We start from the raw sequence: 144,179 nt of genomic DNA, 5'->3' as shown, positions 1-144,179 counted from the left end.
GGATGCAATGCCGCCACTTACATAATTTTTTTTAAAGCCGCTATTTGTCAAATAACACTTTTATTTTGGTAAAAATATTGCTTAGACATTATGGATTGCAACAAATCCAAACATGTGTGAGAAGGCTTGTTTATATTCAAATTTTCCGCAATTCTTTGTAGCAACTCCGCCAAGTGGACGGAAACAGGCACTGGACGGCAAACAGACACAATTACCCTATTTGTTTAAACGTGTTGTATCTCTTTTTTTGTATGGCGAACGAAAGTGACGAAGTGAATCGGTGGACTTGTGTGATACTGATAAGAGCGTTTTTGGATAAAAGTACCTACATATATGTACCTATTTTGCTTTAAAAAAAGTAGTAAAACTTGCGATTAAAATGTGTCAAATACTGCTTTTAATTCAGCAACTTTGTTGCCTGAAATCGCGGGGTTCTTCTGCGTCAAATCCGGTAGTTTTGAGTTTTTGCAGACTTGTTTATAATGTTGGCCCAATGAATAATCCAAGTTTGTGACCTCGAGCGCCGAGCGCAACTTTGTCAAAAATCTAAAAAAGCGGCCAAGTGCGAGTCGGACTCGCCCATGAAGGGTTCCGTATTTAGGCGATTTATGACGTATAAAAAAAAACTACTTACTAGATCTCGTTCAAACCAATTTTCGGTGGAAGTTTACATGGTAATGTACATCATATATTTTTTTTAGTTTTATCATTCTCTTATTTTAGAAGTTACAGGGGGGGGGACACACATTTTACCACTTTGGAAGTGTCTCTCGCGCAAACTATTCAGTTTAGAAAAAAATGATATTAGAAACCTCAATATCATTTTTGAAGACCTATCCATAGATACCCCACACGTATGGGTTTGATGAAAAAAAAATTTTTGAGTTTCAGTTCGAAGTATGGGGAACCCCAAAAATTTATTGTTTTTTTTCTATTTTTGTGTGAAAATCTTAATGCGGTTCACAGAATACATCTACTTACCAAGTTTCAACAGTATAGTTCTTATAGTTTCGGAGAAAAGTGGCTGTGACATACGGACGGACAGACGGACAGACGGACAGACAGACAGACATGACGAATCTATAAGGGTTCCGTTTTTTGCCATTTGGCTACGGAACCCTAAAAACCGGTCAGGTGCGAGTCAGACTCGCCCACCGAGGGTTCCGTACAAATTTAACTTTGTTTTACAAATTTATATTTATCAGATTTTTTCATGTGCGTTGTCTGATGATTCAAGGAACAGTTTCAAGGAACTGTAGACCTGGGTACATGGTTTTAAATTTAACTTGATAATGATAACTCTATCTAGGCGTTTCCGAGATAAAGGGTCTTGACAGACAGACTGACGGACGGGGATGAACGGACGGACAACGAAGTGATCTTATAAGGGTTCCGTTCTATCCTTTTGAGTTACGGAACCCTAAATGCACAAAACCCTGTCACTTCAGAGTTATAAACGTGAGACCTCAATGCTGCGCGCGTCCATGCAAATGAGCCTTAAAAAGGACCCAAGAATCACAGTTGTCTCGTAGACATCATACCTTTTGTGGCAATAGCTTTTGTTATGTCAAATTACGTATCCGAAATGGGTTTGAACAGTTCAAGAGTTCGAGGAGGGAATACTATAATAGGCTACATGACTAATTTTCATTTATGTTATCAATCGATCGGGTTTGTTTTTAGGATCAAATGTCTATATGGGACCCATTGCATTAAAGGAACCCAAAAGTCAGAAATTGTAGTCAAAGGCCGACAGTCGCACTTCACTCGCGAAACGCCCTTAACAAAACGATAAATGAACGTGACGTCAAGGTCTCTGAGAGCCCATCTTGTCGTATGGACAAAACAAGAAAATTGCGTTTTTGTCGGTGAAATATTGCGTTTATGTACCTATATAGTTGCTATACAATATTTTTTTGGATAAAATGTAAGGAATCGAATGGTACCTACCCTTACTTTTATCGTTTTTGGAAGTTAAAAAAAAACTTAAATTATGAGACTTTCAGGTCCTGTATTTTTGTAACATTTCCATGTTTTATTTTAATATCCACATTATTGTGATAAATTGCTTGTTTGATATCTATTTTACTAGATTTTGTTATACAATTCAGCATGTGTCATCATCCCTATTGTCTAAAGACTAAAAGCACTAAGTGTAAGGCCTGAGTGGACGCTCGAAGCGGAGCGTTCAGCGGGGCGTGCAGCTTGGCGTCGGGCTCACAAGTGATTTGAGTAGCGTGTAGTGGCGTGTACTAAGGCCGCTTCTATACGCTTGCATTTGTTTAAGCATGCACGCCGCACGCCACACCCCGCTGCACGCCCAACATGAGCGTCCACTCAGGCCTTACACTAAGAATTTCGTACGTTGACCGACTTAACCCGCTGGAGGACCTACCGCGAACCACGTTCGACGTGTTGCCTCTCTGTCGCACTTGTCAATTTGTACGTAAGTGTGACAGGTAGGCCTCATCCGTCTGCGGCCGCGGCCAGGCCTAATATACAGTGTTGTGAATAACGTATATTTTAGGCTTAAAGACTTGAGCCCTTAAGACTCGTGTCTTGAAGACTCGACTATATTTGAGAATTGTACCTATTTACTTATGCAAATAGATGTAAGAAATCGTCTTTGCCGCATTTGAGGCGTTAAGCCTTAAGGGTTCGAGTCTTTAAACCTGATGAGCGTTATTCACAACACTACTAATATACCGCGTGATCTCGGTCCTTGGACAGTGAGGTCAAGGCATTTATTTTATTATGTACCTACTTAAATTAATAAAATTATTACAATTCAAGTGTGCACCGTTTCGCGAGACAAAATGTGCATTTCGTGTCAAAATATTTCAGCAGAGACAGCCTCACGGAAACAGGTATTAATAATGTATCTTAATTTAATTCGATAAACGAAAGGTCAACACTCTAGAGGATTTAGGGTTACGCAAAATCGTCCTTTTATGATACCAAGTTAATCTAAAATAAGTAGTTATTATAACGAAATGATTGACGCTAACCTAACGTATGAAAATCTCTGAAATTTTTATTCTATGTTAATTTTCTATGACGGCTGATCGGTGATCACGTGGTGCTTCATAAAAAACGAATCGCCGGAAGCTCCGGCCCGGCCCCGACCCGGTCTAGCGTGAGTCATCCTTCAACCTGCGGTCATCAAATACAATTTTGTTCGAGGGGTGCTGACGCTGACTTGCATTTGCTGCTAAATCGGTTATGTCAGCCATCCTGAGCGCTTACCACGAACCACGTTCGACGTGTTGCCTCGGGATGTCACACTTACGGACGAATTTACAAGTGCGACAGCGACACGTCGAACGTGGTTGGCGTTAGGCCCTCTGAGAGCTCACGAACGTCGCTACCATTAGTCAGTACAACAGTCGCCGTAGTAGAAACCGGTCAGGACTGTATGATGATGATGAGGCCCAAGAATTCCGGAAATCGGCACGGGACCGTCGACCCGGGGCCGCGACGAGCTTAGCGGGCCGATCGATGTCGTCTGACCACACACATCTAGGGTTCGCACCGCTTTAGCAAAACTATGGATAGAGAATAAATGTAAATTTACCAGTGCTGGTACAATCATCTTCAAAAGTTACATAGGTATGCCTCAAATGTATCTAAGTACGTATATATATCTACCATTTTCTTGATTGTCTGTTAGTAAAGAGATGTGACTATATATGTAGTTGGTCAAACCAATTTGTCAGTAATTAAGAACCAAAAAAACTATACTCATCCTTTTCTTTTGGGTGCTAGTACTAGTGTAAGACAAAGATAGTATGATTATCTCTGTCTATATTTGAAATGAGACAGTCCTTTGACAAACTATATAAGAACTGTGGCACTGTGGCACATACTTATTTTAGAATGAGAAATGCATGGTATCTCTATTTGGAGTGGCAGGTACTTAATAGTTAACTATTAAATATCAAAATTGGTTGAGAAATGGTTCTAAGCCTTCTAAGGTAACAAAAAAAAACGACCGAATTAAGAAATTCCTCTTTTTGAAATATTGAAGTCGGTTAAAAATAGATTACCTATAACGTGACATCCCTAACACAAAGCGGTCAGACTCCATGGAAACCAGTCGGTTCTCAACTAATGCCACAAGCCTGACTCATCCGAATATAATACTGCATCGATAACAGACAATCATAACGAACGACATTCACACAACCTACATAATAATAACCACTAAAATATAAGGTATCCCTCTTTTTAGCATTATAGGAAGACTACACTTGACGTGTCTTTATATTGAAAATCATTTTTGAAATTAAGTTACAGCAAATATAGCTGGTCAACCAAATCTTGTCAGTAAAAAAAGGCGCGAAATTCAAATTTTCTATGGGACGATATCCCTTCGCGCCTACATTTTTCAAATTTGCCGCCTTTTTCTACTGTCAAGATCTGGTTGACCAAGTATACATACGTACCTACATATGTTAACAGCTTTGTAACAATTATTTGTGAGCGCCGAACTAACTAGGAGTCGAAGTGGTCGCCATGGCCGAAATCGGCCGGAAGGATCATCATCATCATCATGATAATTTCCATTAAGTAATACCTACAATTTTTTTAAGCGTTTTCCAATAAAAATACGTCCATATTTTTTAGTCTTTAAAGAGCCATAAAAGAGCATGTCACATATTTTGCGGCCTTCGAAGAGTAACATATTATTCCAGGTGACTATACTTACGTACTTAGTCTGTTTTGCATGAATGTGCATGCAAAACCCATTAAGCTCTATTTTTCCTGTTTTCGGTAAGAACTGAGTAAATCCCGGATTCCTGAAGCCACAATTCTTCTTACGCATTGCATATTTCTACGAATTGTCATCAAAAGTAAATGTAATAAAATAATAGTAATACATTTTGCAACGTCGGGGTAAGCAAGATTTTATAGACGAGGTCTGTAATTCCCGACAGCCGCAGGAAGTGAAGTGACATGTGAAGAACAGCCACCTTACCCGTATTGACATCACCAACTGTCAAAACTACAAGATTAAATTACCTCCTTCTCAGGCCCCATCATTTCTACCAATAGCAACACGATAACCAACTCTTAATATACCTTATATCATTGCAATAAGATTCACAACTAGTCAGTCAAATGCGTATTGTCTGGCTTTCATGGATATCAAACAAATCTCTAAGATACTGTTATCAATTGACAAGTTGAGTCCTTGGTGATATCGTGTGATAAGCCGTGTCCCATTTGGGTCAGTGCTGCGTAGTTGAACAATTGGGAACTCATTCAAATTGTCATTCTTTCAACAGATGATCATTGGCACCGCGATCAGACCCGCCATACTCCACGGTTCCGAATGCTGATGCTGGGCCATGTGTGGGCCACTACTAAACAACGCCTAAATAAAAAAAAGGATAGAGAGCGCCAACAAACTGCCCTCAGTTTGGCGGAATATAAATAAAAATACAATGTTAGTTTTTTTGTGATGAAAAAAAAGTAATACAAATACGGTAAGACAAAACAGGAGCTGAGATTTAAATATTTTAGGTAAATATACCCGTCTCGCTAACGGAAGCGGCTCCTAAAACTAGTGCGATAAGGACAAGGCGAAAAATCCTGCGTAAAAATCTCAAAAATCTAAGTTTCGTACTCGACTGCTTCCTCCTCCAAAACTTAACCAATCGTAACCAAATTTGGAAATCTAAATGATTATGAAATTATCTGTGTCGGACCGTTTTGCTTTTTTGGCTAATTGATATAAGTTTTGAACACCACGCCTCTTATTGCGGCATAGTCAATTAGGCTATTTTGGCCATTTTTGAAGGGCTCTAGCGCCTTAAAAAACAAAAATATCAAAAAAATCAAAACGGTCCGACACAGATATTGACAATATTAATCTGTGTTGAAAAAATCATTGCTCTATCTAGCTTCAAACCCCACGGAGGAAACAGTCGAGTACGTTTATATGGAGAAATGACCACTCCTGTTGCCTCTGGACTTGAAGGTAGGTACTGTCATAGGGACCATCATTCGACGCGAGATGTATATGTAATACTATTATGTACTTATTCTGTGGTAAAATAAATTGGGGTTCCTTCAGTAGACGAACCCTAATTTCTTTTCAAAACATGTCCCACAACCCACAACATTGCACATACGCTCCTTTATTACGAGTAGATCATGACATTGCACTTGACATGGGAGATGTGTGCGCCCCCACTTCCTACATGCACTATAAATTTAGATCACTGTAGGTATCGGTTTATATATATATAGGTGCCCTAGGTTTACCTACAGTTCTATTTTCTTTTACCATGCGCAAAAACTTAAGGTACGGTACAGACAGTCACCTACCTACTACACAGTACCTACCTACTATACCTGTAAACATTATTTGTAAATTGTTATTCATTCAAATTATTACAGCTATATTTAATACTGAAATTACTAAGCGGGCGAGGTGTTCAAAATGATCTTGACCGACTTTATTTTTAAGGAAATAAGAGCGTGTCAAGATTATTGTGAACACCTCGCCCGCTTATCAACTTCTGCTGCTGACTGTACCTACAACCCAACAGTTTATTTACTGTTTTATTTATAGCGGCCGGAAGTGCAAGGCCGCGGCGTTTGAGGACCCTCGTCTATTGAGGATGCGGATGTTACTGCCCGCCATCTTGGATCGAGGACTATACTCTATACTGCTATAGAGAAGAATTTTTCGTTTACGTTTAAAGGGGCCCACTGCTGATTAACAGTCCGCCGGACGGTATTGGCCTGTCAGTTAGAAGAAAAAGTTGACAGTTCCAAACAACTTCTATTCTTTAGACTCGCACTAATTTACTATAAAGCCCTTGCTACACGGTTGCCGACAAGCCTTCTAACCGTCTGTCCTTGGTCTGACCTTGGTCAGTTTTGGTCAAATTTTGTTGGAAACAACTGTCTACACGGTCCGTCCAGACCAAGGCCACGCGGTCTGAGGGGCTTGTCGGCGACCGTGTAGCAAGGGCTTAAAAAAAGAAGTTACGAAATTAGATTTTAGAAAATACCTACATGAATAAACCGGCCAAATGCAGCGAGCAAGCAAAATAAGTCTGCAGCGATTTTGACAGCCCCCAGACTGTGTAAGTGTTAGTAACGTTAAACTTCTGTGAAATTATGACATGTAAATAACACTTGCATAGTCTGTGCTATCAAAATCGATGCAGAGTTATCTTGGACACTAATTCGTTTTTGCCATTTTTTATATATTGTGTCCTTTTTTGCCACCTTTTGTGTTACTTATTTCTAGTCAGGAATGTCAGGATCGCGAGCCCTTTTCATCCTTATAGGAGAAAAGAAGTGTCCTAAAATTTCCATACATTTTTCAAACTTTCCTTTTTGTTACCGCCATACAAAGTGTATGGGGAAATGGTAACACAATAGGAAAAAACCCTGGGACATTTTAAATCCCATTAGGATTGAAAGAGCTCGTGATTCTGATTAGAAATAACACAAAAGTGGCAAAAAAGGCCACAATATATAAAAATGGCAAAAATAAAAGAAACGCTCGTTTATAAAATGTGAAGTCCCATAGATAAAGGTACCTTATGGTGGTCGGCGTTACGTTGCGTGGTATCGTCTTGGGTCATCCCATTCGTTTTTCGTCAAGTTCTTAAATTAGTCCTATTCTGCTTTCGTCACTCATTCTACATTGAAAGCCACTGACGATTGTGACGAATGTAGAATGGGTGACGAAAGCAGAATAGGACTAATTTAAGAACTTGACGAAAAACGAATGGGACGATCCAAGACGATACCCGTCGCGTAACAGCGCGCGCCAACCGCCATAAAGGTGATTAGGGATCTTTACCCGTGGAACGTCACAAATAACGCCATAAGAATCTAGATGAAAACTAACACTAATGAGAGTAATGAGTATCTAATTATTAATTATACTCCCGTTACACTAGATTGATACGACCTTGTGTAACGCTAACGTATGTACCAATCGGGAACAATTAACTGACTATCCGTAAGTAACTCTTACTACGACGGAATAAGGTACAGAATGGGAAGATGTTTTGCTACATCACGAGTGTAGTACAGTCACCAGCATAAATATATGACTGTGGGCAGCCGTGCAAAAATATCTGATGCTCCATTGGAGGCATAAGTATATGAAAAATATGTGATGCTTTGTGGCCGACAAAAATATCGTTAGTCTGTATCCGCATAAATATATTAAATATCGGATCGGGTCGCTTAAAAATATTTGATTACTCATAAAAATCAAAATTATGTGATTACTCTCATCTGGCATAAATATCTGTTCACTGTGAAATATCGGATGGACATATATATCTGACACGTTGGAAAATCACAAATATGTTATCGACCTTCAAAAACGAACCATACATGTTTGGTATAGAACCGTAAATTGTATGAAGTGATTTGACAATTCACGAAAACAGTGCAGACTTGTCATTGTATATGTCTGTCTCACATTATATTCTATCATCGATTTGACGGAATAAAATGGATATAATTTTGAATCGTAACGTATTGCAATCATGAATCTAGTATATAACTGGATCTGGCATGAGGGGTGGGGGAAATGACAAAACGGGATAGTCTTATTTATTTTATTTGGAAATTTAATTCAGGCAACAAGGCCCATATTACAAATACCTTACAGACTAACATACATATGTATTTTATAAACTTAAAACTAAACACTAGCTATTTAGTCGATAAAACGGCGTGGCTCCGTTGCATCGGCTGCTCCTGTGTCGGATTCGGCAGTTTGCCCCGGAACCTCCGAAACACGACACCCTTCGGCCCGAAGTCGGCGCACTCGATGGTCCCCTGCAGCGGTCGCGGCACGCGCACCACAAAAGAGTTGAAGTGCACGTAGTGGCGCGATCGAAGCGGGAACACCCTCAGCGTGTAACCGGTCTTCTGGTGCACATACTCCACCACTTCAGCAGCCGTGGCGGTGTAATGCAAGCGCGATACGTACAGCGCCTTACTCGGTGTAGCAACCCGCAAGCCACAATTAGCCGGTTCGGCGGTACCACAGCCACACTGAGTCTTACGAGGCGCCGTGCGCGCCTTCTTCTTTCTTGATACCAGTGTGAAATCCTCCTCATCCACACTGGCAACAGGGAGCTTCTCCTTGGGAGCCGCTCGCTCTTCAGTGCCCTTTACAGGTACACTAACCCGGTTCGATGCGACTTTCGGACCGGCGACGACATCCGCGTAAACAAGATGACGAGATGATGATTTGGAGGAGGCGGGGGGAGGGCGCGCGCGCGGGAGGATCGCGCGCGGCGACACAGCTGAGGCGACACATTTTACAGTGTCAGCAACTCGCAAACTGACCGACTCAGCGCTCGTGGCTTGCCGGTCATCGCATCTTGAAATTCGACGCCGCCGACCGAGTAAGGGCAATGTTTCGCAAACTGATGACTTCGTTGCGTAACTCGGTTATAGTGTGACCTGGGCCGCATCAAACTTCGAAATGACACCCGCTAGACTTGTTTTTAGGGCCACGATTTCCTTCAACAAGCAGCTAACGTTGACATGATCCGGAATATAGGACGGCAGGCTGGAGGCACCCGTCGTCGCAAACTCCGGAATCCGGTCTTCATTCTCCCTTAGAACTCTGATGATGTCCTCTAGGGTCTTCTTCCCGGTTTCATCTCCTCTCCGGTGAGGTACATACGTGCCGGCGATCCCGAGGGCCTCGTGCAGCACCTTCTTTGCTGCACAGATATCTTCGACGGAAAAACTCGACGAACAGATCTGGACAGCAGAAACCGTATCCATCACTCCTTCCAGCAGCAGCTTCTGTTGCAGAAAGGCGAGGAGCTCGTTCACAATGGGTGCACTCTGTCCGGTGGCACTCATCGCGTTACTTCGCTAGCTGCGGCCGAGCCGCGCTAATTTCGCAATTAATTAAATTAATTGGTCATCAATGCGTCTATGTCGCTGCGCGCATTGGACACGACTGATGACTTGACTTATGTATCGTTCAGTAGGAGTAGCAGCGAAAGCGCTATTATTGTTTGTCCTTGTCACAGTCTCACAAGTTGACTTCTTCATCATTCTTTTTTATGTAAGAAGGAGGTTTATTACACATCTTCTATTAAAAGTCTACCTGATTTTTAATTATGTCACAATTTAAAATTGCAAATGAAATACGTGAGACAGACATATGCAATGACAAGTCTGGACTCTTTTCGTGAATTGTCAAATCACTTCAAACATTGTAAGGCTCTATGCTATCCAGGTATGGTTCATTTTTGCCGATTGCTGACATATTTCATAATTTCGTGTCAGATATATAGGCAGTCCGTATGCCATCCGATGTATTTGCATTCACAGTGGAGAGATATTTATGCCAGATGAGAGTAATCACATAATTTTGATTTTTATGAGTCGTCAGATATTTTTAAGCGACCCGATCCGATATTTATTCGGATACAGACGAACGATATTTTTGCCGGCCACAAAGCATCAAATATTTTTACCGAGGTAGTGTCGTCATATACTTATGCCTCCAATGGAGCATCAGATATTTTTGCACGGCTGCCCACAGTCATATATTTTTGCTGGTGACTGTAGTACTACAATTAGTGTAAGACGATAAGGCTAAGATTGATAGATATTAAAGGACGAATAAAACAATACGAGATGAAAACATTCATCGTTATATAGGTATGTAGGTTGTACTTTACCGTCTACCTCTCTTACGGCTTGGCCACGACATTGAGCGACTAGCGACGGCGGCAGCGACAACCATAGGTGGGAACGAAAGGTCCGATCGCTGTGTCTCGCTCCAACCTATGGTTGTCGTTTGTCGCTGCCGCCGTCGCAAGTCGCGCAATGTCGTGGCCGAGCCGTTATGTCTAACTATGGTCCCTAGGACAGTTATTTCAAGTCTCTTTGGTTGGACTTAATGTAAAAAAAATAATTCAAGTAATATTTTTTCGTTTACTGAGACTTTCATTAATGTTACATTTTTAAATAAATGAATGTGCTAAAACTTCCTAAAAATGTCTACTGTAGACATTTTACGTGACAGCTACTCCATAAAAAAATGAACTGTCATAGGGATTAAGTTAAATTTGACCCACTTATGTTACTATCGAGCAGATCTGATGATGGAGTAAGGAGGTGGCTCAGGTGGCCGTGGTTATAGGAACTCCGTAAGAACGCAACCTAATTGTGTTTGGGATTATTAGAATTGTCTCGGTGAGTATTTGTAAAGAAAAGTACAGTCAGCGATAAAAGCTTGCATCAAAAATGATTTTTTTGCCAAAAAATTATTTAATTTTTACGACCCTGTTAACTAAACATTAGGTTTAGGTTAGTTTCTAGAAACATTACTCAGTTTACGAACACTTATGCTTAACTTTAAATTAAATAACTTTTATCACTAAGTACATACTTAAACGAGCCTGATAACAACATTCTACAAAAAGACTTATGTCGCTTCAAAGTTCACCGCAAAACCAACTTTATGACTAAGCTAATAAGGTTTATTTTGAGCATAAAATATTATGGATATAAGCAGTTTCTAATACGATTGATCATATCTGGAATTCTTAAGCAGGAATCCTTGTACAAGTACAAATACATAGTACATACAAAATGTTGTGTGGTCCATAATTCCATTAAATTAAATGTATTCGGGTAATTATATGGATGATTCTCGAATATGTTGGTAGTTGCGAACTAGGTAGAACTAAATGTTAGGGTACTTTATTATAAGCTTTTATTTAACCTGCCCTGTTAATATGTGGTGTGGTGTGGGTCAAATCTTTAAGTAGTATTAAGTCAGGTTATTAGTTATAAGTCAGGTACCCACTGAAAATCAGCGTCATGGCTTGCCGTGGCATTATGCTGAGATGGGGATCCTGTTTAGTTTTAGTTTTAAGTAGTTTGTGTAACTTGTATTGTGTGTTATTCTAAAGTGTCATTCAATAGAACTTGCTAACTATGTAAACAAACCGCCATATTAAAATTGACACTGAATGTCAATTTACTTGTAACTTTTGTTTACATAGTTAGCAAGTTCTATTGAATGACATTTTATACCCAGATGTTAAATAAATGTATTTCTTCTTCTTCTTCTATAGTTCGTTTTTTAGCATTAGAAAGAACTCGAAAGAAGGTAAGCGATCTTGACATGACTTTTAATTGAAAAACGCTTTTTAAAAATCAGTAACTATTAGAGTCAGACCAAGAAAAGTCTGCAGCGGATTTGATAGCCCACGCAGTGCAAGTGTTATTTACACGTCATAATTTCATAGTAGTTTGACGTTTAAAATAACACTGGCACTGCGAGGGCTGTCAAATCCGCTGCAGACTTTTCTTGGTCTGACTCTACTTATGAAAGCAGAAGAATATAAAGGATCGTATTAGATTCATATTTGCCGTAACTTATTTTTAAAATGTGTTTTTCAATTAAAAGACACATCAAGATTGTTTACCTTATCTCTAATGCTAAAAAAACTAACTATAGTATTTAGTAAAAAGGCCCATTAGTAGGTCTCGGCTGCTGCCTGTAGATTCTAGATCGATGCGTCCACTTGGCCTCTGAACTTCTTAATTAACAATCTACATACCTTAATTCAGAACAGTACGGCTACCACACACGAAAGAAAATGGGGACTGAGTGCCTACCGCGAACCACGTTCGACGTGTTGCCTCTCTGTCGCACTTGTAAGTTCGTGCGTAAGTGTGACAGGGAGAAAACACGTCGGACGTGGTTCGCGGTAGGCCCTCTGGATAAGCGATCGTCCACTAGCCTCTTAAGTCCGCCACTTATACATATGTAATTAATTGTATAATTATCTTTGTGCAATACAGTTTAAATAAATAAATCATCGCTATGCTAGGTATCAAAAGAGCAACAAACTAGTTGATAGGTCATTTTGAGTACTAAATAAACCTAGGTTTATGTGGCTAAGTGTCATACTCATACACAATGAAATAACTACAAGTGCATACACTCGAGGATGAGTGTGTGAAATATTTATGTATGTTTGTATGTTATCTGTGTTATCAACAATTAACAACATATTGATAATACGAATCGCATGGCCGATTCTAGGTTTCAAGGGGACTTTTCTTATTAAAGGCGAGAACCGTCTACCTAATTTCATATACATACTTAATTTTTATGCTTTATTGACCGAGCGTTAGCGAAGGTCTCCGTTTCAGCTTGGGAAAAAATGCTTTCGTATGTCCGGATGTTCTCCGCTGCGGGACGAATTTCTAAACCGATTCTCGCGAAATTTTGTGAACAATTTTCTGTGATTTAGGTTTTTGGAAAGACATCAACATCTTCAAGGGTACATTGGTAGGTAGTAGGTACATACAAATAAGCGTCAGTCATATGGACCGTTTTTTGAAGTCAAAAATGTATACATATTGAGAGCTTCGTCTACTATAGGTATCACCTTACAAAACAAAGTCCCCCGCTACGTCTGTCTGTTTGTATGTTCGCAATAAACTCAAAAACTATATATTCTGTCTCTTTTTTGACCATTAACAACTGTTTTTTATCTAAAACAAATAGTATCATTTCCTAAAAGAGCGTAATTAACATTAATTTCAAGCGAAAACTAGTCTTTTTCTAACTACGGACCAAATTAGATCCCCCTAGGGCCTTAATACATTCCCACCTTTTTTATACATTTCGACGCCTACGCGGGACAGAGACGGCCTGTCTAACGCCTGTGTGCGAAAGAGACGGAAGGTCCCGTTAGAAACCTCGACTACTAGATTTACGCAGAAATAGGGCGGGGACAAGTACCGATGTTTTTTTGGTTTTTATTTAAGCGGGCATTACATTATACAATTTGCAGAGCGCTAGCTGAGTTAGCGCACTAATTTAGCATAGTGTAAAGGCAGCTAGCCAGTTAGTGACCCAATCTAGTGCGATCGCATGTGCTCTGCCGCACTAGCGCTACTAGCGCACTAGAACGCATAGTGTAAATGGTTTTAGCGCGCTTAGCGCTTACTGTGCAAGGTCAGTTGTCGGCACGCCACCGACGCACTCGAACGTATGGATGTTTTATTTATTGTATTTCAGTTCAAAATGACGCAGCCACAGACTAGGGAACAGGAAGTACTGCTAAACATGATTGAACTTTATAAAGACATGCCATTGTTATGGAATAAAAAACATAAATATTACAATTAAAGATTTTTATTCGTGAAAATTGAACTAGACAACAGTGTTAAAACAATGCCAACTTTTTCATATTTTGATAGAGCCATGATATACTAGCTCTGTTCGGAAGATGCGGTTCGATTCGAACGATGATCACTGCCGAAATGAAAATAAGACACTAACTAGCGTCGCTAGCTAGTGTAGTGTAATGAACAAGCTCTTTTTTATCTCGCCTAGCGACACTTAATTAGCGCTCTGCAAATTGTATAATGTAATGCCCGCTTTATTTGTGGATTAATATTTTTTATCGTATAAAACAAAAAAAAAAGAAAATAAAGCGAAGTTGGGAACTGGTTGTGTTCGAATTTTAATTTTTTACTTTTACCTATACTATTTTTTTCACGCGGGCTTTTTTAATGTGTTAATAGATATCTATTTCTTGGAAAAAATATTATCATAAATATTTTACTTGGGCGAAGTTAGGCATCAACGGAAAACCAACTTAAAGTTCCGTTGTGTAGATACTTTTGCGAACCCTAGTCTTCAAAGAATTGCAACATTGATAACGGGGTTTGGTACAAAAACACACCTCTAGGCAGGTATCGGACCCGGTTTTTTGCAAAAACTTCGAAATATATACCTAAATATATATTTCTACTTTATTATTTTATAATTACTCCACAGGTACTCCAAATGTAGGACTCAGTTGTGTTTTTAGCTAACGACATCGTATTTTTAGATTGCCCAATTACAAATGAAATAATTAACAAAGAAGGAAAAAACACCGGTTTCGTTCCCATACAAAAAATACCGGTATTCGATCCCTGCCTCTAGGTACCTATACAATCTAAAACACGTTCCGATATCATCTGGATGAAACCATAAGCCCACCATTTCCCTGTAGCACAACCAGCAACACTGTTAACTGTCCATCGGTGGACCTTATGCCTTTTGTAATAAGGACCATCGATGGACAGTTTTATCTAACAGTTTGGGCGATGGTACGTTTCGTATAAGCATAAATTACGTGAGAAGATATTTGCGAATATAATTGGCTTCATTAGGCCTCCTTCATTCATAATTGCTAAACGAGGTCTTACCTATTTATCTTAATTAATCGTAGTCCGTTCAGCGTAGACGTAGTATAGTTTTCATCGCACTTGCTCGGATAAGGTGTTATTACATTACACGTTGGAGATGCGTTCCATAAATCCTATATTTCGACCTAGGGATGTAATGTATTTTTTTATCACACTTGCTAGGCGATGCTGTCCGTAAATTCTCAATTAGTTTTTTTTATAATAATAAAATAGGTAGGTATTTATTTATCAATGCCCAGGTTAAAATATATAAGTTGAAAATGAAAAATATATAGGTATATCAAACAGCTTTCCGGTTACTTGATCACGTTGGTATTATTAAAATCGAATAAACTACTTAAAAATACGTGAGTAACCCGTTTAATATAATTGTAATATGTTCGAGTCTCACTGGAATTTTAAAATACAAAAGCTTTTAAATTCGTCAAGTTTTAAATTACTAATCTGCCAATGAATGGTTAATCTATTAAGTAATTTACCCTGATAAGGAATTATGATGTCTAAAAACATTATATACTCCTTCTTTTTGAATGAACTATAAATTATAAAGTCAGCTAAGGCCACGGCATGGACGCACGCGACCGTTAAGGCGGCGAGCGGCAAATCAAAGCCGTTCATACATTTGGCCCAGCGCAATATATGAATAGCCTGATTTACGCCGGTCGCGTGTGTTAGACCGCGGCCTAAAACTCGCGTGTCATCTCATTAATCTTTATTACTCACGTGCTAACTCCTTAATGCAAGTCTACAGTTTCAGCAAACTAGAAGCCACGGTCACGAGACGAACTTTAGATGATTTAGCACACGCGAAACATGCACTATATTACCGTCTATACCTCTCGCGTCGAATGACAGTTCATTTTTAGGGTTCCGTAGCAAATGGCAAAAAACGGAACCCTTATAGATTCGTCATGTCTGTCTGTCTGTCTGTCTGTCCGTCTGTCCGTCTGTTCGTCTGTCTGTTCGTCCGTATGTCACAGCCACTTTTCTCCGAAACTATAAGAACTATACTGTTGAAACTTGGTAAGTAGATGTATTCTGTGAACCGCATTAAGATTTTCACACAAAAATAGAAAAAAAAAAACAATAAATTTTTGGGGTTCCCCATACTTCGAACTGAAACTCAAAAAATTTTTTTTCATCAAACCCATACGTGTGGGGTATCTATGGATAGGTCTTCAAAAATGATATTGAGGTTTCTAATATCATTTTTTTCTAAACTGAATAGTTTGCGCGAGAGACACTTCCAAAGTGGTAAAATGTGTGTCCCCCCCCCCCCCCTGTAACTTCTAAAATAAGAGAATGATAATACTAAAAAAAATATATGATGTACATTACCATGTAAACTTCCACCGAAAATTGGTTTGAACGAGATCTAGTAAGTAGTTTTTTTTTTATACGTCATAAATCGCCTAAATACGGAACCCTTCATGGGCGAGTCCGACTCGCACTTGGCCGCTTTTTATATAGAGTAACTGTCACGTAACATGTTTGTAGACATTTTTTTGGAAGTTTAGCAAATATTTATTTAGAAATGTGACATTAAGTAATAAATAAAAACATATCATCAAGCATAAGCATATCAAAGGTGTATGTGAAGTCCCCAATCCGCATTGGGCTAGCGTGGGGAGTATAGCCCGAGCCCTCTCGCGCATGAGAGGAGGCCTGTGCCCAGCAGTGGGACGTATAAAGGCTTAATTATTTATTTATTTATTTATATCATCAAGCAACACATAGTTCGCAAGTCCCATTTTTTGTGTATGTAGTATCAAATATTTTGTTACTGTTGTGCATACATTTATTTTAGTTGTAATAGTAACGCCATCTGTTGGCAGCTAAGCTAAGGTACGCTGGCATTGTCAACGCAAGTTATCGATAGTATATAATATATCGACTGTGCGCGTCACTACGATCACAAAAACCCCTCGGCGTTGTGGGAAGCGGTCAACCTACCTGACTGCAAACCATAATAAATATATCTAAAGATTATGGCGGACGAGTGTGATTTATTTAATTTAATCATTGAAGCTGTGACATTCTAGCTTTCTTTTTATGGTAAAATTGGTAATTTAAATGTCGGTAGTCACTGTGACGAGTAATATTAGTAATATAGCAAGTAGGTACATAACTTAAAGGCCTCTGATAAATAAGGTTTACGAATCGTCAGCTACCTACGTAGTCATTGGCGATTAAGAAGAGGGGGGGTTATGGGGGGGTTGATCCTCTCCCCCTGGACCCTGGGCTGTATGTGTTTCATTGTTCATGCATATAGAATGTATGCATGAACAATGAAACACTTATAATTCGTGCAACTGGTAGGGTGACTGCTATAGTTTTGGACATTTTTTTTCTTTTGTCGATGTGGGAATGCTGTTAGGTACTGTTATCATTTGATATTTACCAGTCGCTTTTCGGTGAAGGAAAACATCGTGAGGAAACCGGACTAATCCCAATAAGGTCTAGTTTACCCTCTGGGTTGGAAGGTCAGATGGCAGTCGCTTTCGTAAAAACTAGTGCCTACGCCAATTCCTGGGATTAGTTGCCAAGCGGACCCCAGGCTCCCATGAGCCGTGGCCAAAATGCCGGGACAGCGCGAGGAAGAAGAAGAAGGAATGCTGTTACGCATCGTCCCAGTATGTGGGACTCTCACCTCCCAGCTCTTTTCGGTTGTGAAAAGAGGGGAGGAGCCTACCCACTAAACACACACCGGCATTTCCCACAATATGCCATTTGAGGAGGCGTCCTGGGATCGCAAACATTCTACCTTGGACTTTCCTAAGAAATCGGGAAGAAACAAACCAATTGAAACCTTATTGTTAAGAGCGGCCAATTACTATGAAGTGGCCAATAACTATAACAGCAGTCACCACCCTATGAAAAATGAAACCGCTGTTGATTTTTGACATGCAATCTTGTACATTCTTGACCTGCCAATGAAATGTATTGGGAGAGGATGACAGATGTAACGAAAAGTGTCATGATTATTAATAAGGTCAATGTGGCTAATGAGGTTGGCCGGTCGAAGTATTTAGTAGGGTTTGCTCCCGGTACTGAGTTTGTATGGCGAGAATCGGGAATTCCCGGGAATTCCCGGTTCTCGCCATACAAACTCAGTACCGGGAGCAAACCCTAGTATTTAGCAGATGGCTCCATCATAGCTTGCCCTGTAAATCCCTAAAATTATGTCATTTTTTTGTTTTTTTAAAGCCTACAAGCGTAGAAAAAGGGGCAAGCTATAATGGCGCCATCTATGCAAAACTTTGATTGCCCCCAACCCCATTCCGTCATAGGATCTATTCCGTCTACTAGCGTTTTTCTCGAACAACGAAAAAAATTGATAATTTCATCGACAAAGCAGCGATTGCTTTTAGTTTCAGCAATCAAAAGTAGGTGTTTTTTTCCCACGATTGAAAATCAAAGAAATATACGAAATTAGCCACATTTACCATACATTATTTAAGTTTTATTTTCTATAAACGATTAGAGTCCGTCTAAAAGTCTATGCTAACTTTGAACCGACTTGAATAGAACAAAGTGAGGAAGTGTCATTATTAACGTCGTTATTTCATAGACATTTGACACTAATGATCACCCTTTGTCACTGCAATTACCATGCAGAGTTAGCACTTAGCACACCAGCTAAACCCCAAAGCTTAGACTATTTTCACTATTTGCCTAATTATTAAGCATTTACCCTATTCATAATGAACATATCTAAGTTTAAACGGTTTGAAAGCCATAATGCTCAGCTTTTTATGCTTTCAAGTCTCAGGGTACATATTTGCTTAGAGTCCAACGCGGCAGGCATGAGTCTATCTACAGGCGTTACTACGAGTCTTTTTACAGTCGAGTTGGAAGTGAGAAACGAGTCCTACTTAGAGTCTATGCGGAAAAAGAACAGCCGTGGAATTTAAGGAAACCAATAAGTATCATATACCTATGAGTCCTATGACTCTTCTCTTTCCGCACAGACTCTAAAAAAATATTAATAATGCATTAATAAACATTTATTTGTAACTAAAGTAACTATATTTTTATCTGACTTAAAGATTTCGAGAAGGTTCTCAATTTCTCGATTTATAACAGACAGATTTCAAAAAGGTTGAAATTCACAATTCGGTTGTATATTTTTTTTGTAGGTACTTAAGGGGCCCACTGATTACTTACCAGTCTGTCAACTTTTTGTTCTAACTGACAGGCCGATATCGTCCAGCGGACTGTTAATCAGTGGGCCCCTTTAATGTTTGTTAGGTACCTCAGGCAACTCCGTTATTTCCCAACCAATTTTGAAAATATTTTTTTGATTGATAGTATACTGTACTTAAAAACTGGTCCCATTTTTGACAAAATATACCTAGTTCTGATGATGGAATCTATGAATTATCGACGAGACTTCTCAAATTTTCTCCGTATAATTATTTTCATTTTAAAACCAAGCATTTGCATTTGAACGGCACCAACCAAATCGCAGTTTGGTGAAATGGAGCTACTCATGAAGCCCAGGAACCACCTCCACAACAAATATTTTACGTCTTGGGGCTAATACTCGTAATGATTAAATAAAACACCAGAAGATTAATAGAGAAACGTAGACAACAGTTATTTTTAGACACAATTTAAAACCCTGTTTTAAAACCCGTATAAAACTATAATTTGATTGTGACGTCACATGCTACTGTTTCATATAAATTCCATAGTAGCAAAATCGTTTTGACAGTCGATCGTTCAATCGTCAATCGTTCGAAAAAAGAATCTGATTTGACTAGTAGTCAAATAGGGGTATTTGAAGGGGTCAATAGCGGGTATTGCTATTATTTTGAGATGCACTAGTGTCGTAAATAATTGTAAGGGGTATTTGAGGGGGTCAATAGCGGGTATTGCTATTGTTCTGAGATGCATTCAGTGTCGTAAATAATTGTAATGACATTTCAAACTGTCAAGAAAAACCTCGGCAAGCCATGCACTGATGCTACAATAACTGTAAAATATATATAATAGGTAATCGTTATCCTCAGGAGTTATGATTGCGATCGAGTTGCAACGGTACCACCGCGCCTGTATGCTCACGCGCAGCCCGTACGACTGCATTCCTTCGCCCAGACGGTCGCTAACTATTCTCCAACGATCACAGGTCACACTCCAAGCCACATGCCCACTTAATACTAGTCTCACTTCAAAGGGAAAGGCTATGGGTGGAGGGGTCAAGACACGCTGGCCACCGCCCATCGCAAATCTCAACACATTCCATGCACTTTTAAACCTTATATCACTGGAGCAAAGTTTAGTATTGTCCAGCTCAAGCAAAACAACCATTACACAGGTCAAATCCCAGCTACATACCCAGTTTACGTGAGGACTCTCTCCTAACGCAGTGGCTGCAGGTAAAGAGGTCAAGTTACGTTGGTCTTTCGCCCATTGCAAATCTCAACACTCCATACTTTGGACCTTTATATCAGGCTTCTCTTGTTCTGACTCCATATGACTGTGGGTTCCCAATTCCCATACTATGTTACCTTGCTCGGGGTGTATCCAGGTCTCTCTTAGCACTCTGTTGTTACAAGTCTAAAGATCATTTACACTGGTCCAATGGCACATCGCAACACTATTAAATGACCGTCGGTAGACCTTATATACTTGCTGATAAAGTCTACAATTAGCAACATACTTATTGATAGATGCCAATCGATTCTACTTCCCGTTAGTTTCAAATGTAGGTACATATCTAATAAACCTGCTATATATTGTACCCCAGAAACTTCAAAAACGCAAGAATAAATGTGGCGCGCGCACCGGGAGAAATATGTACCTACTACTAGTAGTTCGCCCCGAACTGAGAACTCGCGGTTAACCAAAAATTATATAGCTATTGACTTTGTTGCACCTACTTAGGCATACTCGTATAGTGCGACATAAAATAATAGAAAATAAATGAGGACGTCACTTTCTACGTAACTGTCACATTTTTGACGTAAAATGCTTATACATGGCAACAATTTACTATGGACATTTTTGAGTTCCATTTTATTTAATTTCAACTATTTTATGTCGCTCTATAGGCGGCAATGGATCAAAGATCGCGTGGATTTACAAATACAAACAAATACAAATAATTTATTAATAACAAAACGTTACAAGTCATCGGGATAGTGGGTACATTCTGTACATTATGTTTTGTAAACTGACTATTATAAAATTACAAATTGTATAGGTAATTATTGATTTTAATTATTAATTCATTACAAGAATTCAAATTATAAAACTAACATTAACAATAATATTATTTATGTCATTATAGGTAGGTTAAAGTATTCTCCATAATCATAGAACACTTCGCTCATGAGCCACGTTTTTAATCTATACTTAAAACCCGCAAGCCCGCTTTTATTGCAAGGTCTGTGGAGCCCTTAACTGATTGATTTAAGCAAAGAGTAGTATGTATAATATAGTTGGCCAAGCAGATCTTGTCAGTAGAAAAAATGTAGACACGAAGGGATATGGTCGCATAGAAAATTTGAGTTTCGCGCCTTTTTCTACCGACAAGATTTGCTTTTTTGCATCAATTTTGAAGCGCCATTTACAAGTTTAGCGTTAAGTAATATAGATGGCGCTATTTTTTCGAATAAAGGGCTTCGTATACGGCTGTCCCTCCCCTGGATTTAAGTCACCACCATAGAGATTAAAATAAACTGTATCTGTGCTAAGCCGAAATATTTCCTGTCAAATGTCAAATACATATGTTATGTTTATTCTAATTTATTTTTATCTTGCTAATTATTTCAAAATGGTAAATTTAAAAACGATATTATAAAAGTGTAAGTCGAGCACTTTCATTTGATACTAAACTCGACCATGTTTCTTGCAAAAAAATGACCAGAATAGCAAGACCTCTCACAAACAGCTTTTTGGCCTTCTAAGCTCTTCTAGCTCAATAACCTCTTGATCGGGCCTGCTCATAATTTAATGACTAAAATATAATGCCCTCGACTACACGTTTACCCAATTTCATTTAAATTAGAACAAATTTACTTAAGTTATTGAGTATCAAACTATCTTCTGACAGTTCAGCTTAAAAACATCGAAATGCCGAGACGTGCCGCTAGCCAGCCGCGTGTTCAAAGTCGAATGTAAGAACTTCGCTTCGCTTCGCTCGCTCGTTCGAATATAGAAGGTTTACCTAGATACAAAACTTTTTCTCCCTCTATTTTCTTTGTATAACAATTTTAGGAACATATATTATGAAGCCTGACCATGCAGTAATATATGATTAATATGATCATTGTCAAGAGGGCGCTGTTATTCTCATTACCTATGGGCTAGGGTGACGGTTTCAATATAGTATGAAAAAATTAGTTCCAGTGAAATTCCGCAACATGCGTTGATCAGGAATATTCAATATACAGGGTGACATTTGAGTCGTGATCAGTAATATGTTTTTCTAACTCCATAAACAACGAGCAATTTAATGCCTAGGGGCACTAAAATCAGACAAGATCTTTTTTGTTTATTTTTTGTCAGACTTTACATATGTTACGTACTTAAATATGCATGCCAAGTATCATGTAATAAGAATAAGGATGTCTTTTTAAAATGAGAGCGTACCTTCGTAATATAATATTATGTTAGAAATATGTAGAGTTAGACCTAGATAAGTCTGCAACGATTTTGATAGCACACGAAGTGATAGGAACGAGAAGTTTGACGTTTAAAATAACACTTGCACTACGTGTGCTTATCAAAATCGTTGCAGACTTGTCTTGGTCTAACTCTAGTTGACTGATTCACCCACATGAATGCAAGTTGATCATGATTATCATGAGACAACATACGTGTGAAGACAATCACAGTAATAAAACATTTATTACTAAATCCGGAAATCATCGTACATAATCCATGTGTCACATAATATTTCAATTCAACGTAGATATTAAATACTCGTATATCTAAATGTGCGATATCGAGAAAAGATAGCGGGCTTCAAGCGAAAACGGTGAATTTCTTGTCGCTATCGAAAACATCTGACTAATCTTCTGACAAAGGTGTCATGATTATTTTTAGATAATGACAGGTCTAGGTAAAGGTGACGCTGAAAGTTTTTAGTATGGTCCACTTGGAAACTATGCAATAAATATATTGCTTGTGCTAATTAATACCCGATAACCTGAACAGGTACTTTTGCCACACACGTTCATAAAATGCAACTTTCTCGTCAATTTTTTAACAATTAAGAGAACCTTACGAGCTGGTTTGGTCAAAAATAATTTTGTTACTTGCACACATTTCTTTCAGTGCTTTTCAGTTGAACGGTTAATAAACAATAAGTAATTAAATGCTTAAATATATACCTACTATATTTTCGATATTCCAAAAACTTTTAGGTTTAGTTTCCCTGAGGTTTTAAAAGTGCATTAGGTATACAATATACATATTATTGTAAGTAGGTACTTTTGATTATTATGTTTCCACACCGAGATACATTAGCCTTACATAACAAAGAATGTTCTGAGCGTGCTCAATCTATAAGTAGGTAACATTGTACCTACATGAACAGTCAGCATCAATAGTAGGTACCTATCTAGAGTCGGTTCAAGCTAACTATGCATGGCATTTGTAATGACTAATGACAAAGTGTGGCTACGTGATCATTAATCTCGAATTTCTATTAAAAAAATGACGTTTATAATGACACTGCCTCACTTTGCTATGTTCGAGTCACTGCAAAGTTAGTTTACAGGCTAATTCGAACTTGTTATCAAAACGATATTTAAATGATATCAAATATGTAGTTATCATTCGGACGTTCAGTTCGCTCCAACTTGTCCGTGCGCCGTGCGTGGCAACTCGAAATCCCATACAAAATGACATTAACGCAAACCCATACGTCACGTCACGCTATCGAATGAAGTTTACACTAGGGGTACGTATTTAAAGACGTTATGTCGGAAATCGTTATCCCTCCCTTATCTAACAGAAAATTAGAATGGTGCTTGATAAACACGGACCGATGTGTTTTAATTTAATTTTAACCCCAGACGCAAAAATATGTTATAAGTTTGACGCTAATGTCTGTCTCTCTGTGGCAAGGTTAAGAATCAGGCCTGCAGGCGCAGGGTGGCGCAGGACCGCAGGTATATATAGTTTGTCAAAGGACTGTCTCATTTCAAACATAGACAAGAGAAAATCATACTATCTTTGTTTTACACGAGTACTAGCACCCAATAGAAGCGCTGGTGGCCTAGCGGTAAGAGCGTGCGACTTGCAATCCGGAGGTCGCGGGTTCGAACCTCGGCTCGTACCAATGAGTTTTTCGGAACTTATGTACGAAATATCATAATTTGATATTTACCAGTCACTATTCGGTGACGGAAAACATCGTGAGGAAACCGGACTAATCCCAATACGGGCCTAGTTTACCCTCTGGGTTGGAAGGTCAGATGTCAGTCGCTTTCGTAAAAACTAGTGCCCACGCCAATTACTGGGATTAGTTGCCAAGCGGACCCCAGGCTCCCATGAGCCGTGGCAAAATGCCGGGATAACGCGAGGAAGATGACTAGCACCCAAAAAAAAAAGGATCAGTAGGTATAGTTTATTTTTTGTTCTTATTTACTGAAAAATTGGTTTGACCAACTATATAAATCTCTAAAGTTTGCGTTCAGAAGTATCTGTTAAAGCCTAATTGATCTATATATAATAGAGAGACTCTAGCGACCCGCCCCGGCTTCGCCCGGTACAAAACCTAAACAAATTATACACTTAAACCTTCCTCAAGGATCACTCTATTGAAAGGTGAAAACCGCATAAAAATCCGTTCAGCAGTTTTCGAGTTTATCGCGAACATACACACAAACAGAGCCCGTACCATGAGTCACTGACTGTCAAAACTGACATACAGGGTGCCATTTGAGTCGTGATCAGTAATATGTTTTTCTAACTCCATAAACAACGAGCAATTTAATGCCCCTACTCTTACTAAAATCAGACAAGATTTTTTTTTATTTTATGTTTATTTTTTGTCATTTATTTTACTTTTATAAGTGGATTTAGGATATTACAACGGCTTATTAAGATATTTAAATTAGTAAATTGAATCGCCTCTTTGAATCGGAACTGTCATTGACATCAATTTTGTAATTTGTCCAAGTTAGAAATAAAATTTACTTAATTTTTTCATTTGAAATATCTTACAAAGCTGTTTAAATACCACATTGCCACTTGTAAAAGTAAAATAAATGACAAAAAATAAACAAAAAAATTAAAAAAAAATTGTCTGATTTTAGTAAGAGTAGGGGCATTAAATTGCTCGTTGTTTATGGAGCTAGAAAAACATAATTACTGATCACGACTCAAATGGCACCCTGTATACGCTGTTGAGAACGTAATTTACTTTCTATATATCTCATTTGCACTAATATGCGAGTACGAGAGAGATGCATAGAAAGTAAATTACGTTCTGGATGGCGTTTATGTCGCTGCCAAACTGGTGGTAGCCCTGCTGATGACGCGGCGGGGGACTTTGTTTTACCTATAATGTGTAGTTTTATATACTTAATATCTGGGAGACCGAGCTTTGCTCGGAAAACATAAAATCTCAAAAATTAGCGTTTTTTCCAGAGATAAGACCTAGCTAGATCGATGTATCGCCCCCGAAAACCCCCATATACCAAATTTCATCGAAATCGTTAGAGCCGTTTCCGAGATCATTGAAATATATATATAAATAAATAAATAAATAAATATGCAAGAATTGCTCGTTTAAAGGTATTAGATTTTTGTTAAACTATTTGAGAATAAGATAGAGTTGACGCGTAATAGTCTGATTAGCAATGTACAATTTGCAGGACATTCTCGTAATTTCCGCAATTTCTGGAAACTTTTATGAGAAAATTCTCATGCAAGTTTCCACTTAGAAAGTTCCCGTTCATTAGGGATTATATATGTTATGGACCAAGTGATTAATGAGGGCATTATGTATAATGCCCGGGCATTATGAAACTTCATTATTTATCACATTGTCTGGTCATTATGAATATTGCTAAGTGATCGTTGGGCAATTTGATAATAAAGATATGTTACGGGCAAATTGATTAACCGGGTAGTAGGTATAAATAATGACCGGGCAGTATAAATAATGCCCAGGCAGTATAAGTAATGACCGGGCATTAGAAATAATGCCCAGCAGATTTGGGCAAAGTGATATATTTATTCCATTGGCCGGTCCATATTAATAATGCCCGACGGTCCGTGGTCCATTTAATAAATCAAGGCTTGAGATACCTTGAATTTATCAGTTGGACTGGGCAGTATGAATACTTTCCTACTTCTAGCCTATATACTCAATGTTCTTAACTGTTGACGACTCAGTTTAAGAATAAGTACCTATATAATAAAATAGGTACCTACTCTTAAAATTTGTGTATTATTCTAATTATTCCATTTCCATCATTAACTTCATTCGCCACTTACTAAATTTCGAGACAGCCCAAACTACTTCGATTCCCTATGAAATCGCTCTATCAGTTTATCAAAACCTTATCTTATCACTCAATACTGGGGCAAGACAAAGAATCTACCGTCAGTTCTCACCTTTCGTGACACGAAGCATGTCTCTCGCTCTTAGATAAGGATAAAAGGTATGTTTTAACCGATTTTTTTATACATTAAAACCCGCTGACGTTTCTACACGAAAAGCTACGATTCTTACGAAGGCGTGATACCGCTCTGGACCGAGCAAAGTGGCGTGCTCTTGTGTTGGAGGCCAAGACTCATTTTGGATCATTGCGCCAGCAAAGTAAATTACGATTCTAATAGTCGGACCGCCGGGAATATGGCTAATATTGACAAAGTGTGGTAATGTCATCAGTGTTTCTACTTTTTTGTCTACGTTTTTTTGGAGTTTACAGTTATTGAGCCGGGCGGCATGCATTAATTTTCGCTCGCTATTTGATTTTTACGTTATATGCATGTGCGAGAGGTGCATAGAACGACCCAACTACGAAAACTTGACGTTTGTAATAAATAACACTCACTTTGTTCTGTTAAAATCAGTGCAAAGTTGGCTTAGAAAACAAGGCAGGGAATGGCATAAAATAACGTACTATTACGCGGATAATCGTATTAAAAGTGGTCGAATTAAAAGGGTTGTATTTACTTAGGTATAAATCTTATATTAAGAAAATGTGAAGGAAATGCACTGTGGTCAAGTGACAATCGTATACGTCAAACGAAAAGGTGATAGTGAGCCCCTGGTTTTGGTACATTCAAGGGGCAGCTAGCGGCCGCTATCAAGCTCTTCTCATATCTAGTCTGCCTCTTTCGCACTTATGAAAGCTAGGTTCATTTCATATGCGTTATGGCTACCCTCTTGCACACTTGATCTGAGTTAATTTTATTGACACATGTCATATGGTAAGACCGATTTTAATTCGTCATTGTTTAAAAACCACTTTCATGATAATTGATCATTTTTACGTCATATTGACGTTTTCGTTTGTTCATTATTGTATGATTTCAGTTATTTTATGTCAGTTTGCCATAACCATAAGTTATCATCGGTAGACGTTCATTAAGTAAAAGTGTGGATTTTAAAGATTAAAAAAGTAAGTTGCAATGAAAGGTACAGTCGCCATCAGATATATCGGAGCGTCCAAGGTGTTCACAATATCTGAACACGCACTCTAACGCCTTATAGAGGCCTGTTCAGATATTTGTGAGTGCCTTAGCCGCCCCGATATATCCAATGGCGATTGTATCCAACTGTCCGGCTCCGATTTATTTTGATAAATGTTAGAGAGTGGTCTAAAATAATAGACACGTATTTTTTACAGAGACTATAAGATAAGACAGAGAGAGAGAGAGACAGTTGGGTAGGTACCTTTCCTTGTTATAAACATTTCTATTACATATTAGCAATCTCTTCTTCGAATCACCGATTTTTTGCTGACACGTATTACATGGTAAGTAGGTATTACAAAGAAATCAAAGCTTCATATTAGCGATTTCCGCAAAAACTAAATTAATATCTTATTCTTTTGTTATTTGTAATTGATACCTTGCTTTGCGATTTTTGTTATTTTATAATTACCTATATAAGTGCTGCCATCTATTGCGAATGCATTGAACTGTCGCGTCACGGGATAAGATGAAATATCTGGGTAACCGAGCTTCGCTCGGAAAACATAAAAACTCGAAAATGCGCGTTTTTCCAGAGATAAGACAGATTTTTCGCCCCCGAAAACCCCCATATAGCAAATTTCATCGAAATCGTTAGAGCTGTTTCCGAGATCCCCGAAATATGTATATATATATATATATATATATATATATATATATATATATATATATATATATACATATATATATATAAATAAATAAATAAACAAGAATTGCTCGTTTTAAGGTACTTATTAGATTCAGGCTGAATTGAGTTTAATACACAATACATACATATGCAATTGTCCTCATTAACTTGTTGCTTTAAAGCAGTATGTTTGCGCTTGTTTTTAAGTAAGACGAATTTAAGGGTGGTATTCCACCTGCCAAATTTCTTTGCCCAATGTCAATGCGTCTCTCTCTCTCATCAAGCATTGTTATCGTACTGTAACTATTGCATGTTATTGCTGATAGGTAGGTACTAAATACCTACATATAGTACATAACAGTCCTGGCAATGTAAAAGCCAATTCGAACTTCCATTCCGATATCAAATCGATATATCATACTGCCGTGCGTCTCGCTTGCGCCCATACATGTAGATACAAACAAGTAAGAGCGAAATACACGTGCGAATGATAACAAAATAACATAATTTTGATATCGAAGTGAAAGTTCGAATTGCCCTCAGTGAGCGATAACATATCAATAGCATTTTACGCTTATGACCCGAATTACCTGCAGCTTGGGCGTAACAGTAGGTACCTAGGTAATACTAAGTAATACTAACATTTACAAACAATTGTAGGTAACATAATGCTTTATGAGTTTATCGACTTCTAGTGCTTGTTGCTATGGTGACATATTTAAGAAAGAGAAATGAAATAGAAGAGTCGACTTCCATGGGAAAAGTAATAAACAAATAGGTCTTAAAAACAACTTTAGAGGTACCTACTAAAAAGTTATTTGATTGAGCAAGTAATAGTTTTGAAAATAATGGCTTCCAAAGTTTAAAAAAAAAACCCTCCCCCTTCATCTCTAACTTTTAAACCAAGAGTACAGAAAAAGAGTACAAAATTTTGCTTATTAAATACTTTCCACGAAAATTGTTTTGAACGGAGGTTAAAAAGAGATTTTTCCAAAACACTTCTCTTATTTTAATATTAAAAGGACGAAATTATTTTAATAGGTATCCCAAATAGCTAGCGGACAATCCCCAGAACCTCTCTGCTCAGATTCAACATTAACTTTATATTTGTTTCAGCATAATCATCAAAAATGGAGGGCAGACTGTTCGCCGCCACCATCGCTACCGTAGCCCCACAGTTCAAGTTCCAAGCCAAACCAGTAATAGAAAACTTGGTGTTCAAACTGCACTACAAGGCGACCGTGACCATGCTGGTGGTGTTCGTGATCCTGGTGTGCGCGAGGGAGTTCTTCGGAGACCACATCAAGTGCATATCGGACCAGGGCGTGCCGGACCATGTTATACAGACGTATTGCTTCTTCATGGCGACTTTTACCATTGTGAGTATTGTCTCTTTTATTCCTATGTTTGTAGAGTTATCCCAATGATTAATTAAATTGTCATTTTCTGTATTTTTCTGGGCAAGATGCCAAAGAACCGCTAGTTGAGGGCAGCGCACGACCGGTTGCTGTCAAGATATGTAAGGGAGTAGATGTGTAATTGTGTAAGTAGAGTAGATGTCCAACAGTAGACATCTTTTGTGTATGATGATGAAACTTCTTAAATTTAAGTAGCCATGTCCGACAATGTAATAGAAAGGCCTCAGGAACTCTCTAAAACTTGGATGATTATATCCAATTATTCCAATTCCACTACAAGCCCACCGGACCCTGTTGGTGGTGTTAGATCCTTGTGTGCGCGAAGGAGTTCTTCGCAGACCACATCAAGTGTGTTGCGATCATATGACCAAGTATGATCATAGTTTATTCGCATTTGGTCATGTGTATTGTGCGCAGTGTCCTACTCGTACATGGTGGACCGGAGTAATCCAGCGTAGAGTTTCAAGACTGAAGTTTAAGGATTGCAATAATTATAAAATATACTATAAATTCACTATGTCAAATGCTGGACTCTTTTATTAACCAACAAATTTTTAGAACACGTCGTTTAGACTCTCCATATCGTGCAATGCATAATTATTGGAAGCTTGTTTGCTAATGGCGTTATTCAAAAACGGGCTACAAGTCTCAATTAGCTTTAATTTAATCGTTTGTCTTAATCTGTCATTTCGACTCATGTATTTGTAAGCACGGGATCAAACATTAATTAATTGAGGCTTGTAAATTGGGTATCTATTGTTTCCTAAAAAGTTTTAAGTCATAATGTATTATTTGCCCGAATTTTCGTTAGTTATAACTTATTTGGTTCAGAAACGCGTCACTTTTCACGATTTCCATAAAACAAACTTAACCTATTAACCTTACGAAAATCCTGAAAAGTTAACGGTTTCAGTTTTATGACTAATGACTAATTTCAAAACATTATGACTGATAACTTTATGGGAAACCAAGGGACCTCTTGTAAATTTTATGAAAAGAATAATTTTTGTATTATGTATGTGTAAAAGACCCTATTTGTTTTTCCTTAAAGGTCCGCCACTACAACGAGAGCCTGCTCCAGTCCGGGTTCCTCCCGCACCCCGGCGTGGGGCCCCTCAGCGACGACGACGAGACGCTCCACCACACCTACTACCAGTGGGTCCCGTTCATACTCTTCCTGCAGTCCATAGCCTTCTACATGCCGCATTATATTTGGAAGAAGAAGGAAGGTTAGTGCAGCCGCCGCGCAGGTCAGGGGACCTGCTGAGGGCCTACCGCGAACCACGTTGGACGTGTTGCCTCCCGGTCACGCTTACGTACGAATTCACAAGTGCGACAGAGAGGCAACAAACTTGCAAAGAGAGATTTGCAAGAATTTAACAAGTATACAACTGTTTTAAAGTGATTTGCAAGAATTTAACAAGTATACAACTGATTATCAATCCGCCGGACGACATCAGCCTGTTAGTTAAAACAAAAAGTTGACAGGCCGATATCGTCCAGTGGACTGATAATCAGTGGGCCCCTTAAGACAATGAATAGCCGCGATAAAGCGATTCAAATTAATAAGATGCCCCCGTTTCAGGTGGCCGAATCAAAGCTCTGGTGGATGGACTCCAGTACGCCAGCATCGCGATCCAAGATGGGGACGATATGACCGTCAGTGGCAAGACCGTGCCGTCACAGAAGAATCTGGACAAGAAACTTGAAATCATCAGGAAGGATATTATTATGAGGTTTTTTTTTTTAAATCATCCAATTTAGCTTTGTCCCGGTAATTTTCACTACGAACATATGACAGGTGCAATACGAATCCAATTCAAAGGAATACCGTATATTTTTGTTTTTTGACAGAAGTTGACGTCTGACAATTGTCAACTGTAATCGGCTGTACTGCGCCATCTGTTTCAGCTGTCAAACCAGGATCACCTTTTTTTCATAGACATTTTTCTCTATAACCACGAGTAGCTGTTTGTGCTCTTCGGTTCAGCTTGGACAAAAATGCTTTCGTATGTCCTGATGTTCTCCTTTATAGGTCGCAATTCTCAACTGATTCTCGTGAAATTTTGTGAGCAGGTTCAATGTTTAAATTTTTTTATGTGATCGTGTTGTCAAAATTTTCAAAATGGTGGTAGCGTACATATTTATTCCGTTTTATTTTAAGCTATACTCGCGAGGTCTACAGCTCACAGAGCTGTCAGTATTCATGTGCAAGTGATAAGCAAGATATAAAAATTCCCTTCTATTCCCAGGTTAAGAATAACCAGAACCTGGTCCGTCTGGCTGGTGGCCATGGAGATAGTGAACATGCTGCACGTGATACTGCAGGTCTACGTCTCCGACTGCTTCCTGAACGGCCAGTTCTTGGACCTCGGGCCCAAGGTCGTGGGCTTCGGGAACTGGGACTTCATCGCGGATCCGTTGGAGACTGTGTTCCCTAAGGCAAGTTTAGAGTAACGGGCAAGTTGCAAAACAATCTCTAATTTTCCGCATTTTTTTGAAATTTTCGTGGGAATGACCTCATGTAAAAGTTTTTCAAGGAAGTTCCCGTTAAGATGAGGGAGTGCTCAATGTTCTTAACTGTTGACGACTGTTTCGTTTAACTTTACGTCACACGTTGGAGTCTATTTCATATGCCATTGAAATAGAAACTGTAAGGTTTGGCAATAACCGTGCAGAATAGAATACCGAGAACATTTCATGGGTCCTTTGTAATTTTTTAAAAATCTCTTTGTCAGATTGCTAGTTTAAGAGCGTTCTTGATATGTGCAATTTGCTTAAACCGTTTTTATATACACAAAACCTCATTTAAGGTTACAACATGTTCGGCATATTAATATACCACAATATTAAGTAGGTATGTAATACACACATAATAATAATAAAAATCAAATATTGGAGATAATTCTGAAGCAAATATCTTGAGAAGTAGAAACATAATTTAGACATTGATGCAATTTTATAGTGTAATTGTTATCATGAAATCTAAATGTAAATCTATTCCCAGGTAACAAAGTGTATTTTCCACAAATACGGTCCGAGCGGCTCCATCCAGCAACACGACGCCCTCTGTGTGATGGCCCTGAACATCATACACGAGAAGATCTACGTCATACTGTGGTTCTGGTTCCTGTTCCTGTTCATCGTGTCTGCGCTTGGTAAGTCGTACTACTAAAACTAGATAGCTTAGTTAGCTCTTTATTCTTCATAATCTGATGAGGAACTTTCATTTGGTTCCACTAGAGTCGCAAAGTAATTTCATGCAAATTTTGAGTCGTTTCGTCATGTTGGCTCGTGGAATTGACCTTCGATAAAACCTTGGCAGGGACTCATTCCTCAGCCGAAACGTCCGCAGGAAATAATTGAAGTGTAACAATCGTGATTAAATCATTCTTGTCACAAATCAGATTTACATTCCAGCTGTGATTTGGAGAATCGGCTCCTTCTTCCTCTATCGCCGTTCTCTGAGGTTCAACGAGCTGATGTTCCGTCAAGTGACTGGGGGTAAATTCAACCCTTACAACGTGATCAGTGTGGTCAACGGGTGCCAGTATGGGGACTGGCTGTTCCTCTATTATTTGGCGAAGAATATGCAGGGCTTCATATTCAGGTGAGATTTGATATTTTTATTAAGATTGGATGGCGTAGCGGGTTAAAGAGATAATTGAATATGATAACAAAATGCCAGGCTTTAAAGAAAAATAAAATATATACCGTTAGTAATATTGACGGTAGCGCCATCTCTATTGCTATCCCGGAATCAACTGAGTTTATTATGATAGGTCGGTACCTCCTGTTCTACCTTTGAGTTGGCCATAATTTAGAAAAAATCGAGCCATACCGTCGTGACTTGGGTGGCCGAATGATTACGTTATCTGGCTCACAGTAGAACGACGCCATAGATACTTCTGGTTGGGCATGAGAATTCTTTTTTGAGCCACTAGCTGCGCAACTAGTAAGTCAGTGATAAAAGTAATTAATTATTACAGAGAGCTTTTCGCACGTCTAGCTGAAGAGTTGGAGAAGAGAGACATGCCCTATCCACAGAGTGGTCATGAGAAGAAGGGGGCGGAGCCAGTCCTCGTCAGCAGAGTCGACTATGATGACGAAACACTGCCTTTGAAAGAGAAGACTGCGTTATGAGCGTTGAAGGGGCGTTTGAGTTTTGACGTTTGGTTTAGTTAATGCTCCTAGTGATGTATCCCCAGTGTACCTTTCAATTTTCATTCGATAGCGGCATTTTGAATGAGATTTGAGTTTCCAAAACGTCCCGCTTGGCGTGCTGTTCAAAATCCCATACAAAAATAGACAACGCCAACATCACGCTATCGAATGAAATTTACACTAGGGGTTCGGTTTATTACGTGAATGTTAAGGTGTCTGTTTTAAAATTAAACAAAGTGTATTTTACACTTGTGATTGTAATTTAACTTAAGTATTTACTTGTTATCCTTACCGTAAAATAGTCCTACTTTTCTCCAAATTAGGGAAAAATATGAATATACCTTACCTACCTACTTAATTACCCACTTATAGGTCTAGTTTACTCAGGGGCACAAAGTTATAAATATACGTTTACCTGAGTATACAAATAATTAATACAATATTAGGATATATTTAACGTTAAATCATTTTACGGGGATCAAAATAAGATAATTTTACGGTACCTATAGAAAAGTAGGTACTCAAAATGAAGTCGTATTTCGATACGAGTACCTATGTCTACAAATTTTAAAGCATAAAACCAAATAATAAAATAAATCGAGGCTTTTATTAAGTTATTATGATTATGAGATTTTTTAATTGTTTATAAATATAAGAATTTTGGAATACATTTAGAAAGCTATGAAATTTTAGGATTAAGTTTAGTGATTTAGTTTAGAGGAATGAAAATCCTTCGGTATATAATTAAAAGTTATCCAAGCCAAGGTCTTATTGTCTTACACACATAATGTGTTAATGTTTGTAAAAGTGAAGTACACAAATAGGTACATAAGTACACTCATGGACAAATTTAAAGGAACGCAAAAAAAAGTTTAATTACAAAAACCTTTTTTGTGTTCCTCTAAATTTGTCCATATTTAAAATCATTATGTGTACCTACTATTTTTTAACAAGCTTTTATTAGGTCGACCTGTATGTACCTATGTAATGGAATTTTGCAAGTTAAATTTCATCCACTTCCTGGTTTCCGATTGAGCTGAAATTTTGCATACACATGTAAATCGGGTGACAATGCAATAATATGGTACCATCGAGCTGATCTGATGATGGAGACAGGAGGTGGCCATAGGAACTCTGTGATGAAACAACGCAACCTAATTGTGTTAGGGGTTTTTAGAATTGTCTCGATGAGTATTAGTTGTCTGTCGTAAGAAAAGTACAGTCAGCGATAAAATCTTGTACCAAAAATGAAATTTTTGACAAAAACTTATTTTATTTTGTTGTTTGAAATCGATGTAGGTGACATGAGAAAAATGATGTTTTTCCGTGCCTATTTTACTCATTCGACTCTTGCCAGTGACGTTTAAAGCATTTTTATTCAGGAACTTAGTATTTACTAGTTTTAAAACAATATTTTTTACTTAATCATTAAGTTTTTCAGCAAGCGTGGCTAGAGGTAGACTGAGCTCAAACTATTTTCTCTAATACTCGAAATTTTTTATTTTATTTCGTTGACAAACACTGCAATAATTAATAATTAAGACAGTAGGTATTAAAAAATATACACAGTTTTGTAATTTCAATAAATTCACGAACGACAGTAAACGTTCGTGAATTTATGAATAAATTTTATTTACTTATCGTTAAATTGTATTTTTCTTAAAACCCATTAAAGACCTCTAGCTCTGGGCTATAACCGCGAAAATCGAATTTCGCAAATTGCGGGCATCTCTCTCTGTCTCTCTAATTACGCCTTCATTGGAGTAAAAGAGCTTGGAAGCTTGGAAAAGAATTGGAAGCTTATATTTCCAAACTTTATTTAAGTTTTCAAATCCTGGCTCGTACAAATGAGTTTTTCGGAACTGATATACGAAATACCACTAACTTTTCGGTGAAGGAAAACATCGTGAGGAAACCTGCATACATCTGCGAAGAAATTCAAAGGTGTATGTGAAGTCCCCAATCCACATTGGGTGGGGACTTCCCAAGCCCTCTCGCGCATGAGAGGAGGCCTGTGCCCAGCAGAGGGACGTATATAGGCTCAAATTATTATTACTATTTATTTAAGTTTCGGTTAGCGTTTCAACCCCTTTAGTCGCTGCCATGGGCGTACGCACGGTGGGGCAAGGTGGGGCAGTTGCCCCACCCTGCTAACCCGAAGTTAAGATTTTTTTTAAATTGGACCAAGATTTACAAGTTTATTTACTTCTGCCCCACCCCTTAACAAATTCTGGGTAATTCTGGGTACGCCCATGGTCGCTGCAACTATCATCAGCAAAGATGCTGTGGCCAATGATGATGATGATATTTCTCATGCATCCCTGCGTTCTACAGACGTAATGGCTCCTCTACACGATGGGCCAACGCCGGCCACTCCAAGGGACGCATTTATGCGTTAGAGGGAGCAAGTGATACTGCTATCTCATTCTACCGCATGGCTGCGTCCCTTGGAGTGGCCGGCGTTGGCCCATCGTGTAGAAGAGCCATAATATGAGGCGCAATCAAGATCAATTAATGCCCATCTTGCTATTGAGTAATTGTCCATGCCGTATTTACAGTCTGGACATGCAGACATGGCTATGGCTACCTCAGCAAAGGCATCTAGAGAAATATAGTTTGTCGACAGAGAGAATCATACTATCTTTGTTACACTAGTACTAGCACCCAAAAGAAAAGGATGAGTATAGTTTTTTTTGTTCTTATTTACTGAAAAATTTGGTTTGGCCAACTATAAGTACCCCGAGCTTAAAGTGGTAGCACACTATCGCACCGCACCGCGATCTTGGTGCGTCGCACCCATAAGCGAGAGCGAGAAACAGATATCTCTTTCTCGCTCTCACTTATGGGTGCGCCGTGCGATGCGATGCACCAAGGTCGCGGTGCGGTGCGATAGTGTGTTGACTTTTATAGTTGCAGTTGGCGTGCAGTTCCCATACAAATTGCAGTCCGTCTGTGTCGGCCCTTAAGAGGATAGTGGACGACCGCTTCTCCATACAAGTGGAGTACCCGTTTCCCTCTCTCGTTATTGACATTATGGAAAATATTTTTATTTTTACACAATGTCCTACAAGAATATACCGAAATCGAATTCGATACCGAATGGTATAAATCGAAAAAAGTAAAACGAACTTACTAAATTTTACCAAAATCTGTCGAAAAGAAAAATACTTACAACAAAATAAAAATGGGTGCATTAAGGGTTATCGCCTGCCATGTGTATCTGGCGAGACTATATCGCCCGTAGGACGTTAATATTCATTGAATATGGGCCACTATACTATGGGCTTCTGATACTATGCCACGACCACTGGTATTCTTTAATCATGCCTAGTGTAGGAGGCAGGGTAATCATTTGTACTAAGTTTTAAGCATTTTCTATTTATCACTGCGAATAGTGTTCCTGAAAGCCAAACTATACCTATATTCCATGTACTGACACAGTGACATGTATCTGACGAGACTATAGTAAATAAATAAAAAAGTAGTATATTAAATTAAAACTATATTACAAAGATGGCTGAAACATCAAACAAATTACGAAGAAACCTCTGTTACTCATCTTCCTCGCGTTATCCCGGCATTCTTCCACGGCTAATGGGAGCCTGGGGTGCGCTTGGTAACTAGCAAGATTTTTAAGACACAAATTATAAATATGTAGTGTTAAAAGTAAGCAGCACGGCTCCTCTAAAACATAAATGCCTACTATAACTATTAATATTATAACATTGTTACTTCTTATCCCAATTCTCACCAATCACATCATGTTCCCAACATATATTATATATATATCTGCACTCAATGTACCTAACTTCCTTGAATAACTTATATTACTAACTAGATATAAGTCCGTTCGATGTTCTGTATACAATTTCAAGTTACACAGGAAAACCTGTAATTGGCCATACTATTGTATAAATTAGCATAAGGAAATAAAAAACTCTGTATCGCTGTTGGTTTTCACAATAAATATAAATAAATATAAATATAAATTAGCGCACATGCACGGAACACGTGACAGGCGCCCGCGACCCAGGCCGCGTAGCCAAGATACCGATCGCTTACGCTCCGTAGCGATCGAAACGCAACTGTCACTGTCGCACAATATGGAAGAGTGATAGAGAGACATAATGCTTTTCGTTGTCGAAGCGACAGCGATTGTAACCTTGGCTAGGCCGGCAGTTTAGTTTGGCGATGCGGCCGTCCGCACAAATCAGTGTACTTTTCGGATTCTTAACGATCGGGTGCATTCAAAACAAATAACTATTTTATTAACATTTATTTAACATTAATATTAACATTTTAGAGTTAACTTATGTAACATTGTAAAACAATAAACATTTTTACTGAGAATCTCCGGACTTTCAACAACCACCGCAAACTACCATCCTCAACATTTGGTCCTTCGAGAAAAGTACTTCGCGCGCGTCAGTACTTGGACCATCGGGCTACGTATAGTGTGAATATGGGCTACGAGTGAAGTGCAAAGAACTAGCAGAACATTTGAGTGGTGCAGTTTGCAGTGGAAGCGGCAACAGGAGAGGAAGCCGAAGTGCAGCAGTAGCATTCGGCCAGGTGACACTAACGACAGGAGATATTCAAGTAAGATCTTTCCATATTTAATCTTTGGGAGCTATTACTGAGGAAACATGACGGACGTGAACAATCAATTCGTTTTAGCAGAGGAAATAAAGTCTGTTTTAACCAAATTTTAAGAAGGATGGAGCGGAAAGGAAAAGCAACGCGGAGTATGTTAGGCGGAAATTGAAAAAGTTGGAAGAATTATGGAAAGAATTTCAATTTAACCACGACCGGGTGTACACGAAGACACCTAGAACGGATCCTTATTTTACGGAACAACTTTACGAAACAACGGAAGAGGTATACAAGGAGTGTAAGAACTCGATGAATGAAGAGTTGTGGAAGAACAAAACCCCTACTGCGGTAAGGGGAGAGCAAACGAAGGAGGTGACGGGAACAGCGGGTACTAGTAAACAGTTGCTAGATTCGCGGATCAAAGATTTGTCTACGGGAGCCGTCGAACAGGAGTGCAAGAGTCATGGGGTATAAAGTCGGATAGATGAAACGCTACGAAAGCAGGAGGCTAACTTTCGGGCATTTCAAAGAACAGTGGCTAACATTGACATAGAAGCGTTGACAGCGAAATGGGAGTATGAAGATGCTCTTAAAACATTAAACGCCAGGTGGGAAGCAATCGACACACTTCACTTAGAAATCGATAGTGAGCTAAATGGTGAAAACATAACATACGACGAGAGCTTTGCTTCCTACGAAAAACAATATAACAACTTAAAGAAAACAATTAACACTAAGATGTGGTCAGTATCGCACAGGGAGAAGACGACACCTAAGCTGGAAATACCAATTTTCAGCGGAAATTATAATCAGTGGGTATCGTTTAAAGATTTATTTGTAGAGGCTATACATGCGAATCCCGCATTGTCCAATGCGCAAAAAATGCAATTTTTAAAGGCTAAGCTCAGAGGCGAGGCTGAAAGACTCATACAACATTTACCAATAACATCTGACAACTATATGACGTGCTGGGAGATTCTCAATCATAGCTACAACAACAAGAGAATGATTTTTACATCGCATATGAACATTTTATTCGGTTTACCAAACATTCAACAAAATTCTATGGCGCAAATTAAGAGGCTGCATGATGTATCTATGGAAACTTTTAATGCCATCAAGAATCTGGGAATCGATACAACAACCTGGGATCCAATTTTGGTTCATATCTTGGGCCAAAAACTAGACTCAGAAACATATACGGATTATTTAGAATCCCTTAAAAACACAAGAGATATGCCAAAGTCACAAGAGCTTTTGGACTTCCTAGAGAGCAAATTTACAACACTAAAACGTCAGCTCGGAGAAGGCAAGACGGACACCAAAAACCTAACACACAACATTCAACAAACATTCAACAACATTCGTCATCTTATCGAAAACCAGTACATACATCCAACAACAATTACAAAAGCAATGGGAATTACGCCGCGATTGCGAAACCAATCGGATCGGATTTCAAGTGCCCATTGTGCAAAGGTGACCACGGAATCTATAATTGCAAGTTTTTTCTACAAATGCCAAACGACAAAAAATTAAATGCGGTAAATAGGTTGTCATTATACATTAATTGCTTGTTTTCGCATAATGGAAAAACGTGTAACTCTACGAAAAGATGTCGCAACTGTCAAGTTGCGCACAGCACTATTTTACATGATGCATTGAGTAAGTCCACAAGTAACACGGCCACGACGTCAGCAAACAAGGAGCATGTAGGTGGCAACGCGCATGTGGCACAAACACAAAACGAACATTTAGAAACGCTTCTGGCTACAGCTGAATTGAAAGTGATGGGTGCTGACGGATCTTTTTACAACATGAGGGTGATGGTAGACCCAGGGAGTCAGCTTTCTTTAATAACAGAACAGGCCGCTCAGTTACTGAGAATGAAGAGAGAAAAACACAGGGGAACGATTTTCGGAGTATGTGCGAGAGAAAATAACTTTAAAGGGAAAATAAACATAACATGCAAGTCTAACTATAGCGACGACATATTTATTGCAGAGGTAATAATCGTAAACAACCTTGTCAAGGATCTGCCTAACAAAACATTTAGTAAACCATCATGGCCCATAATTGAAAACATTGACTTAGCGGACCCGGAGTTCAACATTAGTCGAAAAGTGGAGATGATATTTGGAGCAGAAGTTTACGCTAACATTATTTTGGAAGGAATTAAGAATTTTGGAGGCAAAGATGCTACACAGCCGCTAGCACAACAATCTCGGATCGGATGGCTTTTGAGTGGGAAGCCGAAACAAACAGGCAACACATTCTACTGTAACGTGGTGATAGACAACTTAGAGGACTTACAACAGTTTTGGGAGGTAGAAGATGTAACCGAAGAGGAAGATTTATCTGGGTCAATTTCTGAACACGATTTTTTTTCTGTCCGAGATGAAAATCGCGGGTTAGCATCAGGCAATACTTACCAATTTTTTTTTACATAAAGAAGTCACACTTTCACACCGAGTTCCATATGAATTCACTGATTAGTTGGTTTTTAGAGTACACATAAAAATACCCAAAGGCTCAAATTACTACTCCCGTGCCCTGTCCGGAATCTACTTTTGAGCATAATGAAAAATCCTACGAAAAATTCTACATTAGTATCACTAATTTAGTGTCAAATACTTAAACTAGATGATATTTACTATCACTGAGCACATATACTATTAACTTCATTGTGGTAAATAACTCGTGATCGATGTTTAAATTTTGTCCGAGCGCGCGAGTAAAATTTCGTCGGCAAAACTCAAAGGGCTCTGACAGCCGACGTTTGTATTTGAACCGCCTCGTGTCCCGCCTCACCTGTACTGGCAGTATTCGGCTGTCTCTCAAAGCAAGCGGATGTAAGTCAAGCCGCGGCGTGTTCGAGCAAATCGCGTAAGTATTTCGGAATCCGGGTGGGCGACAATTTTTTTCTAATTTCGATGCCCCTTATAAATTTTATTTTCCACATAGCTTTTCAATAGCAATTGTCATATTTAGGAGCCCTTTATGTATCTTTATGTAAGCGATAACATAACAGTTTGGTCAAACACGATTTAAATTTTTGGCGAATTTTTTTATTACGAATTCTAATTTCCGTGCCCTAATTCCCATAACAAATTTACCTAAAACAGCTGATTAAGTGGCACGGGAATTAGAAAGTATTACATATATTGTCAACAAATCTTTTATTGGGGGCACTGTAAGTTAATTGGCAATGTTTACGTCATATTATTATTACTTATATATATTGGCATTGAATATATATTATATGTAATAATAATACGACGTATATCTTTCTATTTTACATTTAAGGAAATCTTAAAGAATGCACAAAAATCTGTGAATAGTTTTTTAGTATAAGTACTATAGTACTTACATACAGGATCGACCCGAATAACCCGGGCAATTTTAATACGTAAGGTAAGGTGGGGTAAGACGACACCGGTGTAAGACTATCACTTGTATGGAATCCTTGTACTGTTAGTCTTGCCCCACCTTACCTTATTCATTGATCATATTATAACATTAAAATATTATATAAACATAAAACTATTTCTGGAATGATTACATATTATGTATGTATGTATGTATAAACTCTTTATTGTACAAACACAAAACACAAATTTATGGCACAGGATAGGCAGTACAAAGGCGAACTTATCCCTTTAAGGGATTTCTTCCAGTTAACCTTTGAGTAGATGAGAATTGATGAAGAACGTAGACAAATATAGCACTGAGTACAATAGACTAGAGGAAAGTCAATAAAATTATAAAAGAGGGCGAAGATAAATAATATAAGATAAAAATTAGAAGTAACAATATTTCAAATATAAAGAATACCTACGTTATATATAATAAATATAAAATATATATATATAAAATATCTATAGTCACGAACAAGTTAATTCCGGTCCGATAGCCACAGCTTTTTTAACTGCCCCTTAAGCGACGCAACGGACTGCGATTGCCTTAAGGAGGGAGGCAACTCATTCCAAAGTTGAACAGCTCGTACTGCAAAAGATTTACCATACGCACGAGATTTGTGATGAGGTGTTGCCAGTGCAAGATTGGTACTCGATCGAAGGCGATGGCCACTACCATCTGCCAAAAACTTGAATTTTTGTAAGAGATAGAGAGGAGAAGAAGGAATAAAAAGAACATTAAAAAGAAGAGAAAGAATGTGCAGATCCCTGCGACGGCGGATGGGAAGCCAATGAAGTTGAGTACGAAATAGAGAAACATGATCGTATTTCCTTAGACCAAATACAAATCTTATGCACATATTCTGCAGGCGTTCAAGCTTGTCAAGCAGTTATATTATAATACCTAAGGTTATATGAAACAAAATGAATCACATTTGCAATGTTTTGTTTTTGTAAATTTGACAGCTGACAGCGTATGCCGTATAAAGTTTAAATATCTGGGAGACCGAGCTTTGCTTGGAAAACATATAGGTACCTACCTACCTAAAAACTCAAAAATGCGCGTTTTTCCAGAGATAACACCTACCTAGATAGATTTTTCACCCCAGAAAACCCTCATATATGATAAAATTTCATCGAAATCGTTAGAGCCGTTTCCGAGATCCCCGAAATATATACAAGAATTGCTCGTTTAATAGATTAGTTGTTATAAATTAGCTTTTCTAATACAAGAAAAATTAAATATATCCTATTCTTACTATATTATAAATAGTGTTGAGTCGCTCACTCGTGAGGCACCTCATTTGTACCACTCATTTTGTTAATTTGTCGCAGTACTTCGTACCGCAAAAATGTCTTACTTCACTCCTCTATTCATTTTACTTGATTCTAAAATTAAATTTCTCCTAAAAGTTCTATTCTTAACCTCCAGAATTGCACTCCAATTAAATGTTACTATTTATTTATTTATAAAGGAAGTGATGAATACATAAATATGTATATACATTAAATATTTTTGTCGCCGTTGGAATTAATGGAATAGTCGACGCTGAAAATATGCTAGTACCTCACCTCATTTGAAGTAAGACATTGTAACACCTCATTTTAGAAAATGAGGTACTCATACAAACTCATTTTAAATTGATGTCCTACCCATCACTAATTATAAATGCGAAAGTATCACTGTCTGTCTGTCTGTTATCTCGTCACGCTTAAACCGCTGAACCAATATCATGTTGATGATATTTGGCATGGAGATAGTTTGAGGCCCGGGGAAGGACAAAGGATCTGGGGACACGGCAGTGCCGCCGCCAAGTCGAGCAAAACAAAGTGGCACGGTCAAAATAACATTTAATTTGAACATGTAATCTTAGAATTAATGCACTTTAAAATCCCTTAGTTTTGTCACTGACACAATCACTCACGATCATCATTATTCTAAGGTACTTCTAGCATACCCACAAGTTCCAAATTTGAAACGTAATTAGGTTTAAGCTTTTTAAGCCAAGAAAAATCTAATAATACTGCAATATTAGTCACGTTCTAAAGATCTAATAACTGCATAAATAAGTTTGTAATCCTATAGAAATATATGCGATAACAAATTTACCTTTTAGTTCTTACAATTAGTAGGGAAAGTAAAGGTACACTACGATGTACGATGTGAGTATGAATAAAGATGTATAGTTATGATATGTGTATACATAGTATCAGTATGGTATGGGTATGATTACCTGAAAAGAAGGACAGCCTACAAAAAGAGATGGGATCCTATCAAAAACATTACATGTAAAAAGATGCAAGTCTCGCAACGCAGTTCTTCTATTACAAAAAAAGTTTTGAGATGTAATGTGAAACCAAGTCGGTTATTTTAGACAATGCCAGGGGGGTATTAAAACCGTAATACTATTAGATACCTTATTAGGGTTCCGTAGCCAAATGGCAAAAAACGGAACCCTTATGGATTCGTCATGTCTGTCTGTCTGTGATAGTCTTACCCCGGTGATAGTCTTACCCCACCTTACCTCATATGTGGTTAAACAATTGTATGTGTTATGAATTTATGAAGGCAGCATATTCGATTTCTTCAGATTAACTTACACAATAACTTCTTCTCTCTGTGCCCCTATTTATTTCTTAGTATCATTTCCTATACGGCCATAAAGCAGATCATACACCTTGTACCTATCTACATGCAGATACATAATGACACTTTTTAATGAATAGTTTTGTATGTAAGGCGGACATGTTTACGCAACTACTCAAAGTATTGTTTTGAAATATATATATTTTACTAAGAAAGAGAGATTAGTTGCCATTAAAATCAAGGAAACTATTAGTCAAATACGTAGTTTTTAGTGTATCATACTTTCGTAGATTTGTCGTCCGAAACTAAAATTAAAGTAGATAAATATGTTCGATGCCGCTTCAGTATGGTTGAAGTATATTATTGTAGATTAAAATATACATAAATAATAGTTTTAACTACCAAAATAAGCTAAGAAAACAATTCCTGTGCCATGTTCTAATTTCCGTGCTAGTAAAATCTAATTCCCATGGACACACTAATTCCCGTGCCCTGACCAAAATGTTAAATTGAAATAACTTTTATAGTTTTATGAATATTTTTACCCCATAAGCATCAAATAAGCGAACTTTGCATACGTACTATATTATCTTACCAATTTCATTTTAATGTCATTTAACTTATACTATCAAAATGCTCGAGGACTCAGAACTAAAACTACTGTATTTTTACGAAATCTTTTAAAATATAATTATGACTTCATATGTATTACGGAAACGTGGCTGGTTCCTGGCATTTATGACTCAGAATTGTTTGATTCAAGGTACAACGTGTACAGGACAGACCGAGACTGTGAGAGACTAGGGGTGACGCGGGGAGGTGGCACGTTGATAGCGGTGCGCCGCGAGCTACGTGCTGACACGCGCGGCGCGCGCCCTGTCGTGGCGCTCCCGGACGCCGATGTTACATGTCTTGATATTCATATAACTCAAGGGCCTGTATCTAAAAAATTAAGGTTGTTTACTTGTTACTTTCCCCCAAGTAAGGAACAACTGGATTCCGAATCACATTTTTTTGAGTATATCTCTGACTTACATGCGGATTATCCCGATGATGTATTTGTGGTTCTAGGTGATTTTAACATCGGAGATGCGGTTTGGAGCCAACTAGATCAGGGCTCTCATGGCCTTAATTTAGGTAATCCTAATTTTAACAACCTCACAGCGCAACTATCAGCATTCTTGCACTTTACAAACTTTGAACAATATAATCACATCTCTAATAAGAACGGTAGGCATCTGGATCTAGTCCTTTCTAATCACTTGTGTGAAGTAGCTAGCGCGGACCCTCTTGTACCCATAGACGCTCATCACCCAGTCCTTTGTATAACGATTGATATTGGTTCGACTGAGCGTCATTTGAAACCGGCCCCGCGTGAAATACGTCGATTTTTTGCCGCCGATTATAACAAAATTAATTTAAAATTAAGGGAAATCAATTGGGAGTCACAACTAGATACTAATAATATCGAAAGCGCAGTCAATGACTTTTACACCACTGTAAACAATATAATTCAAGAATTAGTTCCCTCCAAAATCGTCACAAAACCAAGTAGTTTTCCTCCCTGGTATTCCCGCAATCTTATCAAGTTTATTAAGAAAAAAAACAAGATACACAAAAAATGGAAAATATATGGACGAGTAGCTGACTATAACGCTTTTTCTAATTTACGCTGTAAAATTAAAAAGGAAGAAATTTCTTGCTACAATTTATTTTTATCTAGGGCTGAAAATAATATAAAAGTTAACTCTAAGTCGTTTTGGTCATTTATAAAATCCAGGAAGGATAGCTCTGGTATTCCCGATTCGCTCTATCTAGACAATATTACGGTAAACGATGGAATCAGCACGGCTAATTTATTTAATGACTTTTTTCATTCAGTATTTGAACCTATTCATTCTTCCTTGCCTAGTGTCAATAGCCCACAAAACTGTGTTATTAATAGCGTCCAAATTGACGTACCTCTGGTGGAAAAATACTTAAATAAATTAAATGAATCCAAAGGCAGTGGCCCAGATGGCATTCATCCTGTGTTTTTAAAACGTTGCAGTGAATCTCTTGCATTACCGGTATGTTTACTCTACAACATTTCACTTAGGTCTGGGTCCTTACCTAAAATCTGGAAAAAATCTATCATTGTGCCTATTTTTAAAAGCGGTGATAAACATAATATTAGAAACTACCGTGGCATTTCCAAATTATCAGTACTTCCTAAACTATTTGAAAAAATAATTTATGACACGCTCTACCCAACAATTAGACCCATGTTAATAACGCAGCAGCATGGTTTCATTAATAAACGGTCAACCGAGTCTAATTTGTGCGAGCTACTTGATTATGTCTTGAGCGCAATGGACAAGAATTATCAAGTTGATGCTATCTATACCGATTACTCAAAGGCATTTGATAAAATTTCGCACTCAGTCTTATTAAATAAACTTGAAATGGTCGGTATACATGGAGACTTGTTGCGTTGGCTTACATCTTACTTGCGGGATAGAACTCAAGCAGTTACTATTAAAGGATACACCTCTAGTTTTGTGCCTATTACGTCAGGGGTCCCGCAGGGGTCGCATTTAGGACCACTACTATTTAACATATATATTAATGATGTCATTAACTGTTTTTTAAATTCTAAAGTATTATTGTATGCTGACGATACTAAAATTTTTACCGTTGTGAAGTCCGAAGCTGATTGCATCAATTTGCAGGATGACCTTAATAGATTGAACAACTATTGTTTATGTAATAACCTGTATTTGAACATAAATAAATGTTCGATTATTACATTCACGCGGAAGCTCAACCCTATAACATTTAATTATACTATTGGTAACCAACCACTTACTAGAGTTACTGAGGTTAGAGATTTAGGAGTATATTTAGACAGTGAAATTCAATTGGTTTCACACACAGATAAGATTACATCTAAAGCTTATAAAATGCTTGGTTTCATTTTTAGGCAAAGTAGAGATTTTAAATACCCCACAACGTTACTTCTTTTATATAATGCATATGTGAGGTCAAATTTGGAATATGCATCTACAGTTTGGAGTCCCCACTTTTTAGTGCACATCAATTCATTAGAACGTATTCAAAAAAAATTTCTTAATCGTATGAAGTATAAATTCAAATCTTTTAATCCCGATAATTTAGAGTCCTTACAAGTGAGAAGAGAAAAGCGAGATGTAATTTTCTTGTACAAATTATTAAATAATTTAATCGATTCAGAAGATCTTCTCAGCAAGGTGGTATTTAGATGTCCTACGTATCGTACAAGGTCCACTGCTTTACTATCCGTTCCATTCACTCGCAAAAAATATGTAAACAATAAATTTTTAGCAAGAGCATGCAATATATACAATAAGAAATATTCACACATTGATTTGTTCCAGCATAAGTGTAATAGATTTGTTTCTGTCATCAGACAAAATAAAAAATAACACATAATTTGGCAAATTCCGTTCATTCGTAGCTTGTAATAAAATAATAAATTTGTAATCTGTCTTGTTCTAATTGTTATTGTATTGTATCTATTGTTTGAAATTTCAAATTCTAAATTCTAAATTAAAAATTGTGCTTGGTATTTTCCAAATTCTAGATTATGCTTGTTATATTTTTAATCATGCTCGTTACTGAATGTTACTGTTACATTCTACTTTTAAATTCAAAATAATTAATAATTGTACTTTCTTTCTCGGAGCAAAGGAATTTTGTAATAACTATAAGTGGAAACTGTTTTGGCTTATGTTCTAACTATATCTTTTACCTTATTGTGTTATTATGTGCTGTATGTTTCCCGAATAAATAAATAAAAAAAAAAATAAATAAGAAAATTAATGTTTATTATATTTTTTATCAAATTATCAGCATATTTTTTTTTGTGTAATGTTGGTATTTCAAAATTCCATGGGAATTAGACAAAAATGCTCGTTTGGTGAAATTGACCCTCTGCGGAAGACGTAACATGTATTCAATATTTTCAGGAAACAACAGTTAGGAAACAAGATGGAAGATACCAGGTGCGGCTCCCCATGAAACCAAATTTCGAGAACAACCTCGGATTGTCTAAACAAAAAGCCATAGCTCAATTTAGAAATCTAGAACAAAAGTTTGAGAAACAACCAAAATTAGCATCGGATTATAAAACATTTATGAATGAATACGCTGAGCTGCAACATATGATGCCAGCTGACGGTAACAAGACTCTGGAATGTTACTTAGGACATCATGGAATTGAGCGCGTCGAGTCATCAACTACACGCTATAGAGTCGTATTTAATGCGTCAGCGAAAACTTCTACAGGATATTCCCTCAACGACCTAATGTACAAAGGTCCCAACTTACAACAAGACTTACAATTTTTATTACTCAGATGGAGACAGTATAGATATGCGTTCACCGCCGACATAGAAAAAATGTACCGGCAGATTTTGATTCATGAGGACGACGCATGTTTACAAAGGATAATCTGGAGGGAATCCACTAAACAACCCCTACAAACATTTGAACTTAAAACAATTACATATGGGATGAAAGCGGGCCCGTTTCTTGCAATGATGACGCTAAAGAAGCTGGCGGAGGACGAACGAGACAACTTTCCAGAAGCCTCCAGAATCTTAGAACAATCCTTCTATATGGACGAGTTAGTCCACGGAGTACACTCTATAGAACAAGGGAAGAACGTTATTAAAGACCTTGACCAGTTATTGAAAACTGGAGGGTTCAACCTACGCAAGTGGTCAGCCAACAGTACAGAGTTATTAACAGATATGACCAGCCAACAAAACATCGTTATTTTTAATTTTAAATCAGATGTCGTTCCCAAAACTCTAGAGATATGCTGGAATCCCACAAAGGACACTTTTACCTTCCGATATGAGACGACACAACACAACAAAATAACAAAGAGGATCCTTTTGTCAGAAATTTCGAAAGTATTCGACCCATTGGGGTGGGTAGCGCCAGTAGTAACAAAAATGAAATTACTTTTCCAAAGTGTGTGGAAATCAAAAATGGAATGGAACTCCGAAGTGCCAGAAGACATTTATAAAAAATGGAACAAAGTGCAAACAGACCTCAACAAGCTTAATGAATATGAGATTCCGAGATGGCTGAATAGCCGCGAACATGACGTCATCGAGCCACATGGATTCTGCGATGCATCTCTAGCCGCATACGCAGGTGTCATATATGCACGCGTCAAGAACCAGGAGAAGGTAGTGCTCGTGGCAGCCAAAACAAAGCTAGTACCATTGAAATCAAAAATAACATTACCGAAACTTGAATTGAGTAGTGCGCAGTTACTAGCGAAACTTATGACTAAAGTTAAACGAGCCTTTGAAAATCGTGAGATCAATACCCACGGATGGACAGACTCAAAGCTGGCGTTAGGATGGCTTCAAGGAGAACCAAATCGCTGGAAACCCTTCGTGGCAAACAGAGTCAAACAGATCACGGAAATCATGCCCACGAAACAATGGCATTACATAAACACAAAGGAGAATCCAGCTGACGCAGCAAAACAAAGCTAGTACCATTGAAATCAAAAATAACATTACCGAAACTTGAATTGAGTAGTGCGCAGTTACTAGCGAAACTTATGACTAAAGTTAAACGAGCCTTTGAAAATCGTGAGATCAATACCCACGGATGGACAGACTCAAAGCTGGCGTTAGGATGGCTTCAAGGAGAACCAAATCGCTGGAAACCCTTCGTGGCAAACAGAGTCAAACAGATCACGGAAATCATGCCCACGAAACAATGGCATTACATAAACACAAAGGAGAATCCAGCTGACGCAGCAAGTAGAGGATGGTATGCATCTCAACTGCTAAGCGATCAATCCTTATGGAAAACTGGGCCTACGTGGCTAACTACATTCCGGCCAGAAAACATTGAACAAGAAACATTCACAACAGATCACCAGGAAAAAACATTTCATTCTAATGTCATACAACATTCAAATACTCATCAAAACATTATAGAACAGTTATTACAGAAACATAGCTCATTAGAAAAAATAATACACATATTAGCATGGATACAGAGAGCATTGACACCTGAACGTAAACAACGACCGAGTTATCTGACACTGCAAGAAATACGGACAGCGAAAGCAACAATAATAAAACATGTACAGCAACGTGAGTTTGGAGAGGAATTAGATCACTTGCGCAAGCACAAATGCGTACAAAAACAAAGTAAGTTAAAACAGTTAAACCCGTTTTTAGATGAAGAACAAATTTTAAGGGTTAAAGGACGTCTAGATCAAGCCTTGATGAGCGAAGAGATGGAACACCCAAAAATTATCCCAAGAGAGTCTCGCCTGGCAACTCTACTTATAGACCAGGCACATAAGCTAACCTTGCACGGAGGAGCTACGCTGACGTTGAGCTCCCTGCGCCAGGAATACTGGATAACAGGAGGATATAACACGGTGAAAAGAGAGCTACTCAAATGCGTAACGTGCCGGAAACAAGAGGGAAAGAAACAAGTCCAACTCATGGGAGATTTACCCGCAGCCAGGTGCAACCCCGCCAAACCCTTTTATCATACGGGGGTGGATTATACGGGAGCAGTAGACATAAAGGCCAGCAAAGGGCGAGGAGCAAGAACATTAAAAGGCTACATAGCCATTTTTATATGTATGGTGACGAAGGCTGTACATCTAGAATTGGTAACCGACTTAACAAGTTCAGCGTTTTTGGCGGCCCTCCGAAGAATGGCAGCTAGAAGAGGAGCTCCGGCTCACATGTACAGCGACATTGGAAAAAACTTTGTTGGTGGAAACAGGAAACTGCAAGAGGGATATCAACATTTACAGCACATAACTGATAGCAACTTTTTAGCCGAAATTACCGGAATGAACATTGAATGGCACTTTAACGCACCTTCATGGCCAAGCGCGGGTGGCATCTGGGAGAGAGCTGTACGAAGCCTCAAACATCATTTAAAACGTGTAGTAGGAGAACAAAAATTAACATTCGAAGAGTACTCAACAATTTTGACATTAATAGAAGGTTGCCTTAACTCTCGGCCATTGTGCGCCCTTAACGACGACATCGACAATCTCGACTTCTTAACGCCAAACCACTTCCTGTCGCCGGGAAGGCCCGGTGTAACAGTAATAGACACAGCAGAAGACGCACGCACCAGATGGCATTTGAGCCAAAAAAATATTTCAAGACATTTTTAAAAGGTGGAAAACAGAATATTTAACACAACTGACAGCGAGAACAAAATGGCAAGAACCCCAACAAAACATTGAGATCGGAAACATGGTTGTAATCCACGAAGACAACCTTTCACCCGGAAAATGGGCTATGGGACGAGTGATCGACGTACATCCCGGCAAGGACGGTCATGTCAGAGTGGTGACCCTAAAAACAAAAAGCGGCGAGTTAAAAAGGCCAATAACAAAATTATCCCTTCTCCCTATCGACAAACAAACGCCAGCGAGCACTGAAACGTCAGAACCAAAAAACAAGAAGAAACAACGCACCTCAACAAACAAACAACGACCTTATGTCCTATCACTACTTATGATGTTTCTTTATATCCTGACCATAGCTACACACGGAACGTGCATGCAAACAACTCAGTTAACAAAAAATCAAGCGCTTTACTTTGACAAAGTTGCCGACATGCAGATAATCAGAGATGAGTGGAAGATAATAGCCTACTACAACTTAGACCCTTACTGGGAAGGCGCAGTAGCGTTTACGAAATATTACCAACATTTAGATAACATTTGCAAACAAATAAAACCTATGTCGCATTGTGAAATCATCATGTTACAGTTACGTCACGGTTTCGAGGAGCTGGAATGTAAGAACAAAGTTTTGCTAAAACAACAAATACACACACGAGCCCGAAGGAGGCGCGGCTTCGTAAACGGAGTCGGGAATATCGCAAACACACTGTTCGGCGTATTAGACAGTCGATTCGCGGAACAGTATGAACGAGACATTGCGTTAGTACGAGAGAATCAAAGACATCTGGCCCAGTTATGGAAAAATCAAACCTCTGTCGTTGAAGCAGAGTACAATTTACTTCAAAAACAGAAAACACCATACAAAATATATAAATATACAAAAACAAACAACATAAAATTATAAACGTCTAGAAATGAATTCATTTGCAATAACCAAACAAGTCAATGAACTTGATGTCACAGCTACATATGAACATCATCTGTCATTTCATACTATGAAATGTCATTTTAGTCTACCGAATAAAAAATAGACTTTAGGTAGGTACATAAGTTTCGAAAAGCTCATTGGCACGAGCCGGGGTTTGAACCCACGACCTCCGGATTGAAAGTCGCAGGCCCTTACCGCTAGGCCACCAGCGCTCTTAGAAGGAACGTCAGAAACATGTTACCGTCAAAAGGTAATTGTTAAATATTCCACACATTTTAAACACCGCCTCTCTGCCTATTTTCCGTTGTTGTTAATTGAAAGAGCAACTACGAACTATACTGTTATGTTCGCCGATGACCCAGTCGTGGGCGACGAAGGAAGCTAGCTAAAGGCCAAACCACACCGCATGCGTGTGGTCTTCCATCACTTATCAGGGGGCCTAGACAAGATGACAATCGCACATCGACAAACGTCAAACGAAAAGAAACAATCTATTGGGATGACAGAGATGCTACGAAAAGTCACGTGACTGGACATGGAAATCATACATTATTTAAGTTGCGGTTGGCGTTTTCTATTAAATATTGTCATGTCGACTAGGCCCCCAGATTATGGCAATTTTCAACTTTCCCTCTCTTAGGGGTCTCGTATAGGGGTCTTAAGTTCTTCACCATAAGTAATAGATATATGAAATGCTCTCAGGTCTTAGCAATCCCATATCCCTAAATGCGCAAATAAGTCTGTCTGTATTATGTTACCTCTAGGAGACAGCGGTTTACCGCTCAACCGATTAATATGAATAGATTTAACCATCACCAACACCTCTGTTTATTAATTGGCGCGAAGTGTAAATGTCAAGTTTATGCTTCCAATATAGCCCACAAGATGGCAGAACCAACAATAATAAAACGTATGTGAACTGTAGAGGTCACTTGCTTTGGCGTGAAGTGTCAATGTCACAATCAATGTACATGTATGTTTATGTTTCCGATTCAGACCACAAGATGGCAGACCCTCCAGTGGCGTAGCTAGGCGTGGGCGAACTGGGCCCTCGCCCACGGCCTCGCGCTCAAAGGGTGAGCCTCACACGAGGCCCCTTTGGGCACAGTAACGAGCTTCGTAGATGGGATTTCGCCCACGGCACGACTAGATTAGTTCATGGCTCCTCTACACGATGGGCCAGCTCCGGCCACTCCAAGGGACGCAGCCATGCGGTAGAATGAGATAGCAATATCACTTGCTCCCTCTAACGCATAAATGCGTCCCTTGGAGTGGCCGACGCTGGCCCATCGTGTAGAGGAGCCATCACGCTACGCCACTGGACCGTCCAACGCGCACGGCCTCTATATTGTGGCCTTGTTCGCCCAGGTTAGGATAGAAACTTCAAACTATTCATTATTCAATAGTCAAAATTTCGGCTCGCGTTTATGTTTACGATGACATTGCAATAGTAGATCACATGACGTTTAAAAACGCAATTAGTTTCAAGGTGTTTCCGGTTTTGTACTGATAAGTAACTTTAACAATGAGATCAATTAAAATTTACTATCAGATTATGTATTTTTTTCTGAACCTACTAACTAGTAAGGTGCGGGGTAATGGGTAATTTTCAAAATCGTTTATTTACTAAATTAATTAGAATACGAGTAGAAGCACTAGCTTTCTACTGTAGCAACCTGCAACATGCCATGCTAAGTAATTATGCAGTGCTTCTAATTTAGTAGAATTAGTAGGTAAACACAGGGTGGCTAAAAAATAACTGCATTCGCGTTGCCAGGGAGGTTTTGAGATTATATTGAGCAACTTTTACTATGGGACCAACCCCGTAATCGCGAAAAGAAATTGGTTGTTTCATACATTTTGGCTAGTTTCATACATGTGAGCTGTTACCCTGGCGAGCATAACTTAAATGTGATTGATGTATGGCTCTATACGACTAAGTATAATCAGTAGGTACCGTCTTTACCATAAGGGCACACGGGGCCACCATCCTCAAGGGGCCCCCAAGCACAGACAGTAACAGTATATTTGATTACCCATAATAAATAGAAGATAATAGTAGAAAAATGTTAATTTAATTAGCTTTCTTTACTTTCCAAAAGGGCCCCAAATGTGCCCAGGGGCCCCAGCATAGTTTAAGACGACCCTGACTATAATATAACTACTACCTCTTAATTAAATAAGTATGTATCGTACAGTGTAAATAGGTAATTTTTACCAGTTAAACTAAAGAATGTTACTAAATAAATCGTGAAAAGACCCTGTACTGTTAGTTTCGAAGTCTAATCGAGCTCAACTCAAGCCCACGTCCCAATTGCGTAATATAATACAAAACCTGAAGCTCTTAGGAGACACTGACCTTTGGGGAAGTGCCTCAAACCAGTTTGTAAGCCCGCAATCTGTGTAACTGGTAAAAATTAAACGAATCTCTAACTTTTATTTGGACACATTTAGAGAGAAAATGAAATGATAAAAAATAAAAGTGACTTCAATTGTTTTATTAGTTTAAATTTTAAATTATTACGACCCATTCGTTTTTGTTTGGCAATGGTTTGGCAATATTGAACGTTCCTTTCCATTAATTTTACTGCTAATCAACGAAGTCAGACACATTCTCAGTTGTGCAATAAAAATATTATACTGTATAAAGTACCAAGAGATAGTTTTAAATGTTGCAGATATAAATATTTAATAGTTTTTTCCATCCACTATTTACAAAGAAGATTTGCATTCTCTGCAGTAAATGTCAAAATACAAAAACTTCTGCTGAAAACGTAACGTTTTTATAATAACGGCAACACTGACAACAAAATGGCGACGCGCGCGCTGTCGCCAGCGACAGCCGAATATGATGAAATAGTTACGTCTCTTTCTAACAACGATGTTCTATTCGAGCCGATTGCCTCCTGATAGGGAAGAAGCTATACAATGCTTATTGGGTTCTCGCTTCCACTAAGTGGTTCGTTCCGTGCAGTACTCAATGTTAATCCTGTCACGCTGCCTCTTTCTCTCAGTAAGTATAATATAGCTATAGAACATCTGTGGTGGCAGTATGCACCACTGGTTGGCTAGTAAAACAAAATTGTGCAAGCGAGCTAGAGTACTTGAGAGTGGCGGTCGTATGACTACGTCGAGTGACGAAATGAACTAATTTCCGTATACACGACTAAAATTGACAAAAATAGCGAGTTTATTGTTTGACAAAACGTGAAAGCCTATTGTTTACATCGCGTCCTGTGAACTTTATTGTGATTTTTATTGATAACATCGAAGCTGGCATTGCATGTCCTGGAAAAAGCGCAATTCGCGGAAATATTTCATAAAGAAAAACATACATGATAAGGAGGGACGTCTCTAAATCGGTAAGTAACTTTTGTACCTTTTACTTCATTAGTTTTAACAGCAAGGCCGCGTTACACTTGTGTACGTACCAGTAAATGGTCACAGAATTTTCGAATGTCCCAGTTCTATTGTGCCAGCTAATGAAAGATTATTAAAATTGTACACCGTCTCACCAAGCGCATTTCAGCTGTTTGTTTTTAATTGCCTGTGACTTTTGTAGCTTTTTGTTTTTTTTGTCGTATGGCTAACGAGTTCGTAATTTATATTTAATTGTTATCAACATCTATTTCTATCTTGGACATAATTACGTCAATACTAATATATTTTTTAGTTTTTTTTCTTCAAAGAAAATCGTATGCTTGAAATAATTTAATATCTTCTTAATATCATCTCCAACTCCAATGGCCAATCAATGGCACTATATTTTTTTTTATTTAACCTTCAATGGCTTCAAGTTAAATTATCTCTTCCCTGACACTATGTTTTTATTATGTTAACTTGAATTTATACAGTTTATTTCACCAAAGCTTAAAACTCCGCTTACTTAAGTTAAGCATTAAGCCTCATTTAGGAACAATTTAGTTCTGGTAAAGACATCATACTCAATCATTATTTACAACAATAAATTGACACAAAATTGGCTTTCAGTTATACAGAGTGCTTCCTGTAACAGGAGCAATAAATTAAACTGTAGGCTGTACTCCTCGAATTGACCAACATTTGTTCAGCAACTTTTGAAAATAACTCAGGTTTTGATTTTTATTACACTTTAAAGTTTATTCTAAGACGCAATGTATTGCAAATTTTGTTATGTTTAAAGCGTGACAAGCAACGTCAAACACACTGATGTCAGCGTACATTGAAGGCAATATTTATTTTGTATGAAATAGAGATTTTTAAAAGTTGCTGAACGAATGTTGGTCAGTTTGAGGAGTACAGCCTACAGTTTAATTTATTGCTCCTGTTACAGGAAGCAGCCTGTATATTTTATATAACTTAAAGCTATTTTATTACTCATATATCATATATTTGACCAAACTTTTATAAAAATTGGAACTATAACCGAGGGCTGAAACCCGATAAATCAAAATATTTTTTTATTCAAATTAGAACCCCACACAAAGAAGTATGTTTTGCCATATATGACCATACCTGTTAGACAATAGACACAGAATATCCAAATCACCTGATCTTTCCTTAATACACTGTTCTTGGTCAGCCGTTGGTGTGCATAGCATGTTGTCGCTAGGCCTGCTAGGCTATACCACAATAGTGCATTGAGAAAACTACTAGGTACAAAATAGCCCCATGCCCAATAAGCCCATGTTTCTGAGTGGAAATAACATAAAAAATCCCTAATGTGAACAATACTGTGTAGTGTGTAACTTTAAATAATTGGCCCATCTAAATCTGAATTATTATTAGCATTTCTGGTCCAATTACCTAGAAGCGAGGAGAATTACTAAAAGGCTGCTAAGTATAAAATGCTGCAGATATATGATTACCTTCCTTACTCCAGATTATTAGATAAATAGATACTTAGTTATTAATTTCAACTGTGCTTATGGACAAATTTAGAGAAACATATAAAAAAAAGGTTTAATTACTGGATTACAGCACATGTCCTTAAAGTAATTTCAATTTTTTTTGCATTTGTCTAAAGCCTTTGCTACACGGTCGCCGACAAGCCTTCAGACCGTGTGGCCTTGGTCCGTCCCGGACCGTGTAGACAGTTGTTTCCAACAAAATTTGACCAAAACTGACCAAGGTCAGACGGTTAGAAGGCTTGTCGGCGACCGTGTTGCAAGGGCTTTAATTTGTCCATGAGTGTATAAAAATATTTAAATAACAATGAAAATCTTTGAGAATTATTTTGAATATCAATGTTGTATTGGATATTGGAATTCTGTTTCTTTTTCTTTAATAAATCCTAATGATTTGATTCTAAAATAATCCCACTTAACAATATTGTTTAGTGTCCCTCCAAGTTAACTTTGCTCCAACTATAGAATATAGATCAACTTGAAAACTGATGGAATTATAAACTTCAATTTCTCATAGAAATTTGACATTAATACAATAAATAATAGCAAATGCCATGCAGAGTTACCTTGGTCCGACATTAGTGTTCCAATGCACAGCGAATGTATATTTTATAATATTGCAGAACCCATTTATAGAAAAAATATTATGTGTGTATAATCTTCCACGCGTTAATGTCGGCATTTTTGCCACAGCTCATGGGATGGGAGCCTGGGGCCTGGGGTCAGATAGATAGATAGAGTACTCTTTGTTGGCACACCTCAGTAAAAAGATACAAAAGAACAGAACAACTGATTGACTTGACAACTAATCCCAAGAATTGTCGTAGGCACTAGTTTTTACGAGAGCGACTGCCATCTGACCTTCCAACCCAGAGGGGAAACATTACAATATTATAAAAACACCCCGTATTTCCGATATAATTATTATTATAATAATGCAACTCATACTAACACGTGTTGAAGTAATGCGACTGAATGACGTATAAGTAATTGAACAATAAAGTGAAGGAATCATACGGCAATTAGGTATGTCACAAGGACCTATAATGTACATTATGTACACATTGGAAAAGGGCATGAACAAGTCATTTATTACTACTAGACTGTAACTAGTGGCTAATTGGCTATAACTGTGAGCTGTCGACCTCGCGAGCATAACTTGAAACTGAATAAATGTTTGGCTCGGCCAATGCCATTTTGAAAATAATCCAAAAACTGAATCCACAAAAAAATATATTCTATCACCAGTATTTTGCGCCATGAGTTGTTTTGACACCAAACCATAGAAGCGGAGCGTGAATCTCGCGACCTAAACGCGTAAGCGCCATGAATTCACGGCGCTTACGACGTTTTGGTCGCGTGGTACAGGTTGTGATTGGGAAATGTTTATTGTTTGGTATGGCTTCTATCTATAGTAATAATAACTCAACGGTTGAAGTGATAAACTTTGTATAGTCGCCATCAGATATATCGGAGCGGCTAAGATGTTAACGAATATCTAAACACGCACTCTAATGCCCGGACAATAGAGGCGTGTTCAGATATTCGTGAGCGCCTTAGCCCCTCCGATATATCTGATGGCGACTGTACTGGCCGTTTAAATTTTGAGGAACAAGAATCACATACCTGGATATTTAAACTAATCAAATAGGTACATATTATAAATTTACACTCGAAGATGACTTACCCCGTGTGATCCAGATTTGTCCTCGTCACAATGATTTCCAAATTTGAATGCGATTTAGATGTTCTGGTGATACCACAGACTTGTCATTTTCGCGCTCGCGCTTGACAGACAGCTGTAGTGTGCGAAAGGGAAGCCATCACGTATATGAACATACCATGAGTGCGAAAGAGTCAGACTACCAATGAGAAAACGTGACCACTTTTGACTTTGACGACGGCCGCGGACGGCCAAGAGCGTATCACAGTAATTTTCAAATTGAAAAATATACACGGATTAGGACGAAAAGTATTAAATAAAGTAATTCAGTGAAGATTGTGTCTTGTAGTGTGCCGGATTTCAGTGTTACATTGCCAAATAATCCAAGCAAACACTAATTTCAGAGGATTTATGATATTCCTAGCGAAATTTTCATAACGATATTTTGTCAAATTAACAGCGTAAAAAGTGTAAGAAGCCGGTTTATAAAGTTCATTATAAATTTTTCTTCCTTTGTGTGCTAATATTTTATCATATTAGCCTATAATTTAAAATATTTTGTGTAAAAACATAACCTGTTACTTTACGCTAGGGCTTGACAAAATGTTCATATGACAGTATCGATAACTTATCGGTATATTAATAGCTATGTAATTATTTCTTCACAAGACATCATTAAGATATTAGCTTTTATAACCGACTTCAAATAATAACGATTGTTATACCTTTTTGAAGGTGCTCATGTTTAGCGGTAAATTTAAACTTCACTTTCCAACACAGTAAGAGTTACATTAAGACAAGTCTGCAACGATTTTGATAGTACACGCAGTGCAAGTGTTATTTATACGTCATAATGTCGTAGAATTTTAACGTTTAAAATAACACATTTGAAAAAGTAGTCGATAAAGCAATCAAACATCGACAGATTATTAATATGTTGTAACATGACATCACTATTTTCGATCTCACATAGACAATTTACGCACACACTTGCATTTCATTTTTGGTCGCACTTTAGAAGATTGACAGTTGTTCTAGTCATATTAATTCTATGGGTGATACGCGGCGTATGCGGCGATATGTTAACTTAAGTGAGTTATAATTTCAATTCACTGAAGCGTATTAAATATTAATAATTGGAGATTAACATTATAGTTTAAATGATACGTCTCATTATTCGCGTTGCGGTACAGGGCTTATAATCACTAGGCAAAGAGAATTAAATCACTACGTTTTATCACTACAGGTACGTTTTGCGGCAAATTTATTATGTCAGTCGTCTGTTATGTCAATGCATATGTCAACGTCATCTCGGTGGAGTTAGTCATCTTCGGAGTTTATACGAAAAAGGTTGATGCCGAAAGGGAATTTCGTAGCGCGACCATCAATATATACTGGTCAACCAAAACTTGTCAGTAAAAAAGGCGCGAAATTTGAATTTTCTATGGGACGACATCCCTTCGCGCCTACATTTTTCAAATTTGCCGCCTTTTTTTACTGTCAAGATCTGGTTGACTAAGTATAAATGTAGACTATTTTACGAAACAATAAAATACCAGATCTCTGCAGAGTTCTTTCAAGTCCCTTTAATATTCTAACAGCTCAACGAAGGACCTTAATGTCTCAACAATAAGGTTAAAGAAAAGTTAACAATTAAGATTCTATTTTAGAACATAAATCAAAAACCGGCCCCGCCCAGCGATTACCGAAAGGAAATCATCTGGTCATTATCCTGGAACAGGTCTGGTGTGTTGGTTCAAAAGTTTTGTGAAAAAAGGCAATTGTCTATGAACTAGATGCTGATGCGGTGATGCGAAGTTGTTGTTATTAATGTTATTGAGCGTTTTCCAAAAAAAGTGTACATGTCATTCATGTCTTCAAAATATTGACTTCTTGGGCTCATTTTACTCAAAATCATTTGTACATTCACGCCTCATACATGAAAAAATGTGTCCCAAAATTTTGTATGAAAAATTTTTTTTCCAGTGCGTCACGTTCATACAAATAAAAAAAAATTCATACAAGAATGTGACGATCAGGAAAGGAAATTTTTGGACACATTTTTTTATGTATGAGGCGTGAATGTACAAATGATTCTGAGTAAAATGAGCCCAAGAAGTCAATATTTTGAAGACATGAATGAAACGTACACTTTTTTTGGAAAACGCTCTATTATTATCTTTATTTGTCTTCAAGCTTCAAGTTAGGTTATTGTATAATATGGATATAAAAATAAAATAGAAAAACACTTACAAAAACAATACAAAATACTTATAAACATATTATAAAAAACCTAACCTATTAGGGTGCCGCCAGCAGCGGGGCAAGGCCCAAGCTGCCGGTGGTCAGGGCTGCAGAGAGAGGAACCAGCCTTATTATTGTTATTATATTTGTGTTTAAAGAACTTTATTTCTCAAAAGAAATTTTACATTTCACTTCATGAGAATGTATCCTATTTATGTTGAAGAACTAACGCAACAATTTAGCGTAACTTCAATGGGGCTGGCTGGTCGAAGTATTTAGCAGATGGCGCCAGCATAGCTTGCCCTGTCATTCCCTAGAATTGTGTCTTTATGTTTTTTAATGCCCTGGATGCCAGCCCCTTAAGCCAAATCTCATAGAAAAAGGGGCAAGCTATGATGACGCCATCTATGCAAACCTTTGACAGTTGCCAACCCCATTGTATGGAGGCGGCGGCTAGGTTCGTCTGACTTTTAAGGTGCAGTAGGTTCAGCCAGCAGAGTTTTCATAAATCGTAGCGCATTTTTAGATCACAATACGGATGCCAAACATTTAATTAGCAACTAGAAGCCTTTCTCTAGCAAGTTCATAAATTCGAAACCTGATTTCATAGTGGTTATATTTTCTTTGCCTGGTTTCTTGACTTTCGCTCGATAGAAAAAATCGTGATATAGGTTTAGAACGCACCTTAAAAATATGTAACAATTTTTACACAAAAGCTAAAAATATAAAAAATTGCTTCCAAAATGCGCATATTTGTTAAAATTTACCAAAAATTATAGATCGAATTTGATATCCGCGGTCCCAGGCACGCACAACCGTCTCGCACAAACTTACACTCACTGAGAAAAAAAATCTTGAACCCACGGGGCCTTAAGATGTTTTAGCACATGGTATTTGTCAAATACAAACAACATAAATCGCAAAATTATTAAATACCACCGGCATTTTCCTTGAAATTCGCGAAGCCTGATTTAACTAAAATCAAAAGCCAAAATCAACTTAATGGTGTTGTTAATACAGTTTAAATCCGAATAACCAATAATTGGTGATGTAAATGGTTGCAATGCATATTGGTTCTTGTAATTTGTAATTCAATACAAAACTCGATCCATTAATGTTAAAGCAGTGTAAGGTTGGATAATTAATTACCATTGACTTATAGTTGCTATATTTAATCCCAATTATGTCATTGTCATATAAAGTCCCTACCTACTGGTATATTTTATAGTTTATACAATAAGGTAAACGTACTAGTGCTCGACAGGCTAATGCCCAATAGAAGACACCCTGCTGTCACCTCTATTGACAATGACTTAAGCTTCAAAGTGACATGTACTAGTACCGCGTCGAGCACCAGTACGTTTACCTTATATAGTTTGTCAAAGGACTGTCTCATTTCAAACATAGACAGAGAGAATCATACTATCTTTTGTCTTACACTAGTATTAGCACCCAAAAGAAAAGGATGAGTATACTTTATTTTGTTCTTATTTATTGACCATCTATAAATACTAACGAATGTGAGCTGAAGACCTCATAAGCTTTCAAAATTCAAAAATAAAAAACGTTTACTAAGTTGAGTCATTATAAACATAAATTAAATATACGATAGCCATGTCACCAGTTGTGTCAAATAGGTCCACGCACTTGACCTAAATATTAGTCCACATATAGCCCTTTCTCTGAGCCCTAAGTCGCTCGCCTTGACCGTACATAACCAGTTTGCGAATGTTCAATGCTACCTCATCGCTACGTAGTTCTTTGTTTCTAGGTAATCTAGGTATACCGGACTTCTGTAAATAGATAAATGCATATTTAAGGAATTATCCAAAAGAATAGCAGACGCCACCAGTGATCGTAGAGCTGGCAGCTTCCTCACAAAAAGAAGTGTTGCGATACAGCGAGGAAATGATGCCAGTATCTACGGCACCATGCCGCAGGGGGACAGTCTATAGTTATTTATTTTAAGATTAGTTTTATTTATTTTTAGTTTTTAAGTTTTATAGTTCAATGCTAATTAATAGCTTAATATAGTAGTTTATGCAACAGTGATATAATAAGGGTTCTTAAAATTCAAGGGTCGAAGTTACAAAACGAGACGTAGTCGAGTTTTGTAAAAAAAGACCCGAGAATTTTAAGAACCAATTATGAGCTGTTGCATACATTACTTTTTCTATGACAGCTGCAGCAAAAAAAAAAAAAAAAAAAAAAAAAAAAAAAAAAAAAAAAAAAAAAAAAAAAAAAAAAAGAGTTATTATTAAAAAAAAAGAGTTATTATTTAAAAAAAATTGAGTTATTATTTTAAAAAAAAAGAGTTATTATTAAAAAAAACAAAGAGTTATTATTGTAAATGAAAACATACCTCTTTCAATCAAGATGATCGGAACTTGTATCTTTAAAAAAAATAAAGCAGTTGTATTATACTCATAAGATGACTGCTAGCAGTCATCTTATGAGCCTATAGACAAAGCATTCAAATGACATTGCTTTAGATATCACTGTCAGTCATTTAATTGACACATTTAAGTGCTGGAGTAGAAAAAGAACTTTAAAGAGGGGGCATACCTGCCTTTATGCCACACACACAGCTCATTTGACTGTCGTACATATTATCCCTTCTCCATAAATATAGAGTTAGACCAAGAAAAGTCTGCAACGATTTTGATAGCACACGCAGTTCAAGTGTTATTTTGTCAAATTGACCGTTTTTAGGGTTCCGTAGCCAAAGGGTAAAAACGGGACCCTGTTACTAAGACTCCACTGTCCGTCTGTCTGTCTGTCACCAGGCTGTATCTCATCAACCGTGAAAGCTAGACAGTTTTAATTTTCACAGATGATGTATTTCTCTTGCCGCTATAACAATAAATACTAAAAATTTAATTTGTACGCAATCCTCGGCGGGCGAGAAAAACCGGACAAGTGCGACTCGCACTCGCTTTTTTCTTAGGGACTGTGTCGTCTGTTTTGACGATTTTTCACCCCTCCCCCCCCCCTAAAATCATCCAAAGCCCCTAAAGTGTCATTCTATAGAATTTGCTAACTATGTAAACAAACCGCCATATTGAAATCGTCTCTGAATGTCAATTTACTAGTGACTTTTGTTTGCATAGTTAGCAAGTTCCATAGAATGACACTAAGTCAAAAATGTACCAAGAGCTCCGACAGTCAGACCGAGAAAAGTCTGCAGCGATTTTGATAGCCCACGCAGTGCAAGTGTCATTTTAAACGTCAAACTTCTATGAACTTATGACGTGTAAGTAAGTAACACTTGCACTGCGTGATGGGCTATCAAAATAGCTGAAGACTTTTCTTGGTCTAACTCTATATTTCCGTCGCTGGTCCCTACGCATCGCTTGATACCAATTGGCCACAATGACGGCAATTGGTCAATTTGCCGGCCTCGCCGACACAATGCCGGTATCGGCGGCCGTTTAGCGACTTTCCGACTTTGAAAGTCTTGATTTGATGTTGTAAGAAACTTGGACAGAATAACCCGCTTAATGGGTCTAACACGTTTTAGAAAAGGGTATGTGCATTGAGTTATTATTACTATTAGTCTGGTCATATTTTTGAAAAGCTCGATGTCGACTGGCAAACCATAATTGGACAGTGTTATGAAATAAGCGATCAAGCGACAGTTAGTTCGCTAGCGCTTAGTTCGCTATTCCATAACACTGTCCAATTGCTTTTTGGCAACCGGGTGTTATAACCTAATTTGACCCCTGAATCCGAATTTGCGAAACCGGAAGTGAGATCGCGTCCGATCAACTGAATGATATACCACGGCTACTAAATAAGTGCGCGCGAAATGCCCCGCTAGTAAATATCAAACCGAGAACCGATTTATAAAATCCGAATGCCACTCCAGGGCTTCTTGCATTCATGTATTGTTGTTTTGTTGTTATTGTGTTGGATACTGGTGCAGCCCGGCGATAAGAATGGGCTTGAAGACCACATACAATACATGTATGTACTGCCATTTATGTAGTCTATAGAACTTATTGAGTCCATAGATTTGAACCCAGGACGGCCAGGACCATCGGCTTCATAGGCAGGGTCACTCCACTAGGCCAGTCAGGTCGTCCTATGAAGCTTAAGGTCCTGTGAGATACTAATAACGTACCTAAAATTTCATGGGTATAGCTGTAAACGTTCATGGTGGTCCTGCCACACTCCGTTGGGTATAGCTGTAGACGTTCATGGTGGTGCTTCCACACTCCGTCGTAAAGTTATCTTAGACAATGTCAGTTGTTGACACGCAAGTTAATGATACTGGACCTATTAATGGAGTGACAGGCAAATTAATTGTTCTAACTGCTTATCTAGTCGACAGGTCGTTGTTTCAACAATTATCTAATTATAGTGACAAAATAACTCTTTTGGAATATTACTTAATACTTAGTAACGCAAATATCAAAGTTTGGTGCAAAGTCGGTGTGACGCTGAGACTTAAGACGATAGGACGACCGCTTCTCTATAAAAACGTATAGTCCCCACTTTGCTCCCTGGATATTATGTTTACACAATTTGTTGAACTTTAACTAACACACCTTTAACTATGCTTCGTCGTTTGACTTTTACATATTTGATTTATAAGTTAGAAGCGAAAAATAAATTCCATAAAAATTCAACAGAGGCGGCGTCATACAAATCCCCGATCAGAGCGCCCTACTTCCCACGCGGTCTTGTTTGTCTTACCCCTTGAGTGTTTTGCAAATGTCAGATATTTTTGCACTCTTCCTCATAACACACATTGCATTGTCTTTTGTGACACCTGATCTGATAATATATTTGCAGATACATATGTATATTATCAATTCGATTTCAAATCGAGCAGTAGTACAGTAATTGCTATTGTTCCGTAATGTACAAACAGACCTTTGTCCATACAGTTGTTTATGATAATAAGTAAGTAAATATATAACAGTACTGTGTTATGCCTATCGATCTTTTGATCGTATGAGACAATCCAATGTTCTTTCTGTTTGGTCTAAATTATTAAGTCATTTAATAAGTGTTCCGTGAACAAAGTTTTGTACGGAACACTACAGTTACGATTCGCATATGATACTTTTATATCAAGAGCTATCAAGGCAATACATTTTTTTTAATTGAGTTTTCTAAAAAGGACTCGAGTCTCTACAAAAGATTCGGGTCTCCAACAAGTTAAAATGAACTCGAGTTTAGACTTAATTATAACAGTCTGAAAAACACCGTCGAAAGTCTACAGAATTAAACTAAAGAAATAAATTGCAAAATAGAACGCATCGGGCCCCACAACCAGCAGCCGTATGACGTATCAAATCACACCTACTCTAAATACGTACTGTGTACACTGACTTACTGCGTTCATGTCTGGCTGTGGGTCAATAATGGCAATGCAATGCCACCGCTACCGGGAAGTTGTGAATGAAGTCAAAAGTTGCTATGCGGGTGGGTGCAGCAGTATGCAAGTTGCAAAACATTCTCAACAGAAATATTACTTAATTTTATTAATTAAATTGAGATTTGTACAGTCGGGCGTAAAAATATGGGTGCGCATATCATACTCAAAAATATGCTCTAATGTCAGCGAACTATGGAACATATTTTTGAGTAAGATATAAGTATGCACCCATATTTTTACACTTGACTGTAGCTGTACATATTTACTTAAGTAAAAATATAAAGTTCCCGTTCAGATTAGGGATTATGTATTACTACTGTTCTGTTGTGTAATGTGTTACTGTTGACGACTCTCATTTAACATAATATAATATTTACGTCACTCATTGGCGCCTATTTCAAGTGTCATAGAATCGAAAGTAACTGTAAGATGGTTTGGCAATAAACTTGTAGAAAAAAATACCGAGAACAGGGCACTTTGCAATTTTCGAATTGTTTTTGGCACAGTTCTAGGTGGATGTCCAAAATGAATTGAACACATATTGTTAAACCTTTTATGAAAGTTGTCGCTTTGCGGAAAACTTATTTTTTTACACATAGGTACTGCATATGCTTTTGGAATTTCGCGTATTTAATGCTCATAATCAGGAAATGGCCAAATCACAAAAAATCTCAAACACCGGAAGTTACTAAATTAAACAATTAGTGCTAACCGGGTCAAATCATTGTATTTTAAAATTTTAATAAAACAAGTATATTGTATACGTATAGTGTCGTCACTGATGTTATCGCCGTGGCCTCTGCGCGAGGTCGCGGGTTCAAATCTGGGTAAGTCTCGCTTAACGCAACACATGTGCATATGTACTTGAGCATGTGGTAGGTAGATATGAATCATTTTCAACTTTTTTTTAACAGCGAAAAATTGCGTATTGGGTAATATTTACAGCTGCGAGCGGGTATATTTAAGGGTATATCGTTACGCGCTCGCGGCGATTTCGTTGCGCGTTCGCGGCAAACTCACTGCGCGCTCGCCTCGCTTTCAACTCTCGCAAATCGCCAGAGTCGCGCCCTTATGGAGAAGAGATAACCTTTAGCAAGTGATACGCGATACAGTCATGGATCGTTGTTCGAAGTCAAAAATGTATTGATAGCTTCCTATAGGTATAGGTGCTGAGCCCGCACAGACGGAATATACCTGTAGGTAGCTATATACAACGTGTATTTTTAATATTACCTCAAACCGTAACCAAACGTAGGTTTTGGTACTATGAGCCGATATTGCAAGGTAATTTTAAATTAGTCTTAACCACTAAAGCGTAATGAATTTTTGAAAATGTATCGAGCAACAATGTATTGCGTACACTTATTTGACACATGGAAGAAAAGGGTCTAGTATTGTTTAGTTATTATCGTTACGTATTTCCTACATGAGACTGCTTGGCAACCAAAACCGAATCCTTATTGCGTTTAAACATTTTTTTATGTTAATAATATTAACTAGCCAAATTAAAGGCAAATAATTCTTATTAGAAAACAATCATGACAATACTTACCATTTTATTACAACGTTGTCTTGCAACGAACAAATCACATTATGTTTCAACTCATACTACAATTTTTTTTTTTAATTCTTGCGAAAATGCTATGATTCTACTATTAAATTAAGATTATTTTTTACTAAGCACTGTAAAGAAGATAGTAAATAATCAACAATCGGTTGACAAGTCGACGTCAATGCCACACTTCAACCCGATACCTATATACCACAGAAATAGCTACCTACTTGAATAAAAAGTTTGTTCAAGGAGTATTCACTTCATTCAAAATTAAAGTATTAATCAAAGAGTAGTATAATATATATATATATACATATATATACAAACATACATATATATAATATATATATATATACAAACTACCAACCTAAAGATAACTAATTTCAGCAAACTCGACAGACTACGCATTACTGTTTACTGGCTGGTAAGATATGATGCGAAAAAAGAAAATAATTTGTTTTGACGTAGATTGTCTTGTAAATCGGTGTCGATAACTTCCGAATACAATTCCAAGACCATCAATATTAGTTCCCAGGAACTAGCCGAAATGATTTTAATTTATGGCGAAACTGGACGAAGTGGGCGGCGAGCCATAGCTTTACAGGCAGCGATTTCCAGATCGTAGGGTACGTTTACAAACTTATACCAAACTCAATGTCGGTTATTATTGACAGCAGTTAAAAGTTCTGTTATCAGTTGTGACGTCACGCCAGTAAGGCAAAGTAGCGATACCATAGATGGTAGGATTCTATAGATGTGGCCTACCGCGTGCCCCCGTAAGGGATGGACATAGATGACGTCACAAACGCGGGGATACCATATAGGTAAATAAATACCCCAATATTTGATATCACGTTGGTGCCATTACCCTGGAGACAAAGTTAGCTAGTTTGACGGTATTCAAATTGTTCATAATAAAATGTCAATGGGCAAACGTAAAATAAAATGTTTAATTTCAATAAATTACAATCAACAAGGCATACTTAAAAACACACACTACACAAAAAAATAGTACCCGACGGAAGTTTTAGTTGCGGTTTCAGTGCAAAAACTGCCGAAACCGGAACTGAAACTCCCATCGGGTACTAATTGCCAGTAGTTTTAATGATTTTTCACAAACACTCTTCCGTTAGTTTTGCGTAAACAATCCACCGGGAAATGCTTAGAGCATATTCGGCAGTTTGTCGTCGGTGCCCAGTTTCCTTCCAGTAGCTGAAACCCATTTATCACGCGTGGCTCCATGTCGTGGATGTCTGGAGACAATAAACGAAATATTCATTTTGTAATGTGTCAATCTTATTGCAAAATAAGAACTAGCGCCTGCGCCATATCTTAGACTTAGATTCTCTGAGTCGTTGCAAACCGCCCGATAACGCTAGAAAGATGGTAATATCCGTAATGATTACATTTAATTTACATTCTAATTCACAGTTCAATTTTATTGTTCATATATTTCCGGTTCTACAGCAAAATTATGTATAAAAAGTTATTAAAATACAAAATACCCGAATTTTGGGGTAATGATATGCATCGCGGCCCGCGGGCTGGTATCCCTCGAATAATAGCTATGCGACTAAAATATTAAAAGCGTGACGGCTTACTGTTAATATGCGTACATAATTTGGTAGGTTAATAATACTTATAGGTTATAATTGTTTACCTGAGTTATTAATTACTGTAAACGCTTTTTCTAGTCAGATTTTAATTGTTATAGATTGTAGGATGCTGTTAATAAGCATGATAATGTGACCAAAGTGTAAAATACTGTATTTACCTGCGAAAAGTTACGTTGTCCTGTTTTTGCCGGCAGTCACTTGTACAATCCAAAATTGAGCAATTCACCATGTTTGTTGAATTCTTAAGTTCAAATACATACACACGAAACACGGATTTCAATATTTTTCTTTAAAATCTTTTCACTGTTCACATTTTTCACTAGGGTTTGCTCCCGGGAAATACCGGTACCGAAAGTACCGGGAATTCCCGGGATTTAGAGCCAAGCAAAGAACCGGGATTTCAAAATTAAAATCCCGGTACTCCCGGGATTTTCGGGACTAACATTTCCGGTACAATATTTGACTGCTTTATGTTACATAGCATGAAATATCATGTTTTATAAAGAAAATAAATATGTATATTTTATCAATCTAAGGCTGATTGTAATACTTTTACGGCTGACCACTACATTAAAATAAATAAAAAAAAAGTCAATGGGTTTGACAATGCCGACAATATAAAATTGCGTAATTTGATACTTTAAGGGCATAAATGTTTGTACGATAAATAATTTTATAAGAACAATTAGTTATTTCATATTTGTATACTAACTAGAAGCAAAAATAGAGACAATTTTGTAATTAATTAAATACTACTTTTAATTCTAATTCAAACACGGTATAAGAAACTCACATATGATAATGATATTTTAAATGAATTAATAATTCTGGCTGAATAATTTCTTGATTTGTCGTATTGATAGTTCTGTTATTATATGTTCGAAGGTCCACAGTCCATTTTGAACGCATGCGAAAATTATCATTTTTTTTTATCCTTTTTCACAAAACGTCTTACATATTTAAAAAAAGGATGATATTACTGAGCCACAATTCAGTTTTTGCCTATCAACAAAGATAGTAAAAATATCATGTAGTTTAGGAAAAAAAACAAATTATATTAATAATTGTGTGACTTAAAGACACATATTATTACAAAAGAAGTGTGTACCTTCCCTGTGCTACTTTTTTATTGTTTTAAGAAAGATTCGTGGTCGTTTTACGCTTTTTTTTTACTGAAAATTGATGTGAAAACTGATTTTTGAAGGCAGTCCCGAAAGTACCGAAAATACCGGGAAATCCCGGTTCCATTTTAGCCCGGTACCGAAAATCCCGGTTCTTTTAAACAGTACCGGTTCTGCAATCCCTATTTTTCACATCAAGTTGACGTTTACGCATTTGTTTCTATCCCACCATACATTTTGGTGGGGAATAAAAAAATGTGAGACTGTGACAAGGACAAACAATAATAGCGCTTTCTCTGCTACTCCTACTGAAAGATACATAAGACTATCCCGTTCTGTCAGTTATCCCCACCACTCATGCCATCCCCTCGAGCGATACATAGCGTGCTGAATTATTATGTATGGGAAAAAATAATAATAGTTAACGCGTTTTTTTCTTGCAATATCGGTTCTAAGCACTAACGCCTACGTCTGGTTAAAATTTGAGGTAATATTAAAAATACACGCTGTATACCTATAGGTATAGTCTCAGCCGGGCTAGCACATGATTGGCGCGACAATATCTCGCGGCGAGATAGATTAACCGTCTTTCTCTATTGAATAAAAGAGTGACAGGTAGTCTATCTCGCCGCGAGATACTGCCGCCCCACCGGTCCGTCTGCCATCCCATGTATTTGCATTCACAGTGGAGAGATATTTATGCCAGATGAGAGTAATCACATAATTTTGATTTTTATGAGTCGTCAAATATTTTTAAGCCACCCGATCCGATATTTATGCGGATACTGACTAACGATATTTTTGCCGGCCACAAACATCACATATTTTTACCGAGGTAGTGTCGTCATATACTTATGCCTCCAATGGAGCATCAGATATTTTTGCACGGCTGCCCACAGTCATATATTTTTGCTGGTGACTGTGCAGCCGCCATCTGATATATAGGAGCGGCCAAGGTGCTCACAAATGTCTGAACACGCCTCTATTGTTAAGGCGTTAAATGCGTGTTCAGGTATTTTTGAGCACCTCGGCCGCTCCGATATATCTGATGGCGACTATACTGCTATTACGTTATGGAGCAATATAATAACATTTACAGCTGTTTTACATCACTCCTATTAATGCTAATTACGCACTGACGCTTGCAAATGTTAATTGTAAATATGTAGTTCATTTACTTGGAAAATGTATTTGTCATTGCCCTTAATGGATATTGTACCTGACACAGTTTCGCGGATCTTTACGCCATTATAGCACCATGAGTCTTTGACCTAAAGGGCATAATCGCGTGTAATGCTTAGGTCACTCTGGATGTCACTCAATCAATTCAGACGAAAAATAAATATTATTTCTGAACACTATAATTACCTACTAAGACAAATTGTAAATTGATAATATAATATTGAGTATTAATCCCTAATCTGAACGGGAATTTTCTATGCGTAAACTTGCATGAGAATTTTCTCTTTAAAGTTTCTAGAAAACTTCTAAATTTTGAGACATTTCTGTAACTTGCACATCAGTATAAGATTCTCTCCAAGCGTCAAAATGAAATATACATGTTTTCGTCGCCATGTTTTCCTTCACCAAAAAATTATTGGTACATAAATATCAAATTAGGTATAATATATATTTTAAATTCCGAAAAACGTAGTACGTAAACGTGGTACGAACTATTTGCACATCCTCGCAGAGTGCTCTTGCCTAATGCGCACTCGTGACTTGATCCTGGGCAGACACATAATGAGCCCGGAGGAGTTAAAGTCTCTCGAGATCAAAAAGATCCTGCAGCTGTTTGAACTTTTGAAGTTGCAGGTTTGGATCGAGAGTTGTAGTAGGCGGCGATCACAATGATAGATCAGGGATGTTCGCAGTGATACATAGGCGGTGGAGCCTTATATATCCCCTAACAACAAGAACAAGAAGAATAAGAATTGGTACGAACTAGGATTTAAACCCGCGACCTCCGGATTGAAAGTCGGACGTCAGATTCACTAGGGCACCACCGCTTGCAAAAAGCGTAACCCAATTACTTTTAAATAGTTATTTCTTCCTATAACAACTTTAATTAGGTATCAATCTTCGTCTCAATCTACAAGTAGGAAATTAATTACAGTATCAAATATCTGAGGTATTCGGTTGCAATTTCCTATTATTAATTCATGGTCATATGGAACGGGCGTTTTATTACTGTTATTTAACCCTTTCACCTCTGGCAGCCAGTTGACAAACTGATAACTAAGGGCCTACCGCGAACACCGATTTTGCAAATTGCGGACATATTTCTCTGTCACTCTATGCCTTAAGGCGCTAGACGCCGTTTTTAGCCGAAAACTCTAACATTCTAGAGTCTATATCTTCTTAACGGTTCAACAAAAAAATATGAAAAACATATATATGATTTTACGTTTTATGTACAACATTTCCAACGTTTGACTTGTTCCCTATGACTTATAGTTTTTCCAAAAAAGGAACATTACGACAGGCCGTTTTGCGACTAAATTTGCCTATTTCTAGTAAACGGTTTATTCGATTAAAGTTATTTTTAAACTAGAATAATTGTTTTAACAGATACTACAAATGCAACGTAGAATAATGTTAATAAATAATTTTTTTTTAAGAAATCGAATATTTTTCAACATTTTGTGCGTATGTAGCTCGAAAAAGGCGTGGCCGGCAGTCGTGTGCTAGCTTTGAGACGAGGAGGCTGTGTCGCTCGTCGCTCCGTGCCTTCCTTGTATTCTGCATGCTTGTTCTGAGCCGAGGTGCAATAAAATTGGAGTTATTGTGGCCAAAGATTAAATAACTGCAGAATGTTGATTTGGTTGTGACGCGCTTTAGCGCGCGCAACACGGTGTTTCGCAGCCTATTATTACGAACGTAATGACAATATTTCCACTTATGTTTGAGAAAGCTTCATTTGAAATATATAAAAAATGTTTTCGAACATGCGCCGACATATTGCCATTAAAATTTAACGTTATTAATAAAGTTCAATTTCTAAAAAAAATTGATCAACATTGGCAATTTATGTTGTAGGTATATACTATATAGTTTGATTCAGAAACCATTACATTTTTAGGATTGTTACCCATTAAAATGATGTTAGTTCATTAAGTAAATCTGGGGGCACGGCAGTGCCCCCGCCAAGTCGAGCAAAAAAAGAGGCCGTACCATCCTTTTCTCGAAGCGATTCAGGCCATTTTCGACGTCCTGTAATTTTGTGCTGGCTGAAGCTAAAACCCTGAATTTTCAGTAATATATAGGGCTAAACATGCTTAAGATATATTCTTAAAAAACATTCAATTTGAACTAGTAGTTTAAGAATTATTGTACGTCAAAGTTCCTTATTTTCGACACTGACACACTCACTCACTCACCTACGATCATCATAATTCTAAGGTACTTCTAGTATATCCACAAGCTTCAAATTTTAAACATAAGTAGTTTTCAGCTTATCAAGCCATAGAAAACCTAAAAATATTGCAATATCAGTCACATTTTAAAGATCTAAGAACTGCATAAGTAAGTTTGTAATCCCATATAAATATTTGCTATTACAAAGTTACTGTACAAGTTACTGTACTGTTACAAATAGTAGGTAGTAAAGTAAAGGTACACTACGATGTACGATGTGAGTATGAATGAAGATGTGTTTCTTTATGATATGTGTATACATAGTATGAGTACCCGAAAAGAAGGACTGTCTACAAAAAGAGATGAGATCCCATCAAAAACATTACATGTAAAAAGGTGCAAGTCTCGCAACGCTTCTACTACAAAAAAGTTTTGAACTGTATCAAATATATATCTTTAATTTGTAATACATATAATGACTTGGCAATCGCACGGCTGCAAACAAAAGGTATACGAGTATAGCGCCAACTGCACGCCTCTGGGCTGTATCTTATTCTTTGAACCTCGTGGCGGTGCAGCGATACAAAATTCACGTACGATCGCAGCGAGCGGGGTAAGCGGGTGGTGCGGGTACAGAGCGCTTAGCTCCGCCCTGACGCTCAAGGGCATTGGGCCTTCCAATCGTCTTAATGACTGTCAAAGTATAAAGCAGATGGTGCCAGAATAGCTTGCCTTGTCAATCCCTAGATTTGTGTTTTTTTTTATGGAATTTTATGCCCTGGATGCCAGCCCTTTAAGCCAAATCTCATAGAACTAAACTAGTGAAAGGGGCAATTAAGCTATGATGGCGTCATCTATGCAAACCTCTGATGAGTAAAAGAGAAAGATGCCCGCAATTTGCGAACTTAGGTGTTCGCGGTAGACCCTCTGTTGTCTGTTTGTCGATGTACGATAGTCATCTTGGCTTGACCCCCACAAGTGCCCCGCGATCTTCCGAAAGTAGTCCACCCAACGAGCTCACGGACGCCAGGCGCTCCTTAAATGTCTACCGAATGATTCCACCATTAAATTGTATATTAGACAACATGACAATCGCTAACGCTACGTAGCGAACGAAACGCAACTGTCACTGTCACACTAATATGGAAGAGAGAGACACAAAGCGATTCGATAGCGAAGCGCAAGCGATCGTCACCTTAGCTATAGGCCGCCTGGTCAACGTGAGACTCGAACCCACATCATTGGTTTGGACCGGCAATCCAAAGATCTGGTTGTGGGTTCCAGTTCCACGCATAGATTAGTATATGTGTTCCACGTGCCACGTTGTATAAGTACCTACACAATTTTTTTATAATTGCAATGTAGATGTGGTAGGTCCACAGATAAGACATCCTCCAGACTGAGCATAGTAACGCTACCCTCTCTGCCACTTATACGGTAGTTTTACTCTATCTTCGAGTGAATCCCGTGCCGTGATTGGTCCGTGTCTTTGAACGGACAATCACGGCACGGGATTCACTCACCTCGTCCCCCCGCACCCCCGTATTTTTGGCAGCATCTATTTCATGAAATAATTGCACTAAACTCCGTCTAGAGGATTCCTAGTCTATGGGTAGGTCCCACATTAAAAAAGAAAAAAATATATTTGATTCCACCATTCTTTGATTTGATCATGTCCTGCCTAGGGCTTCCAAATACCGGACTTCTCACAATACCGGTATTAATACCGAAACTGTCTTCATCAATACCGGGATTAGGGTTGCCAGATCGAAAGGCGCTATTATCGGGAAAAAATATATTTTTTTCGGGATTTTGGGCCTTAAGCCGGGAAAATGAACCATTCAAATTAAATTAATTGTATTAAAAACAACGATATTTTACATTATTGGCAGTATTGGCACTACGTCAGCTGCTCTGCCCAATCTCGCTGGTTCGCTCGACGACAGTTCAGAACTTGAAATTATTGTTTTATAACGTGATGCTGTTTTTCGGGACAATTCTCACTTTGTCGGGAATCGGGAACACATGCTAAAAATCGGGAGAATCCCGCCGAATCCCGACCATCTGGCAACCCTAACCGGGATCCCGGGATCCCGGTATTGGATATGAATCGCTTAAAAATATATAGTTTTATTAAAAAGGGGAATTAGAAAGGCTCACTGGAATACCAGATATGTCCTAAAAGCTATTACAACAATAAACAATCAATGCCGCCATCTGCAATAATTTTATTTCACACTCCAGGTTGGCAATAATTTTATCCAATTAGTTGACTTCACCTCACCAGTCACATTTGTAGTCCAACTTAACCAACCAGACAACATTTTTTTCAAATTTCCGTCAAAATCGGTTTGCCATTATTAGAATTATCCTTGCTCTTTCGTTTTATTTTTTGATAAAATTATAAGAACTAATTATGTTAATGTTAATGTCACTATCATCATATTCATCACTCACATAACTTCAGGATTCATCCACCACCAACCACCAAATATTTATCTGACGCATTAGGATCTTCTTTCAATAATAAAATGCGGGCTAGAGACCAGTTAGAGTTAGACCAAGTAAATTCTGCAACGATTTTGATAACACACTCAGTACGCAGTGCAAGTATTATTTCTACGTCATAATTTCATAGAAGTTAGACGTTTAATATAACACTTGCACTGCGCGTGCTATCAAAATCGTTGCAGACTTTTCTTGGTCTAACTCTAGATACGTCTGACCTTTAGTAAGCTTTTTGTTTTGATACAGCCGGATATAATGGATTTAAAGGGTTTATACTGCGCATTTCCCTCATTTTTTTAAATACCGGGATCCCGGTATTGCCTTTAAAAATACCGGTATTGAAAAATTCGTTTAAAAGGACGGGATCCCGGGATCCCGAAATACCGGGATCCCGGTATTGGAAGCCCTAGTCCTGCCTGGCAACATACACATGCGTGTATAATGTATGATATAATTGTGTACATGTACGTATGTCTTGTAATAACAAGCCACATGTTAATTCGCGGGAGACCGATGACTGATAATCGGCAATTAAAACTAATGAACATTGCGCCCTCAATTCCATGGTTTCCATGTTGACAAAGATTGAATTGGTGTATGACGTTCTTATTGTGATTGATAACTTTTTACAAAATAAGTTTTTTGACAAAAAATCATTTTTGATACAAGCTTTTATCGCTGATTGTACTTTTCTTTCAACAGGGCAACTAATATTTTTTTTGAAGTTAAAACGCATTTATTACATTAAATAATACAAATAATACACGGTGGAAACAAGAGAAATCTAATCTTCAAGGATGGGTATTCCACAGCCGTCTTCAGATCCAAATCTTTCTATCCTTTTTCTCGTTCCTCTAATTCTTAGAGAGACCGCTCTGTGGGGGCAACTAATACTTGCCGACACAATTCTAACAAATCCAAACACAACTTGGTTGCGTTGTTTTATCACAGAATTCCTATTGCCACCTCCTGTGTCTATCATGAGATCAGCTCGATGGTACTATAAAGGATGACTCACGCTAGACGGGGCACAGGCGTCCGAAATGTCATTTTCTATGACGGCTGCCCTAGTAGCACGGTCGCATTTTTATCGTTTATCACCATGCCTGTCACGTTCTAACAAGTATGTAAGTGCGAAAGCGACGGGCATAGTGATAGTCGATAAAAATGGAACCGTGCTGAGCCCGCTGATCGATGATCGCGTGGTGCTTTCCATAGAAAACGAAGCGCCGGAAGCCCGGCCCCGGCCCGGTCTATCGTGAGTCATCCTTAATATTGCATTGTCGCCCAACTAATTTAGCTTGCAAGATTTGACCCGAACAAACATATTACCAACATACCTTAGGTACACAATTATGTCCATAATTCTAAACCCTCTTAGGTGGATTGCAAGGACCAGAGGGCCTACCGCGAAAACCGAAATTCGCAAATTGCGGGGATCTTTCTCTTTTACTCTAATGAAGGCGTATTTAACACGTTTTTATTAGGTCGACCTGTATGTAACTAACATGTAATGGAATCTTGCAAGTTAAATTTGATCCACTTCCCGGTTTCCGAATGAGCTGAAATTTTGCATGTCGGGTGACAATGTAATATTATGGTACCATCGAGCTGATCTGATGATGGAGACAGGAGGTGGCCATAGGAACTCGACCTGTATGTAACTAAATTGTAATGGAATCTTGCAAGTTAAATTTGATCCACTTCCCGGTTTCCGAATGAGCTGAAATTTTGCATGCACATGTAAGTCGGGTGACAATGCAATATTATGGTACTATCGAGCTAATCTGATGATGGAGACAGCAGGTGGCCATAGGAACTCTGTGATGAAACAACGCAACCTAATTGTGTTAGGGGTTTTTAGAATTGTCTCGATGAGTATTAGTTGTCTGTCGTAAGAAAAGTACAGTCAGCGATAAAAGAGTGTACCAAAAATGAAATTGTTGCCAAAAACTTATTAGAGTGACAGAGAAGTTGCCCGCAATTGCCCGAGCCTCTGAACAATCATCATATTTAAAACTGCTCCGAACTTACCTAGCACAGATACCATATTGGATTCTTTATCATCGTAACTTTAAACCGGTGTCTTGAGTTACGCAATTGTTTTAACTTAGTGCACTTGACGCCTCGGATTTTGCACCGAATAAGATCCACGCTATTAACTGAACGGTCGTCGACCTTACTAGAACGGCATAAGGTCCTTCGGTGGTTAGTTAAAAGTGTTGCTGGATATCTGATTACATTATGTCGATTGACACGTGGGTGGTTTTGATATGGTTTGAGGATGTTCCGATTTTATTCATGTTAAGGCTCCTCTACACGATGGGCCGTCATAATGGCCCACCAAGATGGAGGTGTAAAGTCTATTTTTTTATTCGGTAGACTGAAATGACAGCTAATTGTATGAACATGAAATGTCATTTCATACTATTAACTGTCATTTCAGTCTACCGAATAAAAAAATAGACTTTAGAGAGGGTAGTGGTGTCGGATGGCTTATGGCGCGGCAGGATGGCGATGGGATGGCTACGGTGTTGGTTTTTCAGCCGCACATCAAAGGTAGTGGGCCAACGACGGTGCGTATGCATCATGTGATGTTGTTTAACACATGCGTGTAAGCAGAGCCGCAATGGTGTCCGCCTTGGGACACGGTTTTGAAGAAGAATAACACTTTACTAGAAGATTAATTGAAATATAGCACAAATCGAATACGTTATTTTTTTTTTTTTTGTATGAATGGCTTTTGCTGCCAGGGCACTTACGTTATTTTATTTTCACATAAGACATTGACATAATCAATACATGACATATTTCTTTCTTTTCGAGTTTAGTAAGATGCAAGTCACACGTAAATAGTTTGAATACCTATAACAGATAGTATAAAAACTCCTTTAACATCATGGCTCCTCTACACCAGCGGTCGGCAACTCGCGGCCCGCGGGCCGCATGCGGCCCGTGAACCTGTCATTTGCAGCCCGCGAGCCTCTTTGGCTATTTTGTATGTAATATTGACAAACGACAATGTCTGATAAAGTCATAAATATTAACAGAGTGCGGCCAGCGTCAACTTCGTTAACTACTATGTGGCCCTTGGCTGCTAAAAGGTTGCCGACCGCTGCTCTACACGATGGTCCATCATGCTGGCCCACTAAGATAGGCCAGCATGTAGAGAGGGTAGTGGTCTAGTGGTGTCGGATGGCTTATGGCGCGGATGGATGGCGATTGAATGGCCGCGGTGTCGGTTTTTCGGCCGCACATCAAAGGTATAGTATGAATTATCTCAGATGATTTTTTCGGGCTCGGGCCCTAGTCTATTAAACAAAAGGTATTGTTTCCTTTATGCAGTGCTTACACCTGTTTACTGCTAATAGACCCTACATAAGTAACGGGAACAAACCCGTTTAAAAAGAAAATTTACCATTCTATTTATATGGTTCAAATTTATGAAACAATCCATTTGGAGATAACGCGTTTTGTTATCTCCAAAGAAAAGACCACCCTGATGGTTCTCAGAATGAGCTGTCACATATATTTGAACATTAATACTATCACGATAGTTGCTTTTTAAACGACATGGTTACTTTGGCACGTGCTGAAGACCGCTCTTAAAAGAAACAAAGGCTTTTGTTTAGCAGATTAGTGCTCGAGCCCGAAAAAATCACATCAGATAATTCATACTATAGTAGGCCAGCGATGGCGCGTACGCATCTACACGTGGCACGTGGCCCATTCCATAGTGCGTGCTCTCAACCATCGCATGGCCATCGCGCTGGTCCAGCGCTGGGCCATCGTGTAGAAGAGCCATATCTACACGTGATAGCCCATTCCATAGTTCGTGGTCACTGGTCGTGGTCGCGTACATGTCATCGCATGGCCATCTCGCTGGGCCATTTTTAGGGGTCGTTTTTAGGGTTCCGTACCCAAAGGGTAAAAACGGGACCCTATTACTAAGACTCCGCTGTCCGTCCGTCCGTCCGTCCGTCCGTCCGTCTGTCACCAGGTTGTATCTCACGAACCGTGATAGCTAGACAGTTGAAATTTTCACAGATGATGTATTTCTGTTGCCGCTATAACAACAAATACTAAAAACAGAATAAAATAAAGATTTAAGTGGGGCTCCCATACAACAAACGTGATTTTTGACCGAAGTTAAGCAACGTCGGGCGGGGTCAGTACTTGGATGGGTGACCGTTTTTTTGCTTGTTTTGCTCTATTTTTTGTTGATGGTGCGGAACCCTCCGTGCGCGAGTCCGACTCGCACTTGGCCGGTTTTTATATGGAATGTTTTATACATTTTAATCAAAAGCAAATAATATGAAAAACATCACTCGGAAAGTATCAGTAAGCTCAAGACTTGTTGTGGGTACCTACTAACAACATTATTCTCAGAATACCTACTGCTGATGGTTCGCCATTGTTACATCTGTACTTCACTGAAGTGATAAAATTCATTCATATAGATAATGGTCGTTTATACTTGACATTAATTTTATTCTTGAGTTTTGCCAACAGTTAATACCAAACCATGACCTATTGATAAATAAACGAATACTTATACAAATACCCAACTTTGACAATACAATATTTAATATTGACTACTTAAACAATAAATTGTTTAACATATGACAACTTTGTCAGTGCCTTAGTGTACGATTAACCTGAAACTTGAGACAATAGGTACATGTAATACATATTGACATTATTTTGTACAATTGTTTTGCATGCCAAGCTATTCTAACTTTAAAGCTACGGTAGTAAGGTTGATCGTAAATCGGGGGAGTAGGGTGACCATGCGGTGTAGGTTAGAGTGATTAATCGCATATTTTACTGTAGTCATGTGAGGTACAGTCAGCATCAAAAGTAGCATGTCAGACTCTACGTCATACTTTAATAGCTTACAAAAAGAGATACATATGTACCTATCTCTATATGTTTGTAGAACAAAGTTGTTAGTCAAAAGTGATGTCGTTTGAGGGATATATATGGTTTAATTATTTGCTCGTATACAGGGAACATCCGGTATATGTATGTATAGTCTCGCTCCGTGATTGTTACGCCCTTTAGGGTTCTAGCTAAAAATTGGACATTCCATAGCGTAAGTATGGAACAACCAATTTAGCTAGGACCCTAAATGGCGCAACAATCCCGTGTGGTGACTGTACTTGGAAACGTATTCTAGAGTGGCAGATACTTGTGCTTTGTTTCATACGCTACTGTTGATGCTGACTGTACCAATTATGCTTACCAATAAGGAGGATACAATTTTCGAATGTAATATACTTGAGGCTCGGCTTGAGGCCTTCGACGTTATGGATGACTCACGTTAGACCGGGCCGTGTCCGGGCCGGGGCTTCCGGCACTTACTTTTCTATGACAGGTAACGTGATCACGTGATGCTTTCGATAGAAAACGAAGCTCCGGAAGCTCTGGCCCGGACACGGCCCGGTCTAACGTGAGTCATCCGTTATTCTTGCTAGGCCTACATGAATAAAGCATATTTGATTGGTAGTTACTACTTGAACGGGCAATCCGAACGGGGAACCATCAAGTTCTATGAACGCTCTGTCACTGCGATTTTGTCAAAGTGTAAACAACATAAGTAATTACAGCGTGTGCACCCAAGGATTTACAGGGGTAATTATATTATTTTGGGCTCCGATTAGATACATTGTCAATAAAAAGAACAAAATATTGACAAAAAAAAAATATTATTTTAAGCGCCAATAGATACCTACCTACTTCGGCAATAAAAAGAACCAAATGAAATAAAAACAAAATATTGACCAACCAAAAAAAACACACGATTGAATTTGACCTACTTTCACAAAGAATTGAAAGACAGAAAGAATAAATGAAGGAACATGAGTTACATGAATACATTTTATAAACATTGTATACACAATTACATACCATAAATAAATTAAAGTGTTGCTATTTTCGTGACGAAAATAGACATTCCTATTTGAGTCATGAATTATGGACACCCTAGTCCAGGTGTCCAAGCTATTTCCATATCGCAGTGCAGGTGCGATAAGAGGGCATTCAACTACGTCTAATAATAACCGGAGGGAACTGTACTCTCGACGTATACCTCTTAGGTCCTGATGTTCTTTTAAAAGGACAGATTTATACAGATATTAAAACTTATAAAACTAAAGACGACAGGACAAACGTAGTTCCCATTTCCTCCCTGATGGATATGAATATTATGGACAAATAAATTACATAATTCATTTTATTTTAACCATAGTAAATGTCCCTTCGTTTGACTTATTTTTATTGTTATAGAGTTAGGAACAAAAAACATTTCGATACAAATTTTTAAAAGCTCCCAACCTTTAAATTTGTATAATAAATGAGGACTACGTTTGTATAGAGAAGCGGTCACGTCATGTGACTTCGACTTTAATGCGAGAAACAAATGAGCATTCCATACTTTTTCCTATGGGCAGAACTTCATAGTAGTACTATACCTTATGGGAAACGGTTGAAGAGGTAGTTCAGATCCGGAAACCGCTACCAACTTTTAGTATGTTGTTAGGCATGGTATTTAGTCTCCAAAACTGCCGGGAGACAGCGGCGCCGGCCATCTACTTCACGGAATGACGTCATCAAAATGACTCCCGCCTTGTTGCGAATATTGCACATTGCACCCAAAATATGCATTGCACATACACGTATGGGCTATTAAATGAAAGCCAATTAAATATGCTATATTTAATTTACACACTGTGTACCAAAATATATAACATAGTGTAAGCAAATCATTTTAAACCGTCGTTTTTAAAGATTTAAAATAAATTATTAATAATAGAATGCAAAACAAATACATTAATAACGTTTCATTTCACTAAGTCATTGATTTGACTCGGTTCTGCGAGTATCGGAACGGCCATTCGAATGTCATAAGAAAAACAAGAAGAAGTTGGGATGTTTTTCGGGGACATGTTATTATGATATTAATTGTATAACCATCGATGGAAAAGTGGGAACTTTATGTAAATTGTTCATATAATATAGTAGCACATTGTTAAATCACGACGGTGTTTGTATTGAGCTCCAACTACGGCTATTCGAGAGGTTTAACCTTACAAATCCGAAGTGGTAACAGTAAGTCGCGCTCACAGGTGAGTTTTAAAATTATATTTATAACCAAGGAATATCCAAAGAGAACTGTGATGTGAGGAATATTACCAAAATACTATTAATGTCAATTCAGCATAAGTACCTAGTAATATACTTTGTATTAATACGGGATCTGACATCTTGATTCACGAACAAACGTTTTGGGTTTGATCGTGAAATACTGTCCAGGGTAGTTTGACCCGGAGATACATAAAACTGTTTCAGTATGGAGGGAGGACTTATATATGGTTATAACGCTAAGGTTGCTGTGTGTTTATAAGTACCGCACTGAATGAAGACAAGAGAAAATGACTTCTGTATGCGGGAGACGATAACCAAATTTAGACTTTAGTATATGATTATAAGGGTCAGACATTACTTGCGTGAAATTAATTCATTATTGGTAATTTCCTCACAACAGAATTATACTTTATTGTCTTTTAGCATGAGTCGTCTAATTTTGTACCTTAAGTTTTATAACAGTAGTACTTATTTTGCACTACTGTAGGGGGTGTTTATGTAGATATAATGGTTGGGATATAAAAGGCATGATTAAAACAAATATGATAATGAATAAAGATACCAGTATATATGGATATTGATTTCTTTTAGAACGCTGTATACCTAACCTACCATAACTTGCACTAAGCATTGCTAGTACCTACATATGCAGTTGTTAACTCAGTTCAATGCGATGCAATAATGTTTGGTGCTTGGTTATGTTACTTGTGGACTAAATATTTACTTAGGCTGAAATAGTCATCTACTTTTATACTTATTTTACAATTCCTACAAGTACCTATATGGGATGATCTATTGATTTGTAGTGGATTATGGATTGTACTGATATGTGTGCCTATTTTATAGGCATTTCACTAAGCGAAGAAAACATACATTACATCATACGGTTCTATCTATACATGTATATATATATAAAAAAAATACTCATACTGATTAACTAATGAAATGTTTTATTACCCTACTCCTTTTCCTTATTACTTACCTACATATGACATGACTGGTACTATGCCATTTTATTCTACATTAATAGTTGACTGAACATAATGCCACGGAACTCAAAGCGCAAGCGTAGATCTTATACGCCACCGCTCGACACTTTGATTGATAAATGCAAATCATTCATAAGACGCACAGATCGAAAAGAATCTCCTCGTTCTAAAAGAGTAAGACAACGGAGCACGAGTCGCCAGCATACACGTTCTAGAACAAGAAGCAGTTCGCGCACCAGGCGTAGTTATCACCACACCAGGCACGGAGACACGCGTTCACGTACGCGTTCCAGAACGCAGAGACGTTCGCGTTCGAGACGTAGTGATCGTTATGGCAAACGAGAAGACTCGCATTCACGTACGCGTTCCAAAACACAGAGACGTTCGCGTTCGAGACATATTGATCGTCATGCCAGACGAGAAGACTCGCATTCACGTACGCGTTCGGCGACGAAGAGTAGTTCGGGGTCTAGGAATATGGAGCACCATACGGAACACAGAGGTAGACGGTCGCGTTCTCAGACACGTGGTAGCACGGATCGTCAACGCAGTACTCGCCGATATGTGAAAAGCCCCGTATTTAGAGATGATCGCACTACAGTTCAGCAACTAATTGATGCGCTTAAGGGCCATGGAACTGGATCGTATCCTAATATGCAGAATATTATACCGGCATTTGACCCTAGTACAAAGGCACAAACCACTAAGACATGGTTAAGGAAAGTAAATGAAACCGCCAAAGTGTATAAGTGGACTGAAAGTCAGACAATATATCATGCCATACCTAAGTTATCAGGCGTCGCTAAACAATGGTATGAAGGATTGTCGACATCCAATTTAACCTGGGAAGCATGGCAGAAAAAGCTTCTTCAGTGTTTCCCAGATGACAGGAACTACGCTGATCGTTTAATTGAAATGATTGATAGAAGGAGCAAGCGAGATGAAACCCTTGAACAATATTTTTTTGATAAAGCAAAGTTAGTGGCTCACTGTAATATTAAAGGAAAGGATGCAGTTGATTGTATCATACAAGGAATTTACGACAACAATATACGTTTAAACGCTCAAGGATGTGATTTTAAACATACAGATAAGCTACTTCGGTATCTACGCAATGTATCCGCGAAAAATGTACGTGACGCTAAGAAGCCAATACCTCATCCGAAATCTGCGGAAGCTAAAGCCACCGGAAACTCAAAGTTTACTCGTACTACTAATACAACAAGTACTTCGATAAAGTGTTTTAACTGCTCGGAGATAGGTCATGTAGTATCGAAATGTCCAAAACCCCTTCAAAAATGTCCTAAGTGTGATCGTATGGGACACTTAGCCGAGAACTGTAAACGTTTTCCAAGTAACAATGAGCGGATTAATAATAAAACAACGACTGATACTGTTAAGGTACTGAGAATAGAGACTGAACACGGTGTGCACAATTTATATATAAAGACAGTTAAGCTATGCGACAAGAAAAAAATCGCTTTTATTGATTTTGGAAGCGAGTGTAGTCTAATTAGTCAAAGCACTGTAAAAGACCTAAACTTATCGATTACTACCGAAAATAGACCCATGCTAAAGGGCTGTTTTTTCGGATCTACACGACCTATGGGAAAAGTTAGATTACCGGTTGCTATAGACTTTGTTAAAGCTACAATTGATGTTTTTGTCGTGGAAGATAAGTTTCTAAATACAGATGCCTTAATAGGACAGAATTTTACAGAGTTACCGGAAGTGCACGTACAAAAATGTAACACGTCACTAATGCTTTACTCTGTAATGTTTGACGCAAATAAGTTAGAAGTTTATGTAAAGTTGAACACCACGATTAAGGGTACGAACACTGTTGAAGTATATTGCGATCCAGAATACACGGGATACTTGTATGTACCTGGAAACACGTCCTTCAAAGCTGGAGAAGAAGTAATCGTTTTACAAGGTGTCTACTATTTCGACAAAGGAATCGGACGTATATTAGTGATAAATTTTGCTAACAAAACTATTACATTAAACAGAAATAAACTACTTACGCGGGCACGATTTCTACCCTTGACCGCAGAGGAAGGACCAGAACAGGCAAAAGGGGAACTAGAGGTAAATATGATCTCAATGACTAAGGATAATTCTAATACTGAAAAGGACACATCTTTTATAAAATCCAAACTCCCTATTACCATAGACATGATAAATGTTGGACTTTTGGTTTCGGATGCTCAAAAGCAAACGTTATTAAATTTAATAAACGAGTACCGCGACTGTTTTGCGCTAAATATGTCTGAGTTAGGCACGACACCCATATCGGAAATGCACATAAGATTAAATGACGAATCACCTGTCTCTTACAAACCCTACCGATTAGCTTACAGTGAACGAATGGTAGTCCGTGATCTTGTTAACGAACTCTTGGAACAAGATATTATCACGGAATCAGATTCGAACTATGCCAGCCCCATAGTGCTAGTTAAGAAAAAAGATAACGACTATAGGCTCTGCATAGATTACCGTGCACTGAACAAGAAGACCGTCAAGGATTCTTTTCCAATGCCGGTAATTGACGACCATCTCGAACGGTTAAACGGAATGAAATATTTTACTTGTTTGGATTTAAAGTCAGGTTACTATCAAATTCCAGTGTCTAAAGAGTCACAGCACCTGACAGCTTTTGTTACACCAGATGGCCACTATCAATACACACGGATGCCGTTCGGGCTGGTCAACGCACCTGCCGTATTTCAACATATGATAAATAAGGCTCTAGGAAAAGACAGATACGATTTAGCGATACCGTATATGGACGATATTCTGTCACCCGCCACAAATATTGATGAGGGCTTAGACAAATTGCAGAAAATACTTAAATCACTGCGCGCAGCTAGACTTACTCTAAATCTAAAGAAATGTTTTTTCTTTCACAACTCGTTAACTTATTTAGGGTATGAAGTATCAGACGAAGGCTTGCGCCCAGGTCAGAAAAAAATCGAAGCAGTAGCATCATTCCCCACACCTATGAACGTTCACCAAGTTCGTCAGTTTGTGGGATTGGCAAGTTTTTTTAGAAGGTTTATTCCCGGATTTGCGGTAGAAGCCAAACCTCTTACAACATTGACTAAAACCAACGTCCCTTGGGTATGGGGAAGTGAACAAGAAAAAGCTTTTCATAATCTAAAAGAAAAGTTAACAGAACGTCCTCTTTTAGCATTATACGACCCTACATATATAACAGAGGTGCACTGTGATGCGAGTAAGTTAGGGGTGGGCGGTATTTTGTTCCAAAAGCCTGATGAAAAGTCGCCACTTAAGCCAGTGGCATATTTTAGCAAGCAAACTACGAAGGATGAGGAATTTCTACACTCCTATGAGTTGGAAACGCTTGCAGTTGTGCTATCGCTAAAAAAGTTCAGAACTTTTCTTATAGGGGTACAATTCAAAGTTTTAACTGACTGCAATGCCCTAAGAACAACTCTGACTAAAAGAGACCTCATTCCACGTATTGCAAGATGGTGGTTGTTACTGCAAGAGTACGATTTTACAATAGAATATCGCCCCGGGGCTAATATGCAACATGTCGATGCCCTTAGCAGAAACCCCATTGCTAACCCTGACGATGATGTTTTAACTGAATCACGAGAATTTGAAATAATGCATATATCTACAACTGATTGGCTATTGACTGTACAAATGACTGACCCCAAAATTAAACATATAAAGACGGTTTTAGAAAGTAATGAGAAAGAAATAAAAGATATAACTAATAACTATGTTTTACGTGACGGTAAAGTTTATAGACGAGTAGGTGAACAATATAAATGGGTTGTTCCAAATGGTGCTAGATGGCGCATATGCCAATTGTGTCATGATGAAGCGGGTCACTTTTCAACAGAAAAAACTATTGAAAAGATGAAACACGATTACTGGTTTCCGAAGCTAAATAGATTCGTCAAAAAGTATGTGTCTTCTTGCATGAATTGTGCTTACAATAAAGGTACCACAGCCAAACCAACTGGCTATTTGCATCCCATCCCAAAAGGCGATCAGCCATTTCATACAATGCATATGGACCATCTTGGACCATTTATTCGGAGTAGACAAGGAAATATGTACATATTAGCTATCATCGACGGTTTCAGTAAATTTATATTCGTAAAAGCTGTTAAGAACGTCAAGACTAAAACTACTATTAAAATATTACAAGACATATTTGACACTATAGGAGTCCCGAAGGTTATTATCTCCGATCGCGGAACTAGTTTTACGTCGTCAACCTTTAAAAAATATATCAAAACGATAGGTTCCAAGCACGTTTTAAACGCTGTTGCAACGCCACGAGCTAACGGCCAAATTGAAAGATATAACCGGACCATATTGGGCTCGTTAGCCACTATGAATCATGGCCAAGATGAACGTGATTGGGACACACAGTTAGGTCGACTACAGTGGAGTCTTAATAATACACAAAATAAGACGACGGGCAAAACACCTTCTGAGATAGTCTTTGGACATAGAAGCGTTAACACAACTGAAGCCGCTGTTCTTAATTCTTTGGCCGGAACATCTACGGGAGATGCACAGCCAACTTTATCTGAAATCAGAGAGTCTGCTAAAGAAAATACAGAAAAGAATCAAAACTACATGGCGAAAACATTTAATCAGCAGAGAGCACCGACTGTGTTTTTCAAGGAAGGAGACCTGGTTATGATACCGAATCACCACAATCCTGCTACTGGCAAAAGCAAAAAGTTATGTCCAAAATTTAGGGGGCCCTTCAAGATAACTGCCGTACTCGACAACGACCGCTACGAAATATCAAGTATTGACGGACACTCTAAACGCAAGTACAAGAGTATTTATCCGGCAGATCACTTAAAGAGATGGATTACATTTCAATGTGACAAGGAAACTGACACTGAAGTAGTATCATCTGATGCGTCAGCGTCAGATGACGAATAGAAACTATGATTAGATGTAGATGACCATTAAAAAATAACTAACAAAGTTGTTTTTTATTGAATGCAATACCTGACATGACATGACATGACAGACCTTCCTATTCCCACAACCCTTTGATTTCAGTTACCGATAAGCTCTGCGGCGCCACCTGTGTGCCAACCACGCAATAGATTGTATGCTGCCAATCGGAATGTTGATGCCGAAATGCAAGCAGTACTCAATGGTGAAGGATGTTGAAGCATAAATGGTGCCCAAGAGATAGTGAAGGATGCCGAAATGCAAGCAGTACTCACATTGTGAAGGATGCTGAAGCATAAGCGGTTCTCACTAATAGTGGTGCTCAATAGACAGTGAAGGATGCCGAAATGCAAGCAGTACTCACATGGTGAAGGATGCTGAAGCATAAGCGGTACTCACTGATATGGAGTTACTTAAATGAAGAAGGATGCCGAAGTGTGGGTGTCAGTTCCTTAAGTTAAGGACGGCCGAAGCACAAGCGGTACTCACCCTATGATAGCGAATACCTACCTACCTTCGAACAAGGGCGGTAACAGTTTATTTATATTCAGTATTACTATTCCATATGGTTTGATTTAACTATATGTCATATCTATATTGTAACGTTCTAGTAACACGTGGTCCCATAAATAAGCAAAATGAAACTCTGAAATTGATCATATTGCCATAATATATTAACAATAACTTATAAATAGAACTGCTGTACATTCACAAGTTCACAATTTTCAAACTAATTAAAGCCGAAGATTTAGACGAATATTATATACTAAAATATTGTAATCTTTCAGGCCGACGCCGTCGACAGTGGATCCCTGGCAGAAGCTGACTTGCAGTCGCGCGTCGCGCACTCGGCGTACTGACCTCGGTGATGAAGGACACGCTGCTGCTCCACATCTTCATGCTGATTATGTTGATTTGTAGTTTTTTTAACAAAACTGATTCCAAATATTGCAAAAAGCTTTTATATTGTGTTGTTTTATCTACTTCTCTGTTACAACAGTCATTAAGAAGCATTATGTAATTTTGTTTTCCTTTTTTTATTTAGTATTGTATAATTACCTATTAAAAAAAAAATGAAAATTTTAAATACGAGAATCTACGTATGAGGGCATACAGCTGATGCTCGAATGGCCGGCCAGGAATGGGGACATTCCTATCTGAGGACGGCCGACTGTAAGCAAATCATTTTAAACCGTCGTTTTTAAAGATTTAAAATAAATTATTAATAATAGAATGCAAAACAAATACATTAATAACGTTTCATTTCACTAAGTCATTGATTTGACTCGGTTCTGCGAGTATCGGAACGGCCATTCGAATGTCATAAGAAAAACAAGAAGAAGTTGGGATGTTTTTCGGGGACATGTTATTATGATATTAATTGTATAACCATCGATGGAAAAGTGGGAACTTTATGTAAATTGTTCATATAATATAGTAGCACATTGTTAAATCACGACGGTGTTTGTATTGAGCTCCAACTACGGCTATTCGAGAGGTTTAACCTTACAATAGTTTAAAAAACACACTATAGCATACTATAGTAATGGTTGTTTTAGTCCAACGAATGACTTTTTCCCCACCCGTTTCACTGAATATAAACGGAATTATGCATACTGTTCAGACACAATTGCATGTATGAAAACCATCCATTTCAATTTCAAATGTATTGACGTCAAGACACATCGCAGTATTGTGAAATTGCCACATGAAATTTAATGGTTACCCCAGTTTCAATATTTAAATGCAATTCAGTTTTGTGCGTGATACTGCGCATTTCATCTTGTCGACGAAGTTGTTATGTTTTTGATAGAGAGACAAGAATAAATATCGTAATTTTATAAAAGGCCTCCAAGGAGTCCAAGATATAATTTATTTATATCGCTCTTACTATATATGAGTGAAAGGCACGCAGACAAACATTTTTCCCCTGTATATATATAAATTACCCTTTTGTGTACGAATCTCTCTTTATCTAATGTTTATTATGCTCTTATAATTTTATAAATATGAACTGTTTCTTCCATTGTTACAGATCTCTCACCACTCAACATTCCTCCATGACGCTGTGATCCACCAAGATGTTCAAGCTATTAGGGAACCTTAGTGTATACTTCAAATACCAGGACATCAGAACCGACAATGCCTTGTTCCGCCTCCACAACACCTTCACGACAGTGCTGCTCCTCACGTTCTCGATCATAATAACGGCCAGCCAGTTCGTGGGGCAGCCCATACAATGTATAGTGAGCGGGATACCTGCCCATGTCGTCAACACGTTCTGCTGGATAACTTCCACGTTCGCGATGCCCGATGCCTTCGCTAGAGAGGTAAGATCTTCAATGTATCCCATCCTCGTCCCCACTGATAGGTATTTACTTAGCAATGAAACAAGTGCGTACGTATGGAAGCTCGTTTATTACTGGCGCGCAGGCCAGGATACAGCGGACGCGCGGACTGATGCGCGGGGACGTCACATGCATACATGTCAGTTTTACTCTCTGCGATTTTACGAAAGCTTTCGACACAGATAACTTCAGCGTTCTCAAAGTCTGGCAAAGGCTGGTGCGGCGCGTGCGGGCCAGCGCCAACACTGTCCTGGCGATGATCGCAGATCGTCTTGACTGTCCTTACATCACGCACTGTTGCAACAGGCATGTAAGGACAGGTGTAGGCTAGTTTTGTGTGTATTGTTTGTGTTGTGTGTGTTATTTGGTAGTGCCTTTAAACCAATATTTATGCGGAAATAAAAATACGCGGGGAAATATGTATGGGAGCCCTCAAGACACCAGAAGGGATTTTAAGTGGACTGTATGTTAGGAAATTAAAATAAGAAAGTACTTGTTTGACGCCCAGATTTAAGGATTAGGAGAAATGCCTGCGCACATACCTGGTGATCTCGTTGTAGGATTCTTCAGCTGGCCAGCACTTTATAAAACCTTTCCCAAACTTCAGCGTCAGTACACCTGTGCCACTTTCACTCCGTTTGTAACAGTTTTTGCTAATTTCACATTACATTTTGATTTATTTCAATTAGAAGATGCGTTTAGGTCCGCATCGATTCAGGAACTGATTCGCCAAGATGGCGTCTCATAGGACTGCCGTGAAGCGAGACGGTAATACGGCTTTGTGCGCGTTGGCAAAGGATAGGTAGCTTGGAAGGGTATAGAACGTTTCACAAGTACCTACATTTAAAATAATAGGAAAAAACTACCTTAAATAAAAATATCAAATTTGAAACTCAACATCCCCCCGGCCTTGAAGGAACCCTTCAAAGAAAAGGATGTAAAGAGCCAAAGTGCTCAAACTATAAAAAATATAATCGCGGCATATGGTCATTGTGCCAAGTTACTTGCTAAGTTCGTAGTAAAAGTACAAAACAATAAATTAACCTAACACCTCAACCAAAAAAAAAAAAAAAAGGTTAAATAATAATAATGCACAACAATCGTGCCAATAAACTAAGAAGTACAACGTACGTATAAGCTAAGCTAACTTAAGTATTATATTTAATTGGTCTATATTAGACGCGAGCTAAACCTAAGATTCTTAACTAAAATAAGACTCCTATTGAGTCGGTAACGGACATAACCGTATGACTGGACGTTTATACGTTCCAGTCTTCGTCTTTACTTCCGCCACGCGTATGACTCCGTCTTGGCTATTAGGATAGACGTTGGTTATAATTCCTATTGGCCATTGTAAAGGCGGAGCGTTATCAACGCTTAATATTACTACGGTACCAATTTTAATTGGATTTGAAGGAGTATTCCACTTTTCACGTTGTTGCAAATTATGTAAATACTCCGTTTTGAATCGCTTCCAATACGACTGCACTAGTGAGTCCATTAATGAAAACCGTGACAGCAAATCGGGGCGTTCATCAGATAAATCAGCCGCGGGTAAAAATTCCAACGGAGACGTGGTCAAAAAATGAGAAGGAGTAAGCGCGAGCGGTTCGGAAGGATCAGAGCTTAAAGCATACAAAGGACGGCTGTTAAGTAAAGCTTCTACCTGAGTAAGGACTGTTTCCATCTCCTGAAAGGTTAGGATCTGCTTTCCTATTACTCTGAACAGTAAGGTCTTGGTGCTTTTTATGTTAGCTTCCCATATACCTCCGAAATGGCTAGCGGTAGGAGGATTCATTTTCCAAGTAATGCGATGTTTCGCGAGCTCGTCGCTGAAAGTTTTATAGTACTTAATCGTCCGATTGTAAAAGATCGTGAAGCTCTTTAAAATAAGCCTTTGCGGATACAAAATTTGTCCCGTTATCCGAGTAAACAAAGCTACAGGGACCTCGTCGCGATAAAAAGCGCTTGAAAGCGTCTATGAAACAAGCAGAGGTTAGATTTGAGGCCAGTTCTATGTGAACGGCTTTCGTAACGAGGCAAATAAAAAGGCATATATAAGCCTTAACGCTGCGTACGCCACGTTTTCTGTAAGGAGTAACATACAGAGGTCCAGCAAAGTCTATACCCGTATGCATAAAGGCCTTACATTGCTCTAAGCGACATTTCGGCAAGTCTGACATAAGAGGAAAAGTAGGTCTAGGATTTAACCTAAAACAGCGGTTGCATTTTTGTGTGCGTTGCCGAACAACGCGACGCGCGGATATAATCCAAAATTTAGTTTTTAATATTGCAACTAAATGTTGAGGCCCTGCGTGCAGGTTATTGCGGTGATAAAAATCAATTATTAAATCTACGATATGACCTTTTTTAGGTAAAATTATAGGGTGCTTAGATGCGTAATCGAGCGATGAGTTCGATAAGCGACCTCCAACGCGTAAAATTCCATCGGAAAGGAAAGGAAACAGTTTCTGTAACTTTAACGAGCATTTGCGTCCTTTTGAAATGGATTTCATGTCAGCTGAGAAGTGTGCATCTTGTACCGCTCTTATAATTTCAAGTTCAGCGGTATTTAGGTCATTAGCGGTAATTACATCATTTCGCGGTAACTTCTTTAGAAACCGAAGCACATAAACAGAAATTCGAAGAAGTTTGTTCCAAGTAGAACAGCGAAGGGCGAGCGTCAAAAGAGGGTGATCAATTTTAGTGACCTCCGTGGTCACGTGGGACAAAGTTTTCTCTTCGGGCAGGTGCGACCTGTTTTATAAATTCGCACATTTAATAAAATGTGAAAAATATTCGCCTGTAGGTTACATCCAGAATACAAAATATCATTTAAAGATAAACCTGTATCTGTCTTTGAACTTCCGTCCAGGACCGGTCTCACTTTTGTACTTATTTTATCGCTACGTAATACAGGGTGGTGCGGTAGATAAAATCCAGGAGTGTTAGATTCGTCATCAGTTGACGCGCGGGTGAGTATACCTTTATCAAGATAGTCGCGAATAACTTCGTCGTATCCAGATTTAAGTTCAGGATTTTTAGCGAATTTCTTTTCCAAAAGTAAAAAACGCCTTTTTGCGGTGTTAAAGGAATCGCCCAATGTTTGAGGATCGTCTTTAAACGGAAGGTCCACGGTATAACTGCCGTCAGTATTACGGACAGTGGTTGAAGCGTAAATATTCTCACATTTTTGATCTTCTGGACTTAAAAAGGTACGCGAAGGTATTTCTTCTACTGCCCAAAAGTTCTCAACGAGCCTATGAAGAGGATCGCTAGTAAACGCGCAAAGAGTGCGAGAAGCGGTAGGCGGGTTAACTATAGCGGCGTCACCCATTATTACGTACCCTAAGGTCGTTTCTAAAGCGGTAGGTATGGTAGGATCCGAACTCTCGATTTTCTTAGAGAGCAATATTTTGCAATAAACATTAACCCCCAAGAGTATATCTATAGGTCCAGGTTCCGAAAAACCATCATCGGCGAGCGTTAAGTCACGAGCAAAATCCACAACCTCCTTATTTACACGCGAGTCGGGTAACTGTGGAGTTATGCGATCTACTATCAGCGGGCGGATCGAATATTTATAAGAATCATCTAATAAAGATGAAAAGGTGAGCGCGGTATTGCCCTTTGTCTTGAGAGTTATTTCTCCCAAGCCAGAGGCTTCAGTAATATGTAGCGGTTTATTCATAGCAAGCGAAAGACGTTTGCAACAAGCGACAGTAATATAGTCCGACATTGATCCCGGATCAATTAACGCGCGAAGGATATGCGTGCGGTTTAAGGAATCAATAACCTTAATTTTAGCGGTTGCGAGTAAAGCGGTGGTTAGGCATGGACCACTATTGTCCTTACATGCCATAGTGCGGATGGATGCGGAATTTACCTCATGAGGAGGCGGCAAGCTATTTTCGACCTTAACTGCGGCAATCGCAGAGTCTACATTAGCTTGAGCGGGGTTATCGGCCCGTACACCTGAACAGGCGGGGGTCGAGTCATAAGCGGTAGCGGGTGCGGGAGTGACAACATTATTTGTTGTCGCGGGAAAACAATTATTAGAAGCGGGTGCGGATACCACTGCACTAACGTTGCAGTGCGATTTCTCTTTCGTATTGAAATGTAACATCGAATGATGTCTCAACGAACAATGAGAACAATGGCGCTTGGAAGTGCAAGCATTCGTCTTATGTTTCACACTTAAGCAGTTGTTACAATAAGCGTTTGATTTTATAAAATTAAACCTGTCGTGAGGTGTCATTTTATTAAAAGATTGACATGAATATAAATGCTCATGTTGTTTATTTTTACACAGTGAACATTTATCGCTAGCGCTTGTGCCGTTGGCCGCATCTGTGTTTACAAACGATTTAGTTTTTTGCAACAAGCGTTGTTTAGCGGAATTATCAACCGGTTTACTAATTGTCGCATTTGGCGAACGGGATAAAACTTTGTTTTGTTCTTTGATAAACTCAATTAAATTTTGATAAGAAGGAATCTTCTCTTTGCGGTATGTAATTTCGAACAATTTAATTGTATCGGAATCCAACTTTTGCAGCGCTAAATGTAACAACATGAAGTCGGTTAAGTCACTCAGATTCAACTGCTTAAGGGCTTCGACAGACGAGTTAAATTTATTTATGAATGAATCCAAGCTGGCGGCGTTGGTTGCGGTTAATTGTTTAAATGTTAGCAGCTGATTAAAATACGCTGACGCTAACGAACGTGGATCATCGTATTTTTGTATTAATGCGTTCCAAATAATTGGATAATTTTCAGCGGTCGTGGGCAAGCCGGAGCAAACATTTGCTGCGTTGCCAATTAATTTGCCAACCAAATAGTACACCTTTTCGCTGTCAGTCAGCGATGCGTTTTCGTGAATAATACTTTTAAACTGTTGGTAAAACAAAGGCCAGTTTTTGACATCTCCGTCAAAAGAAACTAACTCCAATTTAGGCAGGCGGCATTTTGGTTTCGGAGAATTTGCCGGTTCAGAGGGAATCTTGGATTCGTTATCTATCAGAACTTGCTTAATATAACAAAACATTTCTTCAAAGGTCGTCCATGACTCGTAATCTATTTCAGAGTCAGGGTGCAGTTGCAATTGCAATAAATTATATGACTCTAAGACGGCTTGGTAGTCTTCACGCATCTTGTCTAAATTTAATGCACTCGTGTGAAATGCCCTATATTGTGTAGGATCGGTTTCCGCCTTGTAAGCAAGTTCCAAGATGTTTTCTACGCGCTTGTATATAACGTCGCGCCGAACTGTATAGAGGGCTAGCTGATTTTTGTTTGTATTGTAATCATCGCTAGAAAAGCCTTCGCTGCCTTTTCTATTCTTTGAATTCTTTGTCATTTTTATTGAGTAGGTATGAATAAGTTTTGCAATAAAACTAAAATTAAACCGTCGTAAATAAATAATGTACCTACGAGTTATTTGTATGAAGGTGTAGTGTACTATTTAGTTTAGCAATTCGACTAAACGTATTTATAGTATTTATATGGATGGAATAAAATATATGCGATTTAAATAAATGAGTTCCTGTTGAAAATAGGTATACCTAACGAATACTTAGCTGCGGTCAACGCCGTTATATAGCGAACGGAATATTTTTCTACCCGAAATATTTGAGCGAGCGGTGTGGCGTTATACTGTGCCGTGCAATCGTATAGAAGCGAAACGAGCGGAATGAATGAACGTAGCCGAACAAATCCGAACTATCACGAATGACTTGAAATAAGTATTTGCCTATTTCCAAGATGGCTAACAATTATGAAACGTGAACAAAGGAAAAGTGGAACACGTGTATAAGTATGTTTGTCATAAAAATAAAATAAAATAGGTAATAACCTACGATCTATCGTACTTCGCAACGCGGAGCGGAAACAAAATGAAATAACTGCCGATGCGGGAGATAAAATAGGATAATTTGACAGAATATTTCAGTTACAAAGCACAATGACCATATAGCTAGCGGGATATTTATGACAAATGGTTAAAAATCCGGTTCGAAGGACCAAAAATTTATGGTAGTGCCTTTAAACCAATATTTATGCGGAAATAAAAATACGCGGGGAAATATGTATGGGAGCCCTCAAGACACCAGAAGGGATTTTAAGTGGACTGTATGTTAGGAAATTAAAATAAGAAAGTACTTGTTTGACGCCCAGATTTAAGGATTAGGAGAAATGCCTGCGCACATACCTGGTGATCTCGTTGTAGGATTCTTCAGCTGGCCAGCACTTTATAAAACCTTTCCCAAACTTCAGCGTCAGTACACCTGTGCCACTTTCACTCCGTTTGTAACAGTTTTTGCTAATTTCACATTACATTTTGATTTATTTCAATTAGAAGATGCGTTTAGGTCCGCATCGATTCAGGAACTGATTCGCCAAGATGGCGTCTCATAGGACTGCCGTGAAGCGAGACGGTAATACGGCTTTGTGCGCGTTGGCAAAGGATAGGTAGCTTGGAAGGGTATAGAACGTTTCACAAGTACCTACATTTAAAATAATAGGAAAAAACTACCTTAAATAAAAATATCAAATTTGAAACTCAACATTATTATTATATATTATTTGTAAATTTTAAATTGTAATGTTAATTTTATTAGAATATATTTAAATGTCATTTTTTTATTTTTTATTATCAAAATGTAAATAATGTAGAGTTAGACCAAGAAAAGTCTGCAGCGATTTTGATAGCCCACGCAGTGTAAGTGTTATTTACACGTCATAAATTCATAGAAGATTGACGTTTAAAATTACACTTGCACTGCGTGGGCTATCAAAATCGCTGCAGACTTTTCTCGGTCTGACTCTAAAAATATGAGCCAAATAGCTTGAAATAAATGAATTTTAATTTTTTTTTTTTTTAAGTCAAGTTGAATATAGGTATAAAAAATAGCCCATACTCTGTCATCTTCATTTCATTATTAGAAAGCAAGTCCAAATCGTACACTCTAAAAAAAATTTGGTTGGCCCTATCAATATCTTGATAGTCGTAATCAAGCATCTTGATTCCATACGAGCCTAACAAGAACTTAGACACATCAAATAAGGTAATTCTGATTGCTATTACTATATCTATGTAACTGAACCAATTAAGATCTTGTTCAATATTTACACGAAAAATAATTATGCTAACTAATTGATCCTAGCAAGATCAACTAAGGGCTTGATAATTATTATCATGATAAGTTACTGTACCAACTAATACAAACAAGTCAGTTTAACTAAGATGTAGGTCAATATCAACATGAAGAATTACTGTATTAACTATTTGACCCAAATAAGTTCAACTAAGAACATGATTACATCGACTAATGCACCTTATTAGCCTGAACTAAGATATTGTTAAATTTGAATCTCAATTGTTTAATCATTTCAACTAAGATGTAAATCAATGTTAACATGAAGAATTACTGTATGAACTATTTGACCCTAATAAGTTCAACTAAGAACATGATTGCATCGACTTATGCATCTTATTAGCCAGAACTAAGAAATTGTTAAATTTGAATCTCAATTGTTTAATCAGTTCAACTATGAAGCTTGTCTAGTACAATATACCATTCTTCATCAATTGTACTAGTACAATAAAACACAACAACAAACAACAAGCTTCATAGTTGAACTGATTAAACAATTGAGATTCAAATTTAACAAAGTAAAGTTTTATGAAAAGGGGGTAAATGAATAAAACAAAATATATATATAATAAGATGTTATTTATTCATCTAAACATTTAGAAAACTAAACGTTTTACATTTAAAAATCGAACATTCTTTTACATACCTTACATATATATTATAATTAACATTTAAAACGGGCTACAAATATAATGACCGTTTGGCGTACAACCGTCGATTTCCCCCTTATGGGTACCCGTTGGCGGCAGGCTCGGGGACGTCTGTCGCCTACACGAGGGTCTCTGGGATGGCCAATGCGCAAAAAATGGCGCACTCTTAGAGAAGTAAAGGGAAACAGTTCCTCCGAAGTAGAGTCCGCAGTTCGGACAGCCGCTGGCGGGGTTTCGGAAGCATGGTCCCGATCGTTTCCCGTGCCTCGCCTTAAAGCCTTGAGGCGGCCAACAGGGGTTTTACTGGGTAGACCTGGGGTCTCATTAGTCCACAACAGGGATTCCCACATAACCATCCCGGCCCGTCCCCGCGCCTTTTATTCCCATCGCCGCGATTAGCACTTGCTCCATGTTGCACATACACTATTATACATTAGGTACACAAAGCAAAGGTAACACGTTCACTGTTCCAGGCTTGCCGTGAAATAAAGGCACAAGTAAAGTTTATTTCGTTGACGCGTACTTGAATGACTAAGTAGTTGAATGTTGAACGTCGAGGCTGAGACTGACTCCCCACTCGCACGGTCACAGGCGCCGCAGGGGCGCGGGCGGGGAGGACCGCGGGTGCACCGGCGCCCCCTACTTATCTCTTGATTGAACGGATTAACTGATTATTTAATTTAATTATGAAAAAAATCGATTTAACAAATAATTCTTAATAGAATGGAATATTAGTTTCGTAATTAATACAATAACTTGATCATAATGGGATTGAATGTTTTATCTTCGTTGTTCTAAATATTATATGTTTAGTTGATTAAAATACCAAGTCTTATGTAAATCAACAAAGAGAAAATAATCACATAAACTATTAAAATGTTCATAACTATTAACATATTTATCTGTTTTAATTAATTTGTTAAGGATTGAATCAACCTACGTTACATAATTATGCCAACAAGTTAATGATAGATGCAAAGTATACAATTGTTAGGATTAATAACATACCTACTTTATTAGTTCAATCACAGATACACTTATTGTTTTAAGTAATCAGGTTTCTTTGATTTATATAAGATCGTTATTGTTATAATTAACTTAACGTCAACTAAGAGAAAACTGCTCTTAGTTGGTCTTAATTTTTTAGAGTGTAGTTATAGAAAGCCTCGATTAAATAATCAGGTCTTCCATCAAGCCACAGGAGTGCCTAAGGGTTCAGTTCTAGGAACAATAGTAGACAGTTTGGCCAACCCTTGTTTTCAATGAGTTGCAATATTGATAACGGGGTTTAGTGACAAGTTAAGAAGCGGCACAGAAATATCTTGCCTTGGAAAGTGCCAGATACTGAAAATACTGGCCCATCAAACAAAGGTGGTCTATACGTGTGTATAAAGTATTAGATATACACTTGATATCAATGACCACTTATATGCAGTCTTGTATATATAACACTTATAATTTTTGTTTTGATTGATTAAGTACTTGAGGTAAGTGCAATCTTATACCTATTACCTAAACCCTAAACTATTAAGGCTTCAAAAATAAAGAAACATTTTGTTTAGAAATCCAATGATTCGTAGCGTAGTGTATAACATACCAATGAAATATATATTATGTCGTTATCATATCATCATCTGCATAAAAGTACCTTTAGGTACGCATTTGTATTTGTTTTTGAAAGTGTTATACATTTTTGAATCTGTATTGTTTTTCTCTCAAATAATTAAGTGACCTTGTAATATTTAGTCGGAAGTGGACAATGAAGACAAAGAAAGATGCTACGATGCATTTGGCATTTTGCCTAATTATCCGTAAAAAACTCTGGTACAAACATTTTTTAAGTCTTGCGAAACTAGGCCTTTGTGGGATTAATACGGCAATCTAAGAGCAACTGATTAATCAGCCGATTTTTTTCCTCAGATTTGGATAAAATATAGCTAGTTCAAAAGCTCCTCATTTTGGGTAAAATAAATACGAAATCCCAATTTGGGACAAAAAAAAATCCGACAAGTTACGAAAGTAGCTTACGCGTTTTTTCGTTACTCAGTGGAATTTTTTAGGTTTTGCGTTTACGCTTATTAATGTACAGAAAAGATCTATGCTTATAAGATTTGAGGAGATCCCTCGATTCCTCATGGATCCAATCGCCAGAACTCGTTTATGACAAGAATGTAGGTAACCAATTTGAAGTCGGTTAATAAAAGTTGTCTCCTCTCTGTCTTTCATAATTTCTAGATCATCTGATTCATAAGTCTCAGCATTTATAACACTTAACGGTGCTCTCGGAAGACCGACGACCGGAAAGCACTAATTTAATCAATCTCGTCGGGGTCACTTTTGTTTCACCCTTGTATTAGCTCACGAGGAAAGTTGCATGAACCAGTGGGCTAGTCAAGTAGTCAGTTGGATACGACCAGAAAGCACAATGTAAAAAGTGCCTTTTTATATTTGTTTACTAATTTAATAAAACAGAGATTAAGAAAATGATCATATACCTATGTCTAAACCTAAATTAGCCTCAGGCATTGTTCCCAGGACACTTGGCCGCGTTCCCCCTCTGCACAGTGAGGCTGAGTTTTTGCGCAAAAAATGCGCCAGCTCGTAGGTCGCTAGTAAATAAATGTTTATTGTTAAAAATAAAGCATTAGTGCAAAAATAAAAGAACTCGATGCTATTGAGCACCCTAGAAGCTCTCTTTCTCCAAGGGACATCAAGGGACAGTGTGAAAACGCTATAAACATGAGAACTCCGAAGACTCCTAGTTGAAATACTCCTAGTTAAAGTCGTGTACAAAATGGGTGTAAATGCTAATGCTGCTAGAATAGCCAAAATCACGTTCGAAAATCCGTTACCTGTCACAAACCTACACCTATATAATCGTCATTCAATACTGACACTTACGTTTATTGCAATAGGGTATAGTTTGAGTTTTAAATACGTATGTGTTTAGCGTATAAATGCATTAATATGCGGATCGTGTCAGCTATGCGCGCCGTGTCGTGTGTCAATGAGGCTATGGCTGGGCTGTGATAAGTTCTCAGGATTCCTTTTTTATAATATGGGGGCAAACAAGCACACAGCCTGATAAGCCACAGTCTAGGATAGTCACTTGTGCAGTCAGCAACTAGTGTAGCATGCATGCAAAAGACAACCTCAAAAAATACTTAAAAATCTCAATACGTCATAAATACTTTATCAAGCCGATTTCAACCTTACCTCGCACTTTTAAAGTTAATTTTCGCTCACGCGCATATCTTGAGCGGGTGCTGCCAATAATTGAATTTCCTGTCGTCCTATGCTGGCTTATTTAGTGCTTAATGCGTTCGAAAATAGTCCTTAATTCTTTGATCTACGACGAAGACGGTGTGACTGAGAGTCCTTAGATTTTTATGTCCCTTTGTTATCAATTAAAACATAATCTTTATTTTTCGCAGGTCGGCAAAGAAGTGGCACACCCAGGCGTAAGGAACCCGTACGATGGCACGACCGAGAAGAAATATTACACGTACTACCAGTGGGTGTGCTTCGTGCTCTTCTTTCAGGTATGTTCTGTCCCTTTCTAACTATCATGTGCATTTTAACAAATGTTTGTAGAGTTAGACCAAGAAAATTCTGCAACGATTTTATACGTCATAATTTCATAGAAGTTGCACACCAGTGCAAGTGTTATCAAAATCGGCGCAGACTTTTATTCGTCTAACTTTAAGAGGTTGCTAAGTTTTATGAAAAGGAGGATAAATGATTATGACTATGATCACCTCATTACGTATGCATACGTACGACCACTTTGCTACTTAAGATGACTAAGATCTTAACGGTATCCTTACGGACTTCCTCATTTGAGATCACGGAAAGTAACTATTAGCGTGACATCTGACTGGCTACACATATGACGTCATAAACGTGTTCTAGTTTGCTTAGGGTGTAATTAAAGTTCAGGATTTGTCCTGGCTAGCTTTTATATCAAAAAACTAAACTTTAGAAAAGTGACATAGGCGTGTACCTAAAAACTAGACAAGTCAAATCCTGAACTTTAATTACACCCCAAGCAAACTAGAACTTGGCATCCATATAGAAATCAATTCTTTTTCCGGCGAAGTCAACAACGACGAATATTCTTTATTGGCTCTCATTTAACATTTATGTTTTTGATGGGATTGTATAAGAATATTTTCCGTATGGTCAATACCCAAAGAGGAAAATGCGAACTACGGACTTGTATGGAGAAGCAGTTCTCCCTTTTCTTCTTAATATAATAAATCTAATATAATAAGTCTATTTGTTAAAAATAACATAAGCTCATTTTGTAGCTTTGTTTCAACCTCAAGATATAATACCAGACATGGTTTAAACTTACATTATCCGGGAACAACCTCTGCCCTTGTTAATAAAAATATAGTATCTATGTGCACAAAAATTTATAATTATCTCCCTAACGAATTGAAGGAATTGGACTTACCACAATTCAAATCAAAATTATTTAGATGGTGTTTAGAAAAAATGTACTACAGCAATTCGGAACACTTTGCCATTTCGCAATGAAGCAATAATGTAAATATAGATATAATAAGTTCTGTAAATAAGGTTATTTAATTTGTATGTCTGTAATAGGCTGAAAATGGAGACACTGACTATAGAATAAGATCATTTATGTATACCCATTTCTTTACAAATAAATATATTTCATTTCATTTCAATAAAAGACTTAAATCTAGGGTAAATCGTCATGACCATGACCCCATGTCGTAAAACGAGCCACATACCTTGCGCGAAACGTACCAAATATTACAAATACATGAATCACACATAACTGTTCGGATCATTGACTCGACCAACTGACCAGATTATTCTCGACTGTCAAATTAACACTTTGCCGTCTGGTTCGCTGTCACGACTGTTAGAATGTTTACAAAATAGTGTAAGATATACAAATGTAGTGCATAATTATTTGCCATCGAATTTTCACGGAAACGTACGAACGTGTCCTGCTATGTATTTCTTTCAGTCTCGGTACATAAAGTACCGAGGAAATACGATAGAAAACAATTATGCACTACATCTGTAAATGGGTGAACCAACTTTGCTTTACGAGTAGGTAAAACAAGTATTTTAAGTCACCCAGGAGACCTGGTCACTCCTAAAACCTTTGATTTATGGTATTCAAAATACCGACAGAAGGCAAAGATTTTCCATAATGGGTCACCTGTAGAATGTAGTAGCCTTTTTAGGGTTCCGTACCCAAAGGGTAAAAACGGGACCCTATTACTAAGGCTCCGCTGTCCGTCCGTCCGTCTGTCACCAGGCTGTATCTCACGAACCGTGATAGCTAGAAAGTTGAAATTTTCACAGATGATGTATTTCTGTTGCCGCTATAACAACAAATACTAAAAACAGAATAAAATAAAGATTTAAGTACGGCTCCCATACAACAAACGTGATTTTTGACCGAAGTTAAGCAACGTCGGGCGTGGTCAGTAATTGGATGGGTGACCGTTTTTTTGCTTGTTTTGCTTTATTTTTTGTTGATGGTGCGGAACCCTCCGTGCGCGAGTCCGACTCGCACTTGGCCGGTTTTATTGTTTTTAAATGTGTCTGACCCCCGATGGATTGTCCACAGGCCATAATGTGCTACACCCCCAAGTTCCTGTGGGACTTCTTTGAAGGCGGGCTGATGAGGACCATCGTGATGGGGCTAAACGTCGGCGTCTGCAAAAGCAAGGAGAAGGAGAAGAAGAAGGAACTGCTCATCGGGTATCTGCTGCGGTATCAGAGGGTAAGCTTTTACAAGTATTACAGTACATCTGGTGCTACATTACGACATCCTGTGCTCTATAATAAGCACATTACGTAACTACGTCGAAAATTTAAAGGCCGTGTTTTAAAATTCGCCACTCGTTGCGATGTTCCTATTTTACGCGGCTTTAGACTATACCAGCGGTACTGCCGACTGTATTGCTGCCGCAAATGTCAAAAAACTGCTCATCGGGTATCTGCTGCGGTATCAGAGGGTAAGCTTTTACAAGTATGTATTACAGTACATCTGGTGCTCAATTACGACACCCTGTGCTGTGCTATAATAAGCACATTACGTAACTACGTCGGAAATACGCGAACAAGTTAAGCGCATACTATAAAATTTGTATGACCCTATTAAACTCCTGTTTTATACAACATCGGTACCAACCAAGCATCTAGTCACCCGACCGACTAAAGTTTTTTTTTTGTAGAAACGAATAATAATCGTAGGTAGGTACCAGATGTCGATGTCCGATTTAGATAAAATTTAGCATGCCTACGTAACGTTGGAGACAGATATTCTTTTGTACCTACTCGTATTTATTTATTTCAATGTTAAAGAATAGTATTTCTAAGAAACATTGAACTAATAGATGTTGACCTAAATATTCAACAAACAAAACGTTTTCGGGTAAATCTCAAACACGATTGTACCCGTTTTTTGCCACATTCTATTTCATTGATCGCCTAACAATTGGAGTAAGGTATTGCCAGTGACAAGTAAAAAATAAATACATACTAGCAATTATATTAAATAAGAGACGCGGCCCGCGGTCCATATAGATTTTCGTACATTGTCATTACTATTTTTCAGCTTTGTAACACGGTAACGGGATGGAAGGATCGAAATATGTATAAAAAATATATTTAGAATATGAATTGGGCACTGCGTTTTCAGTTTACGAACAAAATGCGACAATTTCCGAGCATGTTTCAGAAAATTCTATTCTATTTTGGAACATCGCTTAGGGCCGATACACACGGACTGCGACCCAACTGTAATTTATATGAGAACTGCGCGCCAACTGCAACGTCGGCGTGCAGTTCCCATACAAGTTGCAGTCGGGTTGCAGTCAGTCTGTACCAGCCCTTAGAGGTGCCCAGTGCTCACAATTAATAAAAATGCTGACTATGCTGAGCACCTAAAGAGGTTTACAGTCTCTATTTACTCGTCCCTGTTATTACCAAACCCGTCAATGCGAATATTTATAAGACGACAATAGCAATTTGAGATTAGAGTTTCGCAACATATTTCGTCATGATTTCACTATAAACGTGCCTCGTTGCGTGGCAGACAAACCCAGTTGTCCATGTTGCAATTCATTGAAAATCCTGGGTTGGCAAAAGTATCTACCGTACCGTAGGATGACTCACGCGGGACCGGGCCGGGGCCGGGCCGGAGCTTCCGGCGCTTCGTTTTCTATGGAAAGAACCACGTAATCACCGATCAGCCGTCATAAAAAATATGTCGGACTGGCCCGACCCGGGACTAGCGTGAACCGTCGATAACTTCGCGCGTTTACCATCACGGTAAAGATCATCATCATCTTCCTCGCGTCGTCCCGGCATTTTGCCACGGCTCATGGGAGCCTGGAGTCCGCTTGTCAACTATCCCAGGAATTGGCGTGGGCACTAGTTTTCCCGGTAAACTCACTCCCGGATCACGGTAAAGATCATTGATTTTGAAAAGAAATTATGTATTGAATGCGATATTTTAAAGCGAAATTGATGTTTGCCGCTTCGCATAACATAAGTCGCGCATTCTGTACACATAGGTACCTGATAGGTACAGTCCGCTCTGCCTTCTAGCAAAAATAAACCTTACTGCAACGAAATAAGATCTATTATATATCCAGTAAACGTCATATTAGCATTCAAACAACATATTTCCCATGCGCAAGTAATTTAGTATTCTAGGCATCCTTGTGATATGAATACTGGGAATCTTACGTTAAACGGACCTAAGCATAATGTACCTAGCAATTAAATGACTTATTATGAACCTTAAGGGCTTTGACATAATGTAGTATATTTATATCGTTAAACCAAGCTAAGTGGGCAGCTATTTGGATAGCGTTTTTGCAAGTTTTTAAACGCCAGAATTTCATAGAAGTTTGAGTTTTTCATAAAAGAAAGATTTAATAGTTTTGATAATAAATTACATGAGCCGTGGCAAAATGCCGGGATAACGCGAGGAACAAGAGAGAGAGTCGTCAACAGTCCTTTTCTCCAGAAACATCCTGCCTCGCACCTGTGGCGTTATTAGCTAGGCGTGGGCGTACGGGGCCTTCGCTCACGGCCTCGCACATAGGGGGCCTTCGCCCACGGCCAAGCACTTAGGGGGGCCTCGCAAAGCCAACCTTAGGAAAACACATTGAAAAGGGCCTCGCAGATGTGGTTTTACGCCACCAAACCTTCAAGAAAATTTCTCTCTTATATCATAAAAAAAACTTGGATAAGCTTAACCACAAAAAACCTCATCGAAGGGCATTCCGACCCGTACTGGACGTGATCAGCGACATGCTTTTTTGGCCCGGTCAATGCCTTCAGCGTCCATTGCTGGTTCTGCACCACTATACCGGTATTCGGCTATGCTGGTCCATCGATGGACAGAGCGGTCAACGACTCTTGCGTAACTCCGTTTAAGGTTGTCGATTGAACCTTACTCCGATGAGAATAAAGTCCAGTTTTAAATTTGACAATCTGAGTTTTAAAGGTAACATTGGTTGATCTATCGTGAACCTTATTGGGAAGAGGAGAAGGTCGATGGTCGGTTAAATGTCCATGGTTGATCGGCTTATGTAATGAGTGCGTGAGATCAGGTTCGTCATAGTACTAACTGTGACAGACTGACAAACAGCCATCGAGGTGATACTGTAATCTTGGCACGAAATATCAAGATGTCGCTAAATCACTTGAGATTCTTGAGAACAACCAAGAATAACTATAGAAATGTACTAGAGGTCGAAAATGACCCTAAAAAAGTCAAACTAAGAGGCATAGCTATTATGGTTAGGTAATATATAAAAATATACAGGGAGGAAAATGGGGACTACGTTTGTTTGTACGGAGAAGGCATCATCCAATTATCGTCTTTATTTGCTTCAGAATCAAGAAGGATACCTTATATGAACTTGTCAAACGTCAGTGTTGGCCGAACGTTAATTGCAATTGACCATTAACCAGTACAAATTGAACCGTAAACCGTGACGGACGGTTACAGTTTACGGTTCAATTTGTACTGGTTTATGGTCAATTGCAATTAACGTTCGGCCAACACTGCCATCAGATATATCGGGGCGGCCAACGTGCTCACAAATATTTGAACACGCCTCAATTGCCAAGGCGCTGGAGTGCGTATTCAGATATTTGTGAGCACCTTTTCCGTCCGATTTATCAGATGGCTGTACTAGTTAAGAAAGCTGTATTTCTTTCCCTATAGTGCACGAGTACCGTTGCGTAACCCGCCTTTCCGGTTTCGAGATTTTATATTTTCTGGTTACCGACGCGACAGTTCACTTACACGACAGACTGACTACAAGTAACCCTTATTGTGAAGATATAAGGTGCACCGATGGTCAGCCACGATTGTTACTGTTAGTACTAGTACATACAGTCGCCATCAAATATATCGGAGCGGCCAAGGTAGCCACGGGTTACACAAAACCTTAACAAATTATATACCTAAACCTTCCTCAATAATCACTTTATTGATAGGCTAGGCCAGGCCTGTGGTCGTGTTTGCCGCTCCCGTATTGGCTTACATAGCCACGAAAAACGTTGTCGCCCTACCTGACACTGTTTCAATAGTCTGCAATAGACTTTAAGGCCAATGATGATGATAGGTGAAAACCGCATGAAACTCCGTTCGGTAGTTTTTGAGTTTATCGCGAACATACATACCTACACACAGAAAGACGCGGCGGCGAACGTTGTTTTATAAAGTGTAGTGATAATACTTAAAATATGAGACTTAACGGAACTTATTAGCATATCGAGGATAGCTAAATAGGATTTCCCAAGATAAAAGGATACTAAACTCAAAATAATGAATCACACGTTTCGAAGAATTAAGTTATGTTAAATGTAGGATGTATACTAGTATAACATAAGGAAACAGTGACTCATGGGTTTTGATAAACGTATATTATTTGAGTTCCGAAGGGAAGGGACTTCATTTACACCAGTGGTTCCTAACCTGGGGGTAAAACTGGTATTTTACAGGGGTAATAAGCTAACCTAATATAACAATACAACAAACGTACACGTTTTATTTTTTATTACCATTGGGAGGAGGGGTAAAATCAGGTTCCCTAGTTAGTCATAGGGGTAACCGGACTGAAAAGGTTAGAAACCACTGATTTAGACGATGCGAGAACTCGCATGCGAGTTTCATTACATTGCGGGTTTTGATCGGTCGGTTGAATTGGATGTAACCAACAGTCCGCAATGTAACTAAAATCGCATGCGAGTTCGCGCGCCGACTAAATCAGCCCTAAGACTCCTGTCCGTTTGTCTGTCACCAAGCTGTATCTCATGAACCGTGCTAGCTAGACATAGTTAAAATTTTCACAGATGATGTATTTCTGTTGGCGCTATAACAACAAATACTAAAAAAAAAATTAAATGGGGCTTCCATACAACAAACGTGGTTTTTTCGCCGTTTTTTGCGTAATGGTACGGAACCCTTCGTGCGCGAGTCCGACTCGCAGGTGGCCGGTTTTTTTTAAGTCCACAAATGACCGTGAAAACAGAGTGCAAATAACAACCCTCCACTGTCTTCCACATATTCCAGTAGCGACTACTTGACTTAATTACTGTCTTCAAGTGTTTTAGAGCAGATGTCATTTCCCTAACGGTAATTTAGAAACCGTTTCACTCTCGAGTAGCTTTTTTTGGTGGGTAAAACTGAATGGGTAGTGAAGTGTGACTATGTTTTTAGGCGTTTTTTGTTTTTTACTCATGATTCTTATGAATGCAATGGTGCTACTAAGTGAATGAATGAAGAGGCGAAATTCCTATACTGCGTTTTTATATTGTAATTGTACTCGTATTTTAATATAACTATATAATATTAAAATGAGAATTCGATTGACCAATGGTCAATACGGGTAAGTATATATACTTACCCGTATTGACCACTGGTCAATCGAATTCTCGATTATTAAATGATAGGGCTGGCGCTATTATCTTTTCGAGCGATGGAAAGATATATCTTTCCATCGCTCGAAAAGATAATAGCGCCATACCTTTGGCCTATACCTACTCGTGTAGATGGCGCTACTCTTTGATATTTATCAAACACATAGCACATATCACTTATCAGTGAGAGAATTAAAGAATGTCAAATGGCGTTCTAAAAGTTTTAATAATGTGTCGAAATATGTCAAAGATGGCAGTACTGTGCGGCTACAAAATTAATTTTGACAATAGAGGCGATTTCAAATTATCTTCGCTCGTACAAGGTACGGTCTACTTTTTCAATATTTCTAATTAAATGTTTTCATTAAGCTAAATGGTATCTCCTTTTTCGGCAGTCGGTTAACGTCAACCAGTAGGTCAACCGTTTAAGGAACGGATATCGCACTGAGTAGGCGATGTCACCGCTAGGCTGGTCTAGAATGACCTAGATCAACGAACCAGACTAACTACTGTAAATGACAAAACTTTGCCTTTTGACATAACTTTGCCCACCGCGTCACAGTTCAGTAAACGCGAAATAACTTAAAAGTAGTTAGGTACAGATTAATTTTCTGAAGAAAGTATCTGTAACTACTTTTAAGTTATTTCGCTTTTACTAAACTGTGACGTGGTGGGCAAAGTTATGTTACGGGCAAAGTTTTATACTATTACGGTACTAGAGCTCCAAAATGACCCCAAGTGGTTTGACGTGTAGAATTTAACATTTATTAAAGACTGAAATCCCATCATGCATTAAACAAAACAGGTTCAAAAACAAGGCCCGAGTTTTTTTATCGTATTTCTGCAATGAATAGAACAGTGCAAAAAACGACAGATGCTATAGTTCAAATTATTTTATAGGTCCAATAATTGACAATTTTAAGTCTTCTGCCTTAGACAATAAAGCTTAAAATGCGTTTCAACGGACATTCTAAAAAGTGAAGTCTGATCTTCACCTGACAGGATATAGTGCAGATGTATCTTAAGAATATACTTGAAAATAAACTGGGAATAAATATTACATCCTAAAGGGTTAAATTAAATGTAAGTTGATTATAACGTACGTACATGTACATGAGTAAATTCATTTAAAAAGTTATACGAGTCAAAAATCGTCAAAAATAGATGACGTAATTTATGAACAGCCCCTAACCGCGAAAATCGAAGTTCGCAAATTGCGGGCATATTTCTCCGTCACTCTAATTACGCCTTCAGTGGAGTAAAAGAGAAAATCCCCGCAATTTGCGAATTTCGGATTTCGCGGTAGCCCCTCTGTTGACGACTGTCTCATTTAACATTTACTTCACTCATTGGTGTCAATTTCAAGTGCCATAGAAATCGAAACTAACTGTAAGAAGGTTTAGCAAAAAACGAGCGGAAAATATACCAAAAACATTTCATGAGAACATTGAATTTTTGGAAATTCTCTTTGACACGTTGCTGTATTTCCTCTGGTCTGGTTTAACTACGAGTACCTTACAAAATTGCCAAAAGCACAATTTTCACAATAATAATTTATAGTATGAATTCCGTCATATTAAGTAGATATTTCATTGAGGTCTCAGGATATCTTCGCTAAAGTTTGAGGTTTTTGGAACATCAAAGTCGCGAATTATGTACATTAACTTGCACAACCGGTATTACTACTACTTTACATCGTAATTAAAGCTTTATTTTATCTATACAAAGCAAAACCAACTCAACGCAATAATAATAAGGTTCATTTAAGTTTGAACTTATCTTGAGAGCCTCAAGCTTTTTCTGCCAAAAATTGTAGGGTTTACTCGCGTTCATTGCAATTTCAACTTAAAGCATATGCGAATAAATTTCAATTTGAAATGCGTAAGAAAGGTTTTTGCTAGTATTTTTTACTAGTCTGCTATTTAATCTATAAATCTATAAGGTCGATAGCCTTAGTTTTTACTTACTTTAAGTATAATTTTTTTCTAAGTCAATCAGCCGAAGTTATCATCATACACAATACAACTAAGTTACATATTATGTAGTTTGACTTTAGGCAAAGTGAACTGGTTCCTTTGATTACTTTACTTTGGTTTAAACTACTGATACTACGAGGGGTGTTCAAAATATTCTCGGTATGAGAATGAAAACAAACAAGTACGAAAAGTTTGATATTTTTATTTTTCAATATACTCCCCCCCTATGTTCATACAATTAAAAGATCGATCAATTATTTTTTTTAATCCTGCATAAAAATATTTTTTATCTTTGGTGTAAAAATGCTCCTCCACTGCCGCCTTCAATGCTTCATCATCGGAAAATTTATTTCCACGCAGATCCTTTTTAAGATTGGGGAACAAAAAGAAGTCGCTGGGGCTAAGTCCGGACTATACGGTGGGTGAGTAATAGTTTCAAACCCACATTAAACAATAGCTGCCTTGGCAATATGAGCAGTATGGACGGGGGCGTTGTCATGCAGAAGCATAACACCTTTGGTTAACTTTCCTCGCCTCTTTTCTTTGATTGCATCCTTTAATTGACGTAGAATGTTAGCGTAGTACTGTCCTGTGATATTTACACCTTTTTCTTTATAATCGATCAGTAATACTCCTTCACAATCCCAAAATATCGTGGCCATGACCTTGCCAGCTGAAGGGATGACCTTGAACTTCTTGGGATGAGCTGAACCCTTAATGTGCCACTGCATGGACTCTTGTTTACTCTCTGGGTCATAATGATGAACCCAGGTTTCATCTCCAGTAACTATTCTTTGCAGCACCTCATCAGGATTTTCACCGCACAGGTCAATAAAATCGGAACAACAAGCTACACGCATGTCTTTTTGAAGCCGAGTCAGCATTCGCGGAACCCATCTTGCACTTACTTTTGACATATTAAGATGGTCATGGATAATATCATGTACGGTACCAATAGAGAGATTGGTTACTTGTGCTATAGATTTTACCTTCACTCGACCATCTTCCAATATAAGTTTTTCCACTTTATCAATATTTTCTTGTGAAGTAGCTACTACAGGCCGGCCAGGTCTAGGGTCGTCTTCAACACTCTCCCTTCCACGTTTAAACTCACTTGACCACTTTTGAATGGTAGATAAAGAAGGAGCAGACTCACGGTAAACACAATCCATTTCCTCTTTTATGGTTTTTTGATTTTTACCCTGTTTTGTCAAGAATTTTATCACGCATCGATGTTCTAATTTAGTTAACATTGTCAATTCCCACATGATGTTCATGTTTGTTCAGCAATTGCAGAAAAACAAAAGAACATCTCAGTTCGAATTATACTTTTTTTTAATGTCAATGAATAAACCTTAGCGGCCAGTAACGAAAAAATTTTTAGAAGAGGTTGTAAGATATCAATACCGAGAATATTTTGAACGCCCCTCGTATATTATGTTAAAAACATTGCTAACAATTGTCCTTACAAAGAGTTAAATCAAAGAAAAGTCCCAAGAAAGTTTCTTGTAGTTGTTTGAAGAAACGCTTCTGACATTTCTGGCAGTACACGATTTCCGTACATAGTTAACACATTCATTGCCACCCAGCCAAACAAGACATCCGCGCCTCAAAAATGTGTAGTAAAGGTGTAGTACGTAGTACCACGATCCCGACTATCGGGTCGTCCGGCCTGGGAACGAAATCATAAAATACCCGATAGGCGGGTTTTCGGCACTGAATGTGTTAAGGGCCATAATATGATGTCTAATTTACGATCAAAAAGCTCATGATTCTGAGTAGAAATAACACAAAAAGACCAAAGTCTAAAGTAAGTGTATTGTATACACCTTTCTTTTTTTTTATAAAAAGGCCCGGGTAACAAAAGTTTCATTTTTAACCGACTTTGAAAGTGAACGAATTAATTTGACGAAAAAACTGTAGGCGAAACTAAAGCTTTCCAAACGTTTCGCTTGTCTCTTCCAAACTCTTTATACCTTTATGCTACGTAATCGATATTGCAATCCTACGTCTTATGGCTTGTAATAAAATACCAAAGCAACAAGAGCCTTATGCTTATGTCTGTCTGTCCATTGTGCATGTAACAGTTAACCGTTATACCGAGTTAACCCGATAACTTGATCGCCGCGGGTGGTCACAACAGTTACACTTACATGCACCCTGAAATAGAAATACTAAGAAAAGTTAAATAAACTATACGTCTATCTGTGCCTAGCACACAATAAATAATAGTACTAGGTACAGAAGATTCACTCTCCAACAAAACGCGTCTATTACGACAGATATGACCGCTGTGGCGCAAGCGCGAGCAGGCGTCTGTTCCGTGGCGGCGCGCGGCAACTATAACTACTATGGCTAGACACCAAAATTGGTGTGGGCCGCATGTACTTGTACTTTGCTGCTATTTAAGTGTCAAATAATAATGTCGTAATATTTCATTGCTATTGCTTTTACAAGTGGCCAAGGAAGGCAGAAACGTCAATACCCTTAGCAAAGCCCTTAGTGTGTTTTTGTCGAAAATTATTTTCATTGACAACTTATATCCGTTCGCCGGATTTCATTGATAATTTGGTTGTTGTAAGTGGCACTTGAAAATTAGGTAGCTGTATTTTTTTCACCTCAGCAGCTCGAACAAGGGTACTTTGCTACTTAAAAACAGTGAGCAAAATCGCATTTTGCTCACTGAGTGAGACAAAATGAGCAAAATGCGATTTTGCTCACTCAGTGAGCAAAATGCGATTTTGCTCACTGTTTTTAAGTAACAAAGTACCCTTGTTCAAGCTGCTGAGGTGAAAATTTAATTGTTGGTATATCTTAAGAAAACATGAGTGAATAGAGGTAAGTGATGAAGAAGGAATACATTTTTCGGGTTCTCTAATATGTTCTCACTGCTGAGGTGAAAAATGTTGTGTACTACACGAGATCAAAGTTATTTACATCTCGTGCGCTTTTGAGTCCCTTACTATGCTCAAGATTCTAAATTAGATTATATTATAGAATCTTTCGCTTGCACGGGACTCAAAATAAGCACTCGAAGAAATATCAAACTTTGATCTCTTGTTGTACAAATAACTATTTCAACGCTATTTCTTACAAGCACCACTTTTTGCTTTCATATTCGTTCACTTTGTATCAAAATCAAAGTTTGCTGTACAATTTGACGGAAAAGGTTTAGAAAATGTTCTAAATCATAGCGTCAGAAATTTTGATGTTACTTATCTGGATCTAGCGACCCGCCCCGGCCTCGCACGGGTTAACAAATTATACATAAACCTTCATCACTCTAATATCTATTTAAAAAACCGCATCAAAATCCGTTGCGTAGTTCTAAGCATACAGACAGACAGACAGACAGGAAAGCGACTTTGTTTTATAATATGTAGTGATAGTGATACGTAGTGTTGAAGTACATGCGGGTCTTTAATTTGCTATCATTTAAAGTTCACATGTAGCCATGTGCAACTTGCAGGTCATTCTCAAAATTTCCGAAAGTTTCTGGAAACTTCTTTCCTGTTCTGATTAGGGATTATTACTCAATGTTCTTAAAACATATTATCTGTCCCTTCCTTAGTATGCCTGTTCGCGTTACTGGTTATCACTTTTGGCAAGAATTATAGTATTGTATATATGTATTATATGATTTATATGTATGTGTTGTGTATATATATGTAGGTATAAATAATTTTAGTAGTATGTATGTTTATGTATTGTATTATTGTTGTAGAATTAAAATTTAAAGGTATTCTTTCTAGTTTAAATTTAGTTTTTTTGCACCTCCTAATTATATCATTTTTCAGTTCTCCACTACCTAAAGGTTGTCTGGAAGAGATCGCTCTTTAGCGATAAGACCGTCTGTTGTTTACCTCTGTCTTCATGTATTATTTGTGTTTCCATGTACATTTATTCTGAGGTTGTGCAATAATAGTTATTTGTACAACAAGAGATCAAAGTTTGATATTTCTTCGAGTGCTTATTTTGAGTCCCGTGCAAGCGAAAGATTCTATACTAGATTCACGAGCGTAGCGAGTGAATCTAATTTAGAATCTTGAGCGTAGTAAGGGACTCAAAAGCGCACGAGATGTAAATAACTTTGATCTCGTGTAGTTCACAAAACTTTTCACCTCAGCAGTGAGAACATATTAGAGAACCCGAAAAATGTATTCCTCCTTCATCACTTACCTCTATTCACTCATGTTTTGTTAAGATATACCAACAATTAAGTTTTCACATCAGCGGCTCGAACAAGGGTACTTTGCTACTTAAAAACAGTGAGCAAAATCGCATTTTGCTCACTGAGTGAGCAAAACCGCATTTTGCTCATTTTGTCTCACTCAGTGAGCAAAATGCGATTTTGCTCACTGTTTTTAAGTAGCAAAGTACCCTTGTTCGAGCTGCTGAGGTGAAAAGAGGATTTGTATTTGTATTTGTTCTTTCCTGTTCAGATTAGGGATTATTACTCAATGTTCTCAACTGTTGACGACTGTTACATATAACATTTAGGTACGTCGCTCATTGGCGTCTATCTCAAGTGTCATAGAAATCAAAACTAACTGTAAGAAGGTTTGGCAATAAACGCGCAGAGAAAAATACCGAGATCATTTCATAGGAACTTTGCAATTTTTGAAAATTCTTTTTGACACATTGTTATTCCCATCCCGTACGTAGTAAATGTTGACAATTTACAAATTATCTGCGACCTATCAGGCAACCATCAGTACCATCACAAAATTATGGTGCCCACACTTCTCACACTTCCGATAAAAAATACCAGGTGTACAAATATATAGTTAACCAACTATTTAAATACCTTATCTCTATTGCCATAGGACTGAGAACCGATCAGGGTTATTGTTACATATAGCATCTGCCGTTTCCCCTCATCTCGTAATAGGGTCGGACCCCTGCTGACTCCTGTTGACTGAATGTGGACCTTATGTGGTTGCAATTAGGTTTGCATATCTTGTTCCTATAACCAGGGTGTCTAGCCAAGATGACAATCGCACAGCAACATACGCCACGAAAAGTTAAAATTTATCGGGAAGACGAATATAGTTGGTCAAACCAAATTTTCAGTAAATAGGAACAAAAAAAAACCATACTCATCCTTTTCTTTTGGGTGCTAGTACTAGTGTAAGACAAAGATAGTATGATTGTCTGTGTTTGAAATGAGACAGTCCTTTAACAAACTAAATGTATTACGAAAAGTAAAGTGACTACTTTAATACTTTAATACATTATTTTATTTTATTAGTAGGTACATATGGGGGTCAAGGATTAACCCGCATACATCTCACTTCGCGTTTTACCTTGTACCGGTATACGAAAAAACAAGAAATTAGAGAGGGACAGAAGAAATGACCCTCGCGCGGGTTTTTACCTTTTATCTCAATTAGGTACTCTGAAAATATACTTCTTTTTAAAATGTTGCTCGTCAGGTCCCTCGGCTGTATCTCTAGTGTCCCAAGATTTTTATTTCCATTCCGTTACCATTTTCATATACTTTGTATGACGGTAACGGAATGGAAGGATCGAAAAGTGTATAAAAATTTCTGCTAATAGAATGGAAAGAGCTCGTGATTCTGGGTAGGAATGACATAAACATTTCCAAATTTGAAAAAAAAGTGTATTGTACAAATTCAAATAAAATTGACCAGTTGCTGAATAAGATCATTATTATAGATTCCCACGATATTGTTTTTTATGTCGCATTTCTATAGATAATGTTTTCGATATACCGCTTTTTACCACAATAATAAACTATTGTCTAACTTTTTACGATCATTAAATATGTAATTCACGACAAAGTTTTACACAGTAGATGATGACATTCTACACAATCTATTAGTTTCACTCTTAAATACTCTTTAATAATATATGTATTTAATTTTCTTTTTTTATAATATATATGTATATTTATTTATCAAACTAACAACAAGTAATATAAACAGCAAACAATAAAATTAGGCCTTACAGTAAAACACTAAAATTAAAAATAAACTATAAACTCTTTGAATTGAAAGTCCATAAAACTACGTACGTCCATTAGTTACCAACTTCTAATTAAAAAACTATATGCATTCATACCTCTATCTTCAGCGATCAATTGAACTGATAAGTGCGGTATGCAGTCAATTAGGTACCAACAAGTGGCCATTGACCCCTGATCTGTCGTGAATAGCCGTTTATGATCAATGCATGCATGAGGCCCATTTACAATGAGATAGCCATTTTGGAATTTAGATATGACAATCGCACAGTGGAATTTAAAGTAGGGCTTGCTATAGTTATACCATGAGACTCTGTTCTCCAAAGTACTAAATAATACCTCTCTCGTCGAATGATGGTGATTATTATATGCCAGTTCCTTCAAGTCACCTTTGAGGGGAAAATAATTGATGAACAAAAATGAAAATGATTGAATGATCGATTGAATTTATACTTAACCGTATTTTTATTAGGTACTTAAATGTTAGATTTCTAAATAAATTAATGTGGTAAATGAACTTTCATACCTACAACATATTTATGAACGTTATTATTAATGAACGCCCCCTATTCGGAGGGGTATTCGACAAGCGGCGTTTGACGTATCGTGTTGAACTCCCGTTGAATCGGAACAATCCTGTGTCAAAATTTGACATTAGCAATCCACAGTTAGATGACAACCAAACCATTATAAACCTTAAAGTAATAAAAGAAAGTCGATTTTTGATGAATTATTGGCTGTACCAAATGATATTATCCGCAATTCCTCATGAACATGCTATTCGATCAACTGTTGAATTTAAGTGGACGCGAAATCTGACAGTTGTACATCTCGAATAGGTTCCGGAGGGGGCGATTTTTTTTGTTAACAATATCGCAAATTGTGAAAGCGTGTTAAAAAGGCCGGGTACCGATCTTCACTGGGCCTAAAAATCCGAAGTTCCCCAGTGAGGCGAGCTATCATGCGAGGTCAAAGCCGTGCTTCAGGATAAGCTCAGCTTGGCATGGCTGAGCCTGGCGCAGCGAGGCTAAAGGCTAAGCTGAAGAAGAGAGAGAAGCCTGGAGTATAATCAATCCCTATAACACCCTCACATTCTCTTCCAGGAGCACAAGATGTACGCCCTCCGCTACTTCGGCTGCGAGCTGCTCTGCCTCATCAACATCCTGGTGCAGATGTGGCTGATGGACAGCTTCCTGGGGGGAGAGTTCTACAACTACGGCACCAAGGTTCTGGGCTACAGCGACGTGCCGCAAGAGTTGAGGTAACATGGTGGTCACATTTTTTGTAGGTATTAATAGGTAGGATGCCGAAGACCGGGCAAAGTGGAGAAGACAGTAGGAAAGCGGTCCCTGGCGCTAGGCCGGAACGCTAGGTTGAAGAAGATTAACAGTTGCGGATTTGCCCTAAGGCACAGTGGCCCAGCCCAGGGCCTCAGCATAGAGCGGAAAGACATTAGGAGCGGCAGCAAGGCGGGAGTCTATATGATGCGTGTTGAGAAAGGGGCGGCTAGTAGTTACTACGAGGCCTGGGGCCTAGGCTGCCCTCCTAAGGTAAAAGGCCGTATTTTCATATAGTGTTCTTTGAAAATACGGCCTTTTACCTTAGGAGGGCAGTAGGGCGGCCAACACTGCAAATTTGCCAATGGGTTTAACCAATTAAAGTACCAATTGTCACCTAAGACACTATTGAAGTACAATCACGCTCCGCGATTGTTATGACAGGGTCCTAGCTAAAATGGTTGTTCAATACTTTCGCTATAGTGTCCAATTTCGCTAGAACCATAAATGGCTCAACATTCTTTGCAAATAAATACTTACGTCGTTACCGTCGTTATGACCGTGTCAATATATTATACTTCGACTCTTCAGGACAAAAAATCTGTGTATTTATTTGTTATGTTATTTTATTGGTATATTTTCATATGTTATTATAATTATAGATTTCATATGTTATTACATAGTTATTATAAATATGTTTGCATAGCGATTTAAATATTAAGGTTAAGTTTTTGCATTGCGAATTAAGTATGCTGCTAGCTTACGAATTTATTTTCGATATTGATCTCATACACTATTAATCTTATACCTTTAAACGAGCAATTCTTGTATTATTTATATGTATTTATATTTCGGGGATCTCGAAAACGGCACTAACGATTTCGATGAAATTTGCTATATGGGGTTTTCGGGGTCAAAAAATCGATCTAGCTTAGCCTTATCTCTGGGAAAACGCGCATTTTCGAGTTTTTATATGTTTTCCGAGCTTTACTCGGTCTCCCAGATATTTGTATTTTAACACATTTTGTCGTACGTACTACGTAAATCATTGACTATGGCGATTTTATGGATAACTGACGTTAAGATATCGTCGCCATTATATTACTTAATTAATAATTTTATATAACAGTTGCTCAAAATCTTCTATCCTGCTACTCCGTCTAAAAGCTTACTTTGAGCACATTTGAACAGACCAAAGTGAGAGTGTCATTATAAACGTCATATTTTTTGTAAAATACTTCGACCGCCCAACCCCATTCCGGAATTACGGTATTGGAAGCCAATATCGAATTTCAATATCGGTATTGAAAATCATTCTATATTGTATGCCCTCAATGATATCATTTAAAATTCCAGATTCGACCCAATGATCTACATATTCCCGCGCGTCACAAAATGCACTTTCCACAAATATGGTGCGTCGGGCAGCATACAAACGCACGACAGCCTGTGCGTTCTGCCTCTGAACATGGTGAACGAAAAGACTTACGTGTTCCTGTGGTTCTGGTACGTCGCGCTCGCGACCCTGCTGTCCATGCTGCTTGTGTACAGGTAAACTATACACATAGCCATAGAATAAGTTACTTTAGACTGTAAGTTGTATATCTACAGACACACGACAAATGTGTGACTGAACATGGTGAACGAGAAGACCGTGTTCCTGTGGTTCTGGTACGTCGCGCTCGCGACCCTGCTGTCCATGCTGCTTGTGTACAGGTAAACTATACACATAGCCATAGAATAAGTTACTTTAGACTGTAAGTTGTATATCTACAGACACACGACAAATGTGTGACTGAACATGGTGAACGAGAAGACTTGCGTGTTCCTGTGGTTCTGGTACGTCGCGCTCGCGACCCTGCTGTCCATGCTGCTTGTGTACAGGTAAACTATACACATCGCCATAGAATAAGTTACTTTAGACTGTAAGTTGTATATCTATAGACACACGACAAATGTGTGACTGAACATGGTGAACGAGAAGACTTACGTGTTCCTGTGGTTCTGGTACGTCGCGCTCGCGACCCTGCTGTCCATGCTGCTTGTGTACAGGTAAACTATACACATCGCCATAGAATAAGTTACTTTAGACTGTAAGTTGTATATCTACAGACACACGACAAATGTGTGACTGAACATGGTGAACGAGAAGACTTACGTGTTCCTGTGGTTCTGGTACGTCGCGCTCGCGACCCTGCTGTCCATGCTGCTTGTGTACAGGTAAACTATTACATAGACATAGAATAAGTTACTTTAGACTGTAAGTTGTATATCTACAGACACACGACAAATGTGTGACTGAACATGGTGAACGAGAAGACTTGCGTGTTCCTGTGGTTCTGGTACGTCGCGCTCGCGACCCCGCTGTCCATGCTGCTTGTGTACAAGTAAACTATACACATAGCCATAGAATAAGTTACTTTAGACTGTTAGTCATATATCTACAGACACGACAAATGTGTAACTGAACATGTTGAACGAGAAGACTTGCGTGTTCCTGTGGTTTAGTCATACATCTACAGACAGTACAGACACACGACAATCACTTTCTGAAGAAAGTGTATCTGTCACTACTTTTAAGTTATTTCGCTTTTACTGAACTGTGACGCGGTGGGCAAAGTTTTATACTTTTACTGTAAGTATTATGGGTGTTATGATTTATGATTTTGTTAACAATGAGTTTCAATGAATCCATCTAAATTAAACAAATTCTTATGTTATCTTCCGCAGACTGATAATACTGTTCGTACCATCCATCCGGCCGCGACTCTTGCACGCTCGCTCTCGCTCGATAGCAATGGAAACAGCGGCCTCAGTCAGTAGACGCTGCGACGTCGGGGATTGGTGGCTGCTCTATATGCTGGCGAGGAACATGGACCCGATCATATACAGGTAAGGGTTCTGTATAACTGCTAGGTACGTCTTGTATAACTGCAAGGTACGCCCTGTATAACTGCAAGGTTCAACTGCATGGAAAACTTTGTATAATTGCGCGGTACACCATGTATCTGAGAGGTACAACCTGTATAACTACAAGAAAGACCTTGTATAACAGTTATGCAAGATCTTGCTCGTGTGTGCCTTCGTAGTTACTACGAGGTACACTTATGACATGTTTGAAGTGTAATGGAAACGTTGTAGACGTATTAAACCAGTAATAAACCTACACATGTTATTTATATATTAAGTGAACATTTAGTGTCGCTCTACGACCGATCGTGAGTCAAAATATTCTTTCATTTCCAGGGAATTCATAGCGGAGTTCTCAAAACGGCTCGATGAGAAGCCCTCCTCGCGTGCGTGACAACCAGCCACCCCCTCCGTCTCCTTCGTCGGCGTGTGACGCGCCCGTGCGCGCTCCGAGTCGAGGGTACACCTTGTATAACTTAGAGGTACATCCTAAATAAAAAGGTACCTGCACCTTGTAAAACTGCAAGGTTCATTGGGTACATTTTGTATATCGCGAAGGTTCACCCTCTATTACATGTTTGAAGTTCAATACACCTTGTATAATTGCAAGGTACGAAGTATAGAGATTTTTCAAAGTCCAAAGTACACCTTTAAAATCTAGGTTGCTATAACAGATTTTTAGTTCAAAATAAACCATGAAAAATTTCGCTAAAGTTTTTGGTACAAACAGCAACACTCTTAACTGTCCATCGGTGGACCTTATGCCTTTTGTAATAAGGTTTACGAACTGTCAGTTAACAGTATGGGCGATGGTACCTATTTTCTTGATAGGGTACAAACTGTATAACTTCTCCAGTCTGAGCTACACCCTGTTTAACTTCTAGTTCGGAAATTTGAAACCATAGTTTGTTTTGCCGCGTTTATTTTTAAGTAACCAGGACTTTGAAAACTAAGTAATACTCTTAATTATAAGGTTAGTTTTCTAAATGGGGTGACAAGTAAATTGGCCTTTTCCAAAACAAATACTTTTTATACTGACAGACATGCTTTAGGTACCTGTGTAAAAAAATTGAACGTTTTAACCCTAATTATTAACTTGTGGCTTAAATCTTCTTTAAGTATTGGACATAAATTTAAATAACCAGGAATCTTAAATTTGTATGCATGTTTGTAGGCAAGTTATTGTTCAACCTTGTGTTTATCAGAAATACAAAACCTGTATTGTAAAAAACAGGTATTTTTTTGCAATAAGGGGTACATTGGACTTTGGATAGCATTATATCGTTCGAATTTTTGGTGCAATTTATATTAACGGGCAAAACGCCTGCTGCAATTAGCAGCTTTTTAGACATTTTTAAAGTATACAAGCTCAATTTTATTCCGAGATTTTTCAAGTAGTTTCGTTAAGGTTTTATTAATGAACAATTTCTTGAAGTTTTAGACTGAATAAGTCTATGGCTTTTTACGCGACTCAGGCTTATTTCTAGGTACATACAGCCTAGAATGGCCAAGGATTTATTCGAGACATCAGAATGATAGGTGTGTCGAATAAACCCGTAGCACACAAATGGGACAATGGGCACAATTGTATTGTTTTTATAAAAGTGGCCGAAACAGTAATCTTTTTATTACTATTTGACATTTCGCCTTCATATTTAATGCGAAATATATGTTTTATTCCTTGACTTTTATACATTTTTGGTCACTTTGAAATGCCATTTAAATTTAAATTGGTTGTACTGTTTAAACAAAATGTATGGGTGTGTGTCACAGCTGAATGGGGTTCAAAGGACTGAAAAGTTCAATATTCCTATAATTTTATAAACACGATATAATCTATTAATATATACGTTTAGTGTTGCCGGAAGTGTACAAAATTCATTCAAATTTAGGTATGTAGGTTGTTTTTATAATCGATTAGTGTAATGTTGACATGATTTATAATTAAGGTGAGTTACACTGAAGAGAATTATGATTGGTTCAAAAACTTATGAGTATTTTACAATTTTCTACTAATTGAGCATCAGAGCGTACTCTACGTTCATTTTGACAGTAACATTCCTGTATTTTAAGTATTTTTATAGACAGTTTAAGTAGAGTAAAATACCTAGTTATTGACTAAAAAGGCGAAGAGTATTCATTTGTTATAAATTATTTAGTTCGGTTGTGATGTGAGAAATTATATAACTTTAGTTGTACAACTAATAACACAAGGAAACCTTTTTAATCTAAATAACTCATTGATATAGAATAAAGAACTGGATACCCAATCAGCCGCAAAAAATGGCCCCACAAAAGTAACGTTGAAACAGATCACGCGTTACTTTTTCGTTTAGTCTTGTTTGAAACGCTCAAATGTGAAGTTGTCAACAATTACGAAATGTGCCGTTAAAATATGTAAAAATAACAATGATAAAACAAGGAAAAAGGATGGAATGTATTTCTTTCGGTTAGTTCTTTGGATAGCATTACATAATTTATGTAATCTGGTGGTAATTTTATGGTTTTGAATAAATTAATTTGTTAGTACCAAAGAAGGGATGTCAAGGAACAAAAATCTAATGAGTCGATGTGAGGTCAATATTTATTTTTATTTTTATATGGAATTCGTAAGGAATAATATTATGTTTAAATTCAAGATTTCCAAGAAAACCTATGCGACGTGCAAAGTGGACTGCTATTTAATTATAGCAAGAGATAGGGGTGATGCAGTTTTAAACAAAGCAAAACGGCACTTGTGTGATCGGCCCATTTCCCTGTTTCCGACAACCAATAAGGGCTTATATCGACTAACTGTATATGCTAAACCTGTCTGAACACAGTGACAACCACAGGATTTTTTTGGGTTATTTCCACCAACTCGCTTTGGTGGTAACTAGTGGGAATTATTTTTCCCAGTAGTTACCAGTGGTAAAAGGTGGGAAAAAAAATCCTAGTAGTTACCACTGATATCAACTTGGTGGTAACTAGTGGGAACAACCCGATTTTTTTTATAAAGTATGGACTTTATAAAAAAAATCCAATCAGTACCTAAATGTCCCCGTGCACCCGTGCGATGAGTAAATGTAGATCTAAAAAATACACAGTTATTTTATTTAATAAGTTGAATTTATTTCAAGGAAATTAGTCGTATACTTACTTATTAAAAATTTAATTTGTTTGAATTTGAACCACGAATTTATTTTATTTAAACTCCCGATTAAATTAAATTTGTTTTATTTATTACTTCAATTGGTTTTTCTGTACAGTAATACCTATTCAAGTGTACCAAAGTGACTCCATTCGTTCATTATTCTCGTTTGACGTTGCTTGACGTAAATACGTTACGTTTAGTGCCATCGGACTAATTTTTTTAACAGTGTTGGTACTTATGTATGCAAATTTGACACTTAATGGTTACGACATTAAGCTCTTTTCTGTACGAAACATTTATCTTGACTCAAAATTTACGTAAGCGTTTTTATCATCAATGCAAATGGTGCGAAACGTCATTGGGATCCACATTTCTTGACGTTTTTGTTCTGCTTTGTGTGTCTATTTCTTTTATATTAAGTCAGTGAAATAACTACAATAATGCTATACTATGCATCCTCATGTACCTAATAATGTGTTAACAACATAATAATTTAATTTTTATTTTGAATATTTTGTATTTATTGTTTGACATGTAAATGAAATGTACATTTACGAATAAATCATCTGTAATCTGAATCATTCATATACGCTGGTAATGTGATATATTTTACTACCAAAACAGTATGAGTAGGAAAAATTACTGTCAAGTTCTAGTTCCTCGTTCATTGACTACATAGTCCTCTTCAGTTTAGCTCGATTGGTTAAGGTATTGTAAGCTGGGGGCCGCTCACTGCCGTATATTCGTGATCCCTGCTTACCGTGCTACTTTAAGCGCAGGTCTGTAAAAAGTTCATTCCAATTTAAGAACTGTTTCTAAATCTAATATTCTGTCTAACCCTTTTTACTTTCCCTCTACTTATAAAATGATGCTGTTTAGCAAAAATGTGTCAACCCACATTAATTTTGCAATAAAATGTCAACTTTAAGCGTCAATTTTTTGAGTTGGCATTTTATTGCTTATTATTTTATTAAAATATTGATGTTTTCTATACGTTGCTCCACTCTATTTATTTTAATATTTTCCCATTAAGTATCTATTGTATCCAGTCTGAATAGTTCTCAGATTGTAATGAACGAATAACCGTTCTGAATTCGGAACATAAAGCCTAATATTTAGCTTATACTCGACATTTTATCACTAATTCGGTTGCCATAAGATCGAGTTTTGAATGATACCGCGTGGGTAAATAATATTTAGGGTAATATGGATTTTTCTACCAATCTTTGTATTGAGATCGTGACAATAAATGTGATTACGGTATTTCATAGTGTGATAAAAATGTCAAGATTAAAATAAGCAGATCAATTCAATTGTTATAATAATGAAATGTTGTTAATGGACAGTATCGGCATGCTAGGTTTCGAGTAAATTATTATTTTGTATGATGATAATAAAATTGTATAATATAATGAATAATTGTTATACCTATGACATTCTTAACTATTTTATCACACTACAAAATATCAAACACTACGGACTGAAGCATTGATCATAAATTAAGCATAGATCTGACTGAGATCTGTACAAGACATCATCAAATCATCATTATTTTACAAATCTAATTAAAACATTTAACTAGAAGCCCTTATTGGGTGTCATAAGAATCTCGAATAACCTTTAGATATTGTGTTCATTGAAGTGGCCTATAATGTAAACAAATATACACTACTTGGCATGTATTTTAGAAGTAAACAACATTGAGACTCGAATAAAAAAATTAAACTACTCAAACAAGTCTTTGTTTACATTGACCACTGCTATTGAATACACGAAGTAAAACAAGCTTTTTCAGCAAATATCACATTATAATTTGATTAATAATTAAAATACTCTCTCATCAACATTTATTCATTAACACAGACAATCCAACCTCTAGACATAGCATAGTCGCGCTACCCCCTCTGCCACACATACGGTAGCGTTACTCCATCTTCGAGTCAATCCCGTGCCGTGATTGGTCCGTGTCTTTGAACGGACCAATCACGGCACGGGATTCGCTCACCTCGTCCCCCCGCACCCCCGTATTTTTGGCAGCATCGGTTTCATGAAAGAATTGGCCTAAGCTCAGTCTAGAGGTTGGATTGTCAGTGTTCATTAAATAAAAGAAAGGGGTACACTTTATTTAATACTGTTATATAAACTGTACCCTTTATTATTGAAATTCATCAATCAGAACCAAACTCACCAGGTTGACGCATAACTATATAATTGTGATATATCCATTTAGAATTACATAAATCATTTTATATCTAGACCGATACATATTTAATTGTATTATTATCAGTGTTTGTTATACGGAATGTACCCGTTATATAATAATCATAAATTGATGAAATTGTGAAAAAGGCTCTTTTAAGACATAAGACTATAAACGTATAAGACTAACTTTATAATATCAGTGACAGTTATTACTGTCACTTCAATTCAACAGTCAGCATCATAAGGATAGTGACAGCTAACCCATATTCATAAAACTTAGCAAACCTTTTGTCCCTTTCTTACAAACACAAATGTCAATATGACAGATAAGGACAAACTATTATTTCACCCGAGTCTGACCTGCTAACTCTGCCGGCCATTTGCAAAGTGTGGCGATGTCATCAATAATGTCAAATTTCTATGAAAATATGACGTCTATAACGTCACTTTAACGCCGTAGTTTTTCAAGTTCACTTTAACATCTTTGTAAAGGTTTATTTGGCCACTTGGGCCGTCACTATCTATTTGATACTTACTGTAGTACTATATCCCATAATTAGGGTGGGCGAAGCAAGCAAAATAAGACATTGTGCTGTTATAAATAAGATTTAAATTCGTTTGAATCAAATTAACCTTGGTTGGTTTAGAACTTTAGATGACTAAAATTATGGGCCTTATATTTGTAGCTGTTAGCTAGTAACGCCAACTCAAATTAAAGTGTTCATTTTGACCCTGTTTTGGGGGCTTTTGATACTATTGCATTATTGTCAATTGTACGTGTTGTGTGCGTATTTTGTATGTGGTGTGATATTGATATGAGAAATTACAGAAATATACTACATTGGTCGAAAACTTACAAAGTGCCTGTGTCCTTACCACGAGGACACTGACATATTCGCTAGCGACTGCGTAAACTGACAATGCATCTCCCTCGTACTGACTGGTGCAAGCGATATGCACTGCGTTGTCTGCGTAGCTGTCGCTAGCGTTTAAGGCCGCGTAGAACTCACGACTTCTCTCCCAAAACTTATTTTGCTTTCTGCTATTAAATCATGCCCCTATTTTTACATTCCTTAAAAGAACTGAATTTATCAGAACACTCAAATTGTATGAAACTCATAATAAGTTGACCGACTTTGCACGTGTACTAAATTTGTATGTATGTTGAGACTAAATTTTATTTGTATATTGTGAATTTAGATTAGATTATTCACGCCCAACTGTATCTGATGAGGACAATTTTAAATTTTAAGTATTATTAAATTTTCGATTTTACTCCAAGAACAAACGAATTAATAGGCACAGTCAAGTGTAAAAATATGGGCGCACTCTTTATACTCAAAAATATGTCCCATAGCTCTTATTATTCTAAAATTATTTTTCACACCACCACTGGTTGGAAACAGTTGTAAATTATAAATTTCAAGCAGTTAATATTTCCGAATCAGATACATTAGAGCTAATGTTTAAAGGTTTATCGCTGACATTCGGCAGTTTTTTAAAGCTCACAATTTTAAAGAGCATTTTTTATCATTAGGTAAAATTAATTTTATACATATTCTTATGAGTAGATGTGATTTGACATTTTGTTGTGAAAAATACACGGATTCGACTTGTATGATAAGAATTTTATAATCGGGAAGCCACTGACTATTGTATCACGTATTTCTTTCAAGGGATAAAGTCCTATAGCCTCGTGCCGCCCAGTGTACATTAGGATGTACACTCAGTTTTGATGGAATGTCAACCTTAATTAAAAACAAAGTAGGTAGCAATTCGTTTGTCTCGTAAAATTTTCGAACAAATGAAATTCAACCCAATTGAAAATACGACAAGATTCAAACTTCCTTGGCTATAATTTTGTATGGTGGGCGGCACGAGGACAGAGTCAGTATAAGCTTATTCTACACTGACTTTGGCAGATCTAACTCTCGCAGTAACACTATTAAGAGGAAAGTGGGCGAACCACGCGAAATCGCCTTTGCATACAAGCGTAGTCCTCATTTTCTTCCCGGTATTAACAATATTGAAAATATTTAAACACAATTTGATGTATATCAACCAAAGCTATGCCACTTCATTTGATTTTTTTCGAATTTTTAATTAATATAAGACATTGTTTATCGCTCATTACTCTCATAATAAACAAAAACTCGATAAAAGATAAACGAAGCGGCATTGCCCTGGTGAAAGGTGTTAAACAATAAATTGTGTATGAATATTTTCCAAAAAGCCAATATCCAGGGAGTAAAATGGGAACTACGGCCTCCTACTAACGAGCGCTTTTTCAACGCGCGTTAAAAAAGCGCTTGAATCCGTCCACACGCTAAATTCGATTTAACGACCAACGCTTAAAGTTGAAAATCCAACAACGCTTGATTAAAAGCGCTAACGCCATCGTGTGAATAAATACACATGTTTCCATTTGTGTCATTCAAATTTCAAACGCTTTTTTAACGCGCGTTCAAAAAGCGCTCGTGACAATGAGGCCTACGTTTGTATGGAGAGCTGTCGTCAAGAAACGTCATATTTTCGTAGGAATTTGACGTTTGTGGTGACACTTGTACATACAGAGCGCCTACCGCGAACCACGTTCGACGTGTTGCCTCTCTGTCGCACTTGTAAATTCGTACGTAAGTGTGACAGGGAGGTAACACGTCGAACGTGGTTCGCGGTAGGCCCTCTGTACACATTTGTCCCGCGGAAATCTGGCCCGATTGATATATATTTTTTAAGGTTAACGTACCACAAACCGACTCGCATTTATTTTAATGTAATTAAGTAGGACATTTAATCGTTATTTAAGCGAATAGTAGAAACAATTATTATTTTTATAACATTCAAAATCGTTTGTTGATTTTACCGTAAAGTGTCCCAACATTGCCTAACCAAACTGCTTTGCTTTGCTACAAAAGCCAAAAAACGTTTAAAAAAAAAACTTTTCTCAAACATGCAATGAAATGTCGTCGCTCCGGGCGTTATATCAGGCTTCGAAGTATCAAGTTTAGGGCGGAGCAACTCCAGAGGACTGTAAAGGAAATTCATACGAAATTGAAGGCCTAGGCCGGGAAGTAATTTTTTTTTAAATTCTAATGTAAACATGGGGTCTGGGTCTGTGTCCATGAACAGGCTAAACAGCCGATTTTTTTATTTATTTTTATTTTTGGTGAATGAATGGTTATCGCACCAAAATATCCGTGTTAACGCCTGTTATACACGAACGTACTGATATTAAGAATACGAATCTGTATGATTCAACGTGTTGATGAATGCATTTAAAATCTTGTCTATACGTCAGTCACCAGAGACCATAGACAATATTTAAAATCCTCTGCATTTATTTTATTTATTCAAATTGAGATTCTTATTATCAGGTTGTGTATAATGGCCCTAATAGGGTCTATTCGAACACTACACACGCGAAATACGGACGACTTCCGTAAAAAAAAACATTATGGCGGGATTGGAAGGAAAATTAAAAAACTTTTGTCGTGTAGCTATTTGTGGTTGATATTTATAATTTGTGTTTTTGAGTGGTGAATTTTTTTATTTCAATGCATATGTTTGAGAAAAGCACTATACATGCCTAGCCGTGAAAAGGTCTTGCCGACTTCGTATCACTATCCGGCCTCCCTACGGTCGGCCGGCTATACCTACTCACCCGGCAAGCCCTTCTTTCCCGGCGTCTGCAGTAATGTACTATTTTTTAAGATAGGCAAAGTTAGGTTTGTAAGGCAATGTTGAGCCAATTTACAGTAATTTAATTTACTTTAATCGTCTATGGAAGTCTTTGAAGCCAGAGAGAAATTAGCAGCTACTATGTAGGAGAAATGATATTTTTTTTATAAATGTTATGTGTAATTTGTAACTGTTTTGAAGAAAATAAAATACACGATAGTCGATGATGTCAGAGTGAATTTATTATTGGGAATTTCAATAAATTTGTTAACTAAATGTAATTTACTAGAATTTGAAATGTACTAAATGACATGTCAAAATTGGCTTATCTTCTTTTTAATAATTTGACATTTCTCTTTTTTTTTTTAAGATACGGCATCTAGCTGACTCTGGTTTTTAATTGTATTTGAAAATTCAAACAGTAATATTGAATATTTTTAACATGGAAAATCTGAAATGGAATCTCAACTAGTTTCATTAATATTTGTGTATCAAAATATGATTTTATTTATTTTTAAAAGATTTATTATCGCCAGCTACACTTTTCTCGATGTAAGTAAAGCTAAGTTAAAAGTGAATTATACTATTTTGATTTTTGTACGCATTGTTTTAATTTATTCTTACTTAACAACCTTTTTACGTCTAAATAAAAATTAAACTTTTAATTCATAGTTTATTGAAAAATCATAAATTAAAAATATGCTTAACAAAACACTTAATGCTAAAATAATTAGATAATCACAGTTACACATTGAAGGGCGTCACAGGGCAACATTAAAAAAAAACAAGTGGTAGTTAAGGGGCAAAGCACACTGCGTCCTATTCGCACGTCGCTCCGAAGTTTGAGCGAGACAACGCTATGCTACGCTACGTCCCGCTCGCACGTGTGCGAATCGGACGCAGTGCCATGCCCCCAAATTTTCAGTATCAACAAAAAGCGTGGAACAACACTAAGGACTCCACGAATGAAACTATTCATGTAGCACTCCGCTCGCTTAGGATGCGGTGTCAGTTTGTAAATCACGCAACAGGAACGACTTCTTGCAACGTTACTCTATGGGCCACCCCACAAGCGTCTCCCGAGCGTCGGCGTCTAGTCAACTCTATGGCTGCTGCTCGAGGCAACTGCGCAGCAACGCCATTTTTCATAGCGTCGACTAGACGCTGACGCTCAAAAGACGCTAGCGTGGGGTGGCCAAGTACTAAGCAGACAATTTCATGTCTAAAATACCGTCGTCTTTTTATGATTCTTCTGAAAGAGGTACGACGGCGTGTCTTTAAGCCTCCTCTCGCGCCGTACCCTCGCGTGCTCGGCCTCCCTCGTCTCCAGCACCACCCTCTGCAGCCTCTCCACACTCTCCGAACAAGCCAGTTTGTCCAGAACACCCGGCACCTCTCCGACTTCCACAAAATCCTCACCCACCACGACGTTGGGATCCAAAACCATTCCTACATTTATTTTTATATGGGTTTGCCCATTCGAGAACGATAAGAAGATTGAGGGTTGCTCGAGGATTTTAAGTGAAAAATACTCGTTGATCTTAACAGCTTTCATTTTGATTTGAAACGGAGCGTATTTTTTTACAGATTTCTTAATTTCTCTATGAGCGTTCTGCGCTTCAATGTCTTTCATGGCAGCATCATGATCATCATCAGGCATTGGCTGTTTGGATTGTATGGTGTCTCCGTCTTCGAGCTCGGCAATGGTGGGGTCTTTGATGAGCGGTTGGTTTTCTATTAGGACGGTCTGGAGGAGCTGGGAGTCGCACAGGTTGTGCCACTTCCAGCGAGTGTGAGGGCCGATGGCGCGGTCGACGACGACGCCTTCGCTTTGAGTGTATTTTAATCTGAAAACAATTGTGTAGTGAGCAGGTGCAGTCAGCAGCGGAAGTTGCTAAGAGGGCGAGTTCAAAATTACCTTGACACGCTCTTATTCTGTTAACAATAAAGTCGCGTCAAGATCATTTTGAACACCTCGCCCGCTTAGCAACTTCTGCTTGTCCTAATCTTGCAACTTGTGCTAATCTTTCCATTGTTTTCAAAAAGGTAATATTAATTTATAATATCTATAAAAACTCAAAAATGAGCGTTTTCCCAGCGATAAGACCTAGCTAGATCGATTTTTTGCCCCCGAAAACCCCCATATACCAAATTTCATCGAAATCGTTAGAGCCGTTTCCGAGATCGCCGAAATATATAAATAAATAAATACATAAACAAGAATTGCTCGTTAAAGGTATTTATAGATAGATTAACATTATTAACTTATGACCTCTAACGTCGCCTAAGCTTTTGGCAAAGCTTTGCTGGCTTGCAGGGTCGGCCGAAACCGTTTGCTTATCAGCTCGTCTTTCCAACCCAGCCAGACTTATTGTTAAAGTTGGCGTCGGTCAGAGGCTGCGTCCGACCCTTCTCTGGTCGTTACGGTCTTCCGTTCCATCAGGTACAGAAGAGCTGGGAACAGTGAGTGCTCCTGTGTCTGCGCGCACACTTGAGCATTATGATATGTCCTGCGCAAATGGTTGACAGACTCCGAAATGACCTGACCTATTAACTTATCTAGATGTAGCTGAATGTGTAAAAGTACCTACTTATCACCACACCAGCTTGTAAAGGCTCTCTTTATTCATCAAAAATTTAAGTGTCCACAAAATTTGATGTATCGCTCGAAAGATTTTTATGTCGGGTGCTTGGGTGGCACTTCAGGTGCAGTGGGTGCAGGCAGAGTTTTTAAATATGAAGACCTTACCGTATATGGCCGGCGTGTGTAAGTGAGGGGTGAGGGTATGGTGCAGTGGGTGCATATAGGCAATATAATGTTGATGTACGGAGAGCGGATGGTAGATCCAAAAAACGATGGATGGATTGTGTGAAAGAGGATATAAGAAAGAAAAGAAGAGAATTGAAGAGAAAAACATGTTTTGCCGACCCCACATAACGTGAGATAAGGGCAGGGAGAAATAGAAGTTAGTGGAGTTTTTGAATATGAAGACCTTACCGTAACCGCCCGGCGTGTGTAATAGCCGTAAGTTCGCGGCAAGGCGGCGGCGGGTAGTGTGTTACGGCTTTAAGTGAGGATATCTGAAGGTGCAGTGGGTACCGCCAGAGTTTCTGATAATGAAGGCCTTACCGTATTTGTCCGGCGTGGTCGTACACGGCCCCGTTGCCTCTGTAGTCGAAGACAGCGAGCACGGTGCGCGGCTGCGCGCGGCCTGCCACCGGCTCGCCCGAGCTGTACACCACCACGCGGTCGCCGTTCGTGGCCGGATCTCCAAACAACAGAAACGATGTTCGTTATCTGCCTGTCTTTGTCTATCAGGCGAATATGCAAGAGATTCGATGATGGTGGTAGCACAGAATAAATAATAGAGCTACTGTACAGAAAAGGACATTCACTTGCAACAAAACCGAAGTTTGACAGCGATTCAGGGACGAATCATGCTGTCTTCTAATGTATGGCACTATCCCATTCGGCTGTTCCCGGTTCGGTTTAATACATCGACATGACGCTGGCTACTTCCAGGGTTCGCCCGCCCTTAGAAAACCTGCTTAAATCTGTCGCATCGTCACTTGTTTTTACCAGAGATCCCCTAATTTTTTTGTTCACAGTTGGATTACACGGTCAATCCGTGTACACTGCCTGAAGGGTACACAGCTTGCTCATTGAGCGCAACTACCGCAAGTCGTCTTATACAAGTGCAGGGGCCCGTTTCTCAAAAGCTTGTAACTTGTAATACAAGTGGGAGTCCCTTTCTAACAAAAGCTGTCAAAGTGACATCCGCTTGTATTACAAGTTACAAGCTTTTGAAAAACGGGCCCCAGTTCGTAAAAGATTTGAAATGAAAGTTACCTTCTACTTTGTACAACTCCAGCGCCACCTCCCCACTCTTATAAAACAGCCGCGTCTTATTCTCCTCGAACGTCGCGAGCGATTCTCCTGAAGGGTACACCAACAGCCCTTTATTCTTGTTCACTTCCAGCCAGTCGTACTTTTGGCGCGCTGGGCGCATGAGGAATACTGGCAACTGGAATTGTTAGGCTAGGTTCACACGACGTTCATTTTTCCCTTATACCGTATACGGGATTTTATTAGGGAATGCTCCCGGTACCAAAGAATAAATAATAGTACTAGGTTACAGTACAGAAGATTCACTCTCTAACAAAACACGTCTATTACGACAGATATGACCGCTAGGTGGCGCAAGCGCGAGCAGCCGTCCGTTTCATAGCGGAGCACGGCAACTACTATGTGGCTAGACACCAAAATTGGTGTGGGCCGCATGTACTTGTAGCGACGCGACAAAATCGCGGAGTGTCATTCTATGGAACTTGCTAACTATACCTATAAACAAGTCACTAGTAAATTCATATTTTTTGACAGTTTCACTATGGCGGTTTGTTTACATAGTTAGCAAGTTCCATAGGATTACACTTTACCGCGTTGCGCATTGCCTCACTAGCCACTTGTAGATTCGTACGTAAGTGTGACAGAGAGGCAAAGGCAACACGTCGAACGTGACTCGCGGTACCCTCAGGTTCGTGGTAAAAACCAGGGATGTTGCGAATATTCGCATCAGAAAACTCGGCCAAGTTACTGTTTAGTAAATATAACGCACTTATATTCTTGCACAAATAGGTACTAAACGTTTCGTTTTTTTTTTAATAGTATAATTAATAAAATTAATTTAGTAAAATGTAATATTTGTTTATATTATGGTAAAATTACTAAAATGTAATATTTGTATATTTATTTTAAATATCCGCAATATCCGCATCCGCGGATCCGCAACATCCCTGGTAAAACTCTTTTACCAATTACCAACAACTTACCTTCCGCATAATCATTTCTTTGGGTAGCATCGTCCAGCCTTTGTTGATATATTTACGTTCTGACAAACTGTACCTCAGCGTGCCGTCTAATTTCGGTAAGGACGAGCTAGACCGGACCTGAATTACACGAAAAAATTCTTAAACAGTGTCAGGTAACTTTTTTCACTCGACTTGAAAAGTTCACCCGTTATCAGCTAAGGTTATGTTTGGTTTGTATAATAGAAAGAAACATAGTTTTCACCACACCAACTGGTAAAGGCTCTCTTGATTGTTCAAAAACTGATAGCAAAGTTGCGTTTTATTCACAGAGGCAAAAATCAAATGCAAACATTTGAGTTGTTTTCTTATGTAAGAATTGACTTTTAAATGATCATTTTGAATGAATAACATTCATTTTGATTTGGTTAGGTTTGATTTTGTTTCATATCTTACAGTTCATATTTTCTTGGGGTTGGTGTGGTGAAAATTTTTGATTAACCCTCGTGCCTTGAAACCGTCGCAACGCTCAAGATTCCATTATACGAGCCACTCGCTACTGTCGTGGTTCAATTTTGAAATCTTTCACTTGCTCGGGTTTAATCAATATTAGCACGAGCGGTCAAACAACAACTTTGCCCCCTTGTAAAACAAATAACTACTTATTTATTCGACCATGTCCTAAACTGTACTTATACCTATACTTATACACATCTAAGACGTTGAATATTTGTTCTCACCGTTATTTCATCGGCTAATGACGGAGGGCGCTCAGACTGTGGTATCGAAGATTTTACCGGCTGCAACTTTGTTGCTTCAGGTAGAACCACCTTCTCTTGTTTTGCTGCCTCACTTTTACTCTTTTTATATATCCTGTTTCCTCTTATAATCTCCTGTCCTTCTTCTTCATCTCCATTATATTGTATTTCGTCCTCAGTGCGATCTACACTCGCCTCGTCGCCCGCTGCTGCCATCAGCCGCATTGTTTTATGCAAATTCTTCTGTACCATCACGTTGGCAACTGCCCTCGCCTTTCTTTCCGTTTCCTCTGCTGCTTTTTGAGCGTGATGTGCCGGATGTGCGTTACGCTTATAATCCTCGATTTTCATCCTGATTATGGGTGCATCAGTTTCCTTCTCTATTTTGTTTGCAGCCAAATGCTTGGCCAGTAGCCTAATGTCAGACGCATTGCTTTGAACGCCACCTCGTTTTCCATGCTTACTTTCTTCCTTTGTTATGTCACTGGCGGCAGCTTTTTTCGTGGTTTTGCTGTCCTCGTCTACTGATTTCTTTGTTTTAGAGGACCCCGCTTCACTTTTAGCTTTTCCAGTGGTTCCTTTTGAACTGTTTGTTTTTAAAGTTTTAGCCTTTCGTCCTTGTGTATCTTGTTTTTCTTTTGATTTCCCCGAATCACCTTTTGATATTTTTGTTTTTGACGTCTCATTTTCTCTCCCTTGTGTGTCGTGGCTTCCTTTTGATTTTCCCGAAGTTTCTTTTGAATTCTTTTGTTTTGGCGAATCAGTTTCTCTTCGTTGTGTATCGTCTTTTTTTGCTATTTTTGTTTTTGACGTCTCATTTTCTCTCCCTTGTGTGTCGTGGCTTCCTTTTGATTTTCCCGAAGTTTCTTTTGAATTCTTTTGTTTTGGCGAATCAGTTTCTCTTCGTTGTGTATCGTGTTTTTCTTTTCCTTTCCCCGTAGTTCCTTTTAAATTGCTCGTTTTTGACGTTTCACTTCCATGTATGCCGTGTCTTCCTTTTTCTTTTCCCGTAATTTCTCCTATAATGCTTGTTTTTGGAGTTTTAGCTTCTCTTCCTTGTATATCTTGTTTTTCTTTTGATTTCCCCGAATCACCTTTTGATATTTTTGTTTTTGACGTCTCATTTTCTCTCCCTTGTGTGTCGTGGCTTCCTTTTGATTTTCCCGAAGTTTCTTTTGAATTCTTTTGTTTTGGCGAATCAGTTTCTCTTCGTTGTGTATCGTGTTTTTCTTTTCCTTTCCCCGTAGTTCCTTTTAAATTGCTCGTTTTTGACGTTTCACTTCCATGTATGCCGTGTCTTCCTTTTTCTTTTCCCGTAATTTCTCCTATAATGCTTGTTTTTGGCGTTTTAGCTTCTCTTTCTTGTGTCTTTTCTTCTAAATTTTCTGATAATCGAGCCGCTCCTGATGCCGCTTTTCCTCTATTTTTAATGATTCCTTCCCTATATTTTACATTCTCGTCTTTATCTTTAAAACTTTTTCTTTTATCTTTATTGATTCCACTCTCGTCATTTACACTCTCGTCTTTATCTTTAAAACTTACTCGTCCATACTTATTGATTGCTTCCTCATCTTTTAAACTGCCGCCTTCATCGTTAATAAAACCTTCATCTTTATATATTATATTTCCATCTTTATCTTTTAAAAATCCTCCTGCCGCTTTATTGAAAAAGCTTCTTAATTGCCATTCTAATTCGTTTTCAGCCGCTATGAGACGCTGTAGATGTATAATCACGGAATCATGTTCTCTAATGGAAGTCTCGGCGGCAAATTTACGGTACCTAGGCAAGATATCTGTGCAAGGGGGGCAGGAGAACATTTCGCATAAATCTGGCTGCTGGTGCTGGGCCGTGAGAGGCCTATTGAAGAGGGCCTCGATTCGTCGCATCATCTCTTTGCATCTCGGGCAGTAGTTAACGCATTTCGCTAGAAAGTGAACAAAGTGATTAGGCCAGTGTATTTCTTTTCATGGTATGTTTCAGTGTATTATGTTATGAGTAATAGTTACGCAAATCTGCTTCACGTAATTCAAGATTCATCTGTCTGGGTTGCTCTGGTTCAATGCTTTTCATTGTGTATAAAATAAACATTTCTCTTTGCACTCTGCTGGTGCGATTGCCCTACAAAAAATAGAAGAGGTTAGGCCTTATTTACAATTTACGTTAGTGGCTCAGAATCTGAAAAAACTGAATCGTCAAAGAAAAATGTCAAAAACTGGATCGATGCAGCAAATCGCAAAATGTGTCACAAAATTTCAAACAAATCGGTTGAGGAAACCGACTTAGAGTAGAAAACATCTTATTTGTGACACATTTATATTGCTGACTATAGGTAGGTACTTCTCGGTAGCGTGTTTATCAAGTATGTACAGTCGCAGTCAGATATATCGGAGCGGTTAAAACGCTCTCAAATATCTGAACATGTCCCTATTGTCAGGGCGGAGTGCGTGTTCAGATATTGTGAACACCTTGGCCGCTCCGATATATCTGATGGTGATTGTACGTACTTCTCGAGACCTAAACTCGAAGTGTTTGTTTTTCCATCGAAGAGTTTCCTTAGGTTACCTTTCGACTGCATCACAGAACAGATCAGCTTTATTTTAGCATATTACCTATTACATTGTCATCGGAATCACGGAAGAACTCCAAATTTAAACTAAATGAAACTACGGGATACATCCCGTAAACTACAGTTCTAATTTAAGATATTTGAAGCACACATATTTATATATAGGTTACCTAAAGTCTATTTTTTTATTCCGTAGACTGAAATGACAGTTAATTGTATGAACATGAAATGTCATTTCATACTATTAACTGTCATTTCAGTCTACCGAATAAAAAAATAGACTTTACAAGCTTCTGCCCTCAAACTATTCTGAATGTAATGTAGATAACATTGAGGTATATACAAGAGACGACATCTCGAACAAAATGATTCCGCACCTCAGAGAAGTGCATGCATGCAAGCGAAGCCGAAAATTGTTAATAAGATGCCACGAGTATTTTTTGACTAAGTTAAACAACGTTGCATACAATACTTTTTCTACGACCAAACATTTACTTTGAAAACTAAATAGGTAATAGTAAATCAACAGTTATTCCATTGCTTACCGGTGAAATGTTATTCCATCCCTTTTATTATATTTTCTTGTGCTAATGTTGCAACTTTTTAACACGCACGAAGGCATTTTTTTAATTTTTTTTTTTTTTAATTTTCTGTACATGTGTGGCATCTCGTCAGTGGTCGGTGACGTACCAAAAGCAAAGAAGTGCATGCACTTCTCTGAGGTGCGGAAATATTTTGTTCGAGATGTCGTCTCTTGTATACCTCAATGGTAGATAAGCGCCTAAACGTACCTCAGGTGGCGGTCTGTATCGGTAAATAGTGAGACCGACATCTCCTCTAGCAAGCAGACCCTGGAAATCAGCCCAATCTCTCCCTGGCCTACAGGCGTGACAAGGCAAACTGAAAAGTCACCACTTACTGTAAACAAATCCATACTAATATTATAAATGCGAAAGTGTGCCTGTCTGTCTGCTACCTCTTTACACTTAAACCGCTGAACCGATTTAACGTAATGGACCCTATAATGGACGTGGAACCGGTAATGGGACATAAAACCACAAATCCTCTAAAATAAGTATGTAAAAGTAGTTTATAAACACTGGCAATATTTTACCATAAATAAGAGTCATAGAGCTGTTTAAGTTTGACTTTTTATTAATTTCGGTTAATTTTTAAGAAATTGGCGCCAACCCAAAAGTTGTCGTGTCACTGGAAAAAATAACCAGTAAGAATTCTTAACAACTTCGCTAAGAGAGGTGAGTTCATATATTAAATTGTAATTAATTATTACTTGGTGTAAACTAGAATGTGTTTTGTTAATTGCATTTACCATGAGATAAGGTATACAACACATTATGTTGTGACTCTAGAGATGTATAAAAAATAGTAGTATTTTGCCCAATCCCATTATAGGAGCTGTAAAACTGCATACCTCCTATGATGGGATAATTTACATAATGATGCTTGCCATGGCGTAATTTCATGTTTAAACAATACAGAAGTATAATGTAGTTACTCGTACGAACTATGTCAGGAGGTCTTCTCGGACTTCGGATAAATTAATATCGTTTTTACAAAATTTTATTTAACTTGCCCTGTTAGTTTGTATACAGGGTGGATTTTCTTTTTGGGTCAGTGAGGGCAACTACCAGATCCCGTGCTGCGACGAGAAAACGGTCTTAGAAAACCTTCCCTCGATTTCAAATTAATGAAGATTGGCTTTTACAGATTTTGGAAAAAACATACAGGGTGCGAGAAAAAGGTAATTTTTGACAATCTTTTTTTTGATGCCAATCGATCCCATTCCTATTGAGGATCAAAAGCTTGTATGGAGCTAAAAAAAAATTCCGGCTAGAAAAGCCACAAATCGAGGAAAACTTTTCCCATACAATTTGTATGAAAATCAAAACTTTTATTTTTCACATGCTATTTTTCTATGACAATTGATTCCATTCTTATCTAGTATCAATAGTTTCTTTGGGGTCAACTTACGATAATGTACTAAAAAGCCACAAATTAATAAAAACTTTTTCCATTGACCCCAAAAAAACTATTGATACTGGATAGGAATGGAATCGATTGGCATACAAAAATAGCATGTGAAAAATATAAGTTTTCATTTTCATACAAATTGTATGGGAAATGTTTTCCTCGATTTGTGGCTTTTCTAGCCGGAATTTTTTTTTGTTCCATACAAGCTTTTGATCCTCAATAGGAATGGGATCGATTGGCATCAAAAAAAAAGTTTGTCAAAAATTACCTTTTCCTCGCACCCTGTATGTTTTTTCCAAAATCTGTAAAAGCCAATCTTCATTAATTTGAAATCGAGGGAAGGTCTTCTAAGACCGTTTTCTCGTAGCAGCACGGGATCTGGTAGCTGCCCTCACTGACCCAAAAAGAAAATCCACCCTGTATTAGTTAGTGTGGTTCAAATCTTGGAAATGGCATTTGAGCCACTTTCGGATTTCCGACTGAGTTGAAATTTTGGATACGTATGCAAATCGGATGACAATGCAATCGGGTGACAAAAATGACTAATAACTAGTTTTTTGCCAAAAACTTATTCCCTATTCCAATATCTTATACTGATAGGGTATGCCCATTATAGGGGGCCCATTACTGGATCCACGTCCATTACCGGGGTTCCATTACTGGAGCTTTGGTGTCCATGACTGGAGAAAAAAAACATACTTTTAATTTATTAATTATGTGGAAACTAACTGCAGTATCTTTGATACAACACGCCTGAAACATGAAAGAAGGATAGGATATTCATCTTTTAACAAGCTAAGCGGTAGAACTTTTACATGTATCAGGGAAATATCACAAATACTCCAAATTTCCTCTTAAATGTCCCATGACTGGTGCCGTTACTATAGTTGAAATTTGCTGGTATGAAGATAGTTTGAGTCCCGGGGAAGGACCTAGGATACTTTTTATCCCAAAAATCTCCCTTTAAGGGGGGTGGAAGTTTGTATGGGGAATCGTTAAAAAGCAGATTGGGTAAAAATAAGCTACCCAAATTACTAACTCCACGCAGACGAAGTCGCGGGCAAAAGCTTTGTATAAAGTCAATGTGGAGAACACCGTCTCTCTCTTTCGTCGCTTTTGTCATGTTAATTGCCACCAGCCAAAGAAGACATCCGCACCAAGTCACAATAATTTCGTGATATAAAGCTGTAGTACCACGACCCCGACTATCGGGTCGTCCGGCCTGGGAACGAAATCATAAAATACCCGACAGTCGGGTTTTCGGCACTGAATGTGTTATAGTACGAGTATAGGTAGGTATATGGTATGAGCATGGCCAACTAAATCAAACCTTCCCGATTGTGTATCGGTAATACAAACGGTTGATATCTGTCCGCAGTTATACACTCAACCAAATTGTGAATGAAAAATTAGTGTGAATCCAGGAATTCCATAACATGCTAGATTCTTGCAATGACGAATTTGCCAGTGGGCCAACTACCATCTAACTATACTTATTGTGTAGTTAAAATTTAC

The 144,179-nt window shown here is 38.1% G+C and overlaps 4 protein-coding genes across 4 annotated transcripts; all 4 read left to right on the top strand.

Annotated features, from left to right (window-relative positions):
* The first annotated feature begins 26,756 nt into the window (after window positions 1–26,756).
* Window positions 26,757–34,118, top strand: LOC134661917 (innexin inx7-like). Its single transcript, XM_063518165.1, has 8 exons — window positions 26,757–26,870; window positions 29,654–29,916; window positions 31,007–31,184; window positions 31,541–31,691; window positions 32,208–32,397; window positions 32,963–33,113; window positions 33,376–33,565; window positions 33,945–34,118. Exons 2-8 carry the CDS (start codon window positions 29,668–29,670, stop codon window positions 34,096–34,098), a joined length of 1,263 nt encoding a protein of 420 aa, XP_063374235.1. The 5' UTR covers window positions 26,757–26,870; window positions 29,654–29,667; the 3' UTR covers window positions 34,099–34,118.
* Window positions 34,119–45,348: 11,230 nt separating this feature from the next.
* Window positions 45,349–50,249, top strand: LOC134660706 (uncharacterized). Its single transcript, XM_063516487.1, has 3 exons — window positions 45,349–45,377; window positions 45,479–45,617; window positions 48,702–50,249. Exons 1-3 carry the CDS (start codon window positions 45,349–45,351, stop codon window positions 50,247–50,249), a joined length of 1,716 nt encoding a protein of 571 aa, XP_063372557.1.
* A 746-nt stretch (window positions 50,250–50,995) lies between these two features.
* On the top strand, window positions 50,996–51,913 carry LOC134660705 (uncharacterized). The gene has a single exon (XM_063516486.1). It carries the CDS (start codon window positions 50,996–50,998, stop codon window positions 51,911–51,913), a length of 918 nt encoding a protein of 305 aa, XP_063372556.1.
* Window positions 51,914–55,917: 4,004 nt separating this feature from the next.
* LOC134661535 (innexin inx1) lies at window positions 55,918–124,189 on the top strand. Its single transcript, XM_063517665.1, has 9 exons — window positions 55,918–56,221; window positions 92,328–92,622; window positions 103,876–103,983; window positions 106,059–106,214; window positions 120,445–120,602; window positions 121,975–122,169; window positions 123,349–123,510; window positions 123,865–124,029; window positions 124,087–124,189. Exons 2-8 carry the CDS (start codon window positions 92,374–92,376, stop codon window positions 123,920–123,922), a joined length of 1,086 nt encoding a protein of 361 aa, XP_063373735.1. The 5' UTR covers window positions 55,918–56,221; window positions 92,328–92,373; the 3' UTR covers window positions 123,923–124,029; window positions 124,087–124,189.
* The last annotated feature ends 19,990 nt before the right edge of the window (window positions 124,190–144,179 follow it).

This window comes from Cydia amplana, chromosome Z (assembly GCF_948474715.1).
Source record: "Cydia amplana chromosome Z, ilCydAmpl1.1, whole genome shotgun sequence".
NCBI lineage: Eukaryota > Metazoa > Arthropoda > Insecta > Lepidoptera > Tortricidae > Cydia > Cydia amplana.
This window is presented reverse-complemented; position numbering and strand designations above follow the sequence as displayed.

Bases quoted from the DNA above. Each gene is read 5' to 3' on its own strand.
- LOC134661535 (XM_063517665.1), top strand. From the start codon at position 92,374: ATGTTCAAGCTATTAGGGAACCTTAGTGTATACTTCAAATACCAGGAC. The intron at 120,603-121,974 runs GTAACATGGTGG...TTAAAATTCCAG, and splicing joins GACGTGCCGCAAGAGTTGAG to ATTCGACCCAATGATCTACA. The intron at 123,511-123,864 runs GTAAGGGTTCTG...TTTCATTTCCAG, and splicing joins ATGGACCCGATCATATACAG to GGAATTCATAGCGGAGTTCT.
- LOC134660705 (XM_063516486.1), top strand. From the start codon at position 50,996: ATGAGCGAAGAGATGGAACACCCAAAAATTATCCCAAGAGAGTCTCGC.
- LOC134660706 (XM_063516487.1), top strand. From the start codon at position 45,349: ATGCTCGAGGACTCAGAACTAAAACTACT. The intron at 45,378-45,478 runs GTATTTTTACGA...GTTTGATTCAAG, and splicing joins GACTCAGAACTAAAACTACT to GTACAACGTGTACAGGACAG. The intron at 45,618-48,701 runs GTTACATGTCTT...CAATATTTTCAG, and splicing joins TGGCGCTCCCGGACGCCGAT to GAAACAACAGTTAGGAAACA.
- LOC134661917 (XM_063518165.1), top strand. From the start codon at position 29,668: ATGGAGGGCAGACTGTTCGCCGCCACCATCGCTACCGTAGCCCCACAG. The intron at 31,692-32,207 runs GTTTTTTTTTTT...TTCTATTCCCAG, and splicing joins AGGAAGGATATTATTATGAG to GTTAAGAATAACCAGAACCT. The intron at 33,566-33,944 runs GTGAGATTTGAT...TAATTATTACAG, and splicing joins ATGCAGGGCTTCATATTCAG to AGAGCTTTTCGCACGTCTAG.